General features: G+C 40.1%; 13 protein-coding genes, 1 long non-coding RNA gene, 3 other non-coding genes and 1 pseudogene across 19 annotated transcripts; 9 read left to right on the top strand and 9 right to left on the bottom strand.

Annotated features, from left to right (window-relative positions):
* Positions 1-665: 665 nt before the first annotated feature.
* LOC104422665 (cystinosin homolog) lies at positions 666-4,674 on the bottom strand. The gene is made up of 8 exons (XM_010035054.3): positions 4,182-4,674; positions 3,939-4,071; positions 2,931-3,020; positions 2,684-2,808; positions 2,046-2,088; positions 1,639-1,756; positions 1,502-1,551; positions 666-1,260 (listed from the first exon to the last, which is right to left on the bottom strand). The coding sequence occupies exons 1-8, from the start codon at positions 4,298-4,300 to the stop codon at positions 1,114-1,116; spliced, it is 825 nt and encodes a 274-aa protein (XP_010033356.1). The 5' UTR covers positions 4,301-4,674; the 3' UTR covers positions 666-1,113.
* Positions 4,675-5,963: 1,289 nt separating this feature from the next.
* Positions 5,964-7,277, top strand: LOC104422664. Its single transcript, XR_001981733.2, has 3 exons — positions 5,964-6,218; positions 6,583-6,771; positions 6,874-7,277. It is a non-coding gene; the product is annotated as an uncharacterized LOC104422664 (transcript).
* Positions 7,278-7,524: 247 nt separating this feature from the next.
* Positions 7,525-8,567, bottom strand: LOC104423913 (mavicyanin). Its single transcript, XM_010036346.2, has 2 exons — positions 8,215-8,567; positions 7,525-7,986 (listed from the first exon to the last, which is right to left on the bottom strand). Exons 1-2 carry the CDS (start codon positions 8,399-8,401, stop codon positions 7,655-7,657), a joined length of 519 nt encoding a protein of 172 aa, XP_010034648.1. The 5' UTR covers positions 8,402-8,567; the 3' UTR covers positions 7,525-7,654.
* An 892-nt stretch (positions 8,568-9,459) lies between these two features.
* On the bottom strand, positions 9,460-14,093 carry LOC104422663 (uncharacterized membrane protein At3g27390). Of its 2 annotated transcripts, none has more exons than XM_010035052.3 (11): positions 13,705-14,093; positions 13,444-13,618; positions 12,749-12,857; positions 12,466-12,658; positions 12,225-12,361; positions 11,459-11,747; positions 11,175-11,281; positions 10,954-11,092; positions 10,392-10,587; positions 10,025-10,268; positions 9,460-9,924 (listed from the first exon to the last, which is right to left on the bottom strand). In XM_010035052.3, exons 2-11 carry the CDS (start codon positions 13,535-13,537, stop codon positions 9,663-9,665), a joined length of 1,770 nt encoding a protein of 589 aa, XP_010033354.2. In that variant the 5' UTR covers positions 13,538-13,618; positions 13,705-14,093; the 3' UTR covers positions 9,460-9,662. The 2 variants fall into 2 exon arrangements, with proteins under 2 accessions (XP_010033354.2, XP_039159814.1); XM_039303880.1 differs by having other exon boundaries at positions 10,025-10,280; positions 13,705-14,090.
* Positions 14,094-16,552: 2,459 nt separating this feature from the next.
* LOC104422662 (protein LOW PHOTOSYNTHETIC EFFICIENCY 1, chloroplastic) lies at positions 16,553-19,589 on the bottom strand. Its single transcript, XM_010035051.3, is given in 2 exon segments — positions 16,553-17,106; positions 17,108-19,589. Coding segments are annotated over 2 exon segments (2,280 nt in total). The 5' UTR covers positions 19,258-19,589; the 3' UTR covers positions 16,553-16,976.
* Positions 19,590-25,249: 5,660 nt separating this feature from the next.
* Positions 25,250-26,536, top strand: LOC104422661 (BAG family molecular chaperone regulator 2). The gene is given in 3 exon segments (XM_010035050.3): positions 25,250-25,606; positions 26,003-26,080; positions 26,083-26,536. Coding segments are annotated over 3 exon segments (489 nt in total). The 5' UTR covers positions 25,250-25,353; the 3' UTR covers positions 26,241-26,536.
* Positions 26,537-30,534: 3,998 nt separating this feature from the next.
* TRNAP-AGG lies at positions 30,535-30,606 on the bottom strand. Its single transcript has one exon. It is a non-coding gene; the product is annotated as a tRNA-Pro (tRNA).
* A 2,213-nt stretch (positions 30,607-32,819) lies between these two features.
* LOC104422660 (pectate lyase) lies at positions 32,820-34,944 on the top strand. The gene is made up of 4 exons (XM_010035049.3): positions 32,820-33,022; positions 33,154-33,894; positions 34,012-34,150; positions 34,489-34,944. The coding sequence occupies exons 1-4, from the start codon at positions 32,904-32,906 to the stop codon at positions 34,708-34,710; spliced, it is 1,221 nt and encodes a 406-aa protein (XP_010033351.2). The 5' UTR covers positions 32,820-32,903; the 3' UTR covers positions 34,711-34,944.
* Positions 34,945-38,058: 3,114 nt separating this feature from the next.
* Positions 38,059-38,708, top strand: LOC120288912. Its single transcript, XR_005546822.1, has 2 exons — positions 38,059-38,276; positions 38,370-38,708. It is a non-coding gene; the product is annotated as an uncharacterized LOC120288912 (long non-coding RNA).
* Positions 38,709-42,464: 3,756 nt separating this feature from the next.
* LOC104422659 (glycerol-3-phosphate dehydrogenase [NAD(+)]) lies at positions 42,465-45,778 on the top strand. 2 transcript variants are annotated; one of them, XM_018864438.2, is made up of 12 exons: positions 42,465-42,658; positions 43,115-43,191; positions 43,295-43,367; positions 43,487-43,704; positions 43,799-43,906; positions 44,163-44,226; positions 44,303-44,340; positions 44,468-44,588; positions 44,690-44,744; positions 44,820-44,868; positions 45,266-45,395; positions 45,486-45,778. In XM_018864438.2, exons 1-12 carry the CDS (start codon positions 42,502-42,504, stop codon positions 45,491-45,493), a joined length of 1,098 nt encoding a protein of 365 aa, XP_018719983.2. In that variant the 5' UTR covers positions 42,465-42,501; the 3' UTR covers positions 45,494-45,778. The 2 variants fall into 2 exon arrangements, with proteins under 2 accessions (XP_018719983.2, XP_010033350.2); XM_010035048.3 differs by having other exon boundaries at positions 45,266-45,778.
* Positions 45,779-52,115: 6,337 nt separating this feature from the next.
* Positions 52,116-56,616, top strand: LOC104422658 (hypothetical protein). Its single transcript, XM_018864436.2, has 9 exons — positions 52,116-52,135; positions 52,618-52,980; positions 53,982-54,179; positions 54,278-54,394; positions 54,481-54,570; positions 54,893-54,982; positions 55,140-55,198; positions 55,735-55,885; positions 55,968-56,616. The coding sequence occupies exons 2-9, from the start codon at positions 52,648-52,650 to the stop codon at positions 56,073-56,075; spliced, it is 1,146 nt and encodes a 381-aa protein (XP_018719981.2). The 5' UTR covers positions 52,116-52,135; positions 52,618-52,647; the 3' UTR covers positions 56,076-56,616.
* A 1,333-nt stretch (positions 56,617-57,949) lies between these two features.
* On the top strand, positions 57,950-58,023 carry TRNAV-CAC. The gene has a single exon. It is a non-coding gene; the product is annotated as a tRNA-Val (tRNA).
* Positions 58,024-58,140: 117 nt separating this feature from the next.
* On the top strand, positions 58,141-63,157 carry LOC104422657 (proteasome subunit beta type-7-B). Its single transcript, XM_010035045.3, has 9 exons — positions 58,141-58,288; positions 59,739-59,899; positions 60,200-60,341; positions 60,473-60,569; positions 60,654-60,723; positions 60,814-60,918; positions 62,133-62,231; positions 62,326-62,413; positions 62,802-63,157. Exons 2-9 carry the CDS (start codon positions 59,756-59,758, stop codon positions 62,876-62,878), a joined length of 822 nt encoding a protein of 273 aa, XP_010033347.2. The 5' UTR covers positions 58,141-58,288; positions 59,739-59,755; the 3' UTR covers positions 62,879-63,157.
* A 1,413-nt stretch (positions 63,158-64,570) lies between these two features.
* On the bottom strand, positions 64,571-71,071 carry LOC104422656 (pentatricopeptide repeat-containing protein At4g35850, mitochondrial). The gene is made up of 13 exons (XM_010035044.3): positions 71,000-71,071; positions 70,716-70,872; positions 70,466-70,628; positions 69,227-69,292; positions 69,013-69,110; positions 68,393-68,510; positions 68,095-68,304; positions 67,310-67,386; positions 66,584-66,677; positions 66,331-66,396; positions 66,163-66,240; positions 65,906-66,007; positions 64,571-65,095 (listed from the first exon to the last, which is right to left on the bottom strand). Exons 1-13 carry the CDS (start codon positions 71,031-71,033, stop codon positions 64,991-64,993), a joined length of 1,368 nt encoding a protein of 455 aa, XP_010033346.2. The 5' UTR covers positions 71,034-71,071; the 3' UTR covers positions 64,571-64,990.
* A 988-nt stretch (positions 71,072-72,059) lies between these two features.
* Positions 72,060-77,118, bottom strand: LOC104422655 (E3 ubiquitin-protein ligase RGLG2). The gene is made up of 12 exons (XM_010035041.3): positions 76,896-77,118; positions 75,926-76,173; positions 75,391-75,475; positions 75,156-75,296; positions 74,955-75,068; positions 74,664-74,761; positions 74,041-74,120; positions 73,851-73,956; positions 73,618-73,745; positions 73,304-73,517; positions 72,632-72,688; positions 72,060-72,488 (listed from the first exon to the last, which is right to left on the bottom strand). Exons 2-12 carry the CDS (start codon positions 76,160-76,162, stop codon positions 72,408-72,410), a joined length of 1,341 nt encoding a protein of 446 aa, XP_010033343.2. The 5' UTR covers positions 76,163-76,173; positions 76,896-77,118; the 3' UTR covers positions 72,060-72,407.
* Positions 77,119-84,667: 7,549 nt separating this feature from the next.
* On the bottom strand, positions 84,668-90,626 carry LOC104422654 (SAGA-associated factor 29 homolog A). The gene is made up of 9 exons (XM_010035040.3): positions 90,080-90,626; positions 88,895-88,988; positions 88,655-88,731; positions 87,613-87,722; positions 87,403-87,491; positions 86,017-86,070; positions 85,592-85,742; positions 85,472-85,485; positions 84,668-85,013 (listed from the first exon to the last, which is right to left on the bottom strand). Exons 1-9 carry the CDS (start codon positions 90,195-90,197, stop codon positions 84,911-84,913), a joined length of 810 nt encoding a protein of 269 aa, XP_010033342.1. The 5' UTR covers positions 90,198-90,626; the 3' UTR covers positions 84,668-84,910.
* Positions 90,627-92,026: 1,400 nt separating this feature from the next.
* Positions 92,027-97,223, bottom strand: LOC104422653. The gene is given in 10 exon segments (XM_010035039.3): positions 92,027-92,337; positions 92,786-92,823; positions 92,952-93,035; positions 94,269-94,378; positions 94,642-94,752; positions 95,006-95,084; positions 95,274-95,356; positions 95,444-95,499; positions 96,241-96,867; positions 96,870-97,223. Coding segments are annotated over 10 exon segments (1,593 nt in total). The 5' UTR covers positions 97,204-97,223; the 3' UTR covers positions 92,027-92,266.
* Positions 97,224-105,469: 8,246 nt separating this feature from the next.
* On the top strand, positions 105,470-107,707 carry LOC120288806 (annotated as a pseudogene).
* The last annotated feature ends 1,385 nt before the right edge of the window (positions 107,708-109,092 follow it).

The following is a 109,092-nucleotide window of genomic DNA, read 5'->3' as shown; positions in this document are numbered from 1 at the left end:
ACGCAGAGGACGCTTTCTTCAGCAAAAGCAAAGCGCGTTCAACGTAAGAGAATTTACCGTGATGCATAGTAAATCAGCGTGGACAATACTCTTCCCATCTTCTCTAAAGACCAAATCCAGTTGACAATTCAGCTTAATCAGCTTGGACCACACTTTCATCCATGTAATCACGCTACTTTTCTAATCAAGTTGCTATGTTTTCTATTTCTCTAATTAAGCCCTTCCACTTACACAAAACATGTAATCAACTCCCTTCAACTAAGGATCCGACCAAATCCAGTTGACATGGCAGTGGGAAGACGCCGGACGTGATCATACACCCATCGTTAGCGAGTGGCTTAATTTTTGTTAGTATTTATTCTGTATTCTCCTGCTCATCTTCTATCACAGAGTGTTTTCATGTAGGCAATATTTAATCCACGTCCAACTCTAGCATCCACATGTGTTGGATTCAGCCGGAAGTGTTGGACAGACTCGATTAGACATTTTCCATAAATTGAATGATTTGATTAGGAAAATTGAGAAAGTATAGGAACGGAAGATAAAATCGTTCCTTAAAAACAGATTCCTTCATAATTTCCTCAACATGTGGGTTCATATTACTCTTTCCCCTTTCATTTTCCCTTTCTACGACTCTTGACAAATCTCATCAGCAAATCCATCACTTCTATGGGAAGGAACAATTTTCACCATATCTGAAAAAGCTCTTTCACATGCAGAGCGATACAGCGTGTATACACAAGATCATTTTCTCACAAAGCAATGCAAGATGAGAACAAACTACACTTCCAGGCTATATATTCCTATAGGTGTGTGACAAACTACACTTCGAGGCTATATATTCCTATAGGTGTATGACAAACTACACTTCGAGGCTATATATTCCTGTAGGTGTATGCAACCCGACAGATCAGGTGCTTTAATATTAACATGATACAACCAGATAACTGAGGGTCAAAGAAGAAAAAGGCGGTTCCCAGTTTTTGTTTTCTTATGCACATCTCCTTCAAATGCTTCAGAATCATGAGTTCTATATGCCCACAAAGACTTATAGTTTGCAATAGCAGAAAAATGGCCGATCGATATTTCTTTGTAGCATATGGCAACTTAACCTCAAGCCTCTTCTGACTGTGACTGATCAGTGGACTTGACCAATGGCTCTTCAATATCCTTACTTGACTTCGGATTAACTGGCGATTTCTTGGCACGATAGAGAACAAAATGTTGAAGCATGAAAATCAGGTCAAAGAATATAGATACCTGCAATACCAAAGAAGATTAATAAATCCATACCCTCAGCCCATCCTATTTATAACTGCAGAAGAAAACTAATGCATGGAAGTTAATCCTTTGCTGAAACTTGTTAGGATGATTTTTTACAGCATTTTTCGAGATGGAAAAGAACCTCGAAGAATCCCATAACAAGTCTAGCAAAGCGAGATTAAACATGGATGACCTGGAAAAGATTATAGAAACATAAAGTCTCAGAGAACGTTCATACCAGAGAAAGTAACGTCTTCCCAATATTCCCATAGAAGTTGACCCAAGAATCTGGAAGAAAAAAAGGTTCAGTATAACATTATGCACATTAATCAAGATTAGTAACAAGACTTCTTGGTTGGATGGACAACAGCATACTTTGGTCAATAGACTGCACTGTCATCTGCGCATAGTTTGCAACCCCACCAAGAAAATCAAGCAAAATGTTGCCAATGCTGAATCCATCTGTGCTTTTTCGTCCAAAGTTCATAAATACCTACATTCAATACGTTAATTCATCAGCAAACTGAGATACTAGCTCTAAACGTACTTCAGTGAGAGAAAAGGAACATAATACTGAGATAGAATAAAAGAATCTGCTGTATCCTAATAAAATGGACTCTACATTCAACTCAAACTTATGATATCATTGACACATCATGCAGATGATGTTGACATAGAAAAGGAGAGAAAATCCTCATGACAAAGCCAAACCAATGTGAGCTATGGAGCATCAAATAACTCAGCTATCAAAATCAGGATGAAAAGGAAATTAATTATCTGACCTGAGGAATGTACTTGATGACTGTCATGAACACTTGAATTGAGCTGCAAAATAATGAGATCACTTAAAATTACACATAACATGTGCTACTTTGGAGGAAATCCATGACTTAAGAGTGGCTTTGCAATTTGAAGGGGCAAAAGAGAGATGATCTCACTGGCTCAATTGCACGAGAGATTTGACTTGCTGACCAAGATTATAGACTGAGGGCAAAGGCAACCGCGTCAACAAAATAAAGTGATGTTTAAATAGAAAAAAGGAGGCTTTTTTAAAATGATGGACTGAACTTTCAGCGAGGTACTCAGTCAAGTAAAGATACTGCATCAGTAAACAACTGGCCAAGAGCCTGCGTTTCTGCTGAATTATCTCAATCTTTGTAGCACTTATCAGATGTGTACAATGACAATTAAGTTAGCTTCAAATGAGCATATAGTTTCTCCTAACTGAAGTTAAAAGAACTAATGCATATTTCTCTGAGACCTTAACATTTGATGGTGACAAGAGAAATTTCATACAAGCAGTTGATTTCACGCAAGTCCACAAATTGAGAAGGTCTTTACAGAGCACAAAAAGCTAACCATCAACGAGTTAACCATAGGAAAAATGATAGGTGATGCCAACAGTTGCACAACAACTTACTTGAAAATGGAGATGAGCCAAAGCCAAGAATGCGTCGGTAAGGCTATGAAAAAGCAGACTGCAGCAGTCAACCACACAGCAGAGACAATTACTAGTGAAATCTTAGAGATTTTCTGACTGCCACGCTGTTCAACCAAAAAGAGAGCAAATGGAGGAAGGGTTAATCGAAAAACCTCATTTCAATATCAAGATCTTCTAGTGATGAGTTAAAAAGGAAAAGAGACCCAAGAAAAGAGTAACTGCTTACATCATAAATTGCAATCTGGACCAACATTATTGCAGTTAATAGAACGGCATGTATGGAAAATGCCACGTCATTTGCGGCCACGGGGATCATCTATAAAGAATAGAAGATTGTTAGCATGAAGAAGAATCTCTTTAAGATGCATCATCATACAGAAGTTATAATCACAGAGAGCTCTCAGTAGCATGTACTGTCCCTCTTAGTTCTACTAGCATAACCACATCACAAGCTCTCCCAATTTTCAAAGAATACCAGAAACCATAAAACATCTTTGAAAACAAGAGTATATAGGATCATACCATTTTGAGTAACAAAACAAATCAAAAGGAACCAAAAATATGAAATCCACATCAACTATAAGTTGATCCTCACAGAGTTGGTATGAGAAGGGGACACCAAGAGAAGCAGGACAATAAAACTCCATAAGCAACTCTTTAATGTACAAATAAACCACAATTCTAGACCAAGCTATATGATCATTTCTTCAGCTCTTTGTGTGGTTTACATCACTTTCAATCTTCCAATAGATAGATGGTAATGCAAAGAGAACAACAGTTGGAGTGAGGCCTCAAATCAACATATCTCATCCACTGGCTTACTAAATAGCAAGGGAAAGAGAGGCTTCATATTTTCTTTTCTTTTTTTCTGAATTTGAAACTTCCATTGATCATTTCCAAACAATCATCACATCAGGCATCACAGTTCGGTAATTAATCTTGAGCCCTTCATTCGATGGCCATCTGATTTCATGTTCTGAGAATGATGATTAACCACCACGACATGTTTCTGAACGAGAATACTTCACCATCACAGGATTTGTCCTGTAACTTATTGATTCATGAAAGTCCCGGAGGGATAAACCGATACATAATATCTTACTTCCAGTAAACGATCTCATCAACAATCAGAGACTAGCTACTCCTACCATCCAACGGAATCATCAAAAACACACTTTGATCATAACCCTCTTCACAGAATAAACGGAAGATCGAAAATGATCGAGAACCGAACCTGTCCGTAGCCGTACTTCTCATAATACTGCCTCTGCACAGCGGCGCTGAAGTAGAGGGTCGCGTTGTATATCAGGTACGACGAGTGCTTCGTCAAATTCAGCACGACGAAATCGAAATTCAGACCCACAACGCTGCCGACACACCACGACGAGGAAAAACAAAATATAAAACAGAGACTCAAGACAAATTCCGAAAATTTCCTTACGAAAAACTCTTGAGAAAGTCGAGATTTTGAGGGCACCTCTTCCTTCGGAAGTTCAAGATGACTTGTGGGTAGAAGCTGACGGACCAAGAGGCGAAAGCTGACCATCCCAAAACCTCGTACAACACCTCCAGAGACGTCGAATTCCAAGAAGCCATTTCTTCCTCTCTCTCTCTCTCTCTCTCTCTCTCTCTCTCTCGCCCTTCAAGCTTTACCAGTTCCCAGCAGAGCAGAGAGAAACGAAGGGGGGATTAAGGGAGCTGCAGCTACGACTCCGAGAAATTAGGATCGTCTTTTATGGTGGAATCTCCAACGGCGCCGAGCACAATTTTCAATGGAATCTTGGGCAATTTCGGCAGTCGAATGAGGTCGCGTCAAGAATGGCCAAAACCGGAGAGAGACCCCCCCTTTCTTCGGTTCGATTAACTTGTAAACCTGCGATTGGTTGGTCGTTTCTCGTTTTTTTTCTATTTGTCCGTTCTTCTACACCCGAAAGAACAGAAGAAGAGGAGATTGTGTCAACTGATTTTTCTATTTTTCAAAATAGAAAAGTGATCCAGAGTTTGAAAAATCTTTTTTTTTTTTTTTTTTTTTCGAAACAGAAATGTAAAACACTATATCTGAATATAAATTGTCAGAGCACGAAATATTGGCGACTGCACCCTAAAAAGACATGAATTTCAAACCTGAAAGGGACATGATGAGAGCGAGATTTCATATCTAAATAAAGACTTCTCTTCTCATTGGCCCAATTCAAGAAAACTAATCCCTGAAAGAAACAGAAAAGAGTCCCGTGAATTCTGGTGCTGTGGATAAGAGGCGCCCATGTGGAAATTATCTTTCGTCTTGTCTGTAACTTTCAATGCTATGGAAAGCTGATGAACACGGACGGAGTCTCGTCCGGATGCACGGGACGCGCTGCCCATGGACAGCATCGCAGTTCAGATTCGTTCCTCCTAATTGTTCTTGTCCACTTGTAATTATTAGCTCGGCAGTGAGATTGCTTGCCTTGTTGCAGCACCAAGGAATAAAAAACCAAAGAAAGAAAGAAAGAAAGAATTTGGGTTATTTTTGGTGGTTTTGCAGGTAAGGTGGTCCTGTCATCAGCTGCCAAGAGGCTCTGAAGTTTTCCCATCACTTCTTCCGACAATTCCATCCCACCTTGTTCTTTTTGTCACCCGTTTAAGTCATTCAACTCAGCACTTGGAAGGTAACACGAGAACAAGAAAGATTACTTTAAAAAACATGGGGAATTCAGAAATTCAAGTTACGTGAGAGATGTGGTTAACAAATTCCTTCATAAAATCTTCATTTTCAATGCATTGATTCTTCGTAACACGAGAAAGACAGCATTTGAAATTAATAGAATTTCTTTATTTGGGTTTTTTTATTAATTCATTTGGAATACTTGTTTTGCGAGATCAGTCAAATAGAAATTTTAATGAGGAACTCCACAATGAAAAATCCATTGAGACAATTGAATGAAGTAGTTGAGATGGACGGCATGAAATCACTTTAGATATATAGATGGTCATTGTTGTTGAATTTGATGGCCATTATGGGTGTATATACATGACTGCAAGAGTTATAGAATGTCCAATTCAAGTATCTAAAACACTTTATTTATCAATTTTGATTATAGAAACGTCATCATGAAAAAACATTAAGCAGCATGTCATGTTACTAGTTGATATAACGCACGACGATCAATTGTAGTCCGTCAAACATTCCTCAAATCCATCCTTTCGAATTACCATGATGATGTTTGTAAATTACTCAGTGCTCAATCAAAACAGTGCTATAAAGTAAGTGGCAAAAGAAAAAGGAAATACTGAACTGCCATCAACCCAAACATAGACCTTCGCACTTGGCTCAAATCCCATATACGTCCTTTGTTAGACCTTGAGAATCGTTCTGTCAATTCCACTGTTTCCTAATTTTGGATCTCGGCAGTTTTGTCTCTTTTCTCTGTTTCATTCTCTCTCTCTCTCTCTCTCTCTCTCTCCCCTTTCCTTCTTCTCTCTTCATTATTTTCTCTGCATCAGCAATTTTCCAAGTTAGAAGAAGAATATGACGGTAAGATCCATTCCTCTGTGTTACCATTCCATTTTGCAGTCTTTTTCTTGCATCATCATCCATCTTTGACCCTTGTTCGTGATGAAAAGTTGCATTTTTTACGTTAAATTGCAGTTCTTGAGAGGTGCAATTTGTTTTTTGCATTGCAACATTTGTTAGATTCCTAGTGAAAAGGAAAGTATTTGGTCATTATTGAATATCGTAGAAGATGATCGTCAGGTGGTCTCTGCGTGATCCATTATTGAAAATTTCTGAAGAAAAATGATGAATGACTCAGACCGTGCTGTTTTCGTTTTCAAGTTGATCAAGTCGAGGGATGACATTGCAAATATTGCTCACATATATGTTGGTCATTTTGCATCAGGATCAGGGCCGGTCTTTGCCAAAATTTGGCGAGTGGGACGTGAACAATCCTGCTGCAGCTGAAGGATACACCGTCATATTCAGCAAGGCCAGGGACGAGAAGAAATGCCCTGATGGAGCTGTCGGAAACGGGCCAATGTCGCAGAGAAATGACAATGCCTCGAAGCGGGAAGGAGCATATCCTCCCACGGTAAGCCATTTCTTATCATGATTTTCACAAGGGCATATATGACAGTCTTCGCTTACGTTAAGATCTCCACTATTGTCTCTGATGTTTGCCTTTCGGTTGCAGAAGAAACGGTGGTGCTGCTTCTGAGTCCTTGCTTTAGCCAGAGAATTTAAGATGTTCTGTGTGTGACAACAACACTCGTGACATTCATATCCGCCCTTATGATGGTGGCACCAAGACAGTCACTTGATTCAAGTGCCATCCCCATCTGATTAGAATTCTATGTTAATGTCACTAGTTCTTGGAGATTCATCGTAATGTTATACATATAAACATAGATATTGGAGAGAACGATGTAGCAATAGTAGAAGAGCAGCGCCCCCCGCGAATGTTCTTTTTTGTACAGTCTCCAAATCTTAGCCAGTCCTTCAAAGGATTTTCAAATGTTCACGTGTTTCAGCAAGGTTGTATGCTGATTAATTGTGCAAATGAATTTGCATTCAAGGCAATCAGAAGCATCATTCAGCAAAAAGCAGTGAGTTGTTCTGAATGTTTGATCTATGACCACCTAATTGATTTCGTTTTATCAGTTCCTCTTGAGTGCGCACTTTTGTGTTTAAATCCTAGCCCAGTTGGCACTGGCAGGAAATGCATACAAGCAACATTTGGGGGACTTTTCGACTTAAGTCCATCATGCGGATATATTGAGTTGAAGATGGCAGCAATTAAAACATTAATATTATCATAAAGTTTCAAGCAGTACGTAGCGGAACAATCTGAAACAAAGTAACTGTAGCAGCTGAAACAGACCTACGAATAAACAAAATGGACAAACTGAAGACTAGAAAGACACGGAACACCTGAAGTAGCACCTAACCTCGGCAAGCGACATTTACAAAGGAAACTAGAACAGACTGGAAGTGATGTAGGACAGAAGATACAGAAGGAACCCGATCTTAGAGAAACCAGCAGCATAGGAAGCAGAAGAAGCGGAGGATGATGAACCTCTACTTCCGCCGCTTGCCTCGGACTCCTCGGAAGACAACACCTTCACGATCATTCGCTGTCCCTTCTGGCAATGGCCGGAGACTCCACTGATGAAGTAGAAAGGCCCCGAGTGGTCAAGAGCATAGACCGTGTTGCCGGTGTTGGAGAAGAAGCTTGGACGGGTGGAGTTGCAGTTCTTGTACTCGGCTTCGGTCACTTCCATCACCGAATCCTTCTTATACTTAAAGCCTGAGAAATACGAGAACTTCTCTTTTATAAAGGATCAACTACTTTCACAAGTTTCTTTTTCCAGAAAATCTTGTACAGGGTTCACTCAAACAAAAGCAACGCTGCAGATAAGGATAAAATGTATGACGGACGCCACAGACTAACATATGATGCTGGAGAAAAACCACTACATTTCAGCAGTAAGTGTTTGTTAACGAGTTCCAGAGTGAAACATAGTGTTGAACTCACGGAGTGTGTCGCCCGGTCGGAACCGGTTCTCGGAAGCCCAGTCATTGTAGACCTTGCTATCATTCGCGGGAGGGACGACCCAGCCCTCGGCCCCTCCAACTTGGTAGTCGAACCCCGTTACCGTGGAACACTGAAGAGCACAAAAGACGAACATGGTCATCATAAAAAAAAGAGCTGAAGCAGCCATCCTGAGCAACTCTGAAGAGACGGAACAACTTCTTTTCTGTGGCTATCTATTCAACTTCGATTGGTTAGTCTCCAAAATGAAGAATGACGAAGTTGGTGAAGTTTAAACAGAGCTATGTGGATCTGGAAGAGAGTCGGTTACTGGAGAGAGAGAGAGAGAGAGAGAGGTGGAGGTGGACAATGTGGAGATAGTGGGAGGCGACGGTTTTCTACTATTTTTGACTCAGTCAACCTGTTCGGTTTCGTAGCTCATCAGTTGCAGACAAGTAGAAGGAACCATATGTTGTTTTGCACGTTTGGAGAATGTTATGGGATCATATTTGTTTTCAAACTGCCAAAATCTAAACTGTCTTTCGTGATTCTGTGACATTCTCTTAGTGCATTTGCTTTTTAGAATGCTTTCTTATCTAAAAGATCTCTCAATCGAGCATTGATTTATCACAGACCTCAAATCACAACTCTTGTCATTTGCTGTAGTTGTTGGCCGTTAAATTCTTTATGTCTATCAATAATACAACATTGAATCAACGTGGATTTAGAACAAAAGGGAAACAAGAAAATAACCGACATTCAACTTGCGATAACGGTGGCACTTGTAAAAAGATGGCACGTCCCTACGACAGAACCATACGTCTTACATAATCTATCTGTTGTCGAGACAAATAAAGAAGAGGATTGAGAAACGACAGCTTCATATTTCTGTAATTGTGGCAAAAAAGAACGGGAAAAACTAGTTCTATGCAAGTGATCTCAATAAATTGAAAATAAACAACTGAATACATAATTGTTAATCAGAATTCACTTCGTCTTTTCATGGGATGGTTATAACCTGCAATGAAATTGGAATATTAACTCATGGGAGAGACCTGCTAATTTATTTCTCTCCTCATTTGCGATTTGTGACCCAATTTAACTCTTCTGACTTTCATTGAATCGAGAAAAACATCGCCCTGATCCATCCGTCACAATGTCTCACTCTGGCATGGTATCTATTGATAAATTTGTAGAACCAGTAGACACTAGCCACACAGCGAGCGATCATCATTATTTTCCAGCTTATACAAAAAAGAAGGCGGCAAAACAAAGACGCCATTCAATATGTAACTCCCTTCTTTTGTTTTGATCACAACAAATTGTTCTGTGGTTGACATGACACTAAATTTTAAAGTCATATCATCGTGGAAACAAAATAAGTAAAGGTGAACAAGCAATTTACAGAAGGAACTATACATCTTGAGGGAAGTAAAACCAAGAATGTGCAGTCACACCACTTCAATGTCTCGCGCAGCGACCTGTTCTGGCTCTTGACCAGAACCAGGATCCTTTGTTTTGCTCTTGAAGGACTTTTGGCTGAGCAAACGGACAAAGAGACTCCTTGACTTTGTAAACTTTTGGGGCTCACCTTTGGTCGATTTGCTTTCAAAATTCTTCTTTGCAAGATCTTCAGACAAAATCTTCACAAGAGTGTCAAAATGACGCCTAAAAGTTGGATACCTTGAAATTGACTTGGTAATTCCTTGAAGCCTTCATTGACAAAACAAAGTTTCAACAATTGCTGAAGTAAATCAGCACAAAAGAAAACCTTAATTGCACACATGTTTTGATTTCTTTCTTCATGCATTACCTTCGAGCTAATCCATCAAGTTCAGCTCTTTTGAGCTCAGATTCTGGAGGCGAGCCAATTGATGAATTTCTTAACCTCACAGGATCACCACTTAACAAGACAAGCTTGCCTAAATAGTCATCTTCATCGCTGGTAAGGTTTTCAGCTTTGATCTGGTCTTTGATGATTAAAAGGGGATTCAGAAACCAATCGAAGAAGACATCTTTGGGTCTGTTTGTAACAGTCAGCTCCACAACATCATCGCCTGCACTGTCACCTGCATCATCAGATGAGTAAAACCTTCTCTTCTCTACCCAAACAAAAATTGTCAGGCTCATTTATTTATATATCTACTGAATAAGTGCGATAAATGAGCAGTTGAACTTACACAGCAAGATTCCTGCACAATTAGCTTTGGCTGATCGCAAGAGGGTTTGGAAAATGCAATAAGCTGGCAAGCCCGTGCTAAGCACTCGGCTGCCGCTATCCGACTTCGCATCTTCAATATCTTGGGGTGTTATCAGTCCTTCAGAGACCATGCGCTCTCCATGGCATTGAATCTCTTTGAATATGTAACGAAGCAACTGTAAGAGGACCAATTTCATTTAGCTTCAAGCCAATTGCATGAGAATTAGGGAAGCAAAGCAAGAACAACTCCTGTAAACGTGCTCATCCGCTCATTCTTTGGTGACACAAATAAATTTCCCATGTCTAACGGGATATTCTTTCAAGCTAATAATTAGCCAAACAGTGTCGACCATCAATAAGAAAATCAAAAACGAAAAACTTTCAGAGGATCCTAACTTTAAAGCACATGTGAGGGTGCATGACATATTTTCTTTTTCCTTTTTTCGGGTTTACTTTTACAAGCATGATGCTGATTAAACAAAGAAAGAACAACATAAATCTTTTTAATAACATTAGAGAGAAAGGATTGAAAAGAAAATAACCTCCAGTGGCTTCAAATCAATCACGGGATTTTTAAATGAAACTGCACGAGATGGAGGATTCCTAGTAGAACCGGGCCCAGCAAAAGAGGTCGCTAAAGAGCTGGTCCTTGCTAGCTGGGGATTCCTCCTATACTTCAGTCTGTCAAGATCCAGAATACAGTAAGTGTATATGTCATTAGCATCCAGTTTTAAATAAAAAATCACAGGTACGTATGGAGAACCTAGGAAACAAGGACCCTTCTGGCATATCAAGAATGTCATTGCTGTACTCGTCGTAAATGGAAAGGGCCGCAATAATGTAGCAAAGCCCCAACCACAATGAAGATTCCTGTCAATTCAAGCCCTTAGAGCATAAATAATAAGAATCTCCAACCACCATAAAAATTAACCTCCACAACTGGAAATTTCACTTGCACTGGGCCTGCTAGCAAGCTTTTATTAAAAATGGAAGCTTTATAATGTTTGCACAGGAATGTACTGAAGAAACAAGAAGAATGGGTCTAACCTGATAAGTGACAACCCCAGCATAGGTGCCGAGAATTATACTTGACACGATGGATCCCAGGACTGCTCCAACAACAGCCAATGGCCAGAGTATGATAGCTAGGCCCGCAAATGGAACACATATTGTTTCCAGGAAAGGGCCTTCACGACCAATGAGATCGTGGAAGAGACGATGCCAACCCTTGAAGAGCATGTAAGGGCTTTTGCACAGGGCAATTAGTGAAATCATAGGCATGTCAACTATGAAGCCAACGACTCCTGCTAGAATAGCACCAGGAAGATATAACACTCTGCAATCAAATTAAGCAACAATTAATCATCTTTTTTCCTTCTGTTTCTTTAGTATCTCAATAGGATTTCTGCATTTACGAAGTCATCTCTGTTACTCACAAGCTTAAGTTTCCTTTTATGAACTCATCTCAATATATAAACAGAAAATTCATCATATCATTTGCTCAATAAGACAGGGACACTGCTTTTACTCACTCCTCTATTTGTGTACATCAACTTCAGAGGAAAGTGCAAAAGTCGAGATTTGGAGCATAACAATTAATTAAGCACATCCGTAAGGATAAGGTCAAAAATTCATCACACACTGCAATCGTGCCATGTCTCATTGCCTAAAACTTTTTGCAGACATCAATGCATTCAGTAAGCACAAATGAACTTACAAAAAGTCTTCTCCAAAAGGACATAAAAGGGGAGAGGGGGAGTTTTCTTTTTCTTTTTTTTTTTTTTTGGGGGTGGTGGTGGGGAGTGAGGTAGACCTAATCTCATAGTATTTCCTTTCTGGAGGTTCTTGAAGCCGCAAGTCATCCATAATTGAGAAGTAGGAATAGAAGCAACAATCCCGAAAGTCTCTGACAATTGTGAAGCTCCTTTGTATAGTGCTCCAAGTTCCATCCTGAAATTTTTCAGGCAAGAGGATAATTTCCAATTTTGGAGATGAGTAGAGAAAAATGAAACTAGAGATTTAAATTGATAAGAACATCTCATGTCATCACATACATGAAAGCAGTGGAAAAATTTATCGGTCTTTCCTTCTCCAATTGCTTCAAAAGTGGCAAATATTGGTGAGAAAAAGCCATATGCAGCTCCACCTAAGAAACTTCCAGCGATTGCAACTACCGGCCACACAATTAAGGGAGCAGGTATGCATATGAAGAGAATGAGCTTCAAGATGGGACCTAATTGTTTAGCTCTATTCATAGAGAAACAGAAATCAAAGTAATGAGTTTTCTTTTTCAGGGACAATAATTTGGAATAATTGGGAAATGTTTGAGGAAATCACCTGAAAACAGAATAGCACGTCCAGAAGGCATGCACAGGCCAAAGACCCAATGTGATACCAGAATTTCCGACGGTCAAGATTAGACATGCCATAGGGCAGAAAATGATACCTGAAAATTCAAAGGAAGAAACATGGCTCAGATGATATCCCAAGCTCACAACTCAAACCTACTTCAGTATGGGGTTGCGGCATTACCAAATAACTAGACTTGTAAAAAATGAATAATTGATAGACTCATTTCTGGAGTAACAATACTATTATTATATTTGTTCTTTTTCTTGGCCAACAAAAGAGAATAAAACTCCATCATAACAACCCATTGAGGGTGATTGTTTTCCTATTCCTACCTTCCTTGTGTGAATAAATGCATGCCAAATTCATACTGCTTGGCAGCATAAGTTCATACATCCTTGTAGAAGAATTCATGGGTGGAAATAAGATACTTTTCACTTACCGGAGCTTTGCAATAAAAACGCTATCAGAAAGCAAAAGTAAGCACCAACAGGCAATTTGCAACATGCGACAAGCAAACTCAGGTACAGAATTCACCCTAAAAGCCAAGCTAAGTGCATTGATGACTGGATTTCCTCATAAAAAAAACCTTCGTCACAAACAATTCCTTTACTGTATGCTCGGATTTGCTATCAAAGAAGATGTCTTGGAAACAAGAAGGGACACAGAAGGAGCAATCTCACCTTTAATAGCGCCCAGCAATAAAAGCCCGTTGAAGTAAGGCAAGAAGCAAATGAAATTCCATAGCGAAGTAAGAACTCCCCTCGGAGGCTCCATGTTTCCTCCCTACTCAACGCTCCCACGCAATTATCTGCAAATCATTCAGAACCCTTCCCGCACTCAATCCCAAGCTCCCACCTGCAAAGACGAGATGACAATTTCAGACACACCCAACTCCTCAAACACAGAGCTGAGAACAAAACAAGAAAGCAACCAGAAGATACCCAAGAAAGCTAAAGGCTAAATTCACGAGCCCAGGACGAGGAAATTCCTCGGGAACCTGGATTCGCTCAGCTCTGAATGAACGAGGAAGTTCTTGATCGAGAAGCAAGCACGTAGAGTCTTGAATCAGCAGTTTGAGAGTCCAGATTCGCACAGGATAAATTCGTGGGGATGGTGGGTAGAGCAACAGCAGTTACTGTCGATAGAGAATCAGCACATGAAACAGCTGAAATTCTTCACCTTTTTCACGCAACTATCGTGTCCGCAAATAGTTGCCACAATTAGAAGCGGTAAAGTTCAAGACGAGCTGATCAAGAAAGAACAATTTTTTTATCTTCGTTTTGGCGCTGACGTTGTAGATGAGGGCATGACCTGGACCAAACAAATGGGAACCCACGTTAGTTAACATGCTTGGCGCAGCGAATGAAAGTTCTTTAATGAATAAAGTCAAGCTTTTGCTGGAGAAGTTTGCGTACACTTTTGCTGGAGTGGCAGACAAGAAGAAGTGATACGAGATAAAAGATTCTTTTTTTCACCTCATACAACTGTCTGAGATACCTGGATTATTTTAGATGCGTAGTTGATTAGAAGTAAGAAATTGATTTATTCGTTACCTTAGTTAATTGAAGGAACGTCATAGGACAACTTGATTCCCTAATGAAATATAAATTTTGGGTTTATCCTCAATTTTGCCCTGAACTTATTTTTATCTAAAAAAATCCCAAACTTTAGATTCAGTTCTACTCCTACCTTGAATTTTTTTCTTTTCTAAAAAATAAACTGCAACTCTAAATTTAGTCCCAAATTTGTCCTGAATTTCTTTTGTTTTGCCTAGAAAAAAATTAATAAAAATCATAAAAATCATAAAAAAATATCAACCTTCAATCTAGTCTTGAATTTGTCTCTATTGACCATTCGTCTACAAATCTCATTAGTTGTTTGATGTGTTATTTCCATGCCGGTAACAAATACGCATCAACAAGGTGATGTAATTAATTATCTCCAAAACGAAACTTCTTTGATAAGAAAAGTAAATAAATGAAGGATGATTAACGATGATTTTTTGGATAAAGGGCTATTTTTCTCCAAATCTAAAGTTGAGGTCCTTTTAGACAAAAAAAAAAAAAAGAAAAAAAAAAGGTCAGGGCAAAAATGAGACAGAATCTAAAATTTGAGATTTTTTAGGAAATTAGGCCAAAAATATATATGTAAAGTATATATATAAAGAATGTAAGTGGGGGGATGTTGAAGGAGCAACTGCTTTCCCATCACCAAATAGACAGCCTCTACCGACCAAAAAAAAAAAAAATAGACAGCCTCTAACTACCCTTAAACCCCTCCAAATAGAAAAAGGGAAAGAAAACAGTGACATGCCATGCCCATCTGGTGAAAAATTTCTAAGTTTGGATACATCTATGCATGTCTAGAACTACATTAATAAGCTCAAAGCGTCATGTGTCTTACTTTTCGCAAGTGCCAACATCGGTTTCGGTTATGTCGCTTTTCATAGCTATGGAAAGTTAGGAACTGTATCACCATTAAATGAGTGTTTAAGCTACACTCCTAACACTGGCCAATTCTTCTTTCAGCAACATCCTTTTCCCAGGTTTCCATCTTTTTTGGATTTATCTCAAAAGTAATTATAAGCATGTGTAACTAATGTGTGAGAAGAAATGATAATACAAAAGATATCTAGAGAAATTTTTATATGGAAAATATGTATGATATTGTTTCATTCTCTTTGAAAATCTCAATAAAAAACGAAGAACATAATATTTAATTCTTGAGATTTATCTTAAGAACAAGATCGATTCCTTTTATAAATCACTTCGGTTGAGGAAAATCGTGGGACAGCTCAAGGATGGAATTTGACCCAAGTATTAATTTTTTCCCCTATTCAAATGGTATTAAATAACAAAAAGTCTTTATCTAATTGAGCTTTGGTCAAAGTACACTATTCTTCTGCAAGCCGGCTGTTGAATTCAAATTAAAAAATGTTCTTGTTAGCGATAAAATAAAATACAAAAGACCTTCACGCAAGCAAATGCTATACGGCATTTTTTACTCCTAAAAATGGACGGATTCATTATCTCATTTTTTGGCCAAAAACAATATTAATAAAAACGATTATTTGCAAACCCAGACAAAAAAACATCCACCATTTGAATAATTTAATCCCTAAAATCAGGTAAGACACAAGGGCACGAAATGCATTGATTACTTAATTATTTATTGATGCATACATTGGATTTAATTGCTTGCCACTCAATTTAATGGGACTGAAAGCAGCAAAATCGTTGCATGGAGTGCGCCGAAATTTCAAGAAAAAAAAAAAGAAAATAATTTGCAATGCTTTATTCCGTCCTGTAATGTGGGCCCTACCTTAGAATTAGTCCCGTCTAATCCGACAAGCTAATCAAATTAGGTTGTGACTTGCAAGCCTTGGGCTAAGGGCCGATGGGACCTGTCGCGACTCGGACTGTTAACTCAGTGCAATTGCAATTACGGGTCGATGCGCCCTCAAAATCAACGGCTGTGATGGCCTGATCGACATGGATCCAGGCAATCGAGGGCCAGTTTCGGACCAATTATACAATGACACTATTGTAGATCATCACTACGTCGAGATCAGTAGAGGCATCTACGCAAATATATGTTGCTTGTAAGCCTAGAGTTAATTTCTTGTACACAACAGAGTAATTAATCAAATGAACCCTCCTTTTAAACTAGTCCCAATCATGAAAAGCACAGCTTCAATTACTAGCGCATGGATGTGATCACTGAAGGTCGGACCGAACCACTCATACGACAATGCATTCGGCCGTATGGTTTATCAGAAGATCTTCAAAATCGACAACAGAACATGCTTACTGCAAGAACATTGCGAGCATCCGGCTCTGCAACCTAAAATAGGGAAGACACAATAGTCTGTTGCATGTAGATTGCAACAAAACAAGGACACAGAACATGAAGCTGAACATGGTATGATGACATTTTCAGTGAGAGCATTTACAATTTAATGCACAAAAGTATGTGAACAGCGTCTACAGAAACAGATCAGTTCTCAGTTTCTCTATCCTTTGTTCTTTTGATAGCCGAAAAACTCAAACTTTATGACTCACCCAGCATGGTGAACTTCGGGACCTTGGACGAAGTCACTACTTGAGTCCGACGAACTCTCCTAATTAGCGCACCGGTCCTCGAAATATCGAGGAGCAGGAATGAACTCAGGGTCTTTGCTCCTCAGGGCAATGTCGATATGCAGCCTCGTCGTTTAGGCAGCCCGACCAGGTCCCAGTTTCTCCTGCGAGTCAGGCGTAAGTTTCCTTCCAATTGAAAAGGGTTTGCCTCTGATAGAGTAAGGTTCCTCACAGAACTCAGATAGACTTTTCAGAAACTTGAAGTTTCGGCTTCTTAGGAGGCCGAGGTCCTAGAACACTCATATCTATGGTAGCCCCGTAAACCTGAGACGAACTTACGACTGCATCGTAAGCTTTTGTGGAGAGATTCAGGCCCTCATTGTGAGCCCTCAAGTACAGTTCATACGCTAGCCTCGGTTTTCCGTCTCTTGCGAGCGCCTCTATCAACATCTCGTAAGTGACCTCGTTCGGAGGTACATTCTGTACTTTCATTCGGTGAAACCATTCATATGCTGCACTTCCCATGCCGTTCCGTGCACATCCACTTATAATCGCATTATATGTCACGACGGTCGGATCGATCCCCAATGAACTCATCTCCTTAATTACAGCATCCACCATCTTGAATTTTCCCTGTCCCGTCAAAATAGAAGCCATGATCGTGTACGCATACAAGTTCGGCTCGACACCAACCTTGATCATGTGGTCCCACACCTTGAGGGCCTCATCATAGAGCTTCCCTTTCTCGAGCGCACTAAGCAACGCCCCGTAGGAGATGATTGTTGGTTTCTCTCCTTTCTCTATCATCCTTTTAAAAATCTGTATGGCAGTACTAGCTTCCGAAGCCTTTGAACAGGCGACAAGTACTGCGTTCCATTCCCTGCTTCCAGGTTTAAGCCCCTTGTCTTCCATTTTGTTGATCAACCTAACGCCCCATTTCCAAATCCCTTTTCTTCTAGCTGCAGTTAGTAAGATGTTAAAATGAGACATGATCAATTCATATGACAAGTTATTCGGCTTGGGTCCCTTGTCCAACAAATCCTCGTAAATCTCCAGGGCCGCCCACCATCTCTTAGCCTTCCCCATCAGCCAAATCAAGTGATTGCACACAGATAGGCTGATCTCCGAATGCCTCTCCCTTATTCTCGTGTATAATTCCTTTGCAACAACATAATGGTCTTCACGAGTACAAGCCCATAGGAGGCGCTCGAGCTCTGCCCGACCATGCTGGAGCCCAGCCCTGTCCATATCGGAGAGAAGCTTCATTACTTTCTGGCTCGAGTTTTCTCGTTTCACAAGCCACCTCCTCATCACTTGGTAGCAAACGCGAACCGTGAAATTCTCAAGCTTGACAAATTCTTTCTCCCAATCCTCGTTGTCATCTTTTCCTACCTCGCCCTTCAAATATTTTTCCTTAAGTTCAGTGAAGAACCTCAAAGCTCCAATTCCATCTTCCATTCTTCTATAAGCCAACAAGGCAGTGGAATAGGATACTGCAGAGGGAACGAGACCGACTCTCCGGATCTCTTCAAGAACATTGAGGGCCTCAATAGTTTGCCCTTGCTCCAAATAAATTGCCATCAGAGTATTATACGTCACGACATTTGGAACCACACCATCGTGGGACATGTAGTCCATGACCCTATGCAGCTCGCCAAACTGTTCAGACTGTTTTATAGCACCTAAAAGGCTATTATAGATGAAGAGATTTGGATATATCACACCATTAGTCTCTTCCTTCTTCCTCTTAAGCCACTCCATAACAGCCAACGCAGGATCAATTCTTTTGTCTTTCCCGAAACCTCTAATCATGGTAGAGAACACCTGAAGGGGCAATACACCCTTGTCCTTGAGGACCTCCTCTACATCATCTGCAGTTTTCGCGAGCCGCAAGCTCCAGGCCAAAGAGCGAACATCCACCCTTGAACAATCTTCTTCCCCAACTCCTCCATCGTTTTGGCCATCAACAACCTTCTCTTCCTCATCAATATTATCTCCAGTGGCATTCCCTCCGTCTATGCAAAAGCTGTCAGATTTCACAATCTCGGTTTCTCGAAGCTCGCTGTTGATTGTATTTGAATTTCCATCACTGAATTCACTCCTAATTTCTTGTTGCTCCAACGCCCAAGCCAATGCAAACGAGGTGCCAAAAGAACATTTCTTAGGCTTGCGAAAGACTGCGGTGCTAGTGTAGCCACAGAACAATGTCGCTCCCAAAAATCTTGAATTCCCAGAACAGACTCCACTTCCGTCAGAGGATGAACCATTCAAAACTATCCACAAACCAGAAACCCTACCATACCCAACAAGATTACCAAGAAGCCTCCTCTTCCTACTCCTTTTAGCACAGAATGCATCAGAAAGAGCACACCCAAAGTTTTCACCTTTCCATGAACACACGCCCAAAGTTTGCATCTTTAGAGAAACTCACCGAGGAAAGAGGACGACCCTTCACTGGAAAAGCAAAAGGGTATCTCATCCGCAGCTTTTCAGAGTCCGTCCATTAGCGAATACGATTGCTCTTCACTGGGTTGAACCAAATGAAGGAGGAGGAGGAGGAGGGTTTAGGTCTGTGATGGTGAAGTGATAGAAATTCGGAAGGAATGCCACAGCAATGGGGGTTTCGTATCTTGGAGATTGACAAGCAGTGAGGATATCGTGGAATCGAGAAGAATCCGGTGAGTGGGTCTTCTTCTTTCGCAGGTAGTGCGGAGTTGGCATTTTGGTAGCCATTCAATTCTGACAGAAGGATCTAAGTTCTAACCAGTAGACTAATCCACTCCACTCCACTCCTGATGGATTGAAAAAAAAATGGAAAGAAAAAAATGAAAATTGCTGGAAAAATTGCAATGGCCTCCAATCTCAAGAAAAACAATGTAAAACTTCCTGTCCCTTCTCTAATTTTGATTAGATTTGGAAAGAAAAATCTCTAATTACTTAGCCCAAAAAATATGTGATTAATTTGATAGAAGAGTTGTCCAAAAATTTCTATAGCTATTGTACTGGCCAATGCACTCCCAAACCCTTTTAATTGTATCAATTTTACCTTAAATCTTTTTTTTATCAATTTAATCCAAAACATTTCATCATGTCAATTTAATCTTAAATTTCTTGACAAATTGTCAATTCTTAAACTTTTCAATTTTACAAATTTAGTGTTTAATTTTTTGATGACTTGCTAATTTATTTTTAAATATTTTGATGATTTGTTAATCCAGTCGTAAATAATTTCAATTGTCTTAATTTTGTTAATGATTTGTCAACTTAGTAGTAAACCTTTTGACCATTTGCCAATTTAGCCTTTTTAGTAAATTTTGACCGAAGATTGCCAATGTGGATGATTAGTGTAGTATTTTAATTATTCTTTAAATTTTCTAGAATTTTTATTATTTTCTTTTTTGATTTTCCTTTTACTTTTTTCCCCTATTTTCGACTCTAGGCCGGTGAGATTGTCGGCTTGACCCTCACTGGCCACAAGTAAGGGTCAGCGACCTTCACCTAATCTAGGTAGCGGTGTGGTCCTCATTGACCAATCGAGAAGGGTAAGAAAAAGAAAATAAAAAAAAAGAAAAGAATAAAAAAATTATAAATTCAAAAAAAAAAAAAAATAAAAAATTACAAAAATTATCCACATTAACACTAACCATGCCAAGCGCCAATTAGCATTAACTAAACCATCACCTCAATGATTTCTAGTCAAAATTGGTAGAAAATACTAAATTTGCGATGTTAAATGGTTTAGAATTAAATGAACTGAATTAACAAATCATCAAAAAAGTTTAGTATTAAATTAACATAGTTAAGACTAAAGTGGATGATTAAAAGATTTAAAACTGAACTAATCACTTTTAAATAAATTTAAAATTTTTTAGAAAATTTTCTTTCAATTTGATACTATTCAATCGTGACAGTTCTTTACTGGCTAAGGTAGACCATGCTAACTCAAGCATAGGATCGAGGTAGAGCTTGAGAACAGGACTTACACGCGCATCTCAATGAATGAAAAAGAAAAAAAGCATCAAATTTAATTGCTCTTGCTCTATCCTTGTCGAGCAAGGAGAACTTCATTGATCCGACACGATTCGCGATCAATTATGATTGTGTGGGTCTAGATAGATAATGTTGGTGCACGGGATTAAAAGCCCTCGCTCAAACTTAATCATGGTTAAAGAAAAATATCATTTTTTTTTTTTCGAAAAAGTGATTAGGCCGAATCGTGCCTGATCGAAATAGTTTAATATGTCTTTTTATGAAAGAGGGTACTCATTAGTTGTAAATAATCACACCTAAAGTAGTGCCCAAACATCAACAAGCCGGAAAAGTACAAATTCCAGAGGGGGAGAAGAAGTCATTTTGATGAACAGCATCATAGGAATCACTCGAGGAAACAAAACGATGTTGATCGAGCACCTGCAAATACCGTTCACCAGATTTAGGCCGGCCGGTTTCAGAGTCAGTAATTACAGACGGACGGCCGGGCCAGGGCCTTCTCCACACAGCACTCCTCACAGCCAAAACGACGGCCCCAACTTTTGCCGATTCTCGAATCTAAGGTGGGAACGGAGTCGTTCCCTCAGCAGTAGGGCCGCTCCTCTCCCATCGTGAGCCACCAAAGCCAGAGAATCTCCCGAACTTGTGAACCGTATAAACTCGTTTACCACCGGACGACCACGCTTTGCTGCTTCGATGGTGTCACTCCGTTCAATATTCTATGTTCTACAATTTAAGGTGCATTATCCAATTAGTCTTAAATCTTATTATACAGTTTGTCAATTCAGTTATAAATTTTTCAATTTTGCCAATTTAATATAAAATATTTACACAAATTTCTAATATGATTACTCTAGTTGATTTTTTTTCATCACAAGTCACTAACATGATAATCTAATCGTATGTCACATCATCCCGCTGGCAATTTTGGTGCGAAAATTAATTAGGACAAGTATATTAGATTTTACATAAATATTTATGACTGAATTAACAATATTGAAAAATTTATAAATGAGTCGATATTCCGTACAATAAATTTACGATTGATTGGATACTATTCTGAAAAGCATGCGTAATTGTCGAAACTTATTCCCTTAAAAGCCTTAAAAGAAGCGATAAGGCTGATCAAAATCCACAAAATCCGAGGCTAGATCCACGGGCTTGCTAAGGCCAGAGCAAAGATCTTCCGAAATTATCGAAGGAATCAAAATCGGGTCCTGAATCTCTATTTTTCATGGGGAGTTGTCGCCTTCTTCACGTGCTTCGATAGTAAAAATAATTAAATAATAATAATAATGATGATGATGATGAGAAGAAGAAGAAAGCTGCTATTTTTACTCGACAGAGTCTAATTCCCTTTCTCCGTCATTCGAGAACAAGAGCTTTTTTTATTATGGCGAGTTCGTACTTAGCAGAGATTATAAACCGTAGATTCCAGTGGAAAGAATATTGCTCCGCCGCGCCTGCTGGCACATGCCCATCGCGTCGGACGACATGATTTGGATAGAGCTAAATTGATTTCGTGTGCTAATTTAATGCCATGTGAAAATGACGGCTCGACTTTCAATCTAACACGTATGTTTCGGTTATTAATTTAAGAGAGATCATATATGAATAGCTCAATATTGAGAAACGATCAACGAGTGGACAAGCACGTTGTCGTGTCTAGAACGTCTAGATACTAGCCACGCCTCATGACTGTATTGGTTTAAGCTTTTATGTGAATTAGATTTGACGTAATAATCTTTATATCAAAGTAGAACCCCCCTTTTGCTAGTTAAATTAATATATGTCTGATTTAACTTTTTAAGAACATCATGAACATACCCCTCTTGGCTTGGCTAAGACATTCCACCTTATAAAACGGCCTTAAAGAATTCTCCCCGGCTTATAGCTAAGCGGCTCTTTCTGGGCAGGAGTAAGACCTCATCCACAGGTCATCTCAAAATTAGATTAATCCATTTTTCGAACGGTGCATCGCAAATATGAATGTCGCCAACTTCTCCATCGCTTGTAACCCTCGAATCAGAGGCACGATCAGAGATAATCTACTGGCCAATAGGACGGCCGGAAGACATAAGCTTTACTCCTCAATTGATCCTCATTTAGAAAGAGTACTAGCTACTAAACACTACGCAACTGCGGTGTTTTCGCGATCCACATGGGCTGATCATTGGAGGCTACGGGATCGAGGCAACCACCCCGGAAGATTTATAGGGGTTGGTTAAGTTAGTTGGCCCGTCGATTTGGTGCAACAAGAGACAAAAGAACATGTCCTTTTTTTTTTGGGGTCTCGGATGGACATTATTTCTTCTTCGTCATCTTCTTCTAACAGTCGAATTCCCTCTTTTTTCAATACACGGTCGAATCCGGGCGTTAAATTATGGTTATAGAGTCGGCTAGTGCATGTGCCTAGGCACTTATAAAAGCTCACATAGTATAGCACCTTTGGAGAGCCCATGTCCCTATTCTAGGCAATCATTTGGCTTTCGCATTATTGTAAAATCCTCTCTCTCTCTCTTCCCCGTGGAATCTTTAGCCGGAACATGCGTAATTTCGCTCTCGAGAGCCCATCGAGTTTCGCGATCAAGAGAAATCACGGGTTTGGTTTAGTATGGTTTTGGCAAGGGACCCTCTAGACTAATTGGTTGACATACGACGAGACTGGAGTGACTGGACTCAGCATTATCATATCGTCATTATCTCAGCACGATCAACACTCGACTGGAGAGCAAAAGGCCTCCAATAAGCCATGACTGCACCCAAACACTATCTAGTTAGGGAAGAGATAAGCCGATGTTGATAGAAAAGACTCGATCGAATGAAAAAAGAGCGTGGTGCAAACACAATATGCAGTAGATCCGGCGCACTTCGATACTCTAAACTCTCGAATTGTATGAAATCCGATGTGAAGTCCACTCAAGGATCATGTCTACTACGTCCAACAAAAGGATACGTGTAACGAGATCTCTCCTTCCCCACATCTTGATTGTGTATGCACACGGAAGAACAGCAAAAAACAGGGAGTGATGGTAGGGACGAGAAAAAGGCAGAGAGAGAGACGACGACGACAAGAACAAAAGAGACATCGTGCCCATGCTTGGAGGTTGGCCTTTTTCTCCTTCACTTCTTTAAACACAAGCACTAAACTACAATTCCAAACTATATATATAAAATTTCTCCATATTAATTGTTTAACCATCAAAAACCTCAAACTAAGTATATATGTAATAAATTTACTCTTGATTAATTTCTATTAAATTGGACTAATATTTGAAAAATTACAAATAGATACATTTGTGACAAATGAATAATAAAATCCAAAATTAATACATCCGTCAACAATTACATAGTATCTAACTAAATAATTTAGCGGTAAAATTTTATAGTAACTAATAAATGATAAATTTTGTCATAGGTGTATAACATTAACTCAGTTTGAGATTTTTGGTGATATTATTCATATTATTTTTGACGAATTTGCATAAGAAGCCAAACATTGCACGTTATAGAGATTAATGATAAAGAAAGAAATTAAACTCGACAGGAAATTCTAATTGCCATCGAAAGTCTCGACCGACCTAATTTTCTATTTGATTAAATTTTTGTTGATTTGATTTCAATGGTTTTTAGGCCCGCTAATCAAGCAAGCGTGTTGCTAAGCACACCCGCCCCCCTCCCCATGTGCGGCAGCCCCCCACAAAATCAGTAGACAAATAAATAAAGAAAACAAAAATGCCCCCCATATTATGTGCCATGTGTCGCCGTCACATCCCTCCATCCCATCACGCATACGGACGAAATCGGACATTATTCGAAAATAATAAACTACCGTTTTTAATATCTTTCGTGCCTAACATGCCATCAAAGTTGTTTTTCTATTTTGGGTCTCATGGGTCGGTTTTTCTCCAATTCATTTTACTTGTATTGAATTCCACATATCATTCTTAATATGGCTCACATATAATAGGAATGTTAAAATATGACATATCGCTGCATGGAATTTATACATTTTTGTATACAATTTTCTTCACTTGCACGTGAAATTTGACAAATCAAATGGGCTCATATGCTAAATAAATTAAAGCAAATATTGAGTTTTTAGTGATACGTAAAAGCACTCATAAAATGATATTTAATGTAATTACAATAATGTGAAGTTTTTATTAATATTTTAATTTCTTGTGTCGTGTGAATTTTCCACATTCTTACTCTCTCTTTTTTTCCCTCTTTTTTGATATATTCAATACGTGAAATTTACATAGCCAAAATGCTAAATTTAGAAAGATAGGAAGGAAAATTAAAATAAATGGACCTCTAACAAAGGGCTTGTTTTTGTATTTTATTTTATTATATTTCATCTCTATTTTTCGTCCTTCTCCTACCTTGCTCCTGCTATATAACCCGAAGTCGCTACCAACGTCCTCTCCCCATTTTACAAAGATTGCAGCAGAACAGAGCTTCCAGAGAGAGAAAAACAGAGTGCGATACAGAGAGAAGCAGAGGAAAAAAGAAGAAAAGATGATGAAGCTGAGGTCAAAGAGGTTCGGCAGGAGCAGCTCCAAGCTCGGCGGCAACAAGGGGTCGCCGCCGGTCGACAGGTCGTGCGGCGGCAACATGGAAATCAAGTGGGAGCTCAGGCCCGGGGGCATGCTCGTCCAGAAGAGAGAGGAGAGCAGCGGGAGCGAGAGCTCCGGCGAGGGCACGGTCACCGTCAGGGTCTCCACCGTCGCCAAGTGGCACGACATTCCCATCGAACCCACCTCCACCTTCGGTAAGCCGCTCTCCTTATATTAAGCATCGGCTCCTCTCGAAATTACCCTGCTGTAATAGACCTGCAACGTGATAGCGCAAGGACATGGTTTTTCCCTTTGTTCTTTAACACGGGCATCCGAATCTTCCGAACCCGACTAGTTTCTAACTGTCCTAGCGCATTCCATTGCCCTTAAACCTGCGAGATGGGGGCGAGGCTCGAAATTACTCTGAATGAGCGACGATGCGATTAGAACACGGGCTTCTCAATCAATGGTTGAAGGGTCGTTAGGGTCATCTTGGGAAGATGCTAAACATGTTCTTGAAATTAAAGTCCTCCCCTTTTGTTTTGGGGGTGTTTTAATTTATTTTTTTTTCCCGGGCGAGGATCAAGACTCACGTATTCGTGAATTTGCAGGGGAATTGAAGACGATACTGGCGCTGGTCACCGGCTTGGAACCGGGGGAGCAGCGGCTGCTGTTCAAAGGGAAGGAGAGAGAGACAGCGAGCACCTGCACATGGTTGGCGTCAAGGACAAGGACAAAGTGCTCTTGCTAGAAGATCCCGCCATCAAAGAGAGGAAGAAGCTCCATGGAAATAGTATCGCGTCGAGTCAGCAAATAGGGAACCACCCATTTCGCACCATAAGCGTTTGACGATCTTTAGTCCTGTTTTCCTTTTTCTTTTTAACCCTTTTGATCAAGTTCAATCAAGAACATACTCTGTCTCTCTCTACTAACCCCCAAAAAGAAAATGGGAGTAGGTTAGAACTTGTAATGGTTGATCAACGATCCCTTTTGTTTGGGTTTGATTAGTTTGGTTAGGTTTATGATGGTGTCAGTTCCAACGAGTATTATAATGGTGTGAGCTGATGCATTATCTGCATCATTTGGCTGGGGCTTGTAATGTCTATAAGAAATGGCAAGGAAAAAAATTACATCTTGATTCCAAAGTGTCATCTCTCTCCGTCTTCCTCCTCTTTTTTCGTGTGTCCGAAACACAAGGATCGAGCCCCCATGCGTAGGGATGTGCATGGTCCGGACGGGTGGTTCCCAATCTAAAACCGGGAATCGCTTGCTAAGGACCGGTTCCGAAAAATCGAAACTAGGATCCACCTGTTTGTTGCATGGATCCACCCAGGGAACCGCCGGTCGGTCCGGTTTCGGGTGGATCCATGGAATCGATCTTAACACGAAACAATTTTGGTTTTCAACATAGAATGGTCGAGTCTATGAGTTGGGAAGGAGGGGAGGAGGTCTATGGTTGGGTTTTCAACATAGAACGGTCACGGAACAATTTTCCGCGGCTGTGGCGGGTGGCGGCCGACGCGAGGGGGTGAACAACAGTGGTAGAGGAGCAGTGGCGGTGGCGTCGATGCTTGGGGAGGAATCGAAATGGCGATAAGATTAGGAGGAACCGAGGAAGAGACAAAGAGAGAGAATCGAAGACGAAATAGAGTGAGGAAATGAGATCTAATCTAAGGTCTCTTTTAGTAATTTTTTTTTTTTTTAATATTAAAAGATTAGGTCCGGTCCGGGTGGGCGGATCCGCCCATGGAACCAGGGAACCGGACCGTACCCACCGGTTAGAAAAGTGGAATCGGGAACCAGGACCAGGTTCCCTCAAGAACCGCTGGTTTTAGGCGATTCCAGGTGGTCCAGGCGGTTCCGGGAATTTTGGACACCCCTACCCATGCGTGCACGCCGACGATTAAAATATGTGAGATTGTTGGTGAAAGTGAAAGGAGAACCAGAACCAGAAGTGACAGTATTTGTTTAGTGGGGCGGGAAGCTGGCAGCTTGTTAGGGTTGTCCATTAAAGGGGTTTTGCTTAGGCTGGAAGCCTAATCGATTGACGATTGAAAGGGCAGCAATTGCATCAGAACGTGTGTGTGGAAGGGACAAGAATCGATGGGGGTTGCAGTCTTCAAAAAAGGGATGGTCTTTTTTTTATGTTTGCTCATGGGATTTTGAGCATGCAAAGCTTTTTGCTGCTATCAACTGGGGCAGAAAAAGGGGAAGAAGGGGGTGGTCCATCTGACAGGATTTTTGGGGTTCTTCTTGCTGGACAAGGACATTGGGAAACATTGACGGTGAAGCAACTTCAAGGGGAAAAGTTGACTTGACCCAATTGTGCTTGGCACCCAAATTATTCCTTCGTGCTTGCAGTGGTTTGGCGGTGAGACTTGATCATGTGGTGGTGTTGTATTTAATTACAAAGGAAGTTGGTGATCCCACAGTTTGGTCGGACGGGTAGCATTGCCCAGGGCGTATAAATTTCTCTTCTTGTACATTGAATGAAATTAAGAGGTGGTCGTGGTGGGGAGTCAAACCCTATTGCTGATAGATGTTGGGGCGAATTCAGGGATCATTTGCAAGGACTTCAGTTTATGTAGCAATGGAAATGTCTTTTTCCAGAAGCAAACAAAAGTCAATTTTGATCTAAAATTTCACAGTATTTCAATTGTTCCAATTCACAAATGAGCACTCCATAAATGTTTTCTTTGTGCCACCTTTAAAAAGGATTCCGATTTATTTTATATCACGGGGTGGTCAATTACAAGCTTCTGTTTATTTGATTGAGATCTTCATTGGAATTAGCACTGGTCCTATTCTTCTTTTAACTTTTCCAACTAAATTATACCTCTAATTCATGTTCAGATCAGCACCATCATCTAATACCAGCACAAACAATTGCTGAAGAAAAGAAAATGATCTCAATGATTGTGTCAAGCGTATCATTTTAGCTTGGTGAAAAATAATACTGGAGTTCTTGTAATCTTGAAATACAAGGTTTCCCCTCCATGCTGCGGCCTCAAATTGCATTTCCCATGTAAATCATCTATCCACTCATTTTATATCATAAAATCTGAGACATGGAAATTGATGATTAATGATGTCTGACAAGGATTTGCCGAAGTTGCTAACAAGACATGTTAGGCCAAGTTAATGGCCACAGCCCACAAATGGGCTTATGGCTTTTGACACTTGGATGCTGAATCAAGGCTGAATTTCAGCCGAACAGAAGCTCAAACCAATGGCTACTATTTTACGGGGGAGAGCAGATTTAAGGAAGACAATGACAAGCATTTTATCAGCAAATTGGACGACATACTTTCTAATACTTCGTCTTCTAATGAAGACATTGACGTAGGGGATTGACCATGATTTAGCCCGGTTAGTTAGATCTAACGTCGATTCTTGGTCCCCGCAAGAATTGAAGCTTCATAGTGCGTTCGCTCTACTTCTCACCAGAGTAGTCAAAATTGCACCTCCCCGAGTTTGGTGGCCCGCGCAGAAGGTGCCTGGTTTTGTGGCAAATGCGAGGGCCTACACGTCTGGAATGCTCGATAAGCCTTGTTTGACCCCTAGGCTGCGTGAGGTTTGATCCCACTCTAAAAGCTCAACCTTGTCAGATCACATCAAATAGCCCGGACCAATTTGCCTAGAAAGAATTTTGATGTGGTCTGGTCGTAGAAAGAGAGAGAGGAGTGTGTTGTGTGTGAGATCATCATCTTGTCCTTGGTGATAAAGAAATATGGAGTCTTTGCTAAGTTATTCAACTTGCTAGTGACCAAACAGAGCTGGACAGCTCACAGGAAGTCATCATCTACCTCAGAAAAGTGAGAGCCCTAGAAAAAATTGAGACTTGCTTAGCTCAATCCGATGCCGATTTCCTTTCAAACTAAATGAGCGAATGGCCATGATTTTCAATACCTTTTCTCCCCTTCATCTCATCCCCATTCGAAAAAGTCAGCCCCGGTTTGGTTTCACTGTACCTTTTTGAAACCTCAACTGGGTAACCATGAACTCTCTCTCTCTCTCTCTCTCTCTCTCTCTCTCTCTCTCTCTCTCAGAGAAAGAAACGTGATGGAGGTTCCAACTTCTCTTGATTTCAATCAGAATTGACAAAGTCATAGCAAGAAGGCCCTTCAGGCCATCGCTAATTTTCATGGGTTATATGACTTCTCTCTCTTTTTCATCTGGTTTACTTTGATGTTCTTGTGAAATTTCTTCAGAAAGGTTCGTGTTCATGGGGTGGATGCGGCAGGTGAGCTTTTCTGGGTGATTGAATGGGGTGTTGACAGAAGATAGAGAGCACTAGCGAGCATGCACAGGAAGGGCTTGTGCATGGCCAGTCTTGTGCTCTCCCTCCTCTGTCAGCATGGCTTTAATTGCTTTCTTCTACAAGTTCATTCCCATGCCTTTCGCACAATTCGTTAATCATGCGTTCCCTCCGTCGTCACGGATCAATTTTTCTCTTCGGTTTCACGCAACTTTCCAAACGTATTCATGCAGGTTGAAGCCGGGTCCTCATCTTTGATGAATGTACAGCTCTCCTCTGCGCAAGTTTAGCTCCTCCTCCTATCGTTTCTCATAATCTTTGACTGTTACATTAGAGTTCAAGGATAATTTCAGTCTTCCATGTCCTGTGACAAGTTTTGAAGTTGTCAATTCAATGATTTCTTTAAAGGGTTACTTTCCCTTTTTTGAGATAGTGATTCGGATAGAATATTTTAACATCTCATTATATATGTGCTTTGTATAACTGAAAAGAAAGAAAGAATCGTCATTTTGACTTGACTCATTCAATTTAAAAATATAACCAAAGCTCATTTACTTCGGTCAAAAAATTATAAGACTATATATAGGCTCGAATTTGACTCTCGCTTGCTAAGTTGCTGTAATGTTCATATGAAATCTACTTCCGATGGTTGTTCTCTACTTGCTGTGGCTTGCGTTGGTGTTAGGCAAACTCTACTTCACCAGCCGCCCAAAAATTGAAAAAGCATCCCTTCAAAGATTCTCCTGTTCGCATGTTTGTGCATACATAGCAGCTCGTAACTGTTCAGTTTCTGCACTGCTCTTTTCATAATTTATTCATATATCTTTTCGGGTAGGGCTTTTGGCTTTCTAATTAGGTAAAGTCCAGAGAAAAAAGATGAAAAAGGGGGCATTCCGAGAATTGAACTCGGGACCTCTCGCACCCTAAGCGAGAATCATACCACTAGACCAAATGCCCATTTCTTTGTTGAAAACTTTAGAATTTTATATATAAACGTAAATAACAAATCATTTGAGTATATACATTTGTGTGTATAAGTGCTTCTCGAAGAACTGAACTTTGGGTCTTGAAAAATTAAACAGAAAAAAAAAAAAAAAAACTTAAGCACTTCATTTTTTTCATTTTCCGGTCAAACTAGAACACATAATTTACTCTCTCTTTTTATTTGGATAATGATGAAATGACCGCTTACCACAAAGTTCTTTCAAAAAAACTCATTTTCAATCTCAATTGACAAAACTTGTTTGCAAGGAAATATGAGGTGTCAATGTCACCATTACTATCCAATGGCACGTTTTGCTAGCACCGCCTTTTTTTTCTATTTTCAAGTCAAATTAGAACACGCAAATTACTTTATTTTTGGGGTACATTCAGGCATCCTAGGAAAAAGTTGAAAGGAAGAAGCACTAAAAAAAATAGAGTTTAGGAGCGTAACGCGGCTTGATGAGCTTTGCACCACCTCTTTTGTCAAACCTGCACAGTCGATTTATATGCTTTTCTTTATCGAATTGATGATATCATTGCAGTAGTCTTTTGCTTTTCCGCATGCCCACGAGAGAGCGGAGGTTGAAGTACGTTTCGTGCTCTTTTGCCTTCGGTAATCATTATTGCTAAGGTGGAAAAAATGTTCTTCAACGTGAAGGTTGAGAGAGCATGGTAAATTCGTCGTTGAAACCCTAGATATGCCGGTTGTTTTGAGTTCGGCTTCTGCGATTTACATTCCTGTCAACACGAGCATGCCCACGACTATATCAACAAATGGACCAAACATGAAGAGACACACCGACAAGTTTGAGTATCTAGTGAAATTGGACTTTTCAAAGGTCATTTCAAAGAACTTACCAAACACATGTTAATCGAGTATTTTTTTAAGAAAATTTAAATGTTTGAGGGCTAGCAAAAGATAGTTTTCTTTTTTAATATTGTATGTCGCTTTGCGACTCGACTTGCATTGTGCTGTGGGATGACATTTCAAATATAAAATGAATTTACATCTAGGAAATGCCTTATTTCCAACCCCATCGCAGACCTTAGTCAAGCAATCCAGAAAGATCCAAGTGACACGCAACTGGATGCCCGATTTCAGACAAGCGGAACCCCGAAGAAGATGCTCCTTATCAGCATAGTGCGACTGACAGAATCATTAGGGTTTTTGCTCCGCAGTTAGTGGACGAAAGGTGGGAGGTGACGGGAGGGAGGAAACGGGTTAGGTCATTAGAGTTGGGTCAAGCGACACTGTTCATGACGTCGAGACGGGAGTACTAAATTCAACAGCAGACATCTACCTTTTTTGTTTTGTTTTTTTTTTTTTAATACTTAGCTTGTTAGTCAAAACGACTGTCGAAAGTCAACAGCACCAATGATGTTTTGTCTTCCTCCCTTCGTTAACTTTTGTTCCCTCCAAGACAAGAGAAAAAGGGCAATTTAATAATGTTCATGTCTGTCGAGAGGGCCCCGGACCATTCGCTTTTTACTCAACAAGTGGCAAGCACAGCTTTATGACGAGGTAAATAGAGAGCCCATGACGAGGAATTTGGAGCCTCTTAACCTAAACCCTTTCTCTTGTGAAATCACCTTTAAAGTCTATGCTTTCTCTTTATCCGTAAAAACCCTTGAATGGCGCAAAAATATAACGCATAAAATGTAATTCTTTTAAAGCATTTAAGTAATTTCATAGGTCACGTATTCTTTACAGTTCTTTGCATCTTTCCTATAGATGTCTCAAAATATTTTCAATCATGCTTATCTCATTCACATGCATCATCGATAAGATATTGATCGAAGCATTATGACAAAGGATTTGGAGCCTCTTATTGCATAAAATAACCTAAACTTTCTCCCATGTGAGATTATCTCAAAAGTCCATGCTTCTCTGTATCCACGACACCCTTGAATGGCGCAAGAACATAACGCGCGAATCTGAAAAGGGAGGTTGAAATTGAGGAGCCAGGAGTCCAGCAAGAGTCGTGGTTTTTGACTAGGAGAATTTGGATTTTTTTCACCAACGGGGGGCGTGCATGCATGATCAGCGGTTAGTGGCAGTTTATAGGGGACGGAACTACTTTCTCGTTCGCACTGCCCCTGCAATTACGATCCCAATTTGGCCCCACCTGCCTCGATTAATCACGCCTTTTCTTTCGGCCTCAATCCGCTTTAAAACGACCCTCATCCTCTCCCCGGCAAGGCACAAGCTTCCTCACCCACCTCGCCCCTCTTGCCCGCTCTTCTTCTCGCGTGCTTTCGAGAGAGACGAGATGGGGTGTGACGATAATGTGCTCTCGCTTGTTCTGCTGTTCTCGCTCCTTGTCGTTCCGCATCTCGTGCTGTCTGCTCCGCTTCACGACCCCGATGTCGTGGTAGAAGAGGTCAACAGGTAAGTTGGCTTGTCGAGTGAGCGTCATCGTCGACGAGAGTCCGCTCTCTCGGCTCGAGTAGTTAGTCACCTGCGCTCGGTTTGAAACGTTGACGTAGTTATATATGTAATGTGTCTGTAACCTGATGCAGGAGCATCAATGCGTCGCGGAGGAACCTTGCCTACCTCTCATGCGGCACTGGCAACCCGATCGACGACTGCTGGCGGTGCGACCCGAACTGGGAGAGCAACCGGCAGCGCCTGGCGGACTGTGCTATCGGGTTCGGGAAGAACGCCCTCGGGGGGAAGAACGGCCAGATCTACGTCGTCACGGACTCGGGCGACGACGACCCGGTGAACCCCCGGCCAGGCACCCTGCGGCACGCGGTGATCCAGGACGAGCCCCTCTGGATCATATTCAAGAGGGACATGGTGATCCGGCTCAAGAATGAGCTCGTCATGAACTCCTTCAAGACCATCGACGGGCGGGGCGCGAGCGTCCACATCAGCGACGGGCCCTGCATCACCATCCACTTCGCCACCAACATCATCATCCACGGCATCAACATCCACGACTGCAAGCAGAGCGGCAACGCCATGATAAGGGACTCCCCGGGGCACTACGGGTGGTGGACGGTGTCGGACGGCGACGGCGTGTCGATCTTCGACAGCAAGCACATATGGGTCGACCACTGCTCGCTGTCGAACTGCCGCGACGGGCTCATCGACGCCAACCACGGCTCGACCGCCATCACGATATCGAACAACTACATGACGCATCATGACAAGGTCATGCTCCTGGGGTCCAGCGACTCGTACACCCGGGACAAGGACATGCAAGTCACCGTTGCTTTCAACCATTTTGGAGAAGGGCTGGTGCAAAGGATGCCGAGGTTAGTAATTCGATTACTGTTTTTATTTTCTTCTCGCTACTAGTAGCACGAAAGTATAATAAAATATGTATTTCGTGCTTTATATTGACATAATATATTTTTGTTGCTTTTCTGTAGATGTAGGCTAGGGTATTTTCATGTGGTGAACAATGACTATACTCATTGGGAGATGTATGCAATTGGAGGGAGTGCATCTCCTACCATCTACAGCCAAGGCAACAGATTTCTTGCGCCTGATGACAGATCCAAAAAGGAGGTGAATAATTAGATTTTTTACGCCTCTTATTTACCTAGTCTACGCAAAATATATAAACTTTTCGACTTGATTAATCTCGAACGGTACATGCGAAATACCGATTTTTGCATGCGTCTCGATAAAGCCCCCCGTCCAGAAGGCGCGGCCCTTGACTTTTGCTTCAATCTGAACATGAGATCCACTGCGTTCAAATAAAACATTTGACGACGCACTTGACCGATTCATTCAGGGTTGACTCAACTGAACAAATACATTTTGATAATCTTCGAGATTCGATCCATCTTGATAATAATCTCGAAAAGTTGCGATAATCCTGTTGCATGCACGTGTGTACGCAGGTGACGAAGCACGAGAACGCGGGGGAGGGCGAGTGGAAAGATTGGAACTGGAGGTCCGAGGGCGACATGTTTTTGAACGGCGCCTTCTTCCGGCAGTCGGGGGCAGGCGCATCATCTAAGTACGCGAGGGCCTCCAGCCTCAGCGGGAGGCCGTCGTCAATGGTGGCTTCCATGACCTACACCGCCGGCGTGCTCAGCTGCAGGAAGGGCTCCCGGTGCTGATCTCGCCGCCGGCCACCCTTACTTAATAGGGTGTATTATCGACTGATCTATCACTATCGGAACAAGCGCTTTCCGCGCCCGGCTATCTACCAAATTAAGCAGAAAATGTTGTTAGCTTTTTTTAGTTCGACTTGCTTGACGACCTCTCTCTGTCTCTCGGGACAATGACCAGCCAAAAGGTCTGTCTCCGAAGTAGTACAATGTACGTTTTATCAGGAAACGAAAGAAAATTAAGAATTTCTCTCGCCTGTCTAAGTTTACTTTTCCCGAAATGGGAAATCTCGTTTTGTCGTTTCCTGTTTTTCTACGTCAAAAGCAAGGAAAAAAAAAGAGAGGGGATGACAGATGGAGAAAAACGAGACCAGGGTCGGGATCGTGGTCCGTCAATCACGGGCGGAAATTGCAAGATCGAGTGGGGACAAAACCTCGGTTCGTGCCCTGATTTCCCGTTGAGACTTTTAGGTTTTTGAACTACGGAGCAAAAAAGCAAAGCGTGGCTGTCGAAAAAAACCAGAAAAGGTATTAGGAGGAGGAACATACTCATTGAACTTCTAGATGCCCTCTTTGCAGTATAGACACGACATTTAGATGCCCTCTTCGCAGACTTGCTTGAAGGAAATGATGACGAAACTCCATTGAGGACTTAACCTCTGAAGCGAAATGGAGGGTCGTCCGCACGATCTGAGTTAGGCCTCAGGAGTCAGGACTAAAATGACCTCTCCCTTTTGAGGGATTTGCACGACATGCCCCGCACCCCAAAAGAAAGCAGACCCTAATCTTTCTCCTCGACTTTGTCTCTCTCTCTAGCCCATCTCTCCCTCCCAGCCGCCACCGTCGAGCGGCCACAGTGTCTTCATCACTCATCGTGTCTCGAACGCCGTCCCATCATGTTGTGTTCAAATCTTGAGAGAGCGACTTTGCCTTACTTAGCGGACGCTAACTTTAGAGGATCCCAATCCTAATCAAATCGTCGGAGAAATAGCATAGTATATTGTATTATTTCCTATTACTTTTTTTCTCCAGCGAAGGATGACGAAGGTTTGACGTGTGCGGGCTCACTTTGTATGGGTAAAAAGAATTATTGAAACCCATGATATGTGCGAAGAAGAGCGTGATAATGTGATGAGAACGCTTGCGTGGGAAAAAGTACTTACTATTGTCCAATATTGGGATCCTTCTCACAAAATGAAACATAAATTTTTAATCAAATATGAGTAGGAATGTTGAATATGAAATCTTATATGACCATCTATTTAATTTTTTGGTCACATGAAACCTTTGCAAAATTAATATAACTACGAACCCCTGATTAGGGGGGATTTCATGGCGAATCACCCCTTCTTGAACGCCCGATTGACAACCTAACTGACAAGGAAACAAATTTGTTGTCGTGCCGAATGATAAGTTCAGATTAAGGAGAGAATCATGATGTCTGAATCTCAAAAGTTCGTAGCTACGATTCAATCACGAAATATTTCAAGCTTATTCATTTACAGATGAAGTTAAAATTCTCCTTATTACCTCACCTTTCAGATTGCACGCGAAACACTTTCTAATGATCTTGTTCTTCTTTTTGTCGCGGGCCAATGACATATATATATCCTAATTACGAGAAAAAGGGGTTTCTTTGGTATTGGCCGATGATGGAAAGCTTTGAAAAATGGGACAAAAATCGAGGTGCAAATATTTAGATAATGAATTTGACAATTGTTCCTAATTCGGTAAGGAGAATACGAAGCTTCTCCTTACTCTTGTACAAATTATTAACTCGACACAATCATCTCATGAGTCATGCCTTATGCACCATTTAGAAGAGGAAGGCACCGGCGACAACGGCAACACCGGCAATGGCGGAGACCTCGAGGGTGGAGGCGTCGTTCTTGCCAGCCGCTGGAGCTTCGGACGGAGAGAAACCATCATCGGCAACGGGTCCCTCGGAGGCCTCGCTGCCGGGGGCAGGAGGCGACGCCAGGTCGGAGCTTGGGGATGATGCTGCGGGGCCCTCGGAGGTCGTTGGGGGATTGGTGATGGAGCCCTCGGGGGCGCCGGAGGTGGGGGCGGATGCCGAGGCCTGAGGGGCGGCGGCTGATGCCTTGGGGGCGGCAGCTGATGCCTTGGGGGAGGAGGCCACGGGGGTACGGCAGTGGAGGGGGTGGTGGTGGGGGCGGCAGCGGGTTCCTGGGCAGAGACAGAGCCGACCACGGCGGCGATGATCAAGGCCAAGACGACTAGTTGACGTGCCATCTTTGCCTCGAGGGTTATTTTTTTTAAATTATTGTGATCCTTGAGAATGCAGTAATTCTCTAAGTAATCTAGAGAAAAACTGCAGCACGAAAGAATGAGGAAACGGTTGGGGCTGGAAATGGGGTTTTATAGGATTTGGGGAGGGAGAGAAATTAGGAGAACGTGAGGAGGACGCATGAAAAGGGACAAATGTTAGTTTTTTCGGTTGAGACGGGAGGAGATTCTTGCATGTTATTTTTGGTGGTGAAAAAATTGATTGGTTGGGCTTGTGTCAATTTGTCCGGGTCAATTGGGCGGAATGAGAGGGAAATTTTGCTCGGTAAGTGCTTTTTTGTTGGATTAGGGTGGCACTTGGAATCAATTCATACTTAGAAAGCATTGATCTGGATGCCTATTATTTATGCTTCATGTTCGGTTGGGGCGTTTTTTAAAATTGATTTTACTGATTTTTGTGCTCTTTGGTCGACATGAGTTGAAAATAAATGCATTAATTTTCTAAAAAGACATATATAGTGATTTATCGAAACATTTGGAAAGGAAATAGAACAACTCATAAATGAATTTCGGGGATTAAAATGGCTACGATAAAAATTTAAATTACCATAGTCATGTATAGTTATGGTCATACACTTGTATTTTGTATTCGTCGGTCAAATTTATTTAAAAATTCTATCAACAATAAATGCAACATCAAACAAAGATTCGTGTCAATCGGACATCTGTTCAACTCGGTCGGATGTGATCTTCAGTGGAGAAACGCTTCAGATCGGTGACGTCAATTTGTCAACACTTTCAGGCTACTAAAGCGCACGATCGTCCCAGAAGATCTCACCATCTTCCGAACTGAAAAAGAACAAAAAGAAGAGGGAGAGGAGCAACCCTCCCTGCAACGTGTCCTGCACATAAACCCACACAAAGATTCTTGTCATAGAATTCTGTGAAGCCCTAGATTTCTTTTGTGTTTGTTGGGTCAAGGCGTAACCCCCGATTCACCTACAATAATATAACTCCATAGCTGTGTCCAGCGCACACGATCATCTCTCTCTCTCTCTCTCTCTCTCTGTGTATATATATATATATATATATGTTCTGGTTTTCTTGGTGGATCCTTCTTTGCCTTTGTCTTCTGCATCTGCTCCAGTATATCTGCAGCCTCAGCAAGTGATCTCTGGAAAGAGTTAGAGAGGGAGGGGAAAATCATTATGGAGAAGAAGCTGATGATATGAAGTCAAGCGTCGCTGCCCTCATCAAGATCATGGGATTATTTCTCTTGCTGGCCTCTTGTGGAGCAGCATCTACACTTAGATCCCATGTTTTCCATGGTACAGCACACTGATACATGCTTTCAGAATGTCATCTTCAACGTTCTTCTGTGGGAATAGTACCCATGCACTCTATTCTTCTTCTTTTTGCAGAGTTGATGGATTTTCGGAATCAACGAGCCAACCAGGCGAGCGGGAAGGAACCGCCGATGGCACCGCAGTGGTGGTCAGAGGATTACGGCATGCCGGAGAGGCGGCAACCCGTGCACAATAAGGTCGAGCCGTGATAAGTCCTTCTTAATCTTTAATGGAATCTTGTAATGTGTATGGTGCTTGAACAGTTGATGCAAACGCAAGGATCGCTTCAGTGTAATTACTAGCAAGTAGTCACTAGGATCCCTTCTTGGTTATAATGCAGTAATGGTGTTGTAGTGGCACTTAGCTTGAACTAAGCCCTTTGAAGGAGAATGTGAAAACGGGGTTTGTTTCTTGGAAAAGTTGGCCTCTTTAGAGAGGGAAAAAGCACGATGGTATCGGATCGCCGAATGAGCTTAGCAGATAAAGTGCCTAAGAAATCAACTGAGGGTCATCGGTAAATGTGCATTATCAATCCTTCTTAATTACAAGTTTATTGCCTGATCAGCAGCTTTTCCGCTTCCCGCTCCTCGTCGTTTCCACACGGACTGCGCATGCATGAACAGTTCCTCTGCATGTTCTTAAAGGTACACTTGTCACATAAATCGATGTATCGTTATCGCTTTCCACCATTTTACAACTCAGGCGGCCTAAATGGATCATCCCAAGATCCTTCCGTGGACCGACGAAGTTCTTTTTATTTATACTATAATCTCCACGGGCTACACGAACCTAGAGTTTCGATAATTACTACTTTATGCTCGAATTTCTCTCCACGTGGAAAAGCTAACTTAGGTTGCTCCTCTCGAGGAGGGCACCGCGCGTATACACAAATAAATGAGATGCGAAATGATGTACTTTTTTAAGTTTAGGTTATCGTCGAGCCTTCTCTCTCTCGACCTTCTTCTCTTGATTCTCTCTCAAAAACCAATTCAATGAATTTCCCGTCGTCGACTTTATTCGACACTCAGCTTACAACATCTTGTTATATAGTGCTGATTCTTGAAGAATATACTCTCGACCTGAGAAATCGACGTTATAATTGGACCTACCCCCATTGAATTTTCTGCCAACTTTAAGTTAGATGGACCCAAGAGAACAAATGGGTATGTCTGCAATTCGGTTCATCGTTTAGTTGAACTCTATTTCGTATGGTAGCTAAGATCCCACGTTCACGAAAACCAGGGGCCTTGGCGTCGTGTACTATTCATGGCCATACGTCCTACGGAGTAATGACAAAAGTCCGACCGTTAGGCGGGGCCAGGCTGTGCTTGCACCTAAATTGGTGGACCATATCGACCAAAGTCTCATCCGTAATATAAAATTTCAGAAATGTTGAGGCGAGGCCAAAGTTAGGGGGACTAAGCTTTGTCGGACGTTGCTCAAGTCCGCCCATTTGCCTTCCGGACTGTGCAGGCTGCTCACCCGTCGATTAAATTCCGACAAGTGATGAACTCCAAAACACGGGAGGTGATTTCCTAAGCATAGGCATGATAACACTCCTATCGAACCTCAATCACAATTGAACTTTTTCGACAAACTGTGCTAGGTTCAACTATAGACTTGGTTGGTCATTTTGCCCCCAAGGCGGGGAAGGCGGCCTTGCCAAATAATCCATCGGCAATGGTGGCTGAGCCATATTCGGTAGAGGTGCGACACCAATACTTCGTTTGCTACTTCCCCAAGTGTTGGCAAAACATTATCGAATGATCTTACGTTATCATCATTAGATGGTAGTACCACTAAACTTTGGTTTTCGACATTCAACACAAGTATATTTTGATTTGCCGCTCCAATGTTGTTCCCATAGGATTATCTTGAACTAGACCATTTTTGTTAGTAGCGTCGCCAGGGTTAGTATTATTTTGGTTTTGGCCATCGGTCACTTCAGGCCTTTGCAGTATTCTTGCCACTGGCAGTGGCATTGTGTGGCCTAAATTACCAACATCATTCAAATAAGCAGAAGAGGCCGTAGGTAAATACCCCATCATTGCCTGACTTCCTTGCAACGGAAACGATTGATTCGATGGTCGTGCCCCGGAAATGAGTTCGTTCGTCACGTTGGTGATCAAGGGCTTGATCAATCCCGTGAGATGATTCACCAAATGGCTGGCCATTTCATTCTGTTGCTCCTCGAACATTCTTTTCATGGTAACCACCAACGCCAGATTTGGCTCCAACTCTCTCCTCTGTTCATCCGTGAGATTCCATTAAATTCTCATCTTAATTCTCATCCGCCACTGCTTGAAAGGAAGATGATTCAGATCAGACCATCCTTTCATTACCGTGCTACAAGGACTGATTCTCCTCGCCAGCGGCATTCTGGGGTTCCTGATTCCTTTTCTTCGCTATTGTACTTCTTCAAATCGAATCACAATGGGCCACTAGGCGTACCAAAAAAATGTTTCATCGACAATTCCCCATCGATGAAATACTTTTCACTGAAATTTGCTTTTCGGTTTTTATTAAGGGGAGACAAGAACGTATATGCTTCGTTGGAATCTAACTCATGACAAAGTACAAAATACTTTGTTGAAATTTAATCAACAACAAAGTGTGATAATAGAGAGATACAACGTTAGAATTTAATTGACAACGGGATGTCTAAAACTACGACTAAAGTACAAGGATTGGAGGTATTTAAATTGCGGAAAAGTAAAGATAAAGATTAATTTACATGAAATGTTGTGTTCTCTTATTAATTGAAGGGGGCCTTGTACGAAAAGTGCATTTAGCGTGTTCATAACCCTTCTTAGATAGTTAGAAATGGCAGTTCCACACTAGGGATACCAAATTTTAAGGAACAAATAACACCATTTTGGTAGCCATTGGAAGTTACTCCATGAATGGATATGACATAATCACCGACGGTTATCTTTGTGTTGCTTGCTCATTGTTGATATCAATGACTTTGTCAAGAAATAACTTCACGTTGTGTTGTCAACGGCTTCATTGACAAATTGTCAATTCCTTTCAAGTTACCAATAATTCCATTCATAAATGACTAAACTCTGCTCTCATCGACTAAGTCTATCACTTGGTATAGACAGGCGCATCCTATCAACTATCAACTATTATATCACTTTGTTGGCAGGGCATGGTAGCTAAAGCTCAATGCCATTCCCAATTGAGAGATATCTCAAAGATGAATGCCAAATTTGAACCCGAGAACATATCTAACTAGAAAGATGTCACTCAAGAGTCTTTCCCTTTTTGAGTTATGATGCCAATTAACTACATCAACTAATACTCTGTATCATATTAATTATCGAATGCGTACTTTTATTACACTAACATCCCCATCTATGGATCGCTGTGGCACTAGCATTATTCAATTCACGGTTCACTCTTAGATTTAGACGGGCATGTTAGTGTAGTGTTAGCCCATCGTGGGTTGAAGGCATACCTCACGTGCACAAGCGCATTATTAAACAGTAGATCTATCTATCTATACAATAGTTAACCTATAAGACGAGATCGACCGTACTCAAGTCCATGCTAGATGTTTAGTATCATGGTACGTAGAATCTTAAGATGAATTGGTACAAGACCAAGTGCATCGTCACCCGCTCCATTCATCGAATTTCTACCCTCATCGCCTCCCATCCCCTCCAAGATTGAAACTTTCCCACTTCCAACGATGATGGCGATTTTGGGTATTGCGAAATTTGCATCGTGCATCCCACCGGCGAGAGGGTACGTGTAAATAGCATCGTCCCTTCAGCCTTTTCTCTCTCTCTCTCTCTCTCTCTCTTTCCGTCCCTTGCCTGTGGAAATGAATGGCGGAAGAGAATGGAGAATCCAAGATCAGACAGTTGGGCTGATTCTCTGCCTGCCTGCGTAACCCACCACGAGAGAGAGGGACGGAGAGAGAGAGAGACGGAGGGAGCATAGAGTAGATCGCCAAATTTTAACAGGGAGGGCATAGTGAGTGACGAAACGTGTCTTCCTGTATCCAACAACCCACAGACATTGCCATGACCGTCCTCTGCTTCGCCCCCTTATAACCTCCTCCTCTTCCTCTCCACCCTCCACCCTCCCTCCCCCCCCCCTCTCTCTCTCTCTTTCTAGAACGCACCGCAGGTACATACGCACGCTCACGCGCTCCCTCCCTCCCCTCCCTCCCTCCCTCCTTGTGTTCCCGTTCCAAATGGCGCCTGCCCAAGAACTGCCGCCGGAGACGGAGGCCGTGCAGCTCGGGGACGCCGCCGAGAAGTCCAGGGTCACCGTCGTCGGCAGCGGCAACTGGGGCAGCGTCGCCGCCAAGCTCATTGCGTCCAACACCCTCAGGCTCCCTTCCTTTCACGGTATCCGTCTTCTCCCCGCTATTTCTTTCTTTCGTTCTTTCGTTTTCTTGACGTCCTCTCGACCCTTTTGAATGATTCGACTGTAAGGCCGTGCACATTTCCAATAGTGGGATTCCTGGTGTGACGGGATGCGGATGGAATAGTTTTATTTGTTGCGATTCAGTTTTAGGAAAAATTGGTAGAACGTACTGTGCATAAGGGGAGATGCGGTCGATTTGATTTGTGTGTGGCACTTATGTCGTGTTATGTTCTTGGATCGTTTCTTATAAGACTCTTCCTTTTTTTCCAATTCTTTGGGCCTTTTTAGGAAAAATTGGTAGAACGTACTGTGCATAACGGGAGATGCGGTTGATTTGATTGGTGTGGGGCACTTATGTCGTGTTATGTTCTTGGATCGTTTCTTATAAGACTCTTCTTTTTTCCAATTCTTTGGGCCTTTTTAATGATGGTGTTCAGATGAAGTGAGGATGTGGGTATTTGAGGAGATTTTGCCGAGTGGGGAGAAACTCACCGATGTCATCAACAGTACCAATGTCAGTAACCGTTTGTCCCTTTCTCAAGATCTCCCTCTCGAGGTTATCCTGCGTTTATGCATGTTTGTTCGATGTCTGGGTAAAACTATGCTTCCTCTAACAGGAAAATGTTAAGTATCTCCCCGGAATTAAGCTTGGCAACAATGTCGTTGCAGACCCAGACCTCGAAAACGCAGGTATTCAGTGATAATTTGGTTTATTTCTTAAGCGTTGATGGAATCCCGATTTCTCATGCATTGGCGGTTTTAGTTGAGGATGTGGAGATGGACTATAATGGGGTATTAATGCGATGCAGTAAAGGATGCAAACATGTTGGTGTTCGTGACCCCGCATCAATTTGTGGAGGGGATATGCAAGAGGCTTGTTGGGAAGGTGAAGGAGGGTGTGGAGGCTATTTCGCTCATCAAGGGGATGGAGGTCAAAATGGAAGGGCCATGCATGATCTCGAGTCTGATCTCGGAGCAGCTTGGGATCAACTGCTGTGTTCTTATGGGAGCCAACATTGCGAATGAGGTAGCTAGTTGGATATCTGCTTCCCTTTTCACTACGAAGGTCTTGGAAGCAACATGTTCTCTGTTAGGCTCACACAAGTCGTGAATTTTGGCAGATTGCTGTGGAAAAGTTCAGCGAAGCAACAGTGGGATATAGAGAGAACAGAGAGATTGCAGAGAAGTGGGTTAAACTTTTTAGCACTCCATACTTCATGGTCTCACCTGTGAGTACAAATCATCTGTCTTTTTTCTCCCGATAAGTGAAAGGACGTAGGGCTGGATTTGTTATTGATGTAATAATATCAGGTCATCTCGATACTTGCACGATAGATGTAAGTATCTTGAAGTGGTGAGCACGAGGAGGAACCATAGCATCTAGAAATATTAGTAATCTGCCCCTAGTATTTTGTTAAATATGCTAGTCTTGACATCTAATCGTAGAAGAGATTGTTGATAGACTTTCCTTTGCGGGACAAATAGGTCCAAGATGTGGAAGGTGTTGAATTATGTGGGACACTGAAGAATGTTGTGGCAATAGCAGCAGGTACGAAATGATACTTCACCTCTCGCTTTATGTTGAAAGGAACTTTAGTAAAGACAATGGTGGTATGAATGTACAGGTTTTGTAGACGGTTTGGAGATGGGAAACAACACAAAGGCAAGTGGCTGAGTGCACATAGTTCTATCATGTTCCTCAACAATGTCATTTTTATACAGTGACCTAATTGGATACTGTGCATCTGACCTTTCTTTTACCTTGTGAATCATATATGGGATTCATTTAGGCTGCAATAATGAGGATTGGTCTAAGAGAGATGAAGGCCTTTTCGAAACTTTTGTTTCCATCCGTCAAGGATACCACCTTCTTCGAGAGCTGTGGCGTGGCTGATCTCATTACAACTTGTTGTAAGATGATAAATATACATCATTCCCTTATTGGGGTAGTGAAATTCATCTACAATGAAAAATCAATCTTTACTTACAGAATGACTGATAACTTTTGGCAGTGGGAGGAAGGAACAGGAAAGTCGCAGAGGCTTTTGCCAAGAATGGGGGGAAAAGGTTTTGCTTTAGCTTAGCATAGCACAGTTATCAACTGGTTATCAAGATGGTTCTGAATTTGTTGTTTATCTCCAGGTCTTTCGATGAGCTTGAAGCAGAGATGCTGCAGGGACAGAAATTACAGGTACAAGCTGAAATTTAATGAACAAATTTAAAGTGCTATGGTTTGCAATGCTTATGATTATTTGTGTGATAGTGAGTGAAGATGGATAGAATTGAACGGCTTCGAAGTGAAGATTAGGTGAAAATTCAGACGTTTTTTTGCTTCTGCTCTCTCTGCTTTCAATGAAGAAAGAGGACCAGCATAGTGAATAAAACGAACATACCTTTTCCCTTCTGCTTGACATTCTTAGTTTTTAATGTCTTACACGCTCATTGCACTTCAACGCAATCATGCTGATATGCAGATCACATCAGTTTTCAAAGTTGAACTCGGCTTTACTGATTGTATCTTTTAAAAAAGCGTCGATTTGGGTCTCCTAATCATCTGATCTATACTCTTTCCTGCAATTATGTTTCAGGGCGTGTCCACAGCAAGAGAGCTTTACGAGGTTCTGAGCCACCGTGGGTGGCTAGAGCTGTTCCCACTGTTCGCAACAGTGCATGAGATAAGCAGCGGGCGTCTCCTGCCATCGGCCATCGTCGAGTACAGTGAGCACAAGCCTAACTTTTCCCTGGTACAAGGCTCTGCTCAGTATTACTAACTCCTTCCAGAGAGTAATTTGGTTATATCATATGCAGATAGGTGATATACCAGAGAGAGAGGGAGAGAGAGAGGGAGAGAGAGAGAGAGAGAATCCATGAGCAGCGTCTTAGGAAAAAAGCTTCAGTTTCTGCTGAAGGCACACAGATGATGATGACATATGAAGAATCAAACTACTATGTACCCTTTTCCTTTTCTTTTCGTTTCGTTTTTCCCCCTTTTTGACCCTTTTTGGGATTCTCCTCTTCAATGCAAAAGATGCATTTACACATGGTACAACAAGGAGAAAAAGAAAGTGGAATACGAATTACACGAGAGTTATCAGTTGAAATCTCCCTTTTGAACACCCATCTCTCCACTTTTCATTAACCTGCAATACCGGTTCCTGTTCTCCATGTGTCACCATTTCCAGAGCTTATGCTGCGGCTTTTCTCACCATGAAGCCATCGACAGAACTTCATCTGAAGCGCAATGTGGAAGCTTTGATTAGATATAGATTCGATGCTGACTAATCGAAGCATTAAAGTTCCTAACAGCTTGATAAAGGGATTTCTTTTTGCCAAAAATAAATTATTTTAAAAAATATCTGTTCTAAAATAATCACGGAAAATAAGGGCGCAAATGACCAAATTTATAAAACAGAAATTAATTATTTTTATTTCTTAATTTCTATTTCAGAAATTGAGAAGTTAATAATTTTAGCTTTTGATTTTTTTTTTTCAGATCTATTTTTAGAATAAAATTTGTTTCAAAATAGAAAAATTAAATTGCGTTACCAAATGGATTTTGTTCCAAACATGTTATGGGAAAAGAGATAAATAGAGAAGGTAGAAATTTTATCATGAGAACACGCAAGAAAATAGCATATTTTAAATAGACCCGCACTCACAAATGACGGGGATGAAAGTTGCTACTTTTTGAAAATGCAAAAATCACTTATTCTCATGAAAATATAAGACTATTCGTATAAATCAAAACAACGATATTATATTTCGTTACCCTGTATTATTTTCCATTCATTTTTATGCAGGCTTCGTTTGCTCTCTTGTATTTAGTGATGTGTTCAAGTTGTACAAGTTGACGATCTTTGCTAATTGACAGATAGTAGATATAAGTTATAATCATAAGGAGTTCATAACTTTAACCAAATTATTTCCCTAAGAAAAACTCGAATTAAAGAATTGCATATTGCAAGGAGTTATTCCAAATTGAACTTTAGAGAAACACTGCAATTAAATGCACTTTAGTAATATGTGTTAATTTAGAATCTCAATTATTAAATCTATTAAAATACTCGTATTTTAGATTATTCTCACGGAAAAGCAACCAACGTGTAAACTTCTCTGATTTGGACTAAAAGAAGAAGAAACAATAGTTTAGGAAAGGTTAATAAAAATCATGAGATTGATTGAAATATATTAAGGATATGCTTTTCCTCTTTCATCAATCTTACCATTAATGAAGTCTCGATGAGGGTTATTTTGAACCATCTAAATTTTAGGGTATGTTTATAGAAATTTGAGGAGTGAAAATTATTATTATTATTATTATTATTATTATTACTGCCACCGCCACTTGCTATTGGATATTTCTATGACAATGCAAACTTAACTATTCACCAGTTCATTACCTTTTTTTAATTTTTATTTATTCTCTCTCAAATACTCATTAAATCTTATTGACTCATGAGAATTCGATTCCTCAATGATCAATAAAAAATTATAGAGATGAAGTTCGTAAAAACAAAGCACCTGTGAATTATAGTTTCAATGAAGTTTGAAGTAGGAGCTTCTGCTCTTAAATTTTCAACTATTACATCCTCTAAACATTCATTTCGTTGCTGTAAAAAATAAAAATTATAGAAATGAAAGAGAACTAAAAAAATTGGGGGAAATTTCAAATAAGGACTGAAGTGAATCTATTTTTTCAAATAAGAACCCAAAGTGAATTTTGTGTTAAATAATGACTTGAAGTGAATTTATTTTTTCAAATAAGGACTCAAAGTAAACTTTTATGTCAAATAAGGATCCGAAGTGGACCCATTGTTTCAAATAAGGACCTGAAGTGAATTTTGTGTCAAATAATGACTTGAAGTAATCAAGTTAATCTCTATTGAGAACCTTAGCTCGCCGGCAGACATTTTCCGATGATTAAAATATGGGCAATTTTGTCATAAATTTGTGATTGGAAAAAAAAGGGAAAATTCTAAAGTAACTAAGTTCAGTTATTCATTTAGATATTTACGTTTTCTTCTTTCTTCTCATCTGTTGCTCCTCAATCAAATCGCTGCCCAGTCATTGTCGTGACTCGATTCTCGTCACTCCTCACCTTGCTTGACTAGCGGAGAATTTGGGTCTTCACAAACAAACAAAGAAGCATATGGTTTTCTTCTTGTTTTTGAATTCATGCCTCAATTGGAAGAGAATTTGGGTCTTCGACTTTGCGGAGGATGGATACAAGAAATGGGGAGACAAGAGAAAGCCTAAAGTTTTTTGTTTCTATTTTAAGATTTGTTAATTTTCCTTAGATTTTTTTTTTTTTTTTTTGGACAAAATTGCTCAAACTCCGGTCATCATAAATGTTGCATGTTTGATAGCTGGTGAATATTTGGCCGACCAGTAAGGTCATGTCCTTATTTGGAATTGATTCAACCACTTCAGGTCCTTATTTGAGACAATGAGTTCACTTTAGGTCTTTATCTGACACAAAATTCATTTCAGATCCTTATTTGAGAAAATTGATCAACTTCGGGTCCTTATTTGGAATTTTCCCAAAAAATTGATTACTCATGATGTTTTTTCTAAAAGGTTGATTGATGCAAAAAAAAGATCGATTAACAAAGATACCTGGAAGAAGTTATAAAAGGAAACAATGTCCATTGCTCATTGAAGGAAACGATTAACCTAAATCTTAAGTGATTTTTTAATTTTAGCAACAACAAAAAAGTGATTTTTTAAAATACTTTTTATTGATCAATCATTTTTTGCATAAATAAACCATTTATACATTGTTATAGAAATCAAAGCTAAACAAGAAAAATCTATCAAAAAATAAGCTGAAAATATATTTTCAACCCCTTCAAAGCCACATGCATTACACATGCTTATTGTGATATTCTGAAATTCGATCCCGTTTTGATAATATGAAATGAGCATTTCGTCGATGCGCTGATGGTCATTTTACTCTGAGTTGGCCACTCACGAGTTGATTAATCTATTAGGTGAAACCATTTTCGAGAATTTGATTGGAAATTGACTGCTCGACAATAATAATCGGCAATAGTCAATATGATACCGTTATAATCGATTAATGATTGGATATAGGTCAATTTGACGGAATCACGTAATTGAATTGCGGGTAATTTTGCTTGATTGCAAAATTTGCATCGATCGCCTATAATTCGATTTTCTATTGATAGTGCACTTGGGACATATATTTGAAATCTTGCGATTTTTACGACAATCAAGAGTTATTTACAAGTCGGAGATGCACAAACGTGGATGAAAATTATCAACCACGGATCAAATGCGTTAAAATCTCTAAAAGCTACCCAATAAATTAGATTATACTAAAATCGCATTCGGTCGATTTTAACTACGAAATTGAATTTGGTTTTAGAATTTAGACGTTCGAGCATGTCACAATTCGTTTATAGGATGTCGTCTCATCTTTCAGAGAAATTCCTTCGAGCTCGGAATTTTGTGGAAAAATCGATTCGGACAAAAAAAAATAAAAGGGAAATTCGGTGGCTGAAGAAATGGTTTATTTGGCCCCCAAAATGGTTTAATTTGGGTGAGATGAGAGCTACTTTGTGATTGGATGACATATTGACATTAAGGATAAAGACTTTAGGGGTTGGCCGTGATCATTTAGATTTTTCCTAAGGCGGCTAATACTTGACTTTCTTCCCCCTTCTCTCTGTCTCTTTCCTTTCCTCTTCTTGCGTGCGTTTCTTTTCCCCCACCAGCAGACTGCCCATTTCCCCTCCAGCTTCTCCTTCTTCCTTCTTGCTGCAGCCAACCTCCACGTTTCTTCCTCTGGTTTGTTCTTTTTCATTCTTGTTGCTGCCGCAATCACCATCCCTCGTTATCCAGGCAACCTCTTCATCACACGCCCACCAGCAGAACAGCAGCACCTCACGTCCCCAAATTCCCCTCCCCTTTACTCTCCTTTTCACCGCCAACAACCCACCACAACGCCAGCCCCCTTGCTCCATTTCATTCCATTTTTCTGCTGTCACGACGCCACCAGCAGCCTCACGCTTCCAGCGCACCTCCACCAACATCAGCCGGAACACCACCCAACATCCCACAGCCGCGCCACCAGCGACCTCAGCCCCCACAAGCAGCCCCGACCAGCAAAGCCTAGCAACTCCACAGAACCAGAACCGCCCCTTCAGCCGTGAGCTGTAGGGCTGGTTTTTAGCCCCGGTCGGTCCTCCGTTGGTGACGTTGTAGTCACAAGATCTCACTGCCTTCACGCCACCATCGCCGTGAACCCGTCGCTGTCCTAATTCAGTGAGTTAACTTCCTAATCATTGATTAGATTATTAATTGCGCTTAGGGGTTAGATTAGTATTAATTAGCCTTAAGATGAATTAATGTTAATCTAGATTGGTTAGATTAACCTTAAGATGGGTTAGTGTTAATCTAGTTGGTTACATTAGTACTAATGAGATTGATTTAGTTTGGTTAGTGGATTTCTCTTGGATTAGTTTATTAAATGCTCACCATTCGTCATTTTTGTGGGGAAAAATTGCTACGAGTTTGAGGTTACTTCCTTCTTGGAAAATTATAGAAATAAAATTAGTAAAAAAAAGCACGTGTGAATTATAGTTTTTCGATGAAGTTTGAAGTGGGAGCTTCTGCTCTTAAATTTTCAACTATTACATCCTCTAAACATTCATTTCTTTGCTATTGTTAGCCCTATGTTGTATATCCTATTAGCATGTTCAATGCATAAGGATTTTAATGGATAACAGAATATTTTCATCGCAGCTTTTGAAAAAAAATGTCTCTTTTATCCTTTATTGCTCTTGATTACTCACGATGTTTTTTCTAAAGGGTTGATTGATGCAAAAAAAATCCATTAACAAAGATACCTGGAAGAAGTTATAAAAGGAAACAATGTCTATAGCTCATCAAAAGAAACGATTAACCTATTTAATTTTAGCAACAACAAAAAAAGTGATTTTTTAAAATACTTTTTATTGATCAATCATTTTTTGCATAAACAAACCATCTAAAATACTTAATAAATATCAATTTTTTTTATTTGATTCATCGAGGCATTTTCCCTTTTTACTTAATAGTGTTCTTCCCTTAAATTATCTTATTTGTTCTATTAATATTTTCATTAATTTTCACATTTATTACTTTTTAATATAATATCAACATGTAATTTCTTTGATAGTAATATTTCAGTTAATATATTTTGCTACATTTTCGTTATTATACATTTTTTTTTTATAGAAATCAAAGCTAAACAAGAAAAATCTATCAAAATTGAGGTGAAAATATATTTTCAACCCCTTCAAAGCCACATGCATTACACATGCTTATAAACTTGAACGGATGAAAAACATTTAAATATTAATTTTTATCGATAATTAAAATATTTGTCATTAATTAATTATTTCAAACAATATAAGAGATTATTTTTTAAAATGTATTTTTTAAATCATTCATCTTTTACCAAAAACAAACGGACCAATGGTGCAATGATTTAAAGTGTAATGCAAACTTGTACTACTTCGAGAGGTCGGTGGGATTATATATATTATTTTCTAAAATAATAGATAAATGAAAAACATAGGCCACCATCACTAATCACAAGAGGAGAATAAAAAAGTGCAAAAGCCGTAAAAAAATCATAAATTGTATCCGCCATGTAAACTTTTTATCTAGCAACACCAAAAATTTTAAATTTATACATTTATGACACATTCACCTATTGTAAAAAAATCTACGTACATCGGCTCTCACGTCACTTAAATGAACTAAAAGCAATATTGTAAGGAATGTCGGTGGAGAGTAAATGTATCAATTTTTATGTTTTAAGAAAATGTTTAGGATAAATGTGCAAAGTGATTTTGAGATTTTTATTTTTATTTTTATTTTTGTGGCTTTTTCTCGAATATAAAAACGACCGCTTTCTGTGTTGGCGGTAATCCGTGAACTCCGGGGTCACAAAAATCGGGGGGAGAGAGAGAGAGAGAGAAGTGAGTCGGCCTCGTCCGAGTCCAGTCTCCCATCACCGACTCGTCCCGAGATCCGAATTCAGTCCTTGCATGCGATGCGACCTCCCCGTCCCGGCGCCGATTCGTCTCCCTTCCCGAAGCTCGAAAGCACGGAGGTCCCCGGCGGCGAGCCGGCGAGGTACGTCTCGGCGCCGGCGAATCGCGCCTCTCTCTCTCTCCTCGGTCCGTCCTTTCCCCTTCGCTTTCCGCACCGCCTTTTGAGATTTCTCCTGGCGCGGCCGCGCGTGATTCGCGCGGGCTCGCCTTTTCGTTTCGATCCGGATCGGTTTGAATCGAGCGCGAAAAGAGAAGGACAAAAACGGTAGCTTGCGGTGAGTGCGGAATGCTGATGAGAAGGCATCTTAAAAGCGAATCTTTTTGTCCGTTCGTTGTCTGCGCGCGCTTTTTCTGGGCGGCGACAGTTACCATCCGTGCAATGACGGGACGTTGGTAGGTTATGGCGAGGTTTCCTTTTCTGTTCTGCCGATTGCGGTGATCCTTTAGGTTTTTTTCTTGCGGATGAAGTTAGCTAATCTGATCTGTGGGGATTGGCTGTGTCTCGTAAGGTGCAGCGGTGCGCCTCTAGATTTCTCTGTCGCGGCCGAGTCTGATTCGTGCGGGCTCGCCTTTCGTTTTGATCCTGAATCGGTTTGAATCGAGGGCGAAAAGAGAAGGAAACACGGTAACTCGCGTCGAGTTTAGAATGCTGGAGAAAGAGCATCTGACTAGTGAATCTTTTGTCCGTATGTTTTTCTTTTTTTTGGCGACAGGTACCGTCCATGCAGTGAAAGAACCTGTTAGTGTCTAAGCCAAAGTAGATTATGGCGAGGTTTCATTTTCGTTCTGCTGATTGCGGTGATCAATTAGGTTTTTCTTGCTGATGAAGTTAGCTAATCTGATCTGTGGGGATTGGTTGTGTCTTTAATGTGCAGTGGTGCTCCCTCATTGCGTTTGAAGTTCTTATGATGGCTTCAATTGATCCGGAGGAGGGGAATAAGGAGGGGCCAGATTTTTTCAGTTTTTATGCTCGCGGAGTAGCTGAGTTGCTTGGAGGGGAGGATGATTTCCCGCCTTTCGCTGAGGATGACTCCCCGTCATCTCCAGGGAAACCGGGAGAAGCCGCAGACAAGGGTGCGGATGCCTCTGGTTATGATGGGAAAAGGGGTGGCGGTTGCTCTACTTCCGGTGTGTTGTTTGCTGATGCGATAGCTCCTGGTTTTTCAGATACAAGGAGAGAGCGACTGAAGTCGTTTCTTAGGCTGGCCACGTTCAACCTCTCTCGTGAAGTCGACAAGGTATATCTGGTTTCCTTTTCTGTCGCCTGAGAATTCGAGTGAGTAACACAACAAAAGTCAGCTTTTGGTTCTTCCTTCACTGTGCGTATGTGGGTATGTGGGGCAGTTCATGGTGTTGATCATGCCAGCATAGATGTGCTGTTGGATAGCCTGGATAATGTAGTTAATCTGATACTCTTTGAAGCTTAGTAATGAGGCTCTGGTGTTTGCAATGGAAGCATGTTGCTTATGGCTTTTAGCAGCAGTCATTGTTCTGCCTAATCTGTTATTTCTTGAATATGGTGTGCTCAATGGAAAGAGTAGGATGAGCCAGTGATGCTATTTGGTTAACCAGTAATATTTAGCGAGTCCATGACCAAGGTGACATCTCCAAATTTGTGTATGGACAGACAAACTCGAGATCCTAATTTCAATGATTTAGATTATATGTTTCCACCTCCACTTTTGAATGTCCTTATGCTTTCCGTCTATAGTAGCACTTCTTTCTCCCCCCTTTCCTCTTTCCATTCATGGCTTGCAGTGTAGGAAGGCATGTAAGTCGATTCCAGTGCTCAGCTGGAAGGGAGGAACTCGTGTTAAGCGAGAAAGAGTTCTAAATACTGCATCTCAACGAGAAGTTTGATTGCCTTTGGCCAGTCAATCTGCTGAAGTATCTGCTGAGTTAATAACATGGTGGACCCTGTTGGCGAAAACTTTAACAAAATTTCTAAGACACCTATGTTTTAAAATTATTCATTCAACTTAACCAAAAAAAAAAATTATTCATTCAAAGCAAGGATCCTCAAGGTTTCATGGCTCCCTGCCCCTACCTTCATTACCGGACATAATGCATTTATATGCTCTTCTGTGTGTGGGAGATGTTCTTCTCTTGCTCCTTGTTTCTTTGCATAAAGAATGAGTCTTTCAACTAGCTGGATTAAGTGCCGTGTAGTGTTGAGTTAGATGAATCGCTCATCATAGCCCTAATTTGGACTTGGAAAATTCTTTGCTTATTGATTCAGATGCAAGAGCCAGTGTTGAAGCTGCATCAGTTAGAAACACACTTGAGAAGCAGAAGGCAACAACCCACTTGCTCGGCTACCTCATCTGATGGTGATGTAGTGGAACGTCCCCATAAAAAGATAAATATATTTTCTTCCTCTTCCTCAGTGAGCATTTCTGAACACGAGAGTCGTGATCGACTTCAACCAAGTGAAAATGTACTTATTCTTCTGGTTTCTTCTTTTCTTCTCTTGCTTTCATATCCAAAATAAGAAAATCTAACCAATTCTCTTATGTGGACTTTGTTCCGACACAGGGTTCTGCTGGTAAAAACAACGAATCTAAATTTTCTCAAATGGATTTGGTAGAAAAGGATAAAGTTTGTGCTATTGAGACAAGGTCTGCTCCATGCGAAAGGCCACAAATGTCCAAGGTCCAGTTACTTTCTATCTTGCAATTTTTCTCAGTAAGAATTTTTTTTTACATTTTATGAATCTTCTCATGTTTCCTCTTTTTCAGTCTCTGCACAACAATTATAGATCTAAAAGTGAAGGGGCAACAGCACCTCTTTTGGGTTCAAATGGGGCAGCCATTAAAGATGACGAAGATGTAAGGAATTCTTTCCTTAATTTTATCATATTATGTCAATAACAATCTCATGTTGATCATATGCACGCATCCGTCCATGGAAATGGAGAATAGCTTCCCTTTCCTGCAAAAAAAACTCCTCCCTCCTCCTCCTCCTTCTCCTCCTCTCCTTGTTAGGAAATTCATTGTTGTTAAGGAGAATTTAGTTTTATACTCATTAAAGAAAGAATATCTACAGTAAAAAGGTGACATGATGTCTGGCACGCTAAGAAGTCTCTTATAATATGCCTGCTTGTTTATGAGGAATTTATTAAAGACTTCATTAAGCTAATACTTCCTTCAGGTCAATGCTGATATGCAATTTTTGCTGGGAAGTGACCATTCACGTCTTGACCAGATTCTGAAGAAATACTCTGATGAACACTCTAGTGAAGTAATCTTCTGAAACTCATTTTCTCTCTAGCGTGAATTCTCTGTATCTACAAATTGTTGTCAAGGACCGTCAATTTTACATCGTCAGCTTGATGCTGGCTCTTTTTCTGGCATGCATGGTGACATAACAGGTTTACTCTTTTGGTGAATGTTCATAGCTGGAGCATATGGGAAAGCAGCTCGAAGATCTTCTTAATGCTGTTATGTCCAAGTTCAGGCAAGTGCAATTATATTTGCATGGACTTAATTGGTAGATTTGGAACTGTGATTGCTTTAAGATATGTTTTGTTAAGTTTTCGAAATATTATGCACCAAGAACTAGCCTGAAGGAGTAGGTGGGCCTAAGGTAGACCTGCCAGACATTCACAAGAGTCCTCTTTGTAATTAAGTTTCACACTTCCTGAGCAGACTGTCTCTCACTTTCACCTTGTGAAATTTAGATGGTCATTGACTTCTTCCTCCCCTCCACCTTTGTTCTCTTTTGTTTTTCATCCTTAAGTTTGGGATAGGCCCTAGGAGGTGCTCATGACAGCACATGAATAAGAAAAGTAAAACGGAGGATGAGGGTAATCTTTGTTTGATAGTATCTGTTTGTCCTAAATGTGTGGTATCAATACCGATACCTGTGATGGTGGTGAACTTTGATATTTTGAAACTGGAAAGTGGCTGAATGATTTTTATACTTGCTTTGGTTGCTTATTGGAAGTTTTTTAAGATGGCCTCTAACGGGGATACTGGAAATGCCATTTTCAGGCCAATGACCCGTAGAGAAAAGATACAGCTTCAGAAACTAATTCAGAACCTACCGCGAGACAATCTTGTACGAGTGGTGGGAATTCTCGGACGTAGCGATAGTTCAAAAACCAATCTCTGTGATGATATCACCATCGACCTAGAAAAGGAGGTAAGACCGGTCTTGCGACATAAGTACGTGCAAGAATTGATATAGGCCTTGCCATAATAATACGAAAATGCTCCATTTTCAGGACAACGGAACACTCTGGAGATTATACTACTACGTTCGAGCGGTGGAAAAGGCGAGAAAACTTTCAGCCATTCAAGATGCGCGAATCGACTCGAATGCGAAGGTCTGAGACACCTGCTCTTCCTCGAGTCGGTCCTTCATCCAAAGATGCCACTCATTGCACGTAGTTACAGAGGAAAAAGAGGCTCCTGTGAATAATATTTTTGCCTAGTTGGTTTCTTTTCCTGTTTTTCTGCTTTTACTTGGGATAGAGATAGATGCACGACCGTTGTGCGATTGAAACGCTAGGGGCCCAATTAGTGTTAGTCCGTTTCGGGATGGGAGCTTCCCATGGAAGCCTCTCCTGGTGTAAAAAAAGCTTTCTTCACGTCGGTGAATGGGTTGGGTCGATGGCGATCCCCCTCTGCACAGTATTAGAGCCACCAATTGCAGAGTCTGATATAGACTTTTTGACGCGGAATTACGAATTACTACTGGGACAATACTTTCAATCTTTCGAGTTTGATTCAAAGGGATTACTGTAATTATATCAGGTCATACGTGCATGATGCAGCAGGAAGCGCAATGTCTCTGAGCATAGTTTTGAAGACTTTATCTTGAGATTAGTAATGCTAGTAAACCGAGCTGTATAAATAAATTGATGTTTCAAATGTTGTGATTCCTCCGACCAAAAAAAGAAAATTACTGTGATTCCGATTTGATGGTGGGGCGCTAGATACTTTTATCATCCGGAGCATCGGCGATGCAAAGTCTGTAATGAGAAATCTGGGTAGGATGGGTCCAAATTATGCTCGTTTTTATGTATTGAATGATGAAGCTTTCTGTTCCTTTGAAGACCTGCAATACAAAGTGACCTGATGTGGTTAAGAGAATTTAGGGGTGAACATAGTTTGTGTGGGCGGTTTTCACCTTGAAACCAAGAACCGTCTACCAAGCACTGCTTCTGAAAAATGGTACCGGAAATTGTCTGAGGAATTGGGCAGATCTATGAAACTGGTCCCACAAAGCTTTACACAAGCACTGCTTCTGAAAAATGGTATCGGAAATTGTCTGAGGAATCGGGCAGATTTATGAAACTGGTCCCACAAAGCTTTACACAATCGTACCAAATTTGTACGATGAGGATTTCTCATTAGTAACTAATTTAAGACACATCAAACATCCATTAGCCTTGTGGCCCAGCAAGTTGTGGTTCCATTAAACCTCAAGCATTTTATCAGTATACAATTTCGAAGGCAAGAGGAAAAAGTCCAAGAAGAAATATCACTTCTACCACGCACGCACTGATATGGTTGGATCTAAAAATAGAAACATATCAGATGATGTTATACTGCATGAGTGTGTCAAGTAGAGCTAGGATGCCGCCTGGAATCACTAGAAACCGCCTACCACTGTTGCTTTGGTGTTAGAATGAGTCGGCAGCCTTCTTCTTCACCCCTAGGTCAAGGCAAGGTTGAGCCTCACCAGTGGCCTAGCAAGGCTGAGGTTCACGGTGGCTAGGCGAGAAAACCTCGTCAGGAGAAAATGAAAAGGAAAAAAGAAAGGAAAAGAAAAATATAATGAAAGTATTAAAAATTAAAAGAAACAAAAAAAATTAAGAATCCTACAAATCGCAATTTTATTCCAAGAATAAAATTTTTGAACAGTTAGTAAATATTTTCAAAAACTCAAAAATTATTTCCAGAAACAAAATGATTACTAAATGTACCTTAAACAGGCTGTGAGAGCTTCTCTAGTAAAGGAAAAGAATATTTTAAAAAAAATTACATGTATATATATATATATATACACAAACCAAGTAGGCGGTTGTACATTTGGAATGGGAATTAGACCTACACCCAACGGTTGCAATAAATTGAAACAGGACTGGTCCCAGTTGGAACCGCCGGTTCAGTCCGGTTCCGGGCGGTTCCTGATTTTAGAACTTGAGTTGAGACCACGAAGAATATAATAATAAAATTATAATGAAAACAGAACAAAGACGTCTGGGTGGTGTAGTCGGTTATCACGCTAGTCTCACACACTAGAGGTCCCCGGTTCGAACCCGGGCTCAGACACTCTCTTCCTCTTATTTTTCCCTTTTGCTTTTTTTTTAGACATATTTTAAAAAAATAAAAATGAAATTTGCTCCACCCGAAACGCTGCGTTTCGTGTCGTTCAGGTCACCTTCCCTTCCCCATATATCTCTCTCTCGTTTTCTCTCTCTCTGATCGACTCGGTTTGGGCATCGAGCTTTGCTGCTTTCGCTGCCGATTCCGCCCTCCAGAGCCTCTCTCTCGCCATTGCCTTCGCATTCACTGCAGCGATCTGTACTCTCTTCGGGTAATGATGTTCAACTTCCTCATTCCTTCTCTCTCTACATACATAGACGCGTTCGCGGTAAGATCGTTGATCTTCTAATGGGGGTGGGTGGGGGGGGAGGTGGAAAATTTCACCGTTTCGCAGTCGATGGCTAGAATGGGTCGGTTTCTTCTCGCTTTCGAACGATTTGGGTGTTCGAAAAATGTGAAATTGATTAGTAGAGTGGACTGCGAGAGCGTGCGCTGTGCTGGGTGGAGGCGGCGAGGCAGCAACTGTATTCATCGTTGGATGTGATTTACAGATGGGCTTAACTTGCACGGGAAAAGGGAGGTTAGGGTTTTGTCGGATTGGGGATTTGTTGGGTGAAAGTCAAGTCATAAAGTCAGGATATATATTGCTTCTAGTTGCTAGGGTCATCGGTCGATGAATTTGGTAGCTAACGGCTCAGGTCCGCGTCAATTTTAGGATGGTCAGTTTCTTCGATCTTTTAAACGATTTTGGGTGTTCGAAGAATGTGAGATTGATCAGTAGAGTGCGCTGTGAGACCGTGAGTAAAGGCTGCAACTGTATTCATCGCTGGATATGATTTGCAGATGGGGTTGAATTCGTATGGGAAAAGGGAGCTTAGGGTTTAGTCGGATTGGGGATTTGCTAGGTTAAAATCAAGTCGTCAAGTCAGGATGTCTATTGCTTGTAGTTGCTAGGATCATCGGTCAATGAATTTGATAGCTAAGTGGCTTGGGTCTGTGTCAGTAGTAGAATGGCCGGTTTTTTCTTTCTTTTGAACGATTTGGGTGTTTGAAAAATGTGAGATTGATAAGTCGAGTGGACTGTGAGAGTGTGAGCTGAGTAGAGGCAATGATTGTAATCATTATCGGATGTGGTTTACAGATGGGATTTAATTCATACAGGAAAAGGGAGCTTAAGGGTTTTGGCGGATTTGGGATTTGTTGGGTGAAGTCAAGTCATCAAGTCAGGATATAAATATTGCTTGTAGTTGCTAGGGTCATCATTCGATGACTTTGGTAGCTAAGTGGCTCGGTTTTTTGTGTCAATCGTAGAATGGAAGGAGCTCGTTAGGGGGAATGGTTGAAAGAATTGTCAATTTCTTGCATGATGTTGTCTCTGAATTTCATATGCTGCATTGTTGTTTCCTATGATCCCTTATCTGTGTGGGATGAAGAGAAACCTTAATAGATGGTTACACTTTGTGTAAAAATTGTTTATCCATTTCGAAATGATCTTAGACTGGAAGCTTATTATAGAAAAATTCCTTGGAGTTTTCTCACCGTATGGCAGTATGGATGATTAAAGGTCTAGTTTCACCGACTAACCATTTTTTTTTTTTTTTTAATTATGGGCATTATCAGATATCTTTGCTGCTGGCGTCTATTTGTAGTAAATACAGTTTGCTAAATATCGTGAGGTTTGAGGCCTCCTCTATAATGGACTTTTGAATATCTATTTGTAGGTTTATTGAAATCGCCAATGTCTAAAGAAATGGTAGATCTTCCTCCCAAGGGTGGATTTAGCTTTGATCTTTGCAGAAGAAATGACATGCTTGCAAAGAAGGGGGCTAAACCACCTTCATTTCGGAAGACAGGAACCACCATTGTTGGTTTAATATTCCAGGTATGACCACTCAATGTCTGACCAAGTGAGAATGTTGTAAGCTTCTAACTATTGGGTCACTAAATATCTAGCTGGAACATTGGTCCACTATATAGCTTGCTTGTTCCATCTTATTGTCTGTTGCCATTGTTGTTAGCCAAACCTTGAGAATTGGTATTGTCGGTGAACTTAATGTGCATGTGGCGTGTGTGCCTTCTGGGAACATGCACTACGGGTTTGTCTGATGGGGGTTTTGTTCATTTGATAGAAGTATTTTTGATGGGATAATGCTGTCAGCTAAAGCTATCAAGTTTCTTGTAGGACGGTGTAATTCTTGGAGCAGATACAAGAGCAACTGAAGGACCCATTGTTTGTGATAAGAATTGTGAGAAAATTCATTATATGGCTCCAAATATTTATTGCTGTGGGGCGGGGACAGCCGCCGACACGGAGGCTGTAACGGGTATGTATATAGACTAAACTTTAAATCTGAAGTACTTTTCATCTTTTCAGGTTCTCTTTCCTATTCCTTCTGTTGTGGACTTTTCATCTTCTTAGCTAATGCATGGGTATTTGATGTCTGATTCTTTCCAGATATGGTAAGTTCACAGTTGCAGTTACACCGGTACCATACAGGTCGAGAATCAAGGGTTGTCACAGCTCTGACACTTCTTAAGAGGCATCTTTTCAAGTAATATGATAATTTAAAGTGGCTGTCTCTTCTCTCTTTGGTGTGCATGATACTAATTGGTTTAGTGGTACAAATTTTATTCAGCTACCAGGGCCATGTCCAAGCTGCTTTGGTTCTTGGTGGGGTTGATTTTACTGGACCTCATCTTCATACAGTGAGTTTTTTGGAGAAACCTGCTACAATGAAATTGTTCTATCCCTTTATAGTGGTTTGATTGTGAATGGTTTTAATTGTTTATCTCCAGATATATCCCCATGGATCAACTGACACATTGCCATTTGCTACCATGGGTTCTGGTTCCCTCGCTGCAATGTCTGTTTTTGAGTCAAAGTTTAGAGAAGGCCTGACAGTAAGTTCGCTTGTCATTATATCTTTCCTTCAAGATATTATTGCGCTGTCGTCTTATTCTCTAATATAGAATTATTGTTTTTGTATACGTAAATCATATAATTGTAGTGGCCTTATTGGCAAAAGTGGTGTTATCGGTTTTCTATATATTTTTACATTGGCTTGAATAGCTAGTTTTTAGGGGGGAAAGGCGTGAGTGTTAAGCGATAGCTATGTTCGCTGGCTGACTAGTTTCCTGTGATAAATGAGATCTGGAACTTCTTGCTTGTTAATATATATGCATGATGTACTTTAGGAGCACAAAGCGTAGCACAAGCGAAGGCCTTCTCTGAACTTAGTGAAGGCCTTCTCTGAACTTTGACTCAAAAACAGAGAGGGAACCAGAACCCATGGTAGCAAATGGCAATATGTCAGTTGATCCATGGGGATATATCTGGAGATAAACAATTAAAACCATTCACAATCAAACCACTATAAAGGGATAGAACAATTTCATTGTAGCAGGTTTCCTCCAAAAAACTCACTGTATGAAGATGAGGTCCAGTAAAATCAACCCCACCAAGAACCAAAGCAGCTTGGACATGGCCCTGGTAGCTGAATAAAATTTGTACCACTAAACCAATTAGTATCATGCACACCAAAGAGAGAAGAGACAGCCACTTTAAATTATCATATTACTTAAGCTTCTTTTGGTGGGGGGAAGTGTTATGGAATACCGTATTGGAGTTAACGGAGTTACAGATTTAACGTTCCAGTCTTGGTAGCCCTCTTGTCATCATTATATCTACTTCTCTTGATTGTTCTCCATTAGTTGTTTGATGTGATTACTTGCGCATCCATGTTCTACGTGTGAGGTCCAACTTACACACTAGGGAGTTTAAAAGTATATGCTTCATATACATAATAGATAAATTTCTTGACAGTTTAATCTTTCATAGAAAACAGTTGTCTAGCGTTGCTCACTTCGTGTCCACCATATTTAGATTGTATTCACCTGAAGTGGATCAGGAATTATAATGTTTTTTCCCCTTGTGCGGGGCACATCATTCGAAAGCTTGACTTGCAATAATTTAAGGTCTAGATAATTTGATGTGTTTCTTGAGCAAGCCTTTTTGAAAAGCGAAAGTTAGATCTTGGATTTTGTGTAACTTTTGTTGAGATGTTTATATGCTTGGATTTTGAACTTCTTGTGAGTGATGTTATATTTTACTGCAGAGAGATGAAGGAATTCAACTGGTAGCTGAAGCTATATGTTCTGGTATATTTAACGACTTGGGAAGTGGAAGCAATGTGGATATTTGTGTGATAACAAAGGTTTGTTTTAACTGACCAATCATTATTTATCACTCTGAACTTTGGTTTGCCCTTCCATATTGACCGACTAATCTCCTCTTTTGGCATGGTGCAGGGGCACAAAGAGTACCTCAGGAACCACCTGTTGCCAAATCCTCGGACATATGTTAGTGAAAAGGGATATCCTTTTCCTAAAAAGACTGGTCAGTGATTTTTTTATCGCTCACTTTGTTCATTGTTCTATTAAGCTTATGTTGAAGTGGTTCTACAATTTAAACAGCTTTTTCAGAGGATAATTATGTCTTTCCAGCTTGAATTCATCTCTCAAGTTTTTTTAAGCCAACTAAAAGCTTTGACCCCTGCACTTTTGGTCCATTGTCAGGGTAGAATGGAGTCTAGGTTCAAACAAACAATCCAATTGCCTGACCCAACCGACCTTCTTGTTATTCACATTAAGAACATATAAAACTCAAAAGAAAAAAAAAAGGAAGAAGAAGAAGCCCTGTTCTCAATCTGTCTTTCTTCACATATTAGGTGCATAGTGTAACCAATGTTGCATTGTCTGATTTTGTTGGCGATTTATTTTTACAGAAGTTCTCTTGACGAAGATCACTCCACTGAAGCAGAAGGTGGAAATAATAGAAGCAGGAGATGCTATGGAAGAGTAGAGTTGTCTGAAGGGAAGGCAAGGCCATCTGGCTTAGTTTCTGCAACAAACATTATGCATTTTCTCTTTTGAGGTTGGTATGCTACTTTAGCTGGGATTTCATAGCATGAAATTCATGGATGTTTGATGAGAAAGTAACCAGAAACCTACTTGGCTCCAATTGCTTTACTTGTGTTTTCGCATGAAATAGTACTTTACTAGTATTATCATCATCGTTATTGTCTTTCTTAGAATACTTGACGAGTTTAGTTGGTGGAAGGCGAGGAGGGAATCGCATGAATATTGAGTTTCAACGCCTCTTTGCTACTGGACATATAAAGGCTTTCGCAACGCTCATGCATTTGCTGGATTTGAAAATCTTTACCTCTTTGCTACTGGACATAAAGGCTTCGCAACGCACACGCATTTACTTTGGGCGTGCTTGCTGGATTCGGAAATCTTTGCATGTCTTTTTCAAAGCTTTATGGCAAAATCTCTATGCATTGCACTTTAAGGCTTCGTTACCTCCGTTTGGTATTTGTATTTCCTGGAATAGAAAAATGGATGATGAATAGATTTGAATAAAAAATAAGTAAAAAAATATAATTTTTTTTGTTCTTGAAAATAATTTTTAAAAATAAGTTATCTGTCACCGATCACCACCCATACCGTCCACCACTGAACATCACCTGTCACCATATCGCCGTCGACTGACAGTCGATCGGTAAATGGCTGCAAGCGGTAGCGTCAATGGTCATTAGCAGCAATTGGCGACAAGTGGCGGTTGGTGGTTGACAATCAACAGTCGTGACAGCAATAAAGAAGAATAAGGAAAAAAATTAAAAAATTCTACATTACAAATTTTTTTTATAAATCATACCAAACTTGTTTTTTTATTGAAAAATTACTCTAGAGAATAAAAATAGAAAAAAATTACATATAAAAAGAAATTATCTTCCAAAATAGAAACATTACTAAACAAATTCTAAATCAAGAAGATTAGAATGCTATAGTATGAGCACATGCGCTTCTTACATGTTAGTGTCACGGGTTGATCCTTGCTCGTGCGATTAGGAATTTTTAAGAATTTCTCTCTTGTCATCTTTCTCACACTCAATATCATAATTTTAGAAATCACACTCAAGGAAGCATTGAATTGTATTGATTTGTGAATGAAATGAGTACAATGAGGAGAGGAGGCCCTATTTATACAAAGACGAGGCAAATCGTATCCGTAAATCTCTCCTCGATCTAACGGTGAAGATTGTATCTCCCAAACTACTTGCATTTATTACATACAAATACAATTACCACATCATCCGCCCTAGAAGTATTCTAGAAGACTCGAGAAAATCCTAGATCTTGAAAATACAAGCCACTCCCAAGAGTATTCTTGAAAATTCGAGAAAACCTTAGATCTTGAAGATACAAGCCAAGGGTCGCTTGATCCACATATGTCACGACCATCCATTAGAACCCTCTTGGATCGGCTTTCTTTGGGCCCGTGACACTTGCACCCTGAGAACTTGAACTTATAGCATTGTTAACTTAATGCAAACCTAAGGGGTTATTTCATTCTTCCTCTTTGGATGGGCTTGCTGGTGTCGGCGGTGACAACTGCTGATACATATGAATGGTGGTTTTAAGAGAGTAACACTTGCATGAATTGGGTGCACATGAGCCCACATCATCCAACAGCTCTCATGCACTGGGCTTGCGCGTCAGCTAAATTTTCATTTGAAGAAGCTGATTCTTTGAATAGCCCACATGAATTTTATAGACCTTCTTTTGAAACATTAAACTGCCAAAAAATCCTTGAGACCTACCCGAACATTTCCAGTGGTACGCAAGATTCCAGAACGCCGAACATAACTCCTCACTAGTATCATTTCGAAAGATCAAAATCTGAAAAAAAGACTCGGTGGCACCACATACAATGTCACGTAAAAACGGGCTTTAATTAGTGGATCTCGCACTGGCAAATGCAACTTGAACCCAACAGATTCCAGGACAGCCTATAGCTTTAATGCATCCAATCTCAACAAAGAGTGGAGATATCCTTCGCTGCATAGATCTTTGGATTCTTCTTCTAGCTAGTAATCAGAAGCGACCGTGAGAGGTTCCAGCAAATGGATCAAGGTCGTGCAGGTCTGGGCCCAGATCCAAATCTTAGGCGAAGATCGTCATAAACCTTGGAGACCGCAAAGAGACGAGGATCATCTTCCGGAATCTCGCGATCCTAAGAGCGCCAAAGTCAAAACCAGGTGTCATTGCTGAAGGCCTACTAGTAAAATACAAGGCATTTCTTCAAAGAAACATGAAAGGCGATGAAAATCCTTTGCAAGCACCAAGTAAATGAAGGAACTGTGAAATGACAATTAAAAAGTCTCCATATGATCAATGGCTTAAACAGACTAAGCATTCTGCAGATTGATTTCTAGTCTAAGCACATAACCCAGTATGCTTCTATCTTTGATATCGCTAGCAAGATTTTGCTGTGGCAGGATTAGGTACACATATTCTGCTGAATTCTAGTATATTGCATCCAATCTAGGCTAGCTCATCATCAGCTCCAAGTTCATATCCTAAACTCATTTCTCATTAGAACGCTCCCTCCTATAAGGAAATGTTACTAAAACAAGGTAAGGAAAACCTCCTGCTAAAAAGGTAAATGTTCTTTCTCGAGGATCCAGTCAATTTCACAATCTTCTTTGACACTACCACCAGTACTTAAATCCGGCTTACTTTGGCACTATCATAGACATGTAAATCAAACAATAAGCAACAGCTTTCAAGTAAATCTATAATCAGGTGCAATTGAGAGGATCTGTACCAATGACACTTACTACATGCAGCATCTTGTTATATTCTTTAGCAATTTTTTTAATTCCAAAACCAAAGATCTCCTTCAGTTCATTTCGGACATTCTTTTATTTAGCTCTTTGATTGAAAATCTAAAATGCTCAAGTCAAACTCTCCCAAAAGCTCATGTGGTAATAAGAAGTTATGCACTTAAGGATCACAGCATCTTTTAAGGCACAGAACTCACTTTTAAGCCCTTGTAATATGCTTCCACAGCAGGAAATGAAGGAGTAATTTTACGTGTTTGCATCATGTCCCACAAAAAGTTGGCAGTAGTGTAACCACCTTCCTGCAGAAATGTTAAAGACTACCATGATCCTGTTCAACTTAGAAGAAAGAGAGAGAATTTTCTAACTGAATTCCAATAAAGCTGGGCCAAATGAAATAAAAATGGTCTTCCAGTATCCAAGCAACTTAATGGGGAAAGGGAGATCAAATGCTAACCTTTTCTCCAGCAGCAACAAGAAGGAGATCACTTCCCATTTTGGGACTCAGGAAAAAGTTTCTTGAATTCATTTGCACCTACAGAGTAACATTATAAAACATTCAATAAGGACAACGACAATTACCAAACACAAGAACTTAATTAGAAAATATGCCACCTCATCTTACCAGCGTCTCTTGAGCAAGTTGCATCCCCCTTGGTGTATGCCCAGTCATGGCTCCTTCCACTAGTGTCTACAAAATATATAGTCATACTAGACATCTTTTGGAAAGTAAATGACAATCTTAAAGAAAGCAAAAATCCTAAGGAAGATCAGCTAAGAAAATAGATTGTACAGAGTAAAACTAAACTTCAGATTAGCTAACTCAAGTGATGCAATAATGCTAGCATTAGCAGTTAAATAAAGCTTATCAAGCTCACCACATAAAGTTCCACATTAGGAAACTTTCCAGAATTAATATAATCTTCAAATACTTTAAGACCACGATCAATGTCCCCAGAATGAAGGTAACACCTGATAGGATAAATTAACGATGGTGAAATACAATGTTTATGAGTACAAAAGTTGAAATAATTGCTAAAAAGGACAACAAGTGGAGGATGGCTGATGTTTACATGAGAAACAAAGTGTAAATATTGTGAACACATTTGCACCTTTTCTGATGGAAACCATCTTAGAAAAAAATTTATCACCAAAAAAAGATTAGCTCATCAAGCATTCGTGAAGCCAATGTTGATAATCTAGATAGATCTTTAACTAGTCTACAGCTAATATGCATATCTTGCATTCGCGACATATACCATGCCATCCTTTTCTTAAACAATTCCTACCAGAAAAACACAAGGCATTATATAAGACAAAGATAAACTGCGTATATTCATGGTGGCATGCTTTAACACCTCTCTTTTGTGCACGCCTATCTAAGAATCAAATGTGAAGTTGAAGACAGGGTATAAATAAATGATAACTCACATGCACGTTGAACTACTAAATGTAAAATTTAGCCTTGGCTCTAACCCAACAGAAAAATAAAAACTATCATGTGGAAGAGGGTCTATCTCTGTAAAGTTGAGATAAACACCGTGAATGTCCAATGCGGTATAATATAAAACTCGCCAAAACTAGATATTCCAATGCATAAATACCTCATAATTTGCAATGAAGTGAATATATCTGGAGTTTTTCCATCCTTTCGCATCATCTCCAAAAGAGTTTCCATTGCCTATCACAATGAAATTTGAGTAAAATGAAGGAAACAAAAACTGCAACCTAGAAGACAAAACGCTAAAGAGCTAACCTAGACCAAGTTGAAACAAAATTTGATTTTACTGGTCTTAATAAAAAGACACTTAACTCGCCGATAAGACCACAATATGCCTTATATCAAGACTGTCAATTGAAATATTATGATCAGTAGATAAGTGTGAGGTTCTGATAGTAATTTGGAAAGGGTAGATAAGGATTTGGGAACTAAGGAGATTGTCTCTTTTTGCTCTGTGAATATAGGCTCCATGAATTTGCATCAAGTTATGTCAGTGAAGATGTATAGCCTTTGCATTTTCTATTTTCGTCTCTCTTGCGATTCCTAAAATCTTAGTAACGACTTTCATCTCCATTATCCAACTAAACCCACTGAAGAGAGCCCAAAAATGTCACATCAAGAGTCTTATCGTTCAACGAAACAAAGAAGCATAAAAAAAGTGCAGTTCATCAGCCCTTTGCATTTTCTACTTTCGTCAATCTTGCAATTCCTAAAATCTTAGCAACAACTTTCATCTCCATTATCCAACTAAACCCACTGAAAAGAGCCCAAAAATGTTACATCAAGAGTCTTCTCATTCAACAAAACAAAGAAGCATAAAAAGTGCAGTTCATCCACAAGGCAGTCAGCTTCTTTATGATACCTAATCAAATAAACAGAAAAGTCTACCTCCACATTCCGTAGATCCGCAAAGGCATGAAATGCGACATGATAAACTGTCAATTGCCGAATAACAAATCCCCCACGCCTGTGAACATACTCAGCAGTTGGTAAGCTGTATAACTCTTCTTCCGAAACACCAATCATCACATTTTCTGCTACATTATTTGATGCTTCAACTGAAGACCACCCTTTAGATTGCTCAACAAGCTCAATAATCTATTTTGCAGAAAAGTGATGTCAGAAACCTTCAAAAACTAACAGAACGTCCATGAATATGAATGAGAATATTATAAAAAATAATTACTTTGGCAGCTGTGTCCTCCGCCAATGGTGTCTTGTTCTTGTGAGCAGTTATTAGTCCAGCATAACAGAACTTGTTTAAACCAGCTCCTGCTGCAGTCATATCACGAACAATTGCATAACTGCACAAATGGTAATACATTGTTATGTTCTTCATAAAGATAGCTTTACTTGGGAAGAAGTTAAGAGGTAACAGGCTCAAATCATAGAAAACAACTGGCTCAAGGCATCTTTTTTGAATTTGAAAATACTTTTGATCATCAAAATATCTTTTATCTATCCTTGCAGTAGACTATAGAGCAGCCAATTCACTGAGACAATGAGCTTGCCTCGTGTATTAAGCATCACTACGAATTATTTGCCATTAATGTATCAGATTATTGACTAGAATTCTCCATTTGACCCTATGAAGTACATAAGCAGACCACTGGGGCAGTCCACAACCAAACAAGCACAAACTTAAACAGTAAGACATCTTTGCAAGGTACTAAAAGAAAGAAAACGTCTTCTTAGAAAAGAGTTTTTTGTTATACATTTAGTCATTCATCAATTACACAGAAGGGAGAAGTAGAGCAATGATGAATTACTTTTCCAGGAAGAAGATATTAAAAGTAAGTACCATACACTCGATCTAATCTTCCTGCTGCTGCACATGCATTAAGCAGACACACATACGTTTGTCCATTTGGCTTCACTTCATATTTCTTCATTTCTTCCAAAATCTAAACCCAAAAGAACGACATAAAAACAAAGAAACTAATTCAATCATAAGTAAAGGGCCAAGTATCAAAGTCTAATGAGCACCGCCAAATATCCTTAGAAACATAGAAAAATATACCCTAATTGCTTGGTCTGAGTTTCTGCATTTTCCACACGTTGATATTAGAAAGTTGTACAAAGGCACCTACAACATTCAACCATCAAGACAAAGATAAAATGGTTAGATTAATCAACCTAGACTACTAATCTCAAAAATTCCAAATGTGAAAAATGACGTTAAATATTACAGTAAAGGAAGCCTTAACCCTAATTTAGGAGCCAACCTCCCATAAAGGTGATATCAGCAAACTTAACGTGATGTTTTCCCTATATTCAGTGAAGGTGACATTAGCAGACAAAACTGTACATGAGGGTCACACGTATGAAGTAGGATACTTCATGGGACACACCCCCTACGCTTACAGGCCTCCTTTTTCATAGATAGATCTCCTACCTTTGACCTCCCGTTCAGAGACTTGAGGTCTACCACACTTTGTCGAGGTGCACTTCTTGAAACTCAATGATGCTGATCAGTACATAGTTTGATAACAGCAAGTTAGAGGAAACTCCTAAAAGAGGAGTTTCAATGTAATTTTGCTAAAGGGGGTGTATCTACAAAAAGTAGCTCAGTATATGCCACTAAGAAGGTCAAGGCTCAAAAGACATTTGCAAAAACTGGGGTGTGAGCAAAACTCGACTAGATTACAAGCGATTGTACAGTCAATTGATCCCATAAGAAAAGTTCTTCTCTGAACACCAGGACAATTGGAAAAATATCTGTAATAGCTGATATCTAAAACAGCCGAACGGATCTCGCTAATCAAACAATTTGCCAAAATGACATCCAGAAAAATCGACAGAAGCTCTTGAGCAAAACTGAATTAGGGGATCCAATTTCCAACATCAGAGTCTCTACTGATGGATTAACTCCTGAGATTAAATCGAGGTTTCTTTTTTCTCGTGATCCACCTAGGACTAAAGTCTTCTCAACACATTGATTAATTCTTTTGTAATGTCGCCCCCAAGGATTGGAAGGAATCATCACATTCAACAATCCCACTCGCTCTTCCCATTTTTTTAATTTTCTCAGTGGATAGAACAAGAGATTGGTACGGACAAAGATACACTACATGGGCACATAATTGCCATTGACAATCAACTTATACCCATGTCGAACTTACGCGACCCAGAACTGTCTAGTCTAGAATCCATCCCTGCCCATCTCCTATTTGCAAAAGCACTGATCTTCGCCGATTACAAGTTCCAAATCACAATGTAGCGAAACACGAAAGAGAAGAGGAAAAACACAGAAACATACATCGGGGACCAAGCCCATGGTCTTCATTTCGTCTCTGAAGAAGAAAACGTCCTGCAGCCGGGCACCCCTCATGGTCCCCACGATCAGCGAGTGGAACACGTCGCGCGTGGGCTGCACCCCGTCGAGCATCATGTCGTCGTACACGTCCCTCAGCAACCCGTACCTACTCCGGCGACCGCAGATTTCGGAAAACCTCGAAAGAAGAAGGAAGAGAGAGAGAGAGAGAGAGAGAGGCTAAAGAAGGCCGTACCTTCTCTGAGCGGTGAGAGAGCCGAGGACGGTGTTGTACTCGGCGGAGTTCTTGGCGTAGTTCCTCTTCTCGAGCTCCGCCGCCGGAGCGGCGTAGTGGCGCCGCCCCAGCGCGGCGGCGGCGGCGGCGGCGGCGGCGAGAGGCGGAGTCCTCGGCCCTGCATTTGGGGAAGCGAGAAGAAGGGAGCGTCAGTCGAGCGGGAGATCGAGCTGGAAGCGCCGCCACCGCACGTCGTCGTTCGAGGCGAGGAAAAGAGAAATGGAGAGGGGAGAATAGGAATCGACCTGCGAGGGATCGGAGCAGCTTCAGCTTCATCATGGCCTCTCTCTCTCTCGACAATGGCGGACGGGGCGAGGGACTGGTGCGCGTGTAGCTTAAACCCTTCGACCTGGGAGTGATGAAGTGAGAGTGGGCCGGGCCGGGCCGGGCCGAGCAGGGCCTGCACTTCTTGGGCCTGGATCCTTGGCATGTCCCATGGCCTTACATGGTTGTTTTGTTGGGCTGTGATGGTGTGGTTTTGGGCCGGTCAAGCGAGCCCATTGAAGATGTTGACCATCAAGAGCCCGCGGGGCCCTGGGCTATTGCGGCTTCGAATTGAGAGATCCGAGCCGCGAGATGTGTTTAAAGGCCGGACGGGGGTGGCATCGGGTCCAACGGCTCAGATCGCTCGATCCACTTTAGGATAAAATGGAAGCGAGGCCTGCCCCCCCTAAATCATGGCGGAATCCTTTTCATATAGGAGCGAGCGAATGACATAATTTCGGACCAGATGCGGGAATACTAACCCGGAATTATAACACCTTATGCCGATCAACCACGACGCGAGCAATGCAAAAGAGACCGTCGTCCACGCGAACTAATAGCTACATGTTGACAACGTAACCAAGAAAACGAGAACTTAAATTTTGATGTTAAGAGTAATAATGAGATCCTTTGTCTATGCAAAAAGTAATTATAAATCACTGAATCACGTCCCTATCTTATAATCATTGAATCACGTCCCTATCGAAGATATCTTTTTTGGGGGGTTATTAAAGTGCACGTCGGTTATATATTATAGAAAAATTTCACATCAATATTGATGTGATCTTGAAGGCAACTTCAACTAGCGGGCTGACCAAACCATTTGCAAAGTAACTTTGGTTGAACTGAAACACAGAAAAACCTTGCTGACTGATACAACCAAATGGATCAGATCATCCCAAACAAACCCACCAATCACGCGATAAAACCCTAGATTGCCGGCGTTTCCCTCTGTCCAGAGCTATCACAACACGAGGACGAAAGGCAACATCTGACTCTGGCAAAGAAGGATTGAAACACCAAACAAAACGTGCATATCACTGCGCTCAAAATTATTCAGTGGCATTTTCGTATGTGCCAGAAAAACATGTAACAACCCACTTTAAAAAAGTTCGTAAACATCTTTCTCCCATCAACAATCTCTTCGCCCTCGGCCATTTGCAAATAATCGCGATAAAAAAATACAAAAAAGAAACCAATAGAATTTACATTACAGCAATATACACAGCAACAAATAACCTAAAGATATTAACATCTTGTGCTGACTTCATTCCTTCCCTTTTAAGTAAGCATGACATACGAAACAAAGCGAAGCTAACATTTAAATCAACAAATGAAAGATGAATTCTGGCTGACGGGAGACAATCCACACAAAAGCGAATCCAGTGCCTAGTAGAGCTTTATTCTCGTTTGGATAGGGCTTCGGCAGATGGGGCACAACTGCAGGTCTTCTCCACACTCGCAGCACGTCTGTCGCAACATAAAGAACGGCCAAGGTTATCAAAAATGAAACCTTTTCCACAACACAACCAATACACACCCAGCCCCAGAACCCAAAACACAGGGGAAGAGAACTCGAGAGGAATAAGTAAAACAGGTCAAAATTAACCCACCTGGTGACCACAAGCGAAAGCCATGTCTTTTGGGTTGCTGAGGCAAATGGGGCAAATCTGCGCGCAATGCCATATAAAATAGTGATTAATCTCGAGCAATGATGAACAATGAGATGAACAATGATGCATGTCTAGTCGTCACAAGAAGACTCGTAAAAGCCTCCAGGTTATGTACAAATCAATGCCAAGTTAATAGCATCAAGCTTGCAAAGGTTTTCACATCCAAAGATCCATCCATACAAGAGCTGTAAGCACCCTGATTGGAGATTTTTAGTGGAGAAATAATTAAAATTAAGTCGCTGATCACTCTTTATTATCTCATGTCAAAAGACAAAAAAGCACAAATGATCATATCGCTTGCAGAAGAAGTTTCGAAGAAATGCTTTAACATACAATCAAATGCTGATCCTACCAGCAATTCAGTTTTGCAGGTCTATTCACCTGTTTCCCTCATCTTAAATTAGGACAATCAATCAGAAAAGCTAAGATCAACTTCAAAAATCCAGAACTGGCAGCTCCATGAGAATTTCAAAATTTAATTTCATACTAAGTTAAGGTCAAGGTTGCCACAAGCATTTATTTCTTTCCACACGAGAGGCCTTTCTTTTAAAACTAACATTTAACCTAAAAGGTATCTAATAGCTGTAGACATTTTAGTTTATATTTTCATACCTGGTTATCATAAGTAGAAGTTGTGGCTGGAGGAGTAGCAGTAACATGTCCCTTACTTTCAAAATAAGGCTCAGTAACATGTCCCTTACTTTTATAATAAGGCTCGGCACTTGGTTCAAAACTCATCGAACGCGAACTCTTTGGGTTACTGAAGGATGGGACACCGCGTGGTGGAGGGAGAGCAACCCGCTGAGGAGCATTGCCTTTCCGACCGCTGCTCATCCATTGCCAAGAAAAAAAGAGTTGAAAATCACATCAATTAGGGGAAACTCCTATTTCAAGGATACTAAATAAGAAAGCAAATTGACTGTTACCCCAATATATTAAGTTCAATGGTTGCTTTGTACTGAGAAGGAATTTCCATCAAGGCCGCCAGAGCAAATTCAGTTTCCTTCCTTGAGGGTGCCACGTTCTTTGACATTATTTCGGTGAAATTGACAAACTAAAGCAAAAAAAAAAAAAATCCAGAAAATTCCCCATTAGTTACCTTTATTAACATACCGACCAGGGATATGAAAATAATACAGTCAAGCTCCATATCACTTGCCTGGAAGTTATCAAAGGCTCGAGATGGAATATTGTCATCAAATTCGTGCATCATGTCCCAAGGCCCATCTCCAACCCCAACTAAAATAATAGAGAGAGGAAACTTGCTGCAACAAACGAGGATACAAGATCACATATGGCTGGAAAAAGGAAAATATTTTTAATCAAGGCAACATGTTTACCACATGTACCTTGCTTCAACGATGGCTTCAACAGTCTTCTGCTCCTGGGGACTTAGCCTGCCTCTGTTGGTATCAACACTTCTTGTCACCTGCAGAGAATCTAAATCTGCATGAGAAGAGAAGTCCTAAAGTTTGGCTACGCGACTCAATCCACACATATTAGATTTTTATTTTTATCTTCTTTTTTTTTTTTTTTGGGGGGGGAGGGGGTGGGGGTTGGGGGAGAGATCACGTAATACACAAGGAAAAATCATATAGAAGACCTTTCGTAAGATAATGCTTCCAAAATGAATTCAAGATGGGAATCACGACTGGAAGTTTAAATTAAAACCAAGGTGACTTCAGAGAACAAAAATAAAAAGGCAGCTCAGTTGCTACAATTTTAAGTGCTAAAATCAATGTTTCCATCTTATTTGATGCCAAGGAATCAAAACCCTAAGGTCCTCACACAATATGTGGTATAGATTAGTTGAACGATTCCATTAAACCACAACTCTGGTGCAGATTGGTTCTCAACTTCGAAAGATTTTATTTCATTCCTTATTAAGAAGAAGATAACAAAAAGAGCTCTCAAATGCACACGAGCATACAGAATAAAAAAACATTGGGGGTCTAAATTGATGCCTGTATACCTGTCCATCCGCAATTATCACCAAAACGTGATATTGTCCAGCACTCTGCTCAACAATCGTCATTGCCATCTCAATGATAGGAGCAAAAGATGTTGGCCCTACCATACAGGAAAGAGAAAAGGTAAGCAGTATAATCATATCGAGCAATATAAGGAGGCAGTACACATGTGTTTAAATATGTCCAGGCTTCAAGTTCAACAGATTCAGGGGATACTCAGCAACATCAGAATAAAGTGAAGAGCCAGAGAAAGGAAGAAGATATCGCAAGGCGACAAGAACTGTCAGTCCTACCTGCAAGCCTCAAATGGGGGACAATTTCTCTGTACCGGCTCAGAACTTCCTCAAACCCATTGCAAAATCTGTCAGCTGGGTAGAAGCTGAATACATCTTGGTCATGTGTTGATGCTGATTACATAACAGAAGAACTAATTATCTTTCACAATTTAGACAAGCATGTTGAGGAGAGTAAACAAAAGATGATTGACGGTGTACCATCTCCAAACCCATAACATGGAATCAAGTTATCCTCATCAAAAACAGCCAAGGTTTTGCCAATGATTGATATCGCTTGTTCGTAGGGATTAAGACCATCTCCAATGTGATGCAAACTTCGTCTGTGGAATGATCTTGCCCCTGGTCACAAAACCACGTTGTGGTGTTTAGCAACAATATGAAGTATTCCGCCAAATGCATGATCATGTGTACAGGGACGGATGTAAAGTGCAACCTGTCCATTCATTGCTCTTGGTGAAATCGATACCAACAATAAGATTGGAAGACTCCAGGCCAGCCCGTGCAAGTGCCTCTGTCACCTGAAGAAGTTTAACATTTGACATTACATTTCATCAGAGCTAAAAAAGTCAAATCGAAAAGCAAGATTGAAAGGAAAAATAACTATGAGGATTTTCGATGTATTCACAAATTAGAGAAAATTGAAATCACGTTCCAAACAGGCTATGTCCATAATGTAATTGAATCACTGCCAACAAACAGGAAAAGCCTCTTCTCTTTGAGAAGATGAGCGAAATAAACCAGCTGACCAGCCAGCAAAGATCAATTCTTTTGTGCAACCAATAGCACTAGACGTTTATGAGAAAAAGAAAATCTTAGAAAAATATTCAAATTACGCTGGACAGAAGTCAGCATCGGATGAAACTGCTGTCTTGTTCAAAAATTTGTCCCGGCTTATTCCATGAATATAGAGCTGTGAACTGAAGAAAGTTGAATACACTCATATGATTGAATTGCGAAGAAAACTTCACCTCATCCAACGAATTGTAGTCATCCGCAATTCTTGAATACCTTCTATCTAGCCTCCTTCTATTATCACCAGCCGGGCCGCCGCCGGCATATTCTTGCACATAGGCCGGCTGAGCTGGCGGAGGCGGATAGCCGTGAACATCTGTACCATATGGCGGTTGCGAATACCCGTACTGCTGATTCCATGAAGAACTCTCCCTCAAACTCGCGTCTCTCGAAGTCGAACCTCTAGCCCCCATAACTCAAAAATCTACAAAAATCACAAACAATTCACCGTCCGCAAAACCACCTTCTTCCTCCTCAATATAAGAAAAGCCTAAAAAAGAACCAACCCTTTAAGACTCTAGAACTACCCAGAATAAAAAAAGACCAGAGAAACAGAACGAGCAACAAAGTTATAACTGCTCCAAGCTGAATCGGTCCTCTTTCTCAGGGAAAAAAAACTTCCCAGAAACTTCTCCAAAGCTCCTCAAAGCGTGCAAGAAAGTCAGAAGACGCAGCCGGAAAGGGTGAACGTTGCAACTCTTTGCTTTCAACCAACGAATGGTTCTATCTTCTTCCTTACTTCTCTGACGACCGCCTTCCCGTGCAGTAATTACCCACATGCGTTCAGAAAACAACAGCGGCGGCATGCGAAGACCAAATTGGTTTCTCACTCCTCGGAACAGATGTATAAAAGAAATTAAAAATAAATCGATCATTGTTTCTTGTTTTTTCAACGGCAACCGGACTGGACCAGCCCACAACGCATGCCTAACGTTAGGTCTCGACCCCATAGAAAAAAAGAAAAGACTCCGAAAACGAACGGAACCCATCGAGATCGAAACGACCCACGATCCTTCCGGCTTCAAAGGTGCGAGCTTTAAGAAAAAAGGGACGCAACGGACGACACAACCGCTAGTAAATCGGAGAAAAACAGAGAGAGAGCGCAGCCCATTGACCGGCGCTCGTGTCGCAGGAAGGATTACCCACCATCGATCGGAGAAGAAGAAGAAGAAGAAGAAGAAGATGGTCTCTGTGACGTCGTCGTCGCCGATGCTGCGGATCGCCATCAAGCTAGGCTCGGCAGGTGAAGGATGACAGCTTCGATCATGGCGGACTCGGGATTTATTTGAAACGACGATGGAACGATCCTTTCCACTGGGAAGCAATTAAAAAAAGAGTGCAGAAGAAAGGTGACCCGCTTTCTAATCCAAAAAAAGACCACGCCTGATTCGTCAAGGGGAAGAGGCATTTTCTTGGAAGTTTCGAGATGGCTAAATTAGTTAATAAAAGACATCATATTATCGATAGTGTTAGCAATATTAGGGATGTTAGCCGTATTTTAAGATATTTTGGATACTTTTTCCTGATTTTGTGTATTTATTTTGATTATGTATATCCGATTTAATTTCTTTTTGTTTCCTCTATTTGAACATATAAATAGACTCTCCATGTATCTTTTTAGATATATGGAGATATACCAAAATCTCTCAATTCTCTCTTCCGATTATTATTTCCAACTGATAGTAATTTATGCTTAAATATTTTTATAAATGCTGAAAATTATTTTTCATCTGTTTATTTTTACATCATTTATATTCTACAATATAAATCAAACCGTGCCTATTTTTATTCTTTTGTTTTTCGGAAAAAATAAAAATCTACTTGGTGACATTTTTATTTCTAAGAACAAATTTGTTCTTGGGAATAGATTTAGGCATAATCAATAAGTAAAAAAAAAAAAAAAGTTATTTTTTTTTTCCGTTCGTTTTGCGAAAATAATTTCCAAGAAAGCATTTTCCAAATTTTTCGACATTTGTTTTACGAAAAATGAATTTCTCAAGGAAAATGTTTTTCATGAAAAGAAAAAAACCTTCTAAATTAGAGGAAAATGTTTTCCTCACTTAATCTCTCTTATCTCACAAGTCTACAAATCGTCACTTCCTCCTCCTCTTTCTTTTTCTTCTTTTTATTTTTTTAATTCGAATTATTTTTAATTTCCTTTTTCTTTTCTATTTCTTTTCTTTTTTTTTCCTTTTCTTTCCTTTTTCTTTTCTTTGTTTCTCATCTTCTTTTTCTTGACTAGTCATTGGCCATTGCCAAGCGAATCCCAAACTTGTCGATCTTAAGCTTGCACTTTGCACTTTTGCTTATCATTTTATTTATTTACTTTACCATGCAGTTGTACATTGTCCAAACAAATAGCTTTATATGATTTGCTTCTTTTTTCTTTTATTTATTAGAATACGAAAAACGCATGGGGAGAACAAGTCACTCAGCTGAAAGATTCTCATGAGTGCTATACATGCTTTGCTTATTTTCTCTTGTGCTTCTTTTTAAAATCTGCATGAACATTTTTTTAGAGTAGATGAGCATTTGGCGACAATGACGGAACAAAGATATGAGATAAGTTTGCCTAGATTTAAAATCAAGTTTATATTTGATGGATTTATAGGTTAGCGAGTGATGCATGCCTAAGTGGTGAAGTCTTAGAAAATATTTTTCTTACGGAACACCGAAAAATATTTTTCGAAACATTTTCAGGTTTTAACCAAATACGTCTTAAGAACAATTACATAATGAAACATTTTTTCTTATTATTTTTCTTATTTTTTTCTTTTTCCTCTAGCTGCTCATCGGCCTTGACTAAGGTCAACAACCTTGGCCTACCAAGGCGAGTGAGGATTGACCTCACTCGACCACCAACGAGGCTCCCCCTTGCTCGACCCATGAGATCGGCGTCATCTAGTCATGGCGAGGCCAACCTCACAATGGCAAGGCGAGCTTGACCTTGCCCAGGCATAGCAAGGCTCCAGCAAGGTTATCGAGCCCCATCTAGCTTATTATCAACCATGGTTGAGATTGGGAATAAAATAACTATCAATTGGACCCTAAATGTACCTTAAGTAGGATGCGTTTGTTTCGATAAAAATATAAGATTTAAAAAGTATTTTCTAAAAAATAATTGTTTATATCACTTTAAAAGAAAAATGTTTTCATTAATAATAACACTTCACGGCTAAATATATTTATAGATAATGAAGATATTTTCTAGTCATTAATTGTATGAGGCGATTATTTATTTTCGGAGATATTTACTATATCATTCATCTTTCCTAAAAAAATTTGCACTCTTAAATTTCGTTATTATAAACTTTTACTTTGCACGGTGGCAGACACATACTTTTTTTTTTTTTTAAAACTAACATTTTCGTGTAGAAAGGTTTTTACGCTGGTGCGTATAGTATAATTACTTGTTGTTGGTGGGTTGGCTTATTAAATGATCTGTAATGTTGGTGCAATTTTATAAGGGACGTTGGTAGTTGTCCACTATGCCCTGTTGGGGGAACGTGCATCATGGCGCTTTGAAGAAAATAATGACTTTGTACCCCCGCTCACCGTCCATGTCAATAGATAAATTAATCAATAAAAGTGGGTCAACTTTATTTATTTCGCAAGCCCAATCGAGCTAGCCTATCACGACTAACGAGTCAAGACTTTCGAACGAAAAAAAAAATTCAAAATCTTATCGACTGGAGCCAGCGCATTGTTAAGATCCATCGTATCTATAAAATTTTGAATTTTCGCCGTCCTTCATTTCATTTCCACCCCCATCATAGTTTTAATATATATAAAAGACTAGGAGCATCTCTCTATAAAGCTCCGTATGAGAACGTTTTTGTTCCTCCAGATTTCTATTCCCAGGAATAGAAAGTTAGCTCGGGAATAGATTTGAAACAAACAAAAAAAAGTTGTTTTTTGTTCTCGGGAACAATTTAGCTTATTTTCTTTTCTATTTTTCTTTTGTTCCTTTCTTTTGCCACGGCCACCTCCAACCATTGGTCCGCCTTCCGAACTGCCGCCGTTGTCGCTAGACCATCGGCCACTGGATCGCCATCGGCTCGTCGCTATCGGACCGTCGTCGCCGCCGAACTGCCGCCGAACCGTTGATCGTCGTCCGCCACCACCGGTTGGCGGTCAGCGATCCGTGAGCAAAAATAAAAAATAAATAAATATAAAAAAGAAACCTTGTAGTTACCAATTGTATTTTTATTATTTTTCTATTTTTGAAGTATAAATTTTGAAATTTTGTGTAGTTACCAAACACCTTATGTTACTCAGAAATTATTCAACGGAATAGAAATATAAAATAACTATTTCTGAAAAAAAAAATTATTTCCCAATCAAAAAGCGTTACCATTCGCACCCTAAGTTTATAACGAACTTGTAAATTTGTGCATTTTGAATATTGAAAAAAATTAGTCGAATTAACGTTTTCATGCGTCGTCATTGCGTAGTATATCTGATGCAACGGATTAGGCTTTTTACCTGAGTCCTCGTCATTTTTTTTTTCTTATTTCTTTTTAATTATCCCCTGACTTCAGTATTTCCTTCTTTTTACGTGTCAACATCCCTTTTGCTCGTTATATGTGTCCTTTTCTGCAACACGTCGAAAGGACTGTTCAGCAAAACAGGCAAAAAAGAAAAAGAAAAAGAAAAGGAGACACATATTCAAAGACTTGCGCGGAAGTCTGTATTTATATACATATATCTTTCACAATAAAAAAACATTTTTAGTCCCACCCATAAAAGTATTGACTAATTTATGCAATTCCCTCACAAATTATTGGATAGTTTACGAATGGATGAATCCCATATCGACCGTCAATTATGCAAGTCACGTCATAACGCTTGCATATTTAATAATTGAGATGGACTTGATTCTTATAATTTGTAAAAACATATAATATTTTGTCTATTTCTCTATACCTCTTTTTTCCATTTATAATTTGATAACTGCTTGGATATCTATGATTCTAGTCAAAGCAAATATTTCTCCCTAACCTGGTTAATTATCCACCTGTGAATATTATTTTGAATTCACGGTAACCGACCAATCGTAGTTTCTGTCGAGAGTACAACTTCGACGAGCTACAACTCAAGTCAAGTCAGGGACATATACTTTTTTTTTCTCGTGTTTTTTTTTCTCGCTTAGATTATATTAACCGAGAGATTAATCGAGAGTGACTCTTCTTACACTTTGCTAATTATAACGAGATAAATTGAAAGTGACTCTTGGCACTTTACTAATCAAACGAGAGAACGTGAGTTCATATCAAGTGGATAATCCTCGTGATTTGGCACACCTCTGGAAAAGATGTGGCTCAAGAGAAGTCGAAAGTCAGACGTCGTCGCTCGTTCATGTGGCTGGGAATTCTCGTAGAGCTTGTTTATAGTTGTAAGGGAACGTCTTACGTGCCCCACGAAAGTGATCATAGAATTTGGTACTTAGTTGTACCCCCTTTAATGGCGTCTCCAATCGAGTTACTAGCCGATTAATTAGTTCCGAAAGTTTTAAAGCGTCGGAGGATGACGTTTCGAAGGATTGGCCAACATAGAAAGGTCTCCAAATACCAGCGAACATGCATGGGGTGAGCATTAGTCCTAAGTCAATCCCAAACCGATCCAACCCAACCCATCTGGTCTTGGACTGATCCTTGATACTAAAATTGATGGATCATGTACCATGCAAATTGATCATCAATCCTACGACTTTAGAATTTGTCCAATCCTATGGATATTATATATAATTTACGTGATATATATATATATATATATATATATATATATATATATTATTTACTCTAAAGCCTTATGTCTTTGCCTCTGTTATTTTTAATGCAATTTTGCCGTATAAATTAGAAAATAAACATCCATTCCAAATCCAACCCAAAAAACTAAAAACCCTCACGTTGCTTGCCGCTCACCTCACAAGTGCAGCTTAGCTTATAGAATCGCTCGCCTCTCTTGGCTAGCCCTCAAGAATGCAACTCAACAATCATAAATGCAGATTTATGTTGTTACCTTATCTAAGATTCATAATTAATATGTATCAATGTTGATATTTAATTGTTCGATATCGCATTGTTAATAGACATGTAAATTGAAAATGTATGTTTGTCATTTCAATGCAAAAAATGAAACACAAAATAATCAGTTTGTCTGAGTTGACCTTGGAACTAAATCGGATCTATACGTTGGTCTGGTCCTTAGTCCCAAGTTTAACAGGTCTAAAAAAAAATGAAGGACCATGGCTATGTGATGTGAGTTAATCCCTAGATTAGGGTTGGACTGACCAAATTCAGTCCATGCTAACCCCTACCCGAAGGGGTGGTGAAATAGCATTGATTTGCACTTTGAAAGCATGAATGGGTCGAATTAAGCTTCTATTGAATCCGATCGCTTAGTATTAAGGTAGGAAGAAGGGATCCATCCCAAGCCTCTTAATCATAATTAGGATAGTATGTTTCTCATTGGATTGTAATGTAAAGATAAAGAACAGATTGATACCGCATAACCAAACCCATGTAACTATACGAGGATAGGGAATATCCCACGAAAATATCTTGTTAAAATAGTTCTCAAAATTTTCTATTGTAGAAGAAAAGTCTCGTTCATGCACCATTGGCGTAGCTATAAACATCTTAGTCTCCATCAATTAGAGATGCAAGATTGGACTCAAGACTTGATAGCGACCTACCATCGAACGAGCGCGTGGATTGCCCGTGGCAAAGAATCCATTCGTCATGCATAAATAGCTGCCGGTGGATCAGAATCGTGGTGGTCGATCGATCTAGATAAGGTCCACTTCTGCGTGATTTGAAACCTCCACCTCACAAATTCGAAACTCCCGCTTTCTCTCAAATTCAGAAAATAAAAAAAAAAAAAAAATTCTAAATCCATCGGGGGCGGGCCTGATTCAATTCGAGTGCCGGCTGAAGGATGCGAATCTTGCTCAGGTCAGTAGAGACCATTCAAATCCGGACGTTCCGATGTGGATGTAAATTCTCACGACAATTTCAAAAGGAGCCGCCGACGCTGGCCGCCCGTCTAAATGAAAAACAAAGGGCCACCGAAATTAGGCAATCGATAGATCCACCGATTTGTGACAAGGCAGGCCCTCGTGATTAGACCTTATAAAAATTGCAAATTCCGGTCGGATCTCTGTCCCTTCACTCCGAGTCACATGTTGCTTTCTCGTGAAATAGGTTGTTGTCGTTGTCCAATTCTTCTAAATTCGTACGCCACAAGCAAAGAGCTTGAAAGAGAGACGCAAGGATCCATCTGAATGATTAGAAAACCAGCATTATTTCTTGAGATTACTGATTCATGCTTTCTCTTCACGTCTCACTCAATCATTTTAAGGAGTTTCTTCTCTCTCTCTCGTTTGTGTTTTTTAAATGATTTCTCCTTGGCTATTTCCCTAAAGAAACTCTCGATTTCTTCAAAGTTATCAACATCAAGAGGTTGCTAATGATACATTCGAACATAAAGGAGTTGATGGAGACGTGGGTTCCAATGATAGACCCTTAATTGGCCCCGATGTCAATAATTTCAAAGGAATCGGTAGTGACTTTTGAATACACAACCAAATTTGAGACGAGTGAAAATTTGAGTTTTTGATAAAGAAAAAGTTGGGGTAGAATTGTGGTTTAACCTTAAACGAGTGATTTCTTTAAGGAACTAAGGCCAAATTCTCCGGATACCATTTTGACTCAAGGGTCGAGACATTGCGACAAAAAAAGCATCACGAAGTTTGTGTATGTACATGTCCTTGCTTCGCGGAGTAGTCCTTCGCCTAGACAGCCCATATGGCATGATTCGAATCGGTCAAGCTTTTAAAAATGTTCACGAGTTCCATCATCCTTCGCAGAACATGCACAAAGCCGTCTGTCAACTAATCAAGGGAAGCAAATCAAGTTGTTCATTTAGACTTAATTTCTCCGGAATTAAAGTTCACGTGATTGACTCACCGATCACGGGGCGATGTAGCTGGGAAAGTAGGCTACTTGCCGTTCAACTGCAGAAATACGAGGTATAAACAAAAGGGTTTTCATTGCGCAAGTCAAAGTTTACCATCCCAAGTTAACGCATCGCTGCTTTCCGTCTGATTAAAGTAATAGAAGCAATGGCAGGTTATCCACATGAGGATGATCGATTAGATAGTGAACAATATGGGTTTCACACCTCTGTCGTAGAATCGATTGGAAGATTTAGAGTCAACACCGAGGTGCCTCCAATGAATTGTTTACTTAATGCAAGATGACGATTTGAATAGCACGAACCCGGCATGACCTATTCAAACTCGACGCACAATCAGACAACTTTACACTTCCACATTGCAAACCATCAAACTGGTTCTAAGAAATCGGATGCTCTCAGGATTTTGCAGAAACCTTAAAACCTAGCCACAGTGAAAGTGGACCCTGAACAGTTTGTTTCCTTCCGTGCATCCTTTAGGCCCTCTTAACGAATTGGTAGGGAACGTGAGAAGCATTGCTCGAGGAATAATACCTCCACGAAGCGGCTGCCTCATTACTGCGTGATTAGGATGAGCGAGTAGCGCTACCTTTCTTTATCCATTCCTTCACTCGTGGGCCACAATATATGAATCTGACCCAGAACATCTTTTGCATCACTAAAGAAGCAAAACTCTCATCCTCAAGAGTGCCTTGGAGATCCCCTGAAAAGCTTTCGACTAATCAAAGTACAGACAGATGACAGACTCTCCACATAATGAGATGATTATTCCTGATCCATCTGCATTCGCACCTCGTCACACACTCGACAGGCAGAGTTTAAGAGTAAACATCGAGCTGCTGTGGGATTCTTCACGCAATACAAGAATACGGCTCGAACAGTTTTGTTTTCCTCTGACCATCCTTTAAACACTCTATAACTCGACGAATTCGACTCGGGGATGTGGGAAGTGGCTACTTTATTATTGTGTGATTAAGACAAGTGAGCGCTGCAGCGCCATCTTTCCTACCCATTCTGCTCATCAAGTAGCGCTATCCAAATCACTACATAGCACAAGAGTATACGCGACACTTACATTTCAAAGGGTTCTCAAACAGAAGCAGAGTGGAAACTACCCTATTCTAGGTTATTCACATGAGGCTACACACTATCTTAAGAATATGATACAGCTTTTTCATGAGCACTCACTGCCGATGTCCTTCGGGAAGCGGAACCACGTTGTAGAAGGGTACGTTCCTTTGAGGCATGGTCCCATCTTCTTCGTCATCATCAAACTCTAACAAGTAGCTGATCAACCAAAAAAGAAAAGCATAAAAAGGATGTATTAGATGTGAGGATTGAAATTTCCCTAGGGTGAATGGGGCAACGTTCCTCAAACTTACGCCATGCTATATTTGGTGCTCAGAGAATTCAGAAATGATAGTGATACCAGATACTTGCAATTCGCTTTATACAAGAGAAATTAATAAATTTATGGGAAAAAGATAAACAAACAGTTTCCTTAAATCACCAGCTCATCTTATATTCTTGCCTAGGAGACCGGTCGTAAATCAATTAGCAGGAGTCCCCGCATTTTAGGGAGTGCATGCTTATCTACAACTCCATATCACAGAAAACTGGGGATGGATGGGGGAAGGAATATTAAACTGAATCAACATAATACTTCGATTTACGCAGTTCTGGCCAAATTCATATCAATAACTTGAATTTCCCACCAGGATAAAACATAGGAAGAAGTTACTTACTCATCTGTCTTCCTCTGGATGTTTGAAGAAGAGCAAAGCACCAGCAACATGGACGACAAAATTAGTACCCAGCCTAAACTCCATAAACAAGTGCAACCAAACCAATGAAAAGAAAGTCACCTTTCTGGAGTTCACGACTGTTGCTTTATATAGTGCAGTCGTCCCAGGATAAACAGCCAAAACATGACTTCTTGGGGGGAAATCTTGAGCACTAGAGGGATCATTTTGCTTGGGGAAAGGAATAACATGAGACACAGGGACCTTGTATTTTCTGTAATTGACATTGACAAATCATAAGAAACAATTCTCAAGGTAAAATTCTAACTCCAGAAAGTACTTGAACATAACATAAGCAAATAAGCCCTTCTTAGCCCATCAAATTAAGTTAATGCCTTCACTAACCTAACTATCAAGTATTAACATCAAACCTAGACAGTTAAAAGAAAAAAAAAAAACAGCACAGTTTAAAAGGTAAAGTCGGGTAATTTAGAAAAAATTGCCTATTACCATAATATTACTTATAGCAATGTCCTTAAAAATACTACCTTTGACCTCCACTTTCTTCGTCATCACCTGGCTCCTCATCTAATACTTCAAACCTGTACAGATAAATTAAGAGTTAGGGAAAATTAGAAGGAAATAGAACATTGACATTATTTAATTAAATATTGCAGATGGTATTCCACTGTACACCACTATCTATTGACGAGCGAAACATGTCATCTGAAATTTAAACAGAGCAAGCTTTTCTGGAACAGTTAATTATCAGTTTGAACACAAGCCAAAATGGCTAAATTTATCTAAAAGGGGACCCTGAAATGCAGCTTATTTATACCCTCAGGAGACAAACACTCTAGCTCACTCCAGGCCAGCAGGTTGATAGTAGCTTGAGAAGAAGGAACTGCAGGCTCCCCTTCACCATATCAACTAAAATAACCGTTTTTATTGAGACTACTTGATTCTCCTCAAAAAGTTGCATTAATATGCCAAGTTGCTGCAGGTGAACGCATTGAGTAAACTTTATTGAAGTCTGATAACTGATGAGAATCAGTTTAGGAAAACTGATAGAATAAGGATATCTAGGATGAAACTCGAGCATAAATAAATATGATTATGTCCACATAGTTAGTACATTTAAAAGGTGTTCCTCTATGACCGTCTCAAGATGGAAAAAGCAAGTATGCAGCATAGAGTAGAAAACCAAATGCACACGTATGTGAATGGTGCACCTGTCATCTGAGGGAAAGTATGGTTCAGGCCGTGAACATTGAGAAAATTTAGATGCACGCCTAATATCTTATTGTATCACTATCATATGCACAAGTATGTGAATGGTGCACCTGTCACTTGAAGAGAAACTATGGTTCAGCAGTGAATATCAAGATTCATCGTGTCACTATCACTTGAGGGTTTAACTAATATTGTTAAAAGCTAATGAAAGACGCATAATAACAGAATCAGGAAGGCACTTTTTCCATCCACCAAGCTGACATTGATCAAACTAAGAGGCTTGACATATTTAATTAACCATGAGGAGTATGTAAGAAAATATTTTCTCGTGCTACTATCGTGGCTCAGAGACAAGGAAAATCTCTCTGGCAGATGATAAAAAGAAAATTGCTTCGAGGAGCATGGACTACTAGCTCAAGGAAAGGAATATAACCAAATTGAGGTTCATATGCTATTTTCACTCAAACATTGCGTAGACAAACACTGAACAATTAACTTCACATTAAATAACACACATAAGGAAAAGAGATGAACCACAGTCTGTTCTCTCATGATAAATTTCTTTCAAATCAATGAGTATCTGCAGGTTGACAACCTTGAACAAGCAATGTACTTGAATGTTAAAAGATTAATTATGAGGATAAAACACAGGACAGAATACAATACCAAAATGAATAACTTGCTCTTGATCATAAACTTACTCTTTTGTCTCTCGGTCAAAGTTTGTCACCTTCACAATTAACCACTCATCCTTATCAGCATCTTCTTGGACCAAAACCCTAGCCGCCACCTATTCATGACAAATTATCAATCACAGCAGTAGATTTAAACACCCCAAATGAAAAATCTGCAAAGACAAGACAGCGAGCTCATGCCATTTAAAGGAACGAGAATTAGAAAATGATACCCACCTGTTGACCTTTCAAATTAGAAAAAACCTCAAGTTGGTTTCTCATGGAAGAAGACATCCTAGAGACTTCTGAATCATTCTTCATCCGTTTTCGCTTCTGATCATTACTATCTGCAAGTTGTAGACAGCTAACTGCGTCAATAAGAAGTCGAAACAAAAAGATTTCCCTAGCTGTCAATTTAATCAATAAAGAGTTTGTGGCAATGCATCTTGCTCATTGGCTTGTTCCTCAGTCACAAGCACAGCTATTTGACATATCTACAGCAAGTAGCAACTTCGAGTGGTGAGCAATGATTATCTTCAGACAAGTTGTGAACTTTAAGCCAGCACATCTCACAGATTTCATGTGTAGTTCTTACTAATAGCTGCTAGTTCTGAGGCAATAAGACCCTAAATAGTAACTACTTTGGATACTCGGCCTCAAAGTAGGAGAACTAGCCTGCCATAGAATATAAAGTATTGACTATGTAGTTAGAACATAAGTGAAAGTCGAGTTGATTCCCTTCGGTTCCAGATTGCAAAAGTTCCATAAATAGAATCAGTGATCCAAACCAGGCTTCGCTAGGGGTAAGAACCTTCCTGGCTAATGTTCTCTACCATACATATGTCAAATTCAAGAAGGTCGGTTAAAGATATATTTTCTGTATTTCATATCCAGATCTCTCCTCATCCAACTAGCATCAAAGTCCTCACCGTGGTGAATGGTGGACAGGAGAGACTGATTAAGTTAGAAAGATTTATACATATAAAAACAAGATGGGGATGAAACAGTCTGGACGAGTTAAATGCAGGTATCTAACTCACATTCTTGTCCTAAGCATTGCTTCCAAACCGTAGAAATTCACTTGAGAAATTTTAAATGGTTGAATTTGGATGGATAAGTCATTAACTCGGCAGGAGATGTACCAATAAGCTAATCTACCACATCAACTTTTTGGTGAAATAGAAACAAATTCTATGTGTAAGTTAAGAAGCATAACCGCAAGTATTTTAAAAAGCAGTTTTCCCTAAGTAAAGAATGCAACTTTTTAGATAACAAAAACCTATTTTCCTTCGTGGTTGCCCAGGAGGTCCAGATGGGAGCAAATCATCCAGTTGACTCAGCAACATGTTAGAAACCCTGCAGCCATCATATAATAATGAGGAAATGAAATGATCTCATTGATCTGATGAAAATTTCCATGTCATGTAAACTGGTTAAGTGCCATTGTGCATGTAAACATGTTATAAGATGTGGCTTGAAGAAACTCATCATGATAGAATCAACCAAGAGAGAACCATACATCACTTCATTTTCTGAAAGCTCTTTAGCACGAGTATAGAATCCCTTCAACCTTGACAGAGAGTTATCACCAAGCTTCTCAACCATTTCGGGGTCTGTATCACCATGCAGAAGATAAAGTCATGTCATTGAAAGAAAGTACTTCAAAAAGGGTGACAAAGGAATGAAAACACCATGTTGCCACAAGAGGCATTTGATCTTAACAGTTTCTACTTTCTCGCCTATCTGATCATCCTGGAAGGACCTAACTTAGTCAAATTTAAATAAATTATGCAGCAAAGCTTTTGCCATTTCAATTCTACCTCTAAATACCAACTTGTAATGACTGTTCAAAAAGTTATGCTTTAGGTTATAAGGTTACTAACTGTTTTAGATCCTACATTATGAGACTATAGTAGATTAAACAAAAAATTGACCCCATAGGATGTCATTGGCTTGGGCACAAGTATAGGACCAACTTTAACCAAGTCGGTATTTCCTCAACATCTTGGCCAGACTCAGCTAGATTTTCTTGGGATCATTTCAGCTCGCTATGTCACTTCTTCCTGACCGAATGAAACTATCCTCAAAAACAACCTCAACTCCCACCTTCAGAGACTACTGGATGGCCAGATTTAGTGATCATTCATCGACAATCCCTCAAGCCACACCAACAATTAATTGTACTCAATCACTTACAACACGGCAAGGCTTCCATCTCTACCACCATTAAAAAAGTTCCCTTTTTCAATCCGCCCAAACTCGGGGAAGTTAGATAGGGTTCGCAAAGCAACTTAATCCCAATTTCAGCATCCGCAAGCGGCATCGGCCCACACATTCTCAACTTCCATGCTCTCTCGTTACTTCCTGACCCTCTGCCTACTTTCCGACGAGTGATCAGTCAAATCCATTCAATTCAGCACCAGCTCACTTCCATCACCCATCAAAAAAATAAAATAGAATACTTGCAAAGAAATTAAATGCAAAAGAAATTTACGGTAGTTCACTATTCGAACAATGGCAAACAAACCCATCCAGCAGCAGCTCAAAAAGGTACTAACTTCGACACCCGATTCGATCCAGGATCAACACGAATCAAGCGGGAAAGACACCATAAACATAAACAATCAAAAAAAAGAAAGAAAACATGAACAAATGGCAACCCCATTTTTTTCAAATTTTCCTTTCTTTCCCCCGAAGAACTTACTAGCTTGAAGCTTCTTGTGCAGCTTGTTGATCTCCCCGAGCACCTCCTCCTGCTCCTTCTTCAACCGATCGAGCTCCTTCGAGCTCTCCAGTATCCCGGCCATTCCCGGCGACGACATCGTTTCCTTTTTTTGTCGTTGACCGCTCGACCCAGACACCAAAACCAACGAGGGAAACAAAAAAAAAAAAAGGACAAACCAGAAACACCCAAAAGATTTTTTTTTAAAAAGAAGAGAGGCGGGCGCGACAGGATCGCGATATTAATTACTCAATCATCAGCAGCAGGAATTTCGCTTCCGAAATCCTTCGGTTTCAGTTCGATCGCGTCGGACTCTGCGACATTGTCATCGGCTTAACGGAGGAGAAGGCAAAAATTATTACCAAAAAAAATAAAATAATAATAATGGCCTTTTTTTTCCCAAACAAAAAGTAGAAAAAAATCCCGAATTTTTCTTCTTCTTCTTCGGTGCAAGCTGAGAATAAGATCGAGCCCGTTGTTTTGGCGTTTCAAGAAGATGAACAGAAAAAGGATGAAAAGAAAATTAAAAAAAGAAAAAAGACAGGAAAAAAATCCGCGGATTGAAAGGTATTTTCTAGGGGTCAGAGTTCATGGGCCTTTTCAGGCCCATTTCCTAATACGGCCCAAATAAGCAACGGGCCTGTGCCCGGGCGAACCGCGGCCGTCGGATTGGGGAGCGTGGGGCCCTAGGGTGGGGTCTCCGTTCCGGTGCGGCGACTGACTTGTGTTTGCTATGATGGTGACCGTCCATCATCGTCATCGATCATCGCGCGTGTCATGATGATGTGGGCCGACGCGATGCGGAGCGCGGGCTGTCGATCTTCGCCACGTGTCGGGGAGAGCGGATGTGGGGTCGGGATCTCGCGGCCGTTAGACGGCTTGGATTTCTTCTTGGCCACCTGTCGAGGCGTGGATTTTGGAAGTGATCGTTCATCAACGGAACTGCTATTTTTAGCAAAAACAGAATTTCGGAAACCGACATAACAACTTTATGGCTTTCAATTGATGTGATTTGCACTTGTATTGGCACGTAAAAACCACAGTTTTTTTTTTTCTTCTGTTTTTATTAATCTTTTTATCAATTTATTCCTTTTTGTATTTTTTGAATTTGAATTTTTGATAAGTTCAATTTTCTTCAAAAATTCAGATTTTTATTTTATTAAATAAAAATAACGTGATCATGTTTGCTCTAAATGAATGAATAACTGATCTTCTTTGAATTTTCTTCACCCTTATTCCCATCCAGAAGAGAAGTTTTATTCTCTTGAAAGCTAGAATTACTCTCGTCTTTTCCTTACCTTTCACTTGAATCCCTTCCCTTTCATCAATTTTGTTCGAATCGCCCTCTTCTTCCTAAAATAGGAAAGGATAAAAAATCTCTTCGATGGAGCACTCACGTTTCTAATTAATTCCTCTCGTTTTGAGAGTTATGTCTATTTCTACATTCGTTTCTCAACGAGGAATTTATTCGAGAGTTGACAGGATAAGCAAGAATAAACAGAGAGTCTAAATTATGATAATGAGAAATTTATATGAAACGTGCAAATAATAAGCGTGTTTGTTCTCTTCACCTAACGTTAAAGTTTGAATCACTAAACTTGCACATTTTCTTGATATACCGTCCGGAGGACAGATCCGTGTGTCTCTAATGATCACTAATATCAATATAGTGGAACCAAAAAAGATCAATCGGATGCCCAAAAAATGACGAATACCTCGTTCATAGGAAAGAAAAGAGCTTATTCAAAATGTTCAGTCAATGAAAAAAAGCTGTCTAATATCTTTTCATCAAAAACAGGATGTGCACTAAAAGTGGGATGAGTCAATACAAATGAAAAAAATCATTAATATATGAAGTTCCATCAGACCAAGCAACTCCCAGACAACAGTACTTTTGATTGTTAGGACAGGAATAACTTCTTCCAGTCAGGGAAAAAACAGACGAAAAGGGATTTCCATAAAATAAAAAAAGATTATTATGCCTGTCATTGTAAAACGTTAATAAATGGACTACAATCTCCTCTATACTGGCAAAAAGAAAAAAACCTCCTCTATGAAACTGCACACACATAGATATGGTGACTGAAAGAACAAGGCAATACACAAGCTCTCCTCATTTGCTGGAGATATCTTGATGATTGTATCTTCTATGGAGGGAAATTAAAGAATCTAAAAGTATCCCTTGGTTATAGCTTCTTCTAAATCCTTGAAGTCCCAAGCATCATCAGCAGAATATTGCCCTGGGAAAGAGAAGAACAAGATTCACCTTAACACGTTGTTTCTCTTGTCATCAATAAAGTCAATAGTATGCTGTAACAAGGTGGATTTTTCGTAGCATTGCTACTCTACATTGGGCATTTAGAAGGAGCAGGTTTATAATTGCAATGCGCATTTTTCTTTGTGAGTGTATTTCCATGTATAAGAAAGGAAAGGGTGATTAATCTACTGATGAATTCTAATGACAAGAAAAATAAATGAGCACAACAGCACTAGTTGTGGCAGACTGCGGCATGACCCTCCCCCATGCCCTATAATCCAAAGTGAAGAAAGAAATACCCACCAAAAGGTTGCTAGTAAGACAGTCATGCGATATCATACCGCCTCATGCTCAACCCCCAGATAACTTGCAGAAAAGATTTTAACATGGATTAATGCAAGACTCAAAAAATAGCACAGAAGGGACTTCACCTATGGAGTCTCTCCTTAAAGCAGTCAAATGAGCGCAGCTGCAATTTCAAGATAGTAAAGCAGTAAACATTTCAGACACTGTTGTTAACAAAGGAATGGCGCAATGAATTCCATTTTCAACCGTGATTCATCAAAGGATCATAGAGATTAGAAACCTGGTAAATACCTGCTGAGGGTCTTCCCAAAATCAGCACACAGAGAACGGATGTATGTCCCTTTTGAACACATTACCCTGAATATCAAATTTTGTCTGCAAAGGAAGAAATAGGAAAAAGAAGGCCTCATTACATAATGCGAAACGGGATATATACATAAAAGGGACTAATGTTGTCAATTGAGGACTTCAAACTTTATTTTGGTCAATTGAGGACTTAAGGTTCTTAAAACACCAAAATCACATTTCAAGCTCGCTCTCAATGGAATTAAGGTATCGGAAATCCCATGTGGCTCCCGCGTTCAATATTTGGTCAACAGTCACATGTCATCTCTGATGTCTGATTTCCATGAACGGTGAACTTGAGACCTGATTGTGGTTTTTCTAAAACTTTAAGTCCTCAGTCAACCGACAGCCATAACCTTGATTCTTGTCTCTGCATTTATCCCAACTTAAAACCATAGACAGTCATAATTATTCAGCTAGCATTTCCCTGGGAATTAATAATTTGAAATGCTTTACAGAAAAACTCTCTGGAATACTAGAATCAATAAGAAAATAGATCTCATGAAAGAAACGGTGATGAAAATCATCATACTTGAGCACTATGACTCCCATTCCACAAAAGTAGTTTCAAGCCACTTTGGCGTCACATCAGAGAAAGACATCCTTCAGTGAGAGAAAGAAGAAGCCAAGGTAGCAGATATAGTTTCAATCAGAGATGTCTAGGTGTTGAGAGTAATTGTTCAACTCATTTGTGAACATCAATCTTAGAATGTACAATCAGATTGTTCATCTTCAGTAATATTTAAGCTTAACAAGGAATGAGCTTCCAGCCTTCCTTAACTACTTCTGCCACTCTAGAAGAGCATGAAATTCCAAGCACTTCTTCCTTTCAGGATAACATTGTAAAAATGCCCTCATTTGCCATCTCAAAAAAAGCTCGTTTAATTCACACACCAGACTGACCAAACAAAAAATTTACACGAGAGACACAAAATTAGCATGATTTCTAGCTTTCTTGATTAGTGTTAATTGTTGTTTGTGGACATCAAGATGCTAAATGCACACAAGCAAAACATATGCAAAGTGCGCTCGAATTTTCAAGAGAATAAGTCAGAAAGTAAGGCAAGAGACAAGTCAATCAGTCTATTTATGCCAAAAGTTCTATATATCCATTTCCTACTGATAAGCACTTCTTTGGCTACACAAAGTCACTTCATTAGCCTCTGTTCATTGAAGGAAAGCATTTAGGGAGCTTCATGGGTTAGCCCGCGGTCCTTCCATAGGAGGAATTGCTTCAAAAGATTAATAAAGAAAGAGCAAAACCTGTCCTCCAGGCTGCGTTCAATGTCAAATTTGAGTATCGAAATCCTTCTGGGTGAAAGTTCGACAGTTTCTCCTCTTCTGGCTTTATCATACATTTTTTCTCCACCAACCTATACAAAACAAAAACAGTAAAATAACTTCAGCAACATGCCAGTGCATAATATAATGCAGAGAAATATATCGACTGAATATTAGTTATACTGTCAATGACCACAAGCACCCGCATTAGGGTACTATTTTTTTATCAAAGACTGCACCACAAGATTTCTAGATATTGATGAATATAAACAAACGATACTAAATGCATGTTTAAACAAAAGCACCATTTACCCTCTACTAGAGCCAAAGAGAAGAAAGTTAATCGTTCACTTACTTTTATGGCTGAAAACATTGGCGGGACTTGCCAGATCTCTCCAAGAAAGGATGCCGCAGTTCTCTTTATATCTTCATCTTTGATGTGCTCCCAAGGTTCACGCTGGATGATCTAAGAAAGGAGGTGACCAACTTCAGTGTTAGTTGCATACCATCAACCCCAAAAAAGGATGAGGGCAAAAGGATGGCATGGTCATCAAAGAGCCTTTTCCCCACATTCTCACACACCCCCACTAAGTAGCAACGAAGTAAGATAAAACAAAAAATTACTGAACTCTTTAGAGGCACTTATTTGGGTACTCTTAAACATGAGTATGGTACATAAACATTAAAGGGACAGGTCTTGTTAGAGAGAATATTCATACTGGCGAATCAGCGTCCAAAGTTGATGTGGCCTCTCCTAAACGGAAAACCCCGCTATAACCCTTTACCATACCCTGATATCTGCAACAACCACGTTCATAAAGTTCTAACCAAGTTTTATCATTGCAATTTACCATGAAAAGATTCACTTACAATCATATATACAATCAACTGAAAGACCATAAAAATCTAGAGCAGAGTGATAAAATTCATGAAGCTAGAATGAACTTTTCTCTAAGAAAGCCAATCAGAAGAAGGTTCAAATCTTACGTCTCCACTAGCTTGGTAGCTTTACCCACGCATACAATTAACAATCCAGTTGCCATAGGATCAAGAGTACCAGCATGCCCAACCTATAACAGAAATAGAAGAGTAGAGAAGGAAAAGTTAGCTACTTTTCCAGGAAGCACCTAGATGGAGCATCAGTAACAAGCAGGCACCTTTTTTACTTTGACCAAGCGTCGAAGCTTTCCACAAACTGTGAATGAAGTCCAACCTATATTGCAAATGAAAAATCAAAAGATTGAATATTTCTAGGAACTGAAGGGCTAGCGTCTTGCACTTAATGTGGAAATGACTCAAGATACTTAGTAAATTCCAAGATGCACAGGAACGACAACAAAAACAATGTGCAACAAGCGTAGTATATAACCAAATGAATCCAGAAAAATCCTCTCACAGAGCTAATTATTTAGTTAGAATACTTCTTCAGCAGCATATACAGTCTAGGAGCTACGGGAATTGCTCATCCAAATAAACGGAATGAAATATAACCCAACATCGAAGAAAGGCCCTTCATTCTCTAAGAAGAGAGGCCACAGGCCCACAGTCAGTCAATTCAGCATCTTGAACTTTATATATCTCTACCCGCTATTTTCACACGCTATTTCATGGGCACAGCCAACTGAGAATCTTTCGAGAATGGCTAAAGGACTCGATTGACACCTCATCCACTTTTACTTTGCACATAAACACAAGAGGATGCTTGCTGCTACATCAGACCGGTGCACAACATAAAGTAGGCCACTTCAGAGTTCAGCAATCACCAGATACTAAATGTGCACCCATCAGTTGTCGCTCCCACGATAGTTAAACCAAAATCTCATTTGGGTTGCCATTTCAAGTTAGTCTCTAAAACAGTACGGGCAAAGCTTTCACCCACACTTCTAGACAATCAACTTAGTTAATCAGTTTTTTAGGGAAAAAAAAAAGTTCAGTTATTCAGTTAAAGACCCACCTTTGGGTTTGTTTATCAAAACCACCGTCCCATGAGGCCCATCCCATCTCGGAGGAAGTTCAGTACTTCGAGTCAAAACATAGGGCTCGCCCTCAGTCACCGCATTTTTTTCACTGGGAACTTTCTTCAAACACTTGAAGAACTCCTCCACCTTCTTCTCCATCACATCCTTCTTCCCCTCCTCCCTCGTCAAGTCATCACCATCCTTCTTCTCCTCCTTCTCAAAGAACACCAATTTCTTATCCTCCATCTTTTCCTTGCCCTCGTTCACTCTCCCCTTATCCTTCTTCCCCTTCGCGCCCGCATTTCCCTTCGTCCCACCACTCTCTCCAGGCTCGAGGAACGCCTTATCGAGGCAATGCTCGGGGAAATACTTCTTCTCCAGCTGATACACCATCTTGTAATGCTTGTCCTTCTCCCACGGGTAAGCGAACGCATCGTAGAAGTACAGCTCCTCCTCCCTCTTGTGCAACCTATGGAACTCCACCACCTCGGGCCTCAACTCCACGAACCCGCCCTCCGCCTCACTCCGCCTCCTCTCGTCCTCGGAATCGGACCCGTACATCCTCTTCATCCTCTTGCTGTAGTACTTCCTCTTCGACTTGTCCATCCCCGGATCCGCCCCCGCGAGAGCTTCCGGTCCGCCCAGTCGTCGAACCCGAGCTCCACGTCCGGCCTCTCGGAGGCGTCCGGGTCGGGGTCGGGGTCGGGGTCGGGGGCGCTCTCGCCGCCGCCACCGCCGCCGAGACGGGGGCGGGTCCTGGCGAGCGAGGACTGGGTCGGGCGGTTGACGATGAGGTCGTACTGGAGAGGGTAGGGGGTGGAGGTGGTGGAGAAGAAACGCGGCGGCGCGGGGGGAAACGAGGACGACGAGAGAGCGAGGACGGCAGGAGACACGAAGGGGCGGAGGAAGAGGAGGGATTTGGGGGCGAGGGAGAGCGATTTCGCCATCGCCATCGGCATGGCTGAGCAGCCGCGAGCAGAGCGGGAGGACCGCTCAAAAGCATGGCGGAACCAGTCGACGAGACTTCTGATGGGCCTTGGGCCGGACGGAGCTGGAGATCTTGGGCCCCCCAGCAAGCTCCCTCGGCCCACGTCCAGGCCCAGATGCACTTCGGGCGGACCGTGTGCGACGGCACGGGGGGTCCCGCGGCGGCTCGAGAGGAGAGAAAAGTCTCGCGAGCGTTCGAAACGTCGTCGGGGCGAGCGGAGGGGACACGTGGCTGCGCTGCCAGGTCGCGGGAATGGGCCGATGGAGCCGAAGGCCCCTCCTTCCCCCCCCCCCCCGCGGGACTCCACATTATTCGGATCTTCATCATAAACAACAAACCACCCTCCACGTGCATTCCCTGTCGTGCAATTCCTGTCGACTTTAATGAAGAAATGCCGAGGAAAGTACTGAAAAAGTCTCGAGCTTATTGTATTTATATAAATTTACTCATGAATCTTTCGATTTGATTAATTCGATTATAAATCTTTTCACGTTTTATCAATTAAATCCAGTCAATCAATTCAAGTTGGAAATTACTAACTGGACATTGGAGGTCTTATATGATATGGACAATACTAACACGAACTTTTTTTCATGACTTTTTAATTATTTTCTTTTTTTACTTTTCTCTGTTTCTTTCCCTTCTCTTTTTGCTAGTGGCCGACAAAGGCAATGGTCAACGGGGGTTGGCCTCGTCACTACGAGCGAGGTGGGCTTCATTAGGCCTTGCTTGGGTGAGGGTGAGTGTCGACAAGGCCACCCTAGCCTATGTGAGGATTGGCCTCCCCAAGCGTCCCTTATCAACGCTCACCCTCATCCTCACCCAAGCAAGGCCAGTCATCACTAATCATGAGCAAAAATAAAAAAGGTAAAGAAAAAAATAAAATTTATTTAAAAATGTTAGTGTCAACATTTGTCATGTCATATAGGGCGATTGGAGTTCACTTTGATAATTTATGGCCTAAGTAATATGTTAATTCTAACTTTTCTTCCTCTTTTTTGGCCTTTTTCGCTTTGAGTAAAATGTGGACCGAGTATGAGGGAAATATTCGATTTCATCCATTTTCCCCTCACATGGAAATAAAAGGTGCTTTCATTTTTGCAGAAAACGATGCTATGAATCACCATGAAAATGGGAAATTTAGCTATTCTTTTCACACGATATTCTCAATAGTCCTTACAAGGTCATGTCTTTCGAGGGTATTCTCTCCTAAGTGAAAAGAAATTTTTTATACCTACGAGCGAAGGAATCCTTTGAGGAAAGGTAAACTCACTTTCACTTTTTAGGAAGTAGCTATTGTGGGGTAAGCAAATATAATAATCTCTCGTGCCTAAGGCGAGAGGGTGGAATACGCGAGAGTTCCTAGTATGTTGACATGTGCTTTGCGTGATATTTTTCAATTGACGTGTCACCCTTGTACCCCTAGTTAAAAGATATCATGCTTTGCACAACTACAAATCACTATAAAAATGGGAGATTCTGTTATTCTCTTCATATGGTACTCTCGATATCCATTGTGATATAACTTGACCGAAGGCACGTGTACTTTCTCCATCCATATTACTAAACCATAAAAAACAAAGTAAACAAAGGCATTTATAAATTTTGACCCAAAAAAAGGTATTTAAATACACATAGATGAGGATAAGGATAAGCATGATTCCGTGATGGAATCGAAAACTGGAGAGATTATAAAGTGTGTAGAGTAGGTTTCAAGTACCAATAATTGAAAAATGGTTCTAGTGGACAATTTTTAGGTTTCGGGTACTTGAAACTTAGAACCCGAAGCAAGTCTTTGTATTTTTCTTATTATATATCTTCGCACAATTCAATGATATTTCACGGCATTTGATGATGGCTGTGTAGTTTGAAACAACTAATTTGAGCTTTCATTTTAATGATATGCATGACCAAGATTTTTAATTTGTTAATGTTTCATAGCAACAAACAATGGTTACTAAACACAATGTTCATTGTAATCATTAAATTCATAATATAAGTGGAACATGAATAAACCCAAGAGTTGACCCTAATATTGGTGGTAGGCTAGGTTCTATGTTTTAAAGTAGGCATTGTAAGTTCCAAATTCCAAAATTTTTAAACCAATTCTCACAAATAAGTTCGAAGTTTCAAGTAGAACCTAGACCGATAGTAGAATTGCTTATCCCTACACATAGGTCATAAACACAATGTGAAAAGAAAAAGCAAATAATTGTTTTGTTGTATTTATCATTGGCTAAGAGAGCCGTTGTGCTTTTAACTCCCGTCCATATGATTATAACTCGAGGTAGCACCATCACTTGATATCAAATATCTTCAAATTTTTAGAATTTCATATTATGTTCCAGCAAATAGACAAGCCTACTTGATCTCCATCATTTTCTCTTTATATAATCAATTATCAAGAAAAAAATCGAGGAAAAATCCAAACGATTCATGTGGTTCCTCCTGAAATTTGCAAAATCAAACTGGCAAGCATTTGACAGAAAGAAAATCGAGGAAAAATCCAAAACGATTCACGTGCTTCCTCCCGAATTTGGGAAAATCAAAACGGCGAGCATTTGGCCGAAGTTTTGGAATTACGCGTGATCATGGATACTATAATTTGTAAATTGAATTAGAAAAGAAAATAAATTTAGTCGAGAATGCTAATTAGGAAGTAAAAGAAAAAGAGGAGAACAAATTTACAAAATTCACGAGGCATTATGCATTTGAGTGGACCTCCTGCTTTGCTCTCACTGCTCAGCCATGGCGATGGCGAAATCGCTCTCCTTCCCCCAAATCCCTCCTCTTCCTCCGCCCTTCGTTTCTCCCGCCGTCGTAAATCTTCGTCGTTCCCGTCGTCTTCATTCCCTCCGCGCCGGCCCATTTCTTCTCCACCACATCCACCCCTACCCTTTCTAGTACGACCTCATCATCAACTATCCGACCCAGTCCTCGCTTGCCAGGACCCGCCCTCGACTAGGGCCCTAAATTATGGGTAGGTTTCGGATACTAATAATTGGGAAAATCCATGACTGTAATATTTACTTTTATTAATATTTCATATTCTTAATATGTTTAAATATGAGTGTAATTTAGGTAAATTATTATAACAAACGATGGTCATCAAATTCAATGATTCATTGTAAATTGTAACTGTTCAATTCATGATATAATGAAACATGGATAAACCTTAAAATGATCATTGGTACTTGTAACAAGATAAGTTTTTTACGTTAGGTTTCATATTCCAAAATTTTGGAAACTGATTCGCATGAACAAAGCGCCAAGTTACTATTGGAACCTAGACCAACACTAGAATTGCTTACTCCACATAGGTCATGAACACGGTGTTAAAAAAACGAAAGAGGAAAATGCAAATGATTGCTTGTCATATTAATCATTGACTAAGATAGTTGTTGGGCTTTTAACTCCCATCCTAGTCCTTATGACTGTGACTCAAGATGGCACTATCACTTAGTGTTAAATATCTTTAGATTTTTAGAATTTCATATTATATCCCTGGCAAACAGAAAAAAAAACCACTTTAATCTATCATTGTCTCTTTGAATTGATCTAGAAAGAAAAAACGAGAAAATTTCAAACAGTTTCACGCGCTTGATCCTGAAAGTTGAAAAGTCAAAACTTGAAACCTTTAAGGAAAGCCAAGTTTTGGATTACGTGTGTGTCCATGGATTTTGTAATTTGTAAATTGAAAAGATCTTTTTAGAAAAGAAGAAAAATTCAATTGAGATGCTAATTAGAAAGGAAAAAGAAAAGAAAAAGAAAAAGAAGAGAACAAATTTACAAAATTTACGTGGCATTATGCATTGGCGCACAAGAGAATATGCTTTTTAAATTTTCGCGATGGACAAAAAAGAAAAAAAGACCACTTCTCGATTTCGCCACACCACAAGAACTTTCTGGGTTGCTACGAACGTCTCCGGAGTCGTGCCAAAGTGCGATGTGGACGACAAACAGATTGCCGTAGCCCGCACCCAACGAGCCCACTTGGAAAACTTCGTTCCACCCAAAAAAGGAAAAAAAGTCTTGTCATCCAAAGTCAGATTTTTAAACTACGCATAATAAAATTTATATTTCCTGTTTCTCGTAATATGTTTGGAAAAGAAATTCATTCTTTTTTGGTGAACGATTGATTTTTTTTTTTTAGCAAATTTATTTTAGAAATTAATTAGAAAGAAAAATCAGAAACTAAAACTTTTAACTTTCAAATTTAAATAAAAATTGAAATTAATTTGGCCATAAATCAACTTTTCAAATAACACATCCAACCTAAAATATCCATGATGTATCCGACTGGTTCCCACTAAAAGATCAGAGAGAGAAAGGAAGGAGCATGTGATGATGAGTTCTCCTCTCTTCTGGTTCTTCGTTCTCTGTGTCTCTTTACCTCGCCGCTTCACAGCATCCCTGCCTTGTTATGTCGGGCGAGATAGAGAAATCAACGTCCTGTTCTTCATTACGATCATTACAAAGTGACAGAGAAAGCAATAGAGATTTCATTCATATGGTGTACTTGTTGAGTTATATGTCTGACTGTTCAAGAATTTGGTATCTGAAGAACAAAGGTTCCAACTGGGAATCTTCGAAGGAGGAAGGGGGATGGTACGATTCCTAACAACTTGGTACCGGATTCGGGCCAATGCTGAATTACTCATGCGTGTGGCTTCCTCCACCTCGTGAAACAAAAACCAAAAAAAAAAAAAAAACACAAAAAATAAATAATATCAATTTTAAAAATAAAAATAAAAAAAATTACGTCAGACAACGGAGGGCAGTTTCCTATATCGAGAAACCTTGCCATTTTTATTTTTATTTTGTTTTATTGCTCTGTCGGACACCATTTTCTCATCAAATGGACCTTCCGGCTTGAAGGAAGGAAGGATTGGTCAGTGGTGTGTGGGCATCGGGGTCGCAAATTGCGCTAACTCAGGTAAAGAAAAAAACAAGACGATTTAATATTCTATGCACAAAAAAAATAAAATTACATCATCTATTTAAGTATCTAAAGATTTAAATCATGATAAATCTTAAGTGGCACCAAGATGAAACTTTTTTGCATTGTTTGCTAACATGACTTGTTGGCGTATTTAACTTTTTTCTTTTTGAGCTTGTTGATGCATGTGACAATAAATGTGTAAAATATAAAATAAATAAAATAAGTGGATATGCATGTCGAGTGGCTTAGATCCTCAAACCATCGCGTCATCAGTGAATCGGATGCATTCTAAAATGAATGAAAAATAATAATAATAATATTCGTGTTTACTAGATAAGATACTTAAATGAATTTACGGGCTCCTTGCGCGTGGTCCGTACAGGGTTGACGTTAATGGCTGCCCATAAACAAACTCCAAATTTGAAGAGGTTTCCGCCCCCTCATATGTGAACATTTGTCGAAAGTTATCTCTACTTTTAGTGAAAATTAATTAATGAATCGTCAATTAATTATGGTGAAATATTAAAATACGTGTAAAAATGGGAAGGCATGTCCGTGGACAGTGGCACAGCGCCTCAGGAATAAAGGAGGAATAATTATCCTCCGTGTTTTCAACACTTCTTAATCGCGAAGATACACTTTGTTCATTGACTTGTCAATTTAAATTTATGAGTTGAAGTGGAACGGGTCTTCCAGTCACATCGCTGTCCTTTGGACCACCATCGACCTGGCCGACACTGCGAATGCGAATGCGAATGAATGCAAGGGAGACAATACTCCCGATATCATTTTAATAATCAACGGTCTCCAACCTTGCATCGCTGCCCTTTCGACCGCCGTTGACCGCCGCGGCCATGGATCTTGATCAACGAGTGCGAATGGGAATGATAACTGAGACCATTTAATAATCAACGTAAAGTTGTTCATTTTCCTTTAATTAAGAAAATATGGCAACTCCATGACTTTGTATATAACTACGCGACCAATAGGATGTTTTTGTTTAATAATAATGCCAAACTCGAAAAGCGACTTTTTGGGGGGTTTTTCTTTTTCCCACTTTTAATTTAATTTTTCATTTCTTTTGCCCCTTTGCACGCCACGAAAAAGAGGGAGGAGCCCGAAAGGGCGACATCGCAAAGTTCACGACTTTATAAAACAAATTCTAATTTTTATTTTATTTTGATAGAAAGAGCCAAAAGAAACTCTTCTTTTCTACGTAGCTTGTGGAACTGGGAGGTCGGCCATGGAGGCAGCGAAACCGAAGAAACGGCTTTTCGTTAATGATGTTTTTATTTTTTATTTTTTTGGGCAACCGTCCGAGGAGACACGTGGCACAAAACAGGTGTCCGGCTCAGCATGGGGGCAAAGTCCCAGCTCTTATGAATCTCTCTTACTTTCCTCGAAACAGCATCGGTGACGTTCGTTGTCGGGCGCCTTATGAATTTTTCTTCGCCGCCGTGTTAGTTTGGCAATGCCGCCGAGTTTCACAACGAAGGCGAAAACGTTAGGGATCATTAATGAGCTGCGAGAAGTCTTGAGCCTAATGAATTTTTCCTAGTTTCCACTTTGTTTCCTATCCTACATAAGAAATATCAGAGAATATCGTTTGTTACATATCACTTTGACATCATAAGTACTGAACCTTTCTCTTTATTTATAAAAGGTTTGTGATGACTAATTACAGAGAAATTCATATTTTCTCTAATGATCATCATTTCAAGTGACGTTGTCTTGATTTGTGCATATCGCAATAATTGATAGGTGATGACTGTTGATGTCCGTTGAGTTAAGAAGATGATTAAGTTATAAAATATCTATATATATATATATATATATATATATATATATTTGAAAATCCTTCACCATTTATTTTACCATCTTTTTTTTTCTTGGAGAAAATAATTCCGAACCCCATTTGCCCCAAAAATAAGCGGAAATCCTACTTTATTACGAGGCCGGCCCTATTATTGTTGTCTCGGTCCAACTCCACCAATTGATGAGCCTTCTGAAAAGCAAGTCTAATAAAAAAATACCATAGTTCATGAGCAATTATTAAAATTACTTTGTGCAGATGATCGTCGGATCGGTTCCCGGCCATAAAACTAGAGCTTTCGCTTGTCGGACGGATGATGAAGCAAGATCGACAAACATGTCCGCATCGCATCCCGCTCATGATCAATGATTTAGAGCCGTATGATCATGAACCAGCAGAGCAAGCTTCTTCGGATGATGACGTCGGGCCCGTCGAGAGTCAAATTTTCAAGTGCCGATAAAATGGTCCCCCTAATTCCAATCAACCCACGGTAAAAAAAAAAAAAAAAACGTTTTAGGTAAAGCCATTGGCTCTTGTGCCATATAACTAAAAACGATTGTTGTTTTTTTTTAACAAGAAAACGATTGTTGTTTAATCATATAAAGTTTGTATTATTATGTAATTGGAAATAATTCTACCTCTGATTGCAATATACTAAAAACTCATTTTTCTTAACACGCTAGCATTAAAATTCACATTGTCTTGTTTTGATTATATAGCGAAACACTGTGTTTGAAACATTTCATTTTGACAAAAATGACTTGCTATCATTTAATATCACGCGTCGTTTACGTTTTCATTTAAATTTAACTCGCCTCTATAGGTATTTTTATTGGTCAAAAACACAAGAAAAAGATGTTTGCTTTCCATTTCCTTGACATTAGTTATTATGCTACAGTTATGTTTCTTTTTTTTTCTTTTTTGGCAAGCAGTGTCTGTACTTTTGTTCTGGAAGCTTTGAAGATGGGTCTAATTAGGAAATAAATCAAAGCTTAAGAAAAATATGTTGCATCTATAGCCTAACTTGATAGATGCATTCTAACATTGAAAAGTCACACGGTAAAGGACAAATAATAATATCGAGCAAATTGGACCCTTTATTTAAAATTTGACAAAGATATGCAAAAAGGCACCAATGAAAACGGAGATAATTTTGGATATCGACGTGTATATTAGTCCGTCAAATGAATGAAAAAAACAGTCGAATTAAATAAAATAAATCAATGCGTGGAGCTATAAGTGAAAATTAAGATCGAACGGCCCAGATTAGCGACCACGTCCGAGTCCATCAAATTTGACGATTGCACTCGTTGACCCAACCTGCTTTTGTCTTTTCAGGACGTGAATTGAATCCACCGATTGGTATCAATGGAAATCACTCCTCATTTTTTTTGGTACACAATAAAAAAAACAGGGGGGGGAATGGATTTTTTTTTTTTTTTTTTTTTTTTTGGTTGCTTTTTGACGCTTTACCTTCTCTATATGTACGTCCGGGCGACAGGCGTCACCGTGCAGGATTGGAAGAGGGAAGCGTGGAACCACCAAACGGCTATAATCGACGCTCTCTTCTTCTCTCTTCCCTCTCTTTCCCCAATTCCCAACCCCGGCAGACAGAATACAGAAAAGAGCGAGCGAGAGAGAGAGAGAGAGAAGGCAACACCCCCTTCGACAAACTGCAATGCCTTGTTCCGCATCTGGTCGTGGACTGACGATATCTGCAAAGACGTTTGTGGCCAGGTAATGCTTCTTCTTTATCTCTCTCTCTCCCTTTCTTTCTCTTTCTCTTTTTCCACGTCCTTGCAAAGAAGAAGAAAGAAGTGGGTTGTTATTATTTCCATCATCGGGATTGATTCTCGAAATTTCAGGAAATCTTTCCTACCTCTCGTTGTCGTTTTTTCTGAGTTCGGGGTGATGGAAAGTCCGATTTTTATTTTTTATTTTTGAAGTTTGGAGAAATTTTAGGGAGTGTGCCATATGTTGTTTCTTGCGTATAAACCTATCAGTTTTGTTTTTCTATCAAGAAGATGAAATTTATTTGCTTTCGTTAAAAAAAAAAAAAAGTTATCTTGCTTCGTGCTGGGAGACAATGAATTCCCTTTTCAATCAGAAAGAAAGATGAGATTTTGCCCTTTTGGCGTCAGCTGACAATGCTGGGGAAGATAATTCATTTTCTCGTTCTTTTGGCCTTAAAATCAAGGCATAATCTTCTGCTTTAAAATCCAGATTTAAAGTCTTTTTTTTTTTGGTGGGATTCTGGAATCCTGCTGCTTCATTACCTCTTTTTATTATGGATTATTATAGCGCGATCAATTTAAATATTAGAGAAGTTTGCTCTTTGAATCACATGATTATCTCCTGAATAACCAACTTTCAGAACGTTCTTTGATGTCATCGTGAGGTCTACTGAACCATTCACGGTTTTGCTTGATTTTCAAAATTGATGCTCATGTTGTTAGCCTTTGATACTTGGATATTCCGGATTAGACGCCTTGGATCGCGATTTCTCTTTCGACTGGAAAGATTGGTGCCTCAGTTGTATTTCTGCCTCATATTTTGACTTGATATCTTAGAAAGTTTGTCCTCTAATATGCAACAGGCAACTCGTGCAACTATGGGTAATATATAACTTCGCCGTGTTCTTCGACAGATAGATATGAAGAAACACCTATTTATATTGTTGTCATCCCAGTAGGAATTTACGGCCAAACTTGCATGGACAGAAGATTTCCTATTTCTTTAGACCCCTATGCAAGCCTCAAAGCCTTTTCATGTAATTTCACATTATCATAATGAGAACGTGTCGATGAAACTCTTTGCCAAACTTCATGGATGGGAATCCGTGAATTCCCGAGCAGGTCTATGATGCGATTCTGTTCAACAATAGTAGGTTGAAATGCTGACAATTCGGTGGAAGGAATTGTATCCTTACGTGACACAGTTTGTACTCTCCTCGAGTCAAACTCAACATTTACTGACTCCTCCAAGAGGCTGATTTTTAAGGAAAATCGAGACAAGTTCAAGTTCGTTGAGCCTCGGCTGACTTATGGTATGATTGGAGGAAAGGTTCAAGAAAGGAAGAGAATCCATTTATTTGAAGACGCTTATCAGAGAATCGCTCTAGAGCAGCTTCTGAGGCGTGCTGGCATTGAGGATGATGACTTGTTGATTATGTCAGACTTGGACGAGATACCTAGTGCACACACGATCAATCTTCTCAGGTGGTGTGATGACATCCCACCTAAACTTCATTTGCAGCTGAAGAATTATTTGTACTCTTTTGAGTTCTTTGTAGATAACAAAGCTGGAGAGCATCGGTCCACAGGTATCAATCTCGTAGTACGAGATATGCACGGCTAGACAGAGCGACACTTGTTGGCTGGATTCAGGTTGGCATTGTAGCTTTGCTTTCGCCGCATAAGTGAGTTCATATTCAAGATGAAAGCTTACGGCCCCCAGTATGGGTCCGATTTTCTCATTATTTAGACCCGACAAGGATTCAGGATATCATCTGCAAAGGGTTGATCTAGCTGACATGTTTCTGAAGAACACACGTTTAAAGAGATAATCGCGAAGTTGGGAACATCCTCATTCTTACTCAGCTGTTCATCTTCCTGCCTATTTGTTAAACAATGCAGAGAAGTACAAATATTTGCTGCCAGGGAACTGCAAGAGAGAGAGAGTGGCTGAGTAAGGTGGCTTATATTGGCATGTTTGGCCACGAGAAAACAGCTCCTGGGAAGATTTGTCAATTACGATCTTGGAGATTTAATTTCAGCATCTCATGCACCTACTAAACCTTATGCGTCATTCTCTAGCGAGGCATTTGAAGAACTTGCATGTTCTTGAAACCTTGTGGATGAGTCATTCTAGTTATTTTGGGACTCGAGTTCTTTGAGTGCCGGATTTGGGGCACATCGTGCTTTGGGGGTTTTCGATATTGTTGTTGGAGGAGGGAGTTAGTTTGTCCTGACCCTTGTGAGATTGCATACCCACCTCTTGTGGGGTTGCTCGATCTCTCGGTCTATAATATAGGGTAGTTCATTTTCCCACCATTTTCTTTGCTGGGAATTTTGTTGTGTTAATCTAATCTAAATCTATTCATGTATCATCAGAGGACCTCCATCGAGCGGATGCAGATTAATTCTTTACATTCTTATTGCAGAGTAGGGTGTGCCTCATCTCCATTTCTCTTCTTGTTTTCTTCATCCGGTGTCCTGTACATGTTGTATTTAGTTTGATTTGACATGAGCCTTATGGTTGGATGACAGCCTGTTATTGGTTCAGTCCATGTGCAGCGTGGGTTGACTGTTAAACACTTATTCAAATGGTCGACACATATTTAGTGCAAGTCACAAGCAAAAAAAAATCAAAGAGGACAAAATAAAATTCACTCTGAGAAGTGAAACTGAATGGAGGCACTGCCCGCGGGAACAGTTCATGTGGATGTCTTCTTTATGATGAACTGTTCTGAACCTTTATTCTCCCATAGATTAGTCAATGCGACTATCGTTATCCGAGACACGTTCTTTCTTCCTTTTCGTCCTTTCTTCTGCTATGAAAACACTGAGACAGACTTCTACTGACTTGAGCAATCGTTTTGTTAATGGTTTGCTAAGTTACATGATGCAGAAGAAGGATGGTCAAATGTGACTATCGTTATCCCGAATCCTTCTTCCTTTTCGTCCTTTCTTCTGCTATGAAAACACTGAGACAGACTCTACCAACTTGGCAATTGAGCAATCGTGCAATCGTTTCGTGTGGTTTTGCAAGTTGCGGGATGGATAAGAAAGGGATGGTAAGCTTAAATTACGTGCCAATAGATTTGAGTTTTCAAGGTGTCCTTAAGCAAGGAGGCGGAATATGCTGAGATAGGTGGAGCACGCTGGGGTCTGAGTAGTATCTGGACAGCCTCAAGGTGTGCGAGGAGGTTTATGCCAAACGTGATCTCTAAGAATAAACGGAGTTAATCATTGTCTGCAAAACCACTTTAAAATTCAAGATCCTCATTGGGGCGAAAACTACGTCAGTGGCGAGTTTTCATTAATCAAAACAAGAAACATTGATTTGGATAGCTCAAATCATCGCTAGCTCAAGATTGATAGTCC

Source organism: Eucalyptus grandis, chromosome 10, assembly GCF_016545825.1.
Source record: "Eucalyptus grandis isolate ANBG69807.140 chromosome 10, ASM1654582v1, whole genome shotgun sequence".
Classification (NCBI taxonomy): Eukaryota; Viridiplantae; Streptophyta; class Magnoliopsida; order Myrtales; family Myrtaceae; genus Eucalyptus; species Eucalyptus grandis.
The sequence above is the reverse complement of the archived record's forward strand: the minus strand, read 5'-3'. Positions and strand labels throughout refer to the sequence as shown.

Coding starts and splice junctions, on each gene's coding strand:
- LOC104422665 (XM_010035054.3), bottom strand. CDS start 4,300: ATGGCTTCTTGGAATTCGACGTCTCTGGAGGTGTTGTACGAGGTTTTG. Junction 4,072..4,181: donor TTGAACTTCCGAAGGAAGAG/GTGCCCTCAAAA, acceptor GTGTGTCGGCAG/CGTTGTGGGTCTGAATTTCG. Junction 2,089..2,683: donor TGGCTCATCTCCATTTTCAA/GTAAGTTGTTGT, acceptor ATTATTTTGCAG/CTCAATTCAAGTGTTCATGA.
- LOC104423913 (XM_010036346.2), bottom strand. CDS start 8,401: ATGGCTGCTTCAGCTCTTTTTTTTATGATGACCATGTTCGTCTTTTGT. Junction 7,987..8,214: donor CCGACCGGGCGACACACTCC/GTGAGTTCAACA, acceptor CGTATTTCTCAG/GCTTTAAGTATAAGAAGGAT.
- LOC104422663 (XM_039303880.1), bottom strand. CDS start 13,537: ATGGAGCCTCCGAGGGGAGTTCTTACTTCGCTATGGAATTTCATTTGC. Junction 12,858..13,443: donor ATTGCTGGGCGCTATTAAAG/GTGAGATTGCTC, acceptor TTGAATTTTCAG/GTATCATTTTCTGCCCTATG. Junction 11,093..11,174: donor GAAGGGTCCTTGTTTCCTAG/GTTCTCCATACG, acceptor GGATCTTGACAG/ACTGAAGTATAGGAGGAATC.
- LOC104422660 (XM_010035049.3), top strand. CDS start 32,904: ATGGGGTGTGACGATAATGTGCTCTCGCTTGTTCTGCTGTTCTCGCTC. Junction 33,895..34,011: donor CTGGTGCAAAGGATGCCGAG/GTTAGTAATTCG, acceptor GCTTTTCTGTAG/ATGTAGGCTAGGGTATTTTC. Junction 34,151..34,488: donor ATGACAGATCCAAAAAGGAG/GTGAATAATTAG, acceptor GTGTGTACGCAG/GTGACGAAGCACGAGAACGC.
- LOC104422659 (XM_010035048.3), top strand. CDS start 42,502: ATGGCGCCTGCCCAAGAACTGCCGCCGGAGACGGAGGCCGTGCAGCTC. Junction 44,589..44,689: donor TGATCTCATTACAACTTGTT/GTAAGATGATAA, acceptor AACTTTTGGCAG/TGGGAGGAAGGAACAGGAAA. Junction 44,745..44,819: donor GCCAAGAATGGGGGGAAAAG/GTTTTGCTTTAG, acceptor GTTTATCTCCAG/GTCTTTCGATGAGCTTGAAG.
- LOC104422658 (XM_018864436.2), top strand. CDS start 52,648: ATGATGGCTTCAATTGATCCGGAGGAGGGGAATAAGGAGGGGCCAGAT. Junction 54,395..54,480: donor AAAGGCCACAAATGTCCAAG/GTCCAGTTACTT, acceptor CCTCTTTTTCAG/TCTCTGCACAACAATTATAG. Junction 54,983..55,139: donor CTGATGAACACTCTAGTGAA/GTAATCTTCTGA, acceptor GAATGTTCATAG/CTGGAGCATATGGGAAAGCA.
- LOC104422657 (XM_010035045.3), top strand. CDS start 59,756: ATGTCTAAAGAAATGGTAGATCTTCCTCCCAAGGGTGGATTTAGCTTT. Junction 59,900..60,199: donor TTGTTGGTTTAATATTCCAG/GTATGACCACTC, acceptor AGTTTCTTGTAG/GACGGTGTAATTCTTGGAGC. Junction 60,724..60,813: donor CTGGACCTCATCTTCATACA/GTGAGTTTTTTG, acceptor GTTTATCTCCAG/ATATATCCCCATGGATCAAC.
- LOC104422656 (XM_010035044.3), bottom strand. CDS start 71,033: ATGATGAAGCTGAAGCTGCTCCGATCCCTCGCAG. Junction 69,293..70,465: donor CCATGGGCTTGGTCCCCGAT/GTATGTTTCTGT, acceptor TGAATGTTGTAG/GTGCCTTTGTACAACTTTCT. Junction 66,397..66,583: donor CTAATGTGGAACTTTATGTG/GTGAGCTTGATA, acceptor TATATTTTGTAG/ACACTAGTGGAAGGAGCCAT.
- LOC104422655 (XM_010035041.3), bottom strand. CDS start 76,162: ATGGGGGCTAGAGGTTCGACTTCGAGAGACGCGAGTTTGAGGGAGAGT. Junction 73,957..74,040: donor GAAGCCATCGTTGAAGCAAG/GTACATGTGGTA, acceptor CGTTTGTTGCAG/CAAGTTTCCTCTCTCTATTA. Junction 72,489..72,631: donor CTTTCGCTTGTGGTCACCAG/GTGGGTTAATTT, acceptor ATGTTGCGACAG/ACGTGCTGCGAGTGTGGAGA.
- LOC104422654 (XM_010035040.3), bottom strand. CDS start 90,197: ATGTCGTCGCCGGGAATGGCCGGGATACTGGAGAGCTCGAAGGAGCTC. Junction 88,732..88,894: donor CTTTCAGAAAATGAAGTGAT/GTATGGTTCTCT, acceptor TGATGGCTGCAG/GGTTTCTAACATGTTGCTGA. Junction 87,723..88,654: donor GCAACCACGAAGGAAAATAG/GTTTTTGTTATC, acceptor TACAACTTGCAG/ATAGTAATGATCAGAAGCGA.